A 144,179-nucleotide genomic window follows, 5' to 3' on the forward strand; every position below is an offset into this window, starting at 1 on the left:
CCCATTGTATTTGTAGTTATGTAGGATTGTTTTATGTTTATATGCTTCTCTTTATTTAGGTTAGGGAAATTTTCTTCCATGATTTTGTTGAAGATATTTACTGGTCCTTTGAGCTGGGAGTCTTCACTCTCTTATATACCTATTATCCTTAGGTTTGATCTTCTCATTGAGTCCTGGATTTCCTGTATGTTTTGGACCAGTAGCTTTTTCTGTTTTACATTATCTTTGACAGGTGTGTCGATGATTTCTATAGAATCTTCTGCTCCACGTATTCTCTCTTCTATCTCTTGTATTCTGTTCGTGATGCTTTTGTCTATGACTCCTTGTCTCTTCCTTTTGTTTTCTATATCCAGGGTTGTTTCCCTGTGTTCTTTATTCATTGCTTCTATTTCCATTTTTAATTCCTTCAACTGTTTGATTGTGTTTTCCTGGAATTCTTTCAGGGATTTTTGTGATTCCTGTCTATATGCTTCTACTTGTTTATTTATGTTTTCCTGTGTTTCTCTAAGGGAGTTCTTCATGTTTTTCTTGAAGTCCTCCAGCATCATGATCAAATATGATTTTGAATCTAGATCTTGCTTTTCTGTTCTGTTTGGATATTCAGTGTTTGCTTTGGTGGGAGAATTGGGCTCCGATGATGCCATGTAGTCTTGGTTACTGTTGCTTGGGTTCCTGTACTTGCGTCTCACCATCAGATTGTCTCTGGTGTTACTTTGTTCTGCTATTTCTGACAGTGGCTAGACTGTCCTGTAGGCCTGTGTGTCAGGAGTGCTGAAGACCTGTTTTCCTGTTTTCTTTCAGCCAGTTATGGGAACAGAGTGTTCTGCTTTCGGGCGTGTAGTCTTTCCTTTTTACTGGTCTTCAGCTTTTCCTGTGGGTCTGTGTCCTGATTCAACCAGGCAAGTAGCTTGGAGCAGAAAAGTTCATCTTACCTGTGGTTCTGTGGCTCAAGTTTTCTCCTTCGGGGGTTGCTTTTGAGCTCTCCTTGAGGGCAGCAACCAGGAGGGTCTGTGCTGCCTTTTCCAGGAGCCCCCCACGCAGTGGGGTCCCATATGGCGTTAAGTGTTTTCCTCTGGAGTCAGAAATGTGGGCAGAGTGTGGTCTCTTCTGGCTTCCCAGGCGTGTCTGCCCCTCTGAAGGTGTAGCTTTCCCTCCCACGGGATTTGGGTGCAGAGAACTGTTGGTCTGGTCCCTTCAGGTCTGAGCAGTGTCTGGAGCACGGGGGACCTGCAACTCCAGTGCCCTCATCTTCCGGTTCCCAGAGGTCGCATACAGTTTCCTCTTGGGCCAGGGATATCGGCAGGGGTGGGCAGTATTGGTGGTTTCTCCTGCTCTGCAGTCTCAGGAGTGCTCACCTGTCTGGGTGTTGAGCTCTCTCTCCCAAGGGTTTTGGGAGCATTGAGCTGCGGGCCGGGATCTGCGAGGTTGGGGCTCCAGCCTGCCCTAAATAGTTTTATAAGCCTGGTTTTAGGATAAGAATTATATAAATATATTATCTCAATTTAGACCTATTTCCCTGGGTTGCCTCATGCCATGTATTATCTAGAATGACTCCATCTGAAATACCATTTTAAGCCAAATTTCTTTTACCAATGTTACAAAATTTTAACCATACCCAATAACTTAAAAGCCAATAATATAACTAAGACATATAGAGCATATTTATCCATTTAAAACCAATCAAAAACAAAAAATGAAGTGGCTACACATATCTTTAATATTTAGACCAAACACAATTGTTACTTTTTCTAACTGTAATTTTAAGAAAAGCACCTTGTCACCTGCTAAATTCAATAATCACATTTAGAGACTTTTCTAAGAGAAATAGCCATCAGCTCCCTTACCATAGAAGCTGAGATGCTGCTGGCCCCTTTAAGATCGGCTTGTGCAGACACTCAGCCCCTGGAGAGCTTCTCCGCCTGACCTAGACTTCTAGATACAGGTGCAGGTCTTCAAAGGCCAATTAAAACTGCTTTTATTTATGTATGTTTACTTTCAGAGTTTGTAGGCTTTCTGTTGTTTAAATAAACTTTAAATCTTTGGTGTCCTGATAGGATACAGGGAATTATTTCAAGATATTTCTGTCCATTGAAACTTACTTTGCCACTATGTGGTCAATTTTAGAGAATGTTCCATGAGATGCTGAGAAGAACTTCTATTACTTTGTGTTTTAATGAAATGTTCTGTAGGTGTATGTTAGGTCCCTCTGGTTCATAATATCTATTAGCTCCAGTTTTTCTCTCTTTAGTTTTTGTCTGAATGACCTGTACATTGTTGAGAATGGAGTCCATTGATGTCACCCATTATCAATATGTGGGAGTAAATTTATAATTTAAGACTTAGTAGTATTCATTTTGTTTACAAATGTGGGTGCATTTGCATTTGGGGCATAGATGCTAAGAATTGAAAGATCACTTTGGAGCATCTTTTCTTTGATGAATATGAAGTGTCTTTTTATGCCTCCTTTAATTTGTTGTGGTTTGAAAATCTCTTTGGTTGGATATCACAATGAATAAATCAGCTTGCTTCTTAGGTCCATTTGTTTGTGACAAAAATCCCATGGGGGAGAGAGCTAGAACTTCAGAATTGTGGACACTCCTGAGAACTCAGAAGAGACTAATCTCTGCCTGCATTCTTGAACAAAGAGGAAATCATCTAGTGCCATCTGTGCCCCCTGGGTGCAGGGACCTAAGAGCAGTCAGGGACAGGCCCCTACTGGTTCCTGCCTGCACCAAGAGCTGAAAGACAGTCACCAGAAATGCCTACACACCTGAGAACAGAGACCTCTGTTCCAGAAATAGCTGAAAGAAAACATGTCTACCAAAATGCTGACACACAGGCTTACAGGAGGGTCAAGCCACTGTTAGAAACAGCAAGACGAGGTAACACCAAAGACAACCTGATGGTGAGAGGCAAGAGCAGGAACCTAAGCAACAGAAACCAAGAAAACTTGGCATCATCAGAGCCTAGCTTTCCCACCAAAGCAAATATTGGAAAAGCAAACACACCAGAAAAGCAATATTTAGATATAAATCACATTATAAGATGATGATGGAGGACTTTAAGAAGGACATAAATAAATCCCCTAAAGAAATGCAGGACAGCACTATTAAACAAGTAGAAGCCCTTTAAGAGGAACACAAAAATTCCTTAAAGAATTATAGGAAAACACAAACAAACAGGTGAAGGAGTTAAACAAAACCTCCCAGCATTTAAAAATGGAAATAGAAACAATAAAGAAAGCACAAAGGGAGACAACCCTGGAGATAAAAAAACAAGTGAAGAGATCAGGAGTCAGAGATGCAAGCATCACCAACAGAATACAAGGGATAGAAGAATCTCAGGGGCAGAAGATGCCATAGAAAACATAGACACAACTGTCAAAGATAAGGTAAAATGCAAAAAAGATTCTAACCCAAAACATCCAGGAAATCAAGCATAAAATGAGAAGATAGAACCTAAGGGTAATAGGTGTACAAGAGAGTGAAGACTCCTAACTTAAAGAACCAGTAAATGTCTTCAACAAAATTATAGAAGAAAACTTCTGTAACCTAAAGTAAGGGATTTCCATAAACATACGAGATGCATAGAGAACTCCAAATAGATTGGACCAGAAGAGAAATTCCTCCCATTACATAATAGTCCAAACATAAAATGCATAAAGCAAAGAAAGAATACTAAGAGCAGTAAGGGAAAAAGGCCAACATACATATAAGACAGACCTGTAAGAATTACACCAGCCTTCTCCACAGAGACTGTGAAAGACAGAAGATCGTGGGAAGGTAACATACAGACTCTAAGAGAATACAAATGTCAGCCCAAGCTACTATATCTTGGAAAAATCAATTAACATAGATGGAGAAGCCAAGATATTCCATGACAAAACCAAATTTACATAATACCTTTCCACAAATCCAGTCCTACAAAGGATAATAGATGGAAAACTCCACCACAAGGAAGGAAATTACACCCTAGAAAAAGCAAAAAGTAATCTCCTTGCAACAAAACCAAAAGAAGAGAGACAAACAAAAATAATTTCACCTCTAACAACGAAAATAACTGGAAGATACAATCACTATTCCTTACTATCTGTTAAAATCAATGGATTTAATTCTCCAATAAAAAGACACAGACTAACAGACTGGATACGTAAAGAGGACCCAGCATTTTGCTGCAAAGAGGAAACACACCTCAGAGACAAAGACAGATACTACCTCAGAGTAATAAGCTGGAAAACCAATACTGAAAAAATCAACTTTTAACCAAAAGTCATCAAAAAAGATAAGGAATTGAGATCTTCCTGGTTGCTGTCACCGCAGAGAGCTCGTGGGAAGCACCCCGCGAGCAAACTTGAGCCTCGGGACCACAGGTAAGACCAACTTTTCTGCTGCAAGAGACCTGCCTGGTGAACTCTGGACACACAGAGGCAGAATTACTCTAGGACCGGGCACCTCCTGTGTTTACCAGGAGTCCCACACCCGCGGATCCCGGCCCGCAGCAGCTCTCTGCCCCCAGACCCCATGGGAGAGAGACCCCACTGCCTGGTCAGGTGGGCACTCCTGAGGCTGCAGAGCGGAAGAGACCACCAACACTGACCACCCCTGCCCACATCCCTGGCCCAAGAGGAAACTGTATAAGGCCTCTGGGTTCCCGTGGGGGAGGGCCCAGGAGGAGCAGGACCCCTGCGCCTGAGACACTGACGGAACCTGAAGGAAACAGACCGGATAAACAGTTCTCTGCACCCAAATCCCATGGGAGGGAGAGTTAAACCTTCAGAGAGGCAGACACACCTGGGAAACGAGAAGAGACTGCACTCTGCACACACATCTCGGACACCAGAGGAAAACACCAAATGCCATCTGGAACCCTGGTGCACTGAAGCTCCCAGAAACGGCAGCGCAGATCTTCCTGGTTGCTGCCGCCACAGAGAGCTCGTGGGCAGCACCCCGCGAGCGAACTTGAGCCTCGGGACCACAGGTAAGACTTTTCTGCTGCAAGTAACCTGCCTGGTGAACTCAAGACACAGGCCCACAGGAACAGCTGAAGACCTGTAGAGAGGAAAAACTACAGGCCCGAAAGCAGAACACTCTGTCCCCATAACAGGCTGAAAGAAAAAAGGAAAACAGGTCTACAGCACTACTGACACACAGGCTTATAGGGCAGTCTAGCCACTGTCAGAAATAGTAGAACAAAGTAACACTAGAGATAATCTGATGGCGAGAGGCAAGCGCAGGAACCCAAGCAACAGAAACCAAGACTACATGGCACCATCGGAGCCCAATTCTCCCATCGAAACAAACATGGAATATCCAAACACACCAGAAAAACAAGATCTAGTTTCAAAATCATATTTGATCATGATGCTGGAGGACTTCAAGAAAGACATGAAGAACTCCCTTAGAGAACAAGTGGAAGCCTACAGAGAGGAATAGAAAAATGCCTGAAAGAATTCCAGGAAGACATAACTAAACAAGTAGAAGCCCATAGAGAGGAGACACAAAAATCCCTGAAAGAATTCCAGGAAAACATAAATAAACAAGTAGAAGCCCATAGAGAGGAGACACAAAAATCCCTGAAAGAATTCCAGGAAAAGACAATCAAACAGTTGAAGGAATTAAAAATGGAAATAGAAGCAATCAAGAAAGAACACATGGAAACAACCCTGGATATAGAAAACCAAAAGAAGAGACAAGGAGCTGTAGATACAAGCTTCACCAACAGAATACAAGAGATGGAAGAGAGAATCTCAGGAGCAGAAGATTCCATAGAAATCATTGACTCAACTGTCAAAGATAATATAAAGCAGAAAAAGCTACTGGTCCAAAACATACAGGAAATCCAGGACTCAATGAGAAGATCAAACCTAAGGATAATAGGTATAGAAGAGAGTGAAGACTCCCAGCTCAAAGGACCAGTAAATATCTTCAACAAAATAATAGAAGAAAACTTCCCTAACCTAAAAAAAGAGATACCCATAAGCATACAAGAAGCCCACAGAACTCCAAATAGATTGGACCAGAACAGAAACACGTCCTGTCACATAATAGTAAAAACACCAAACGCACAAAATAAAGAAAGAATAGGAGAAGCAGTAAGGAAAATAGGTCAAGTAACATATAAAGGCAGACCTATCAGAATCACACCAGACTTCTCGCCAGAAACTATGAAGGCCAGAAGATCCTGGACTGATGTCATACAGACCCTAAGAGAAGACAAATGCCAGCCCAGGTTACATATCCTGCAAAACTCTCAATTAACATAGATGAAGAAACCAAGATATTCCATGACAAAACCAAATTTACAGAATATCTTTCTACAAATCCAGCACTACAAAGGATAATAAGTGATAAAGCCCAACATAAGGGGGTAAGCTATACCCTAGAAGAAGCAAGAAACTAATCGTCTTGGCAACAAAACAAAGAGAAGAAAAGCACACAAACATAACCTCACATCCAAATATGAATATAACAGGAAGCAATAATCACTATTCCTTAATATCTCTCAACATCAATGGCCTCATCTCCCCAATAAAAAGACATAGATTAACAAACTGGATACGCAGTGAGGACCTGGCATTATGCTGCCTACAAGAAACACACATAAGAGACAAAGACAGACACTACCTCAGAGTGAAAGGCTTGAAAACAACTTTTCAAGCAAATGGTCAGAAGAAGGAAGCTGGAGTAGCCATTCTAATATCAAATAAAATCAATTTTCAACTGAAAGTCATCAAAAAAGATGAGGAAGTACACTTCATATTCATCAAAGGAAAAATCCAACAAGATGAACTCTCAATCCTAAATATCTATGCCCCAAATACAAGGGCACCTAGATATGTAAAAGAAACCTTACCAAAGCTCAAAACACACATTGAACCTCACACAATAATAGTAGGAGATTTCAACACCCCACTCTCATCAATGGACAGATCATGGAAACAGAAATTAAACAGAGACGTACACAGACTAAGAGAAGTCATGAGCCAAATGGACTTAACAGATATTTATAGAACATTCTATCCTAAAGCAAAAGGATATATATTCTTCTCAGCTCCTCATGGTACTGTCTCCAAAATTGACCATATAATTGGTCAAAAAACGGGCATCAACAGGTACAGAAAGATAGAAATCATCCCATGCGTGCTATCCGACCACCACAGCCTAAAACTGGCCTTCAATAACAATAAGGGAAGAATGCCCACATAAACGTGGATATTGAATAATGCTCTACTCAATGATAACCTGGTCAAGGAAGAAATAAAGAAAGAAATTAAAGACTTTTTAGAATTTAATGAAAATGAAGGTACAACATACCCAAACTTATGGGACACAATGAAAGCTGTGCTAAGAGGAAAACTCATAGCTCTGAGTGCCTGCAGAAAGAAACAGAAAAGAGCATATGTCAGTAGCTTGACAACACACCTAAAAGCTCTAGAACAAAAAGAAGCAAATACACCCAGGAGGAGTAGAAGGCAGGAAATAATCAAACTCAGAGCTGAAATCAACCAAGTAGAAACAAAAAGAACCATAAAAAGAATCAACAGTACCAAAAGTTGGTTATTTGAGAAAATCAACAAGATAGATAAACCCTTACCCAGACTAAAGAGAGGACACAGAGATTGTGTCCAAATTAAGAAAATCAGAAATGAAAAGGGAGACATAAATACAGAATCGGAGGAAATTCAAAAAATCATCAGATCTTACTATAAAAACCTATATTCAACAAAACTTGAAAATCTGCAGGAAATGGACAATTTCCTAGACAGATACCAGGTACCAAAGTTAAATCAGGAACAGATAAACTAGTTAAACAACCCCATAACTCCTAAGGAAATAGAAGCAGTCATTAAAGGTCTCCCAACCAAAAAGAGCCCGGGTCCAGATGGGTTTAGTGCAGAATTCTATCAAACCTTCATAGAAGACCTCATACCAATATTATCCAAACTATTCCACAAAATTGAAACAGAAGGATCACTACCGAATTCCTTCTATGAAGCCACAATTACTCTTATATCTAAACCACACAAAGACCCAACAAAGAAAGAGAACCTCAGACCAATTTCCCTCATGAATATCGATGCAAAAATACTCAATAAAATTCTGGCAAACCGAATCCAAGAGCACATCAAAACAATCATCCACCATGATCAAGTAGGCTTCACCCAGGCATGCAGGGATGGTTTAATATACGGAAAACCATCAACGTGATCCATTATATAAACAAACTGAAAGAACAAAACCACATGATCATTTCATTAGATGCTGAGAAAGCATTTGACAAAATTCAACACCCCTTCATGATAAAAGTCCTGGAAAGAATAGGAATTCAAGGCCCATACCTAAACATAGTAAAAGCCATATATAGCAAACCAGTTGCTAACAGTAAACTAAATGGAGAGAAACTTGGAGCAGTCCCACTAAAATCAGGGACTAGACAAGGCTGCCCACTCTCTCCCTACTTATTCAATATAGTTCTTGAAGTTCTAGCCAGAGAAATCAGACAACAGAAGGAGGTCAAGCGGATACAGATCGGAAAAGAAGAAGTCAAAATATCACTGTTTGCAGATGATATGATAGTATATTTAAGTGATCCCAAAAGTTCCACCAGAGAACTACTAAAGCTGATAAACAACTTCAGCAAAGTGGCTGGGTATAAAATTAACTCAAATAAATCAGTAGCCTTCCTCTACAGAAAAGAGAAACAAGCCAAGAAAGAAATTAGGGAAACGACACCCTTCATAATGGACCCAAATATTATAAAGTATCTCGGTGTGACTTTAATCCAGCAAGTAAAAGATCTGTACAATAAGAACTTCAAGACACTGAAGAAAGAAATTGAAGAAGACCTCAGAAGATGGAAAGATCTCCCATGCTCATGGATTGGCAGGATTAATATAGTAAAAATGGCCATTTTACCAAAAGCAATCTACAGATTCAATGCAATCCCCATCAAAATACCAATCCAATTCTTCTAAGAGTTAGACAGAATAATTTGCAAATTCATCTGGAATAACAAAAAACCCAGGATAGCTAAAACTATCCTCAACAATAAAAGGACTTCAGGGGGAATCACTATTCCTGAACTCAAGCAGTATTACAGAGCAATAGTGATAAAAACTGCATTGTATTGGTACAGAGACAGACAGATAGACCAATGGAATAGAATTGAAGACCCAGAAATGAACCCACACACTTATGGTCACTTGATTTTTGACAAAGGAGCCAAAACCATCCAATGGATAAAAGATAGTATTTTCAGCAAATGGTGCTGGTTCAACTGGAGGGCAACATGTAGAAGAATGCAGATCGATCCATGCTTATCACCCTGTACAAAGCTTAAGTCCAAGTGGATCAAGGACCTTCACATCAAACCAGACACACTCAAACTAATAGAAGAAAAACTAGGGAAGCATCTGGAACACATGGGCACTTGAAAAAATTTCCTGAACAAAACACCAATGGCTTCTGCTCTAAGATCAAGAATCAACAAATGGGATCTCATAAAACTGCAAAGCTTCTGTAACACAAAGGACACTGTGGTTAGGACAAAACGCCAACCAACAGATTGGGAAAAGATCTTTACCAATCCTACAACAGATAGAGGCCTTATATCCAAAATATACAAAGAACTCAAGAAGTTCGACCGCAGGGAGACAAATAACCCTATTAAAAAATGGGGTTCAGAGCTAAACAAACAATTCACAGCTGAGGAATGCCGAATGGCCGAGAAACACCTAAAGAAATGTTCAACATCTTTAGTCATAAGGGACATGCAAATCAAAACAACCCTGAGATTTCACCTCACACCAGTGAGAATGGCTATGTTCAAAAACTCAGGTGACAGCAGATGCTGGAGAGGATGTGGAGAAAGAGGAACACTCCTCCATTGTTGGTGGGATTGCAGACATGTACAACCATTCTGGAAATCAGTCTGGAGGTTCCTCAGAAAATTGGACATTGAACTGCCTGAGGATCCAGCTATACCTCTCTTGGGCATATACCCAAAAGATGCCCCAACATATAAAAAAGACACGTGCTCCACTATGTTCATCGCAGCCTTATTTATAATAGCCAGAAGCTGGAAAGAACCCAGATGCCCTTCAACACAGGAATGGATACAGAAAATGTGGTACATCTACCCAATGGAATATTACTCAGCTATCAAAACCAACGACTTTATGAAATTCGTAGGCAAATGGTTGGAACTGCAAAATATCATCCTGAGTGAGCTAACCCAATCACAGAAAGACATACATGGTATGCACTCATTGATCAGTGGCTATTAGCCCAAATGCTTGAATTACCCTAGATCCCTAGAACAAATGAAACTCAAGACGGATGATCAAAATGTGAATGCTTCACTCCTTCTTTAAAAGGGGAACAAGAATACCCTTGGCAGGGAAGAGAGAGGCAAAGATTAAAACAGAGACTGAAGGAACACCCATTCAGAGCCTGCCCCACATGTGGCCCATACATATACAGCCACCCAATTAGACAAGATGGATGTAGCAAAGCAGTGCAGACCAACAGGAGCCAGATGTAGATCGCTCCTGAGAGACACAGCCAGAATACAGCAAATACAGAGGCGAATGCCAGCAGCAAACCACTGAACTGAGAATAGGACCCCTGTTGAAGGAATCAGAGGAAGAACTGGAAGAGCTTGAAGGGGCTCGAGACCCAATATGTACAACAATGCCAAGCAACCAGAGCTTCCAGGGACTAAGCCACTACCTAAAGACTATACATGGACTGACCCTGGACTCTGACCTCATAGGTAGCAATGAATATCCTAGTAAGAGCACCAGTGGAAGGGGAAGCCCTGGGTCCTGGTAAGACTGAACCCTCAGTGAACTAGACTGTTGGGGGGAGGGTGGCAATGGGGGGAGGGTTGGGAGGGGAACACCCATAAGGAAGGGGGGGATGTTTGCCCAGAAACCGGGAAAGGGAATAACACTCGAAATGTAAATAAGAAATACTCAAGTTAATTTAAAAAAAAAGGAAAAAAGATAAGGAATGACACTTCATATTCATCAAAGGAAAATTCCACCAAAATGAACTCTTAATCCTGAATATCTATGATCCAAATGCAAGGGCACCTACATTCGTAAAAGAAACCTTACTAAAGCGCAAATCACACATTGCACCTCACACATTAATAGCAGGAGATTTCAACATTCCACTCTCATCAATGGACAGATCATGGAAACGGAAATTAAACAGAGAAATAGAGAGACTAACAGAAGTTATGAACCAAATGGACTTAACAGATATTTATAGAATATTTCATCCTAAATCAAAAGGATATACCTTCTTCTCAGAACCTTATGGTATCTTTTCCCAAATTGACCATATAATTTGTCACAAAACAGGCCTCAACATATACAGGAAGATAGAAATGATCCCATGCATCCTATCTGGTTGCATAAGACTGGTCTTCAATAACAACAAAAATGACAGAAAACCCATATATACATGGAAGTTGAACAATGCTCTACTCAATGATAACCTGGTCAAGGAAGAAATAATGAAAGAAATTAAAGACTTCTTAGAATGTAATGAAAATGAAGGTACAACATACCCAAACTTATGGGACACAATGAAAGCAGTGCTAATAGGAAAACTCATAGTTCTGAGTACCTGCAAAAAGAAACAGGAGAGAGCATATATCAGCAGTTTGACAGCACACCTAAAAAACTCTAGAACAGAAAGAAGCAAATACTCCTAAGAGTAGTAGAAGTGAGAAAATAATCAAATTCAGGGCTTAAATCAACCAGGTAGAAACAAAAATAACTACAAAGGGTCAACAAACCAGGAACTTGTTCTTTGAGAAAATCAGCAAGATAGATAAACCCCTAGCCAGATTGACTAGAGGGCACAGAGCATGTATCCAAATTAATGAAATCAGAAATGAAAAGTGAGACATAATAGCAGAATCAGAGGAAATTAAAAAAAATCATCAGATCCTACTAAAAAATGTCTATATTCAACAAAAGTGAAAACTTGGAGAAAATGGACAATTTTCTAGACAAATACCAGGTGACAAAGTTGAATTAGGATCATAAAAACCATCTAAACAACCTCTTAACTCCTAAAGAAATAGAAGCAGTTATTTAAAGTCTCCCAACCATCGCTTCTCGGCCTTTTGGCTAAGATCAAGTGTAAAAGTCTCCCAACCAAAAACAGCCCAGAACCAGATAGGTTCAGTGCAGAATTCTATCAGACCTTCATAGAAGACCTCATACCAATACTCCCAAACTATTCCAGTAAATAGAAACAGAAGGACCACTACCAAATTAATTCAATGAAGCCACAATTATGCTTCTACCTAAACCACACAAAGTCCCAACAAAGAGGACTTTAGACCAATTTCCCTTATGAACATCAACGCAAAAATGTTCAATAAAATTCTCGCAAAACGAATCCAAGAACACATCAAAATGATCATCTATCATGAACAAGTAGGTTTGATCCCAGGGATGCAGGGATGGTTCAATATATGGAAATCCATCAACATAATCTACCACAAAAACATACTCAAACAAAAAAGGAAACACATGATCATTTCATCAGATGCTGAGAAAGCATTTGACAAAATTCAACACACCTTCATGATAAAAGTCCTGGAAAGATCTGGAATTCAAGGCCCATACCTAAACATAGTAAAAGCAATATAGGGTAAACCAGTTGCTAACATTAGACTAAATAGAAACTTGAAGCAATCCTGCTAAAATCAGAGACTAGACAAGGCTGCCCACTTTCTCCCTACTTATTTGATATAGTACTCAAAATCCTAGCCAGAGCAATTAGACAACAAAAGCGGGTCAAAATGATACAAAGTAGAAAGGATGAAGTCAAAATATCACTATTTGCACATGATATGATAACATACATAAGCGATCATAAAACTTCCACCAGAGAACTACTAAGACTGATAAACAACTTCAGGAAATGGATTGGCTATAAAATTAACTGAAACACATCGGTAGCCTTCCTCTACTCAAAGGAAAGAAATTAGGGAAATGGCACCCTTCACAATAGTCCCAAATAATATAAAATACCTTGTTGTGACTTCAACCAAGCAAGTGAAAGATCTGCATGACAAGACCTTCAAGTCTCTGAAGAAAGAAATTGAAGAAGATCTCAGAAGATGGAAAGACCTCCCATGCTCATGAATTGGCAGGATTAATAGAGTAAAAATATCAATTTTGCCAAAAGCTATGTACAGATTCAATGAAATCCCCATCAAAATTACTACTCAGTTCTTCACAGAGATAGAAAAAGCAATTTACATTGAATCTGTACAGAGAATCTGGTGAATTTGTCAGTCCATATTGATGACCAAGGTCATATTGAGGTAAGTATTCTGTGCTAGCACTTGATATCCAGTTGATATTTGAGATCAAACCATCCACAGGAAATTCTGTTGATGCCTCTGATACATTCATATAACACTCACAGTGAACCATGTAATGTACAAGATTCTTACTACCACCAAAAGAGATAGTGATGCCAAAATCTATCCTGCCACTGGAGAAGAGGAGTATGACCATTATATCTTCTGACCTCTGAATTGGTACTGAAATAATTGTTGTATACTTGGTAACAGATGTCATGCTGTTGGCCAAAATCCATGCAGCCACTAGTAACCATGTGGTCACTGATCTTTTCTGCTATTAAAAACCATGTTAATAACAGTAATCCAAAGTACCTGCAGAAACTATGATGATTTCAGTCATCCACGGTTCCTCCAGTAGTCCTGTTTAAACCTATAGTACGTGATGCTTCTGAAGAGATTGCTTATATCAAGAATTCCTGAGGCCAGCAGCATCTACAGAGAAGTTAAAGGGCAATACTGTTTCCTCAGGTCATTTTGAATTACAGGTTCTGAGATATGATATGTTGAGGTCACATATATAGTGGCAATAGACACCATTGTATGTCCATTAGATTTTAGGCTTCCTGCAGGCATGATGTCAGTGATCCCTGCTGACACATGGGAACACAATAATATGAATGTCTCCAAATATCAATGGAAATTTACTTAAGCCTATTCTCCATGCTTCTGTCTAATTTATGAGAAGTGTCCTGCCATCCTAACCATTTTGATGTTGCGATGCATCCTACCACTAGAGAAGAGGTTTCTGTACAAAGTCCTACTGGTCATCTGAAACTGTCTGGATGTACATGATACTTCCTAGCAAAAGACACAATGGTAAATCCCAGATCAATGTTGCCATAAGCAGCAAAGTCATGAGTGATACTTATTGCCACTTTGCACCTGATTGATGACATCTGTAAACCCAACTGCCAAGGGAAATATATTGACATCACTCATCAATGATGTTACTGGTCACCATATTGAGATCCAAAGTCAATGTTGTCTTGGAAGAGCTCCCTGATGTGTGAGATACTTGATCCAGAAGAGTCTTTTGTGAAGTTCATGATCAGTAGGGCTGCCTAAGGTCATAATGATGTAAGTGTTGTGTGCTGCTACTGGAGATGCATTTGATGCCTGTGACCCTAACTGAAACATGCAGCTTTTTTATGTAAGTGCTGTAGCTGTGACCAGCAATCATTTTGGAGTCTCTTATTCCTATTACTGATTGAGACTTAGGTGATGGCTATGATCTATTTTGTTTTTCGAGAGCCGCCTAAACTCCAAGATCCATACTGAAAACTGAAGTCGTATTGAGGTAAGTTTTCTGAGCTGGCACAGGAAAACAGTTTGATGACTGAAATCCTACATGTTACAGGTAATTCTGTTGACATTACTGATGTATGTATGTAGTCTATGATGTCAAACATACTATGTATTTTGATGCCTGTGATCCTACCTCTAACAAAAATCTATGTTGATAGCAGTGGTGCATTTTGGGAGCAGCAACCACACAGGAGTCCATTATTTCTATTGCTAATGGAGATCCCAGTGATGACTATGATCTGTGTTGCTGCTTGAGAGTCTGATAAATTCTATGGTCCTTACTGATGCAATATTGAGGTAAGTATTCTGAGCTGGCCCTGGATATCAGATTGATGTCTGAGATCCTACCTGCTACAGGAAATTCACATGGTATCAAGAATGCATGCATGTACCCCTGCCTTCATCATGTAGTATGTAAGATCACCTCTGCTGCCAGAAGTGATTGTGATGTCTACTATCAAATCTGCCAATGGAGAAGAGCCTTTTGACCACAATTTCTTCTCCTCTCTGATTGTTGTTGATGTCACTGATATATACCTGGCAATAGCCACCATGGTATTGCCCATCATCCGTATTTCCCTTGGCAACATTTTTTTTAACTCAGTGATCCTTGCTGCCACTAGGAACCATGTTAACATCACTAATCCAAAGTGCCTGCAGAAACTTGATGTGAATCATCCATCCTGCACCAGGAGCTGTATTGAAACCCATAGTCTGTGTTGCATCTGAAGATATTGTTAATGTTAAGGGTACCTGAGACCATCAAAGTATGGTGAAGTTCAATTTCAGTAGTGCTGCCAATGGTCATGTTGAGTTATATTTTTCAGATATATGTTATGTTGAGAGCATATAAAATGTGGTGACAGACATGGTGTATGTCCACATTACTTCCGGCCTCCAGCAGCCATGCCAATAATACCTGCTGCCATTAGGGACAGCATTGATATGAGATTTTCCAACTTCCAATGGAATTATTACTGATGTCTGTTATCCATGCTTATGCCCAATTTATCAGAAGGTGTAGGAAGCCATTCTGAGCTATACAGTCACAAAGGATGTGGGGAGCGGGTGTGGCGGCAGTCCCAAGATGGTACCTGGGACTGCAGCTAAGTCTCATGACTAGCACCTGACTTCCTCACACACCTGAAACTAGCCACGTCCATTGTGAGAGCTGGGCAGGCGCACCATGACGCAAGATCAGGCCATTTGACGTGGACCTATGAACTGAGACTACGCAGTCTGGACTGAGGAGGCAGAGTTGAGGGAGGATATAAGGAAGTGTGCTTGGGGGCTGAGGAGAGAGAGGGAAGAAAAGAGAGATTCCTGTTTGCATGTTGTAAGGTTCCTGAATAAACTGCTTTGAGAAGAACGTAGTGATTTCGCACCTTTCCTGCTGGTCGGGGTTCGTCGTGACAAGAAGGGGTCTTGCCATCCTTAAAAATTTTGATGTCATGATGCATCCTACTATTAGAGAAGAGGTTTCTGTTCATGATTATACCTGTCCTCTGAAACTACCTTTATGTTCCTGATACTTCCTAGCAACAGATCCAACTTTGTATTCCAGATCACTGTTAGGATAGGGAACCTGTTCAGTGATGAATCTTGTTCCTACTTTGGACCAATTAATGATATCTAAGATACCAACTGGCAGGCATATTGATATCATTCATTCATGATGCCACTGGTAAACATGTTGAGATTTATAGTTAGTGTTTGTAGGAGAAATGGAATAGCAAGTGTTACCTTTGAAGATCTCCATGGCATCTGAGATTCCTCCAGCAAGAAGAGTCTGTTCTGAAGACCATTGTTAGTACTGCTGCCTAAGTTTATAGTAAGGAAAGAGCTGTGTACTGTTACTGGAAACACCTTTGATGCCAGTGATCATATTTCATGCTGAAGCAATGCTGATATCATTGCTGTATGCTGTAATCAGCAAGCATGATGGATTCCATTGCTTTTATTACAGATGGAAACCCTAATGATGACTATGATCTGTGTTTTTTTCTGGAGAACCACCAGAATTCCAAGAACCTTGGGTCCAATACGACCCAAAGTCATATTGATGTAAGTGTTAGCTGGCACTGGAGACAAAATTAATTTCTGAGATCCTACCCATCACAGGAACTTCTATTTATATCCTTGATGCATGCATGTAGCTCCTCATGTGAAACATGCATTGTATTTTGATGCTTATTATCCTACCTGTAAGCAAAGCGATGCTGATAACAGTGCTGCATGCTCTGACCAGCAATCATGATACAGTCCATTATTCCTATTGCTGATGGACACCCTGGTGATGGCTGTTATCTGTGTATCTCCTTGAGAATATGATGAATCCCAAGGTCCACACTGATGCCTGCATTCATTTTGAGGTAAGCATTCTTAGCTGGTACTGGAGATAATATTGATACCTGGAAAACTACCCAAAACAGGAAAAATCAGTTGATATCCCTTATATGTGAGTATAGCCCCCAATTTTGAAAATGTAATAAATATTAATGCCTGTGATTCTGCCTGAAACATGAAGTGATTTTGATGTCAGCACTGCAGTTGTGACCAGCAATCATGATGGAATCTATTATTCCTATTGCGATTGGAGACCCTGGTGATGGCTATGATCTGTGTTGTTGCTTGAGAACCTGATAAATCCAGAGGTTCATAATAATGTGCTAGGTCATATTGAAGTAAATGTTCTGAGCTGGTAAGGGAGATCGGATTTATGTCTGAGGTCCTACTTGCCACAGGAAAAATTTTGATATTACCGATACATGAATGCAGTTCCTGATGTTGACCATGTAATGTGCAAGATCCTTACTGCCACCTGAAGTCACTGTGATTTCAGTGATCTATACTGCCACTAAAGAAGAGATTTATGACCATAATTTCTTCTGACCTGTGGATTGATGATCTTGTCACTGATATATACCTGGTTACATATGCCATGGCATTGCCTAATGTCCATGTTTCTATTGACAACCTGGTTGTCAGTGATCCCCACTGCACCTGGTTGTCATGTTAATATCACCATTACCAAATGCCTGAAGAAACTATGATGATGTCAGTTTTCTATTCTGCCCCCAGTAGCCATGTTTAAACTCATAGTCCATGATGCTTCTTAATATATTGTTAATGTCAAGGATCCCTGAATCTAAGAGGAAGTTTTAGGTCAATGCTGCTGCCTCAGGTCAGGTTGAGTTACATGTTCTGAGATATATTATGTTGGTGTTACATATAGTACGGTAACAGACACCTTGAGGCCACCAGTAGCCATGTTAGTAATACATCAATATTTATTATATATTTGTGCTACACACAAATATGAGGAACATCAACTGATTTTCCTGTTTTGGGTAGTTTTCCAGGTATCAATCTTATCTCCAGTACCAGCTAAGAATGCTTACTGTTGGGGGCCACATTAATAATACTGTCTCCATGGAATTAATACTGATGTCTGTTATCCATGCTTCTGCCAGTTTTTTGAGATATGTCTTGCCATTCATAATGATTTTAATGCCATAGTGCATCCTGCCACTAGAGAAGAGGTTTCTGAACATGTTCATAGCTTTCTTCTGAAACAATCTTGATGTTTCTTGTACTTTCTGGCAACAAACCACTCGGTACATCCCGGATCCCTGCTGCCACAGGCAAACAGTTAATGAGTGGTCCCTATTTCTCCTTTGACCAGATTGATGACATCTGTGATCCCAACTGCCAAAGGAAGTATGTTCACTTTATTCACCCATTATGTAACTGGTAAGCGTGCTGAGACCTATAGCCTGTTTGGCAGTTGAAGAGCTCTGTAATGTCTGTAATAACTCAACTGAAAGAACTATTGTGAAGTTTGTGGTCAGTACTGCTGCCTAAGTTCATAATGAGGTAAGTGTTGTATGTTGCTACTGGACATTGGAGTTTGGTGTATATGATTCTAACTCCAACTTGAAAAGATATTGATGTCAGTGCTGCATGCTATGACTGGTAATCATGATGGACTCCATTGTTCATATTGCTATTGGAGAACCTGGCAATGGCCATGTTCACTGTTACTATTTGAGAACCTGCTGATTTCCAAGAATCATACTGACACTAGAAATCATGTTGCTGTATATGTTATGAGCTAGTACTGGATCAGATTTATGTTTAGGACTTTCCCTGCCACAGGAAATTCTATTGATGTCCCCGATACATATATTTATTTCCTACTGTTGATCTTGTAATATACAAGATTGCCAGTGCCCCAAGAATTTTAATGTCAAAGAAAAAGCCAGCCACTGGAAGAAGAGTGTTGTAACCATAATTTCTTCTAACCTTTGATGCCTATGTCACTGATATATACCTGGCAGCAGACATCATGTATTACAGAAGATCCATGTTGCCACTGGCAACCTTGTTGTCAGAGATCCCTGCTGCCACTGAGAACTATGTTAATGTTACTAATCCAAATTGCCTGCAGAAATTAGGATGAGGTACATCATTCATGATGCCTTAAGTAGCCATGATTAAATCCATAGTCCATGATGCTTCTGACATGATTTTCAATGTCCAGTATCACTGAGGCCAAAAGAGTCTACAGAGAAGCTTTAGGAAAATAGTGTTACCTAAGATCATGTGGAAATGCATGTTTTGTGTTATCTTAATGTCACATATATACTGGTAACAGATACCATTGTATGTCCATGATACTTCAGACCTTCAGCAGCTATGATGTCAGTGATTCCCTATTGCCTCACGGGACCAGATTAAAATGAGTGTCTCCAACTCTAAGTGGAATCTATACTGATATGAGTTATCCATACTTCTGCCCAATGATACCTTATTATTTATAAGAATTATACTGCCAGCTGGAACAATTTTTATGACAAGGATCCATCCTGTCATTGTAGAAGAGGTTTCCTGCCCTTTGAGATATCTTGATGTTATGATACCTTCTGGCAACAGACAAGATGGTATATTTCTAGATCCACATTGCAACAGGTAACCATGTCCTTAGTGATTCCCTACTGCCTCACAAGACCATTTAATGATATCAGAGATCGCAACTGCCAAGTTAAAGGTATTGCTGTCAATCATCCATGATTTTACTGGTAACCATGTTGAGATCCATAGATAGTGTTGTCTTTGAAAACTTTGCTGTGTGAAATACTAGTCATAAGAGTTTATTGTGCAGTTAATAGTCAGTCCTTAGACAAGTTCATAATGAGTTAAGAACTCTGTGCTGCTACGTGAGACACTTTTGATGCTATTTTGAACATGAAGCTATGTTGATGGTATTGCTGCATGCAGTGACCAGCAATGATGGAGTCCATTGTTCCTATTACTGATGGAGGCCTTGGTGATGACTATGATCTGTGATGCTGCTTGAGAACATGCTGAATTTGAAGGTCCATACTGACACTTGAAGTCATATTAAGGTAAGTGTTCTGAGCTGGCACTGGAGATCAGATTGGTGTCCAAGCTCTTACCTGACATAGGAAATTTGGTTGATATCCATGATACATGCATGGAGCCCCTGCTGTGGACCATGATTTCACTGATAGATATATCCTGAGAGAGGATACATTGTATGTTTACACTTTTTGATGCCACAAGCAGCCATGTTGTCAGTGATCCTTTCTCCCACATGGGGCCACAGTAATAAGAGTCATTCCAACTGCCATTGAAATTTATACTGATGCCAATGATACATACTTCAGTCACCTGTGAGGATGTTAGTTTTGAGAAGTATACTCTCAGCTGTAACAAATTTGATGTCAATGACCCATCAAACATGATGATCAACACTCTTTAGAAACAGCACTGACTATGGATCTCAATGTGGTTATAAATGATACAATGGATGAGTAAAATAAATACATTTCTCTTAGAAAATAGAACAATTGATATCACTATCTGGTCCATAGTGTCAGTAAGGATCACTAAAATATTTGTTGCCTGATGCCACAAGCATCATGGTGTCTATTGCCAGGAAGTATCAGAGCATCATGAGTGTTCTTAGCTGGCACTGGGGATAAGATTGATGTCTGAGATTCTACTGCCATAGGGAACTCTGTTAATTTCTCTGATACACACATGCATTTTCTTTTTGTAGACATTGTTATGAGCAATATCCTTGCTGCTACAAGAAGAGATTTAATGTAATTGATCTTTGCCACTGGAGGAGAGATTTATGTCCATAATTAATTCTTCCCTCTGAATATACACTGATGTCAGTGATATACTTGCAAGCAGACACCATACTATATCTAGAATCCCTGCAAACATATTAGAGATTTGTGCTCCCACTTTTGACCAGGATAATGATATCAGTGATCCCAAGTGCAAACAGAAGTATGGTGATGGCAGTCATCCATATTTCTACTGTAACTCTGTTGATATCCATAGACAGTGCTGACTCTGACGAGTTTGCTGATGTCTGTTATTCATATTGCTAAAAGAGCCTGTCTTGAAGTTCATGGTTAATATTTATGCCTAAGTCATGTTGACTTAAGTGTACTGTGCTGCAACCAGAGATGAGTTTCATGTCTGTGCCCTGACTTGTGACCTGAATCTCTGTTGATGTCAGTGCTGCCTACTGACATCAGTAATCATAATGGTGTTTATTGTTCATATTAAGATAGTACAAAACACAGGAATGTATGAAATGTCTGTGATGTATATATCTAGCCACTGCTGTTGACTGTATTATATATAAGATCCTCACTGCTACCAGAACTACTGATGTGAATGATCCATCTTGCCAATAGAGAAGATATTTATGTTAATATTCCCCCATACCTCCAAATCTATGCACCTGGAAAAAACACCATGGTTCTGGCAAGATCCATGCTGCCACAGGCAACTTTGATATTAGTGATTCCTGTTGCAACTGAGTACCATGTTAATAATCACTTCTCCAAAGTGCCTTCAGAAATGATACTGATGGCTGTCAGCTATGCTGACAATAGCAGCTATGTTGAATGCTGTAATGCATGTTGTTTCTGAAGAGATTCTTTTAATTGGGATTTTTTTATTTACATTTCAAATGTTATTCCCTTTCCAGGTTTCCTGTCCATAAGCCTTCTATCCCATCCCCCTTCTTTTATGAGGGTGTTTCCCCTCCACATCTATCCCCTTCCCACATTCCTACCCTGATAGTCCCATAAACTGGGGAGTCCAGCCTTGGCAGAACCAAGGGCTTCTCCTCCCATTGGTGCCCCAACAAGGCCATCCTCTGCTACATATACAGCTGGAGCCATGGGTCTGTCCATGTGTACTATTTGTGTAGTGGTTTAGTCTCTGGGAGCTCTGGTAGGTTGGTATTGTTCTTATGGGGTTGCAAGCCCCCTCAGCTCCTTCAGTCCTTTCTCTCACTCCTCCAATGGGGACGCTGTTCTCAGTTCAATGGTTTGCTGCTAGTATTCACCTCTGTATTTGTTATGCTCTGGCTGAGGCTCTCAGGACAGAGCTATATCAGGCTCCTATCAACATGTACTTCTTGACTTCACAAATATTGTCTAGGTTTGCTGGCTGTACACACACACACACACACACACACACACACACACATAAGCTGAATCCCCAGGTGGGGGAGGCTTTGAATGGTCATTTCTTCAGTCTTTGCTCCAAACTTTGTCTATATATCTCCTCTTATTAATATTTTTATTCACCCTTTTAAGAAGGACTGAATCATCTGCACTTTGGTCATCCTTCTTCTTGAGCTTCATGTGGTCTGTGGATTCTGTTGTTTTTATTGTTATTGAAGACCAGTCTTATGCTGCGGTGATCTGTGAGAATGTATGGGATTCTTTCAATCTTCTTGTATCTGTTGAGACTTATTTTGTATCTGATTATATGACAAGTTTTGGAGAAGATTCCATGAGGTGCTGTATAAAAGCTATTTTTTCTTGTTTTGTGGTAAAATATTAATTTATAACTTCTGGTAGTTTCACTTTGTCTCTGTTTAGTTTTTGTTTAAATGACCTACCCATTGGTGAGAGTGGGGTATTGCAGTCTCCTACTATTATTTTGTGAATTTCAATGTGTGCTTTGAGCTATACTAAAGTTTCATTTACAAATGTGGGTGCCCATTGATTTGGGGCATAGATGTTCAGAATTGAGACTTCTTGGTGGATTTTTCCTTTGAAGAATAAGAAGTTTCCTTCCCCACCTTTTCTGATAACTTTAGACTGAAAATATATTTTATTGGATATTAGAATGGCTACTCCAGCTTGTTTCTTGGGATCATTTTCTTAGAAGACTTTTTTCCAGCCCTTTACTCTGAGGTAATGACCATCTTTGTCACTGATGTGTGTGTCTTGTATGAAGCAAAATGCTGGGTCCTGTTTATGTATCCAGTCTGTTAGTCTGTTTTTTTCTTTAAATTAAGTAATTGGTACTAAAGAGAGATTATTGTTAGTTCCTGTTATCTTCATTGTTGGAGGTGGTATTGTTTGTGTGTGTGTGCGTGTGCATGCATGTGCGAGAGAGCAAGAGCGAGAGAGAGAGAGTTTCTCTTCTTTTGAGTTTGTTGTGAGATGTTTAATTTCTCCTGTTTTCCTGTATGTAGTTATCCTCCTTGGATTGGAGTTTTTCCCAGTATTATCTGTAGTGATAGATTAATAGAAAGATATTGTTTAAATTTGGTTTTGTCATGGAATATCTTGGTTTCTCCATCTATGGTGATTGAGGTTTTTGCTGGATATAGTAGCCCAGGCTTCCATTTGTGTTCTCTAAAGGTCTGAATGAGATTTGTACAGGATTTCTAGCTTTTAGTCTCTCTCTTGAGAAGTCTGGTATATTTCTGACAGTTCTGCTTTCATATGCTGCTTGACCTTTTTCTTTTAGATCTTTAAGTATTCTTTCTTTGTTCTGTGCATTTGGTGTTTTGATTATTATATGATGAGAGGATTTTTCTTTCTGGTCCAATCTAGTTGATATTCTGTAGGATTCTTGTACATTTATGGTCATCTCTCTTTAGGTTAAGGAAGTTTTCTTCTTTGATATTGTTGAAGAAGTTTTCTCACCCTTTGAGTTGGGAATCTTTACCCTCTCTTATTCCTTATTCTTAGATTTGATCATTTCGTGGTGTCTGGAATTTCCTGGATGTTTTTGGTTAGGAGCTTTTAACACATTTTTTTTTTCTTTGATCGATGTCTCAATACCTTCAATGGTATCTACTATGCCTGAGATTCTCTCTTTCCTATCTCTTAAATTCTATTGATGATACTTGCATCTATAGTTTCTGATCTCTTTCCTAAGTTGTCCATCTCCAGGATTGTCTCCATTTGTGTTTTCTGTATTGTTTCTACTCCCAATTTCAGGTTTTGAACTGTTTTGTACAATTCCTTTACCTGCTTTATTGTTTTTCCTGTATTCTTCAAAGGATTTATTCTTTAAGAGCTTCTAATTATTTCACTGTGTTTTCCTCTATTTCTTTAAGGGAGTTATTGATATCCTCCTTAAAAGTATCTATCATCTTCCTGAGATGGGATTTTAGCTCAGAATCTTGCTTTTCAGGTGTATTAGGATATTTAGCGCTTGCTGTGGTGGTTGAAGAACTGGGTTTTGATGGTGCAGAATTGCATTGGCTTCTGTCACTTATGTTCTTGAGCTTGCCTGTTGCTGTCTGATCTGGGTGTCTCTGGAGGTGGCCTGCTTAGAGGCAGGAAGAGCTCTGTGGTCTGGGTTAGAACCAGACTCCTGGATGGAAGGAAGTGCTCTCTAGTTAGGGAGGGTATCCTTTTTCTCTTGTTAGAACAGACATCCTGTGTCATTGGTTGGGGCAGACCTCCTGTGTTCCTGGTTAGGATGAACCTACTTGTTGTCAGATAGGCTTTGGCTATCAGGGGTTAGGATCTGCCCCAGATGCAGATGGAGGTGCATACCAGAAGGACTTTGCTCATGGTTATAGCAGACTTCCTCTGTCCCTGGTTAAAACAGACCTCCTCTGTTTCTGGTTACTGTAGACCTCCTGGGAGGCAGTCACACTGTGGGGTGTGGGAGGTTATTGGACACACTGATCTTTCATGGGTGGAAAGGAACTGACCAGAAGGAAGGTGGAGCTTAGGTGCAGGCCAGGGAGGCAGAATGGGCCAAGCATCAGCTGGTCTCTGTGGGTATTTGAGATAGCATGGGTATTTGACCAGGAGTCACACCTTTGTCCCTGGATATGGCAGACCTCCTGGTAGACAGACAGGATCTGGAGTATGGGAGGGTATTAGCCCAAAGATTTGACCTAGGTGGAGAAGCAGAGTGGAAGATGAAACTTAGGCAGACAGAATAGTTCCTGTCTCAGCTGAGCTCTGTAGGTGTCCCAGTTGGCATGGGTATTTGGGTGGGAGTCTTAGCCTTGTCCATGGTTACTATATACCTCTTGGGAGATAGGTAAACTCTAGGGTGTGGGAGGGTATCAGGGCCACTGAATTGGCCTGGGTGGAGAATTACTTAGAATTTTTCTCCTTGGCTCAGTGACCCCTGACTAGCTAGGTAAGAGGCTCAGAGTTCAGTAACTGTTTTTGGATCAGAGAGAAAAGAAAAAAGAGAGAAAATTAAGGCACACAGACAATATGCACAATGGATGAACCTGAAGCAGGCTGCACTGCTACTTTATCATTGTTCTTAGTCTCAGGATAATTGATCACATGGTTTTCTAGGCATTTTTACATTCCACAAGTAACATAGAAAGTTTATAAGTCAATGGTTCATGCCACAGATCTAAAAGACTTGAATTACAGCATAATTGTTTATATATCTTTTCATTAAGATGAATAACTGACTAAAAATTCATTTTCTGTTTTCTAGCCTTAGTAAGTTCAGTTTAATTTTAAAGCAATATTTTTTTATACCATGAATCGGCAAGATTTTTGTCACAGAACAAATTATCTGCCTCATGTTTATCATTTTGATTTACTGTATAGATATAATAGTCCATCATTTATTTTCTGTCCTTGCATGTAGAATAAGTTACCCTTTCCTAGTTTATGACCTTTAGCTACCATATAGTGGCCTCATTCCTAATCAAGAAGGAGTGGTTTCTATATTGTAAATTTGTTCCAAGCTTGTTTTCTTTTCTGAATGCAATTTATCCATGACACATGAAGGTTTACAGGCCTCTATTTGCAGCTTTTATTCTATAGGGGACTTGAGATTACTTGTATCAATTTAGTGATTCTATAAAATCATTATTGGGAATTATGGAATCATCAGTTGTTCTATACATCACTAATAAATATAAATATATTTTCATATTGTTTCTGAAGGAGATCTGGCCAATATGCTGGAATGATGCCCAGGAATCATTATGCTTTGTATTAGTGGCAGAAAAGGCATATGAGTTGTAAGTGGCATTTCTGGAATGAAGTCTCAAAGGACCCAGCATCTTAGAGCACACCTATTACAACCATGTAAAAGGGTAGGCCACCTTTAGAAAACTCACTTGGGTTTTGAGTACATGGTTTTGACAAATTAGATATGCTTAACATATAAAAGTGCCTCTCTTGCCTCAAGCAAGTAGTGAAGCTGAGACAAGATGGATTGGGCTCTCTGATTGTTTAGTTACATCAAAAGGGAAGGACTTTTCAGTGTTAACAGCATAGTGGGTGTCATTGTATAAGGGAAGGGGGATCTGGTAACAATAAGCAGCTTCAATATGGGCAAAAGTTCACGCAGTTGGAAGGAACCCTGCAGGAAGTGGGCTTTGGTGTTCTCAATGCACCTAAGGTCTTGGAGACATAGCTGAATTTAATATATAGAATTATATATCCTAATACATAAAATAATATATGTATATATATAGTATTTAGTGTATGAAATTATATAACCTATTATATAGGAAGATCAATACATTCTAAGTATAACCAAATAGTCAGAGAATCCTGATGCAACTTGGGTGAGGGGCTCAGATACAAGTAGCCTTTAATGACAGTCATCACTGGCAATGTAGGTAGGACCTTGCTCTTAAAATAATGTTTGTCTATCCTCCCAGAAACAATTGAAAGACGTGTGTAAATTTATTGTGGACTAGGGTCCACCCAAGAATGCACCCAGCCATGGGAATACTATAACATCTGGGGCCTGGCCAAGGATAAGCTGGGGGATTGCTATATCCTTGATTGCCAGGATAAATAAATTGCCCCTAAATGGTGTAATAATAGACAAAATAGTGAAGGCCAGGTGCACCCAATAGATGACTACCATGAGGGGAATCCTTCGTTTGGCAATATTGGGTCTGGGACTCAACGTTAGGATGGTAAAGTTTCAGGAACACATTATTAAGGGCCCAATCTCCTGTACTTAGGCTCTTCTTTGTTGTCTTAGTAACTTTATTTCATTAGTGAAGACTCTACTACCCAGTAAGGAAAAAGTTGGGTGAACTGTGTGGTAGTGAGTGTCCGGGAAGGGCATATCCAGGTAAGGTTCCCCAGGAAATTCTTAATGGAGGCTAGAAGAGCTATCATAATGAACTCAAATTGTAGCCTTTGAAGTTTAATACGGTGTTAAGTGACCATGAAAAAAGAATCATTGCTCAGTATGGATCCTATCAGCTATGTCTGCTAGACCTGCAGCTCAAGGCTTATTTGAGTTCTCAAATCAAGGTTTTAAGCAACTAGAATCAGACTGGACAATTAGTATGCTATCCTTGTAATGGACAATATAGCACTTGGGGATGAGATGTTTGATAGTGTTCCAAATAAACATGTGGGAAATAGTGGGGCTGTTTTTTCATACCCTGTGGAAAATCCTTCCATAGATATTGCTGTGCAGGAACATTAATATTGACTGCTGGTCAACACAGAGAAAAATATCCATAAGGTAACACTGAGAATCATGCAGAAAAATCTTTGAGTCAATGCATGGCAGAAAGGTGATATAGGACAAGTTGTAATTTCCTGTATAAAAAAACCCTATACATATTTGTTGGGTTTCAAAACAACCTAGATGAATGGCCACTTTTATGTTCTGGACAAAAAAAATCTCTAAGAGCAAAGTGCACATACTATTCAAAACACTTAGGTATAAAATATCCAATGCCACAGACACAGGTCACTAGATTACAAAAGAGAACACAGAGGTTAAGTAAATAGAGAAATATGCAGTAAGAGAGAGACCCCTCTGCCTCAACCAGGTGATGCAAAGGTTTAGGCACTGGAACATCCTTTATCTGCAATGCTGTGTGACAGAAGAAATTCACTGAGCTAACAATTTTAAAATCCTGTGATTAATGCAGTCATTAAAATGTAAGACAAAATTCTTAAGGATATATGTACACACACACACACATTATATATATATATATAACAAAATCTTCTTGTTTGCTATGTAGGTTTACGTTTATTTTTCCTTTTTTTTCAAGTTGAAATTTATCAAGAAACGCAGGCCACTGTGGAAAGTTATCACTCCATACTGCTTGGTACACTCCTCTTAGGACATCATATTCTTACACTCTATGGAACAGAAAATCATCCCTTCTACACGTATGAACTTCTTCCCAAGAAGACACTTGCTGCAACAGGAGCACAGGAAGCATGCCGTGGATGCATGCCAGCTGAAGTTTTGGTAGATTACTCTCTGCTCTTCTGGGTCTATGGCATTGTGGCATCCTTGACACACCACAGCATGGATCTTCATGTAACAGGACTTGCACACAGGTTTTGATCCAACCATCACATATATTTTTCCTGCCAGGACATTGTGGCAGTGAAAGCAGCAAAAGTGTATCAAATGCCAATTCTTGTTTTCTGCTTGGGTATATTCATTGCTGAATATCAGCTCATCACAGCCAGCACAACGGGGCTTCTCACTGTCACAGTAATGTCTGCCACAATACAGCTTCCCATTCTTCCAGAAGTAAATCATGTCTACCAGGATTTCACCACAGATGGTGCAAATAAAGCAAGCCGGGTGCCAGAGTTTATCATAGCCAGCCCTTTCAGCAAAGATGGCTGGGTTTCCTTCCTTCACGGCGTGTTTGCAGGAATAACAGGAATATTGAGGCTTCTTAGGCTCCATAGATGTGTCTTTGAAATCCACTGCTGTTGGGGTGTTTCTGTCTGTAGCAGGGTTGTGCCCCTTGTAATGTTGAACATTCATCTCAGAGGGAAGCCTCACGTCACCCACTCCCAGAGCTTCATTCTTATATTTCTTCACAAACTGCCTCATCTCCTTAGCTTCTTTTCGAGACAACTCATGGCACTTATTAGGGTCCTGGTCATGTGCAGGGAGCTGCTTGGCCAGCTGCTTCTTCCGGTACTGTGCTCCCTCTGAACCTGACACTGGCTGCTTCTCCTTAGGCAGCATCTGCATATACTGCCTAGTCAGTGCCTTGTTCTGGACAGAGGGAACCCACTCATAGCTAACAGTTTTAGTGAAATCATCCTTCTTTTCAGGCTCTGGTTTGTTCAATACTGTTTCACTGGTTTTGTCCATGGGAATTTCATCTGCCTTCAGCTTGGCAATTTGGTTGGTGTCCTTGCCATCTTCAATGATTCTCCCCACTTTCCTGTCCTCCTCAGTGCTCAGGAGTATGCCATGCTCTTCTTGCCCACATTTGCAGTTACGACACGTTTTCTTCCAGAAGTGTAGTTCAAATCCTTCACATTTCTCTTTACATTTTCGACAGGGGGCTCCAAATATTTGCTCAGGACCTAAGTCCATCTGTTATGGAAGGGAACAAAGGAAATCTATTATTATAATTTTTTAAAAAGTTAGTATAAATCATACTTTTAATTCCACTTAATATTCTTGTTGATTTAACTCTAAAACAAATCTCTTATGAGCTTCACATTGTCTGACAAGCTATGACGCCAGGTATGTAAATGGAAGCTACAAGTAAATATATAGCCTAATTTATATTCTCATTGCTTTTATCATGAAAGGAAGAGAGGCAAAATAAAACTTCATACAAGACTATAAATATTGAAAGTCACATAACTCACAAATCCATGTCTTTCACTCTTATGTGCCCTGAATAAAAGTACAGTGCAGACACCGAGGGCAGACTGAAAAGCAAAGAAATTTATCAAAGAGTTTAAGAATTATGATTAGAGAATTATATTATGAAAGTACAATTGCAACAATGACAATATTTTATTAAATACTAGAATGAGTATTCTATTACAATTACTACTTGAACCTTAGAAAACATCACACCATATGTAGGAATCAGGCACTATTTCCCTGTGTTCTTTACAGGTGACTTAATTGAAGCCCAAAAGTTTTAGAAATTGCTCAGAATCAAAACATCAATACATTCTATTGATATTCATTCAATAAATGTCATTACCTGGAAACCACATCTCTGAGGTCTAGCTCTTATGGTAACCAAATGTGTTATGAAAGTTGAGAAGGGAGAAAAGCAGTTTTTAAACTTATCCAGATATAAATCTAAAATTTACAGTGATAACCATGTCAAGATATCCATGATGGTGCAATAGTGATACTTTTATTTGATGAGTAACCAATAGCTGCCTACTTGAACTTAAAATGTACTGCATGAATAGAGATTTATGCCTGTACAGAAAATCAAACATTTATCTGCAGCTAAGAGTTCATGGGCACTAAAGAAGAACTTATTCCTAAAACAATAGACTGCAGTCTAAATATATAATCTTATAACAACAGGTAAAGTATTTCTCATTCCTCATCAAAGAAGCATCTCTTGGCAGTAGATGGAAACTGTTTTTGGAATCCACAACTGGTTACAACTCACAGGATAACTTATGATGGCATACTCAAACCCAATGATACACCTACAATACTCCCAGGGAACATTGTAAGGGAGGCACTGTAAGAGACAGAGGATCACATGTCTGCTGCCAGATAGTACCTTCTAGATGTGACAGGGAAGCGCACCCAACTAAAGATCTCTTATCTCATGCCAAATAATTTGGTAAGAATTTCTATAGTCCAAACCTCTTTTTCAACCTTGATTATGACAAACACACATATCTAAGAAAAGAGATGTGTGATTCATACTCTCTTTCGTTGTTCAGTAGGTGTACCCACTTTCAGACTTAGTTATATTCTGAACTGCAGCTCTAAAACGTGATACAATAACACTGTCTAGAAAGGACATGGCTCCAAAAGTCTAAGTCAAATATCTCCTGTTCCTCCTGGAAGCTTCTGGTATTGTCATTCTCCCTCTCAGAAGTCAGATGAATGAAAATGTACTGATTCTACATTTTAGAGCCAGAACTATCAACCCCTGAGCTTGTAAATGTTCATTCCACACCTTTTATGGCAAAGTCCCAGAGCAAATGGGCTGCCCCAACTCTTTTCAGTTTTATTTATGAACCCTATTTGTTCTAATAGCTCCAGCAATTTCTTTCTCCTGTTTGCTCATGTTCAGGGTTTTTTGAAATATATAGGACACAGAATCCTCATCGTTCTTCTTCCCTTTCTTTGCCCTCAGGACAAACTACCCAATTAGGCAGAGTCCTCTTTTGCACAAAAGAGATGATTCTTCTGTTTGGACACCCAGGTCTCACAGTCCAGTTTCGGCACAGCTCTCTGTGCTTGAGAACTCTTGGTGAGGACTAATAGGGTTGATGTTAGGCAATGATACCCAGGGTGAAATCATGGATATGTAGGGTGGGGTGGAAGAGTAAAGAGGGAGGCCTAGATGTTAGCTCCTTGATAGATAACTTAAACTGCAGAATATAAGAGATAATGAAAAACAGAGGCAGGTTAATAGAATAAGTGTGAAAACTGCATCCGTCTTTCTGCAGCATACAGAAAATATACCTGGACATCAAAGATAGACACTACCTCAGAGTAATGAGTTGTAAAAGATTTTCCAAGCAAATGAACCTGAAAGGTAAACTGGTGTAACCATTGTATTATCTACAAAAATTAACTTCAACCAAAATTAGTCATAAGATACAGGTAAGGACTCTTCATTTTTGTAAAGGACAAATCTATGAAGACAATGTATCAAGTCTACATATCTATGACCCAAATGCAAGGATGCTTACTTTTGTAAAAGAATCATTATTCAAACTTAAATCACACATGGACCCTCACAAATTTATGGAGGGAAATTTCCATATCCCACTGTTATCAATGGACAGGTCAGTCAATCAAAAACTAAACAGATATACTGGAGTCAACAAACTTATAAACCAAATGGAGCTAACAAATATCTGCAGAACATTTCAGCCAAACACAAAATAATCACATCCTCAGCAACTCATGAAACTTTCTTCCAAATTGACCACATATTTAGTCAAAAAGCAAGTCTCAACACATAGAAGAAAATTAAAGGACTACCTGGTATCCTATAAGATGTTATGGATTAACATTTGGTTTCAAATACAACAACAAGAGCTGACAAACTCATGGAAACTCAAGAACTCTGTAAGGAATGACTTCTGGGTCAAGGCAGACATAAAATAATTAAGTACTTTCTAGATTTCAATGAAGATGGATACACAACATACACAAACTTATGGATTACAATGAAACAGTGTGACCCGGTGAGAGAGAGACCCAACCGCCTGGTCAGGTGGGCACTCCTGAGGCTGCAGAGCGGAAGAGACCACCAACACTGATCACCCCTGCCCACATCCCTGGCCCAAGAGGAAACTGTATAAGGCCTCTGGGCTCCCGTGGGGGAGGGCCCAGGAGCGGCAGGACCCCTGCAAGAGACACCGCCGGACCCTGAAGGAAACAGACCGGATAAACAGTTCTCTGCACCCAAATCCCGTGGGAGGGAGAGCTAAACCTTCAGAGAGGGAGACAAGCCTGGGAAACCAGAAGAGACTGCTCCCTGCACACACATCTCGGACGCCAGAGGAAAAAGCCAAAGACCATCTGGAACCCTGGTGCACTGAAGCTCCCAGAAGGGGCGGCACAGGTCTTCCTGGTTGCTGCCGCTGCAGAGAGCCCCTGGGCAGCACCCCACGAGCGAACCTGAGCCTCGGGACCACAGGTAAGACCAAATTTTCTGCTGCAAGAAAGCTGCCTGGTGAACTCAAGACACAGGCCCACAGGAACAGCTGAAGACCTGTAGAGAGGAAAAACTACACGCCCGAAAGCAGAACACTCTGTCCCCATAACTGACTGAAAGAGAGGAAAACAGGTCTACAGCACTCCTGACACACAGGCTTATAGGACAGTCTAGCCACTGTCAGAAATAGCAGAACAAAGTAACACTAGAGATAATCTGATGGCGAGAGGCAAGCGCAGGAACCCAAGCAACAGAAAGCAAGACTACATGCCATCATCGGAGCCCAATTCTCCCACCAAAACAAACATGGAATATCCAAACACACCAGAAAAGCAAGATCTAGTTTCAAAATCATATTTGATCATGATGCTGGAGGACTTCAAGAAAGACATGAACACACTTAGGGAAACACAGGAAAACATTAATAAACAAGTAGAAGCCTACAGAAAGGAATCGCAAAAATCCCTGAAAGAATTCCAGGAAAACACAATCAAACAGTTGAAGGAATTAAAAATGGAAATAGAAGCAATCAAGAAAGAACACATGGAAACAACCCTGGATATAGAAAACCAAAAGAAGAGACAAGGAGCTGTAGATACAAGCTTCACCAACAGAATACAAGAGATGGAAGAGAGAATCTCAGGAGCCGAAGATTCCATAGAAATCATTGACTCAACTGTCAAAGATAATGTAAAGCGGAAAAAGCTACTGGTCCAAAACATACAGGAAATCCAGGACTCAATGAGAAGATCAAACCTAAGGATAATAGGTATAGAAGAGAGTGAAGACTCCCAGCTCAAAGGACCAGTAAATATCTTCAACAAAATCATAGAAGAAAACTTCCCTAACCTAAAAAAAGAGATACCCATAGACATACAAGAAGCCTACAGAACTCCAAATAGATTGGACCAGAAAAGAAACACCTCCTGTCACATAATTGTCAAAACACCAAACGCACAAAATAAAGAAAGAATATTAAAAGCAGTAAGGGAAAAAGGTCAAGTAACATATAAAGGGAGACCTATCAGAATCACACCAGACTTCTCGCCAGAAACTATGAAGGCCAGAAGATCCTGGACTGATGTTATACAGACCCTAAGAGAACACAAATGCCAGCCCAGGTTACTGTATCCAGCAAAACTCTCAACTAACATTGATGGAGAAACAAAGATATTCCAGGACAAAACCAAATTTACACAATATCTTTCTACAAATCCAGCACTACAAAGGATAATAAATGGTAAAGCCCAACATAAGGAGGCAAGCTATACCCTAGAAGAAACAAGAAACTAATCGTCTTGGCAACAAAACAAAGAGAATGAAAGCACACAAACATAACCTCACATCCAAATATGAATATAACGGGAAGCAATAATCACTATTCCTTAATATCTCTCAATATCAATGGCCTCAACTCCCCAATAAAAAGACATAGATTAACAAACTGGATACGCAACGAGGACCCTGCATTCTGCTGCCTACAGGAAACACACCTCAGAGACAAAGACAGACACTACCTCAGAGTGAAAGGCTGGAAAACAACTTTCAAAGCAAATGGTCAGAAGAAGCAAGCTGGAGTAGCCATTCTAATATCAAATAAAATCAATTTTCAATTAAGAGTCATCAAAAAAGATAAGGAAGGACACTTCATATTCATGAAAGGAAAAATCAACCAAGATGAACTCTCAATCCTAAATATCTATGCCCCAAATACAAGGGCACCTACATACGTAAAAGAAACCTTACTAAAGCCCAAACACACATTGCACCTCACACAATAATAGTGGGAGATTTCAACACCCCACTCTCATCAATGGACAGATCTTGGAAACAGAAATTAAACAGTGATGTAGACAGACTAAGAGAAGTCATGAGCCAAATGGACTTAACGGATATTTATAGAACATTCTATCCTAAAGCAAAAGGATATACCTTCTTCTCAGCTCCTCATGGTACTTTCTCCAAAATTGACCATATAATTGGTCAAAAAACGGGCCTCAACAGGTACAGAAAGATAGAAATAATCCCATGCGTGCTATCGGACCACCACGGCCTAAAACTGGTCTTCAATAACAATAAGGGAAGAATGCCCACATATACGTGGAAATTGAACAATGCTCTACTCAATGATAACCTGGTCAAGGAAGAAATAAAGAAAGAAATTAAAAACTTTTTAGAATTTAATGAAAATGAAGATACAACATACTCAAACTCATGGGACACAATGAAAGCTGTGCTAAGAGGAAAACTCATAGCGCTGAGTGCCTGCAGAAAGAAACAGGAAAGAGCATATGTCAGCAGCTTGACAGCACACCTAAAAGCTCTAGAACAAAAAGAAGCAAATACACCCAGGAGGAGTAGTAGGCAGGAAATAATCAAACTCAGAGCTGAAATCAACCAAGTAGAAACAAAAAGGACCATGGAAAGAATCAACAGAACCAAAAGTTGGATCTTTGAGAAAATCAACAAGATAGATAAACCCTTAGCCAGACTAACGAGAGGACACAGAGAGTGCGTCCAAATTAACAAAATCAGAAATGAAAAGGGAGACATAACTACAGATTCAGAGGAAATTCAAAAAATCATCAGATCTTACTATAAAAACCTATATTCAACAAAACTTGAAAATCTTCAGGAAATGCACAATTTCCTAGACAGATACCAGGTATCAAAGTTAAATCAGGAACAGATAAACCAGTTAAACAACCCCATAACTCCTAAGGAAATAGAAGCAGTCATTAAAGGCCTCCCAACCAAAAAGAGCCCAGGTCCAGACGGGTTTAGTGCAGAATTCTATCAAACCTTCATAGAAGACCTTATACCAATATTATCCAAACTATTCCACAAAATTGAAACAGATGGAGCCCTACCGAATTCCTTCTATGAAGCCACAATTACTCTTATACCTAAACCACACAAAGACCCAACAAAGAAAGAGAACTTCAGACCAATTTCCCTTATGAATATCGACGCAAAAATACTCAATAAAATTCTGGCAAACTGAATTCAAGACCACTCAAAACAATCATCCACCATGATCAAGTAGGCTTCATCCCAGGCATGCAGGGATGGTTTAATATAAGGAAAACCATCAACGTGATCCATCATATAAACAAACTGAAAGAACAGAACCACATGATCATTTCATTAGATGCTGAGAAAGCATTTGACAAAATTCAACACCCCTTCATGATAAAAGTCCTGGAAAGTATAGGAATTCAAGGCCCATACCTAAACATAGTAAAAGCCATATACAGCAAACCAGTTGCTAACATTAAACTAAATGGAGAGAAACTTGAAGCAATCCCACTAAAATCAGGGACTAGACAAGGCTGCCCACTCTCTCCCTACTTATTCAATATAGTTCTTGAAGTTCTAGCCAGAGCAATCAGACAACAAAAGGAGATCAAGGGGATACAGATCGGAAAAGAAGAGGTCAAAATATCACTATTTGCAGACGACATGATAGTATATTTAAGTGATCCCAAAAGTTCCACCAGAGAACTACTAAAGCTGATAAACAACTTCAGCAAAGTGGCTGGGTATAAAATTAACTCAAATAAATCAGTTGCCTTCCTCTATACAAAAGAGAAACAAGCCGAGAAAGAAATTAGGGAAACGACACCCTTCATAATAGACCCAAATAATATAAAGTACCTCGGTGTGACTTTAACCAAGCAAGTAAAAGATCTGTACAATAAGAACTTCAAGACACTGAGGAAAGAAATTGAAGAAGACCTCAGAAGATGGAAAGATCTCCCATGCTCATGGATTGGCAGGATTAATATAGTAAAAATGGCCATTTTACCAAAAGCAATCTACAGATTCAATGCAATCCCCATCAAAATACCAATCCAATTCTTCAAAGAGTTAGACAGAACAATTTGCAAATTCATCTGGAATAACAAAAAACCCAGGATAGCTAAAGCTATCCTCAACAATAAGAGGACTTCAGGGGGAATCACTATCCCTGAACTCAAGCAGTATTACAGAGCAATAGTGATAAAAACTGCATGGTATTGGTACAGAGACAGACAGATAGACCAATGGAATAGAATTGAAGACCCAGAAATGAACCCACACACCTATGGTCACTTGATTTTTGACAAAGGAGCCAAAACCATCCAATGGAAAAAAGATAGCATTTTCAGCAAATGGTGCTGGTTCAACTGGAGGGCAACATGTAGAAGAATGCAGATCGATCCATGCTTATCACCCTGTACAAAGCTTAAGTCCAAGTGGATCAAGGACCTCCACATCGAACCAGACACACTCAAACTAATAGAAGAAAAACTAGGGAAGCATCTGGAACACATGGGCACTGGAAAAAATTTCCTGAACAAAACACCAATGGCTTATGCTCTAAGATCAAGAATCGACAAATGGGATCTCATAAAACTGCAAAGCTTCTGTAAGGCAAAGGACACTGTGGTTAGGACAAAACGCCAACCAACAGATTGGGAAAAGATCTTTACCAATCCTACAACAGATAGAGGCCTTATATCCAAAATATACAAAGAACTCAAGAAGTTAGACTGCAGGGAAACAAATAACCCTATTAAAAAATGGGGTTCAGAGCTAAACAAAGAATTCACAGCTGAGGAATGCCGAATGGCTGAGAAACACCTAAAGAAATGTTCAACATCTTTAGTCATAAGGGAAATGCAAATCAAAACAACCCTGAGATTTCACCTCACACCAGTGCGATTGGCTAAGATCAAAAACTCAGGTGACAGCAGATGCTGGAGAGGATGTGGAGAAAGAGGAACACTCCTCCATTGTTGGTGGGATTGCAGACTGGTAAAACCATTCTGGAAATCAGTCTGGAGGTTCCTCAGAAAATTGGACATTGAACTGCCTGAGGATCCAGCTATACCTCTCTTGGGCATATACCCAAAAGATGCCTCAACATATAAAAGAGACACGTGCTCCACTATGTTCATCGCAGCCTTATTTATAATAGCCAGAAGCTGGAAAGAACCCAGATGCCCTTCAACAGAGGAATGGATACAGAAAATGTGGTACATCTACACAATGGAATATTACTCAGCTATCAAAAACAACGAGTTTATGAAATTCGTAGGCAAATGGTTGGAACTGGAAAATATCATCCTGAGTGAGCTAACCCAATCACAGAAAGACATACATGGTATGCACTCATTGATAACTGGCTATTAGCCCAAATGCTTGAATTACCCTAGATCCCTAGAACAAACGAAACTCAAGTCGGATGATCAAAATGTGAATGCTTCACTCCTTCTTTAAATGAGGAAAAAGAATACCCTTGGCAGGGAAGGGAGAGGCAAAGATTAAAACAGAGACTGAAGGAACACCCATTCAGAGCCTGCCCCACATGTGGCCCATATATATACAGCCACCCAATTAGACAAGATGGATGAAGCAAAGAAGTGCAGACCGACAGGAGCCGGATGTAGATCGCTCCTGAGAGACACAGCCAGAATACAGCAAATACAGAGGCGAATGCCAGCAGCAAACCACTGAACTGAGAATAGGTCCCCCGTTGAAGGAATCAGAGAAAGAACTGGAAGAGCTTGAAAGGGCTCGAGACCCCAAAAGTACAACAATGTCAAACAACCAGAGCTTCCAGGGACTAAGCCACTACCTAAAGACTATACATGGACTGACCCTGGACTCTGACCCCATAGGTAGCAATGAATATCCTAGTAAGAGCACCAGTGGAAGGGGCAGCCCTGGGTCCTGCTAAGACTGAACCCCCAGTGAACTAGTCTATGGGGGGAGGGCGGCAATGGGGGGAGGTTTGGGAGGGGAACACCCATAAGGAAGGGGAGGGGGGAGGGGAATGTTTGCCCGGAAACTGGGAAAGGGAATAACACTCGAAATGTATATAAGAAATACTCAAGTTAATAAAAAAAAGATTGATGGTGATTTTAAAATGTAGCTTTACATGTGACTAGGAGGGCACCAAGGGAGCGAGAAGTGGGAGAGCCACCTAGATAGCTCGAGGGAAGGCAAACACTCAGAATGAGATTGCAGAAAGCAGGGTGAGGAGAGGAGGTGGACCTTCACTGGCCGGTCACAGTTGCCTGGGATTTGTGTATTCGGTTACCAGAACACTCAAAGCTACACTGCACTGATAAAAAAAAAAAAAAAAAAAGAAACAGTGTGAAGGGGAGAGTTCTTGTAAATTAATGCCTATATTAAAAACTGTAACAGCATACAAGAAAGCTCTAAAAATAAAAAATCAAAGAGTAAACAAAACAGTAATAGATGGCACCAATGAGCTAAGACCATTCAGTATGAAAAAAGAAAAAAAGATAGCATTTTCAACAAATTGTGCTGGTTCAACTGGAGGTCTGCATGTAGAAGAATGTAAATGGACTCATTCTTATTGTCTTGTAAAAGGTTAAGTCTAAGTGGATGAAGGACCTCCACATAAACCACATACACTCAAACTAATAGAAGAAAAAATGGGGAAGAGACCTAAACACATGGGTACTGGGGAAATTTTCCTGAGAAAACACTAATGGCTTATGCTCTAAGATCAAGAATCGACAAATGGGACCTTATAAAGCTGAAAAACTTCTGGAAGGCAAAGGACACTGTCATTAGGACAAAATGGCATCCTTCATATTGTGAAAAGAACTTTACCAATTCTATATCTGATGGAGGACTAACATCCAAAATATACAAAGAACTCAAGACGTTATACTCCAGAGAATCAAATAACCCTGTTTAAAAAATGGGGTATAGAACTTTAAAAAAAGAATTCTCACCTAAGAAATATCAAATGGCTGAGAAGTACCCAAATAAATGTTCAACATCCTTAGTCATCAGGGAAATGCAAATAAAAACAACCCTGAGATTCTCCTTCAAACCAGTCAGAATGGCTAAGATCAATAACTCAGGTGACAATAGATGCTGGTGAGGATGTGGAGAAAGAGAAACACTCCTCCATTGTTGGTGGGATTGCAAACTGGTACAGTCAGTGTAGAAATTCATCTGGAGTTTCCTCAGAAAATTGGAAATTGCACTACCGGAAGAACCAGCCATACCACTCCTGGGTATATACCCAAAAGATACTCCAACATACATCAGAGACACATGCTTCACTATGTTTATAGCAGCCTTATTTATAATAGCCAGAAGCTGGAATGAACCCAGATTCCCTTCAACAGAGGAATGGATACAGAAAATGTGGTACATCTACCTAGTGGAGTACTACTCACTTATCAAAAACAATGACTTCACAAAATTAATAGGCAAATGGATAGAACTAGAAAATATCATCTGGAGTCAGGTGACTCAATCATACACACACACACACACACACACACACACACACACACAAAAAAAAACCACACATGGTATGCATTCACTTATAAGTGGATATTAGCCCAAAACTCAAATGACCCAAGATACAATCCAAAGACCACATGAAGCTTAAGAAGAAGGACAACCAAAGTGTGAATTCTTCAGTACTTCTTAAAAGGGGTAGCAAAAGTGTTCATTGGAGGGTAAATGGAGACAGAGTTTGGAGCAGAGACTGAAGGAATGGCCATTCCGAATATGTCATACCTGGGAATACAGCATATATATCTCCACCAAAACTAGATTATATCTATGAAGCCAAGAAGTACATGATGACAGGAGTTTTATATAGCTGTCTCATGAGTGCCTCAGCCAAGGCGTGACCAATACAGAGGCAAATGCTAGCAGCAAACCACTGAGAATGGGGTCCCTGTTAGAGGAATTAGAGGAAGGATTGAAGGAGCTGGAAGGGCGTACAACCCCATAAGAATAATACCAACCTACAAGAGCTCCCAGGGACTAAACCACTACCCAAAGAGTACACATGGACAGACTCGTGGCTCCAGTTGCATATGTAACAGAGGATGGCTTTGTTGGGCACCAATGGGAGGAGAAGCCCTTGGTCCTGCCAAGACTGGACCCCCAAGTCCAGTGAAATTTCAGGGGGTGGGAATGAGGGGTGGTTGGGAAGGGGGAAGACCCTTATAGAAGAAGGGAAGGGAGGGGAATGGGGGCTTATGGCCGGGAAACTGGGAAAAGGAATATTTGAAATGTAAATAAAAAATCCAATAAAAATTTAAATAAATGCTGACCAAAATCTTTAAAAAAAGAGCAATAGATGGCAGGAAATAATCAAAGTGAAGGCTGTTTAAATAAGCTGTAAATAAATAGGAATAATACAAGAATCAATGAAATGAATAGCTGATTCTTTCAGAAATTCAATAAAAGAGACTAAGTGTCAAACTTACTAAAGCCCATAGAGAAAACATACAAATAAACAAAATTTGGAACAAAAAGAGCAACAGAACAAGAGTCCCAGAGGAAATCCATTGAATCATTAAGTCATCCTTTGAAGACCTGCACTGAACAAAATTGGAAAGGCTACAACAAATTGATGATTCCTTTGTAGATTCCACTTACAAAAATTAAATCAAAATGAGATAAACAATTTACATTGACTTATATCTCCTAAGTAATTTGAACCAAAAATTTCATTGTCAGATAGTTTTGTTGTGGAATAATTCCAGAGATTTCAAGAAGACTTAATACCAATACTCCTCAAATTATTTCAAAATTTAAGAACAAAAGAACATTGCCAAATTATTTCTATGATACCACAATCTGCCTGATATTACAACCACACAGAGTCAACAATGAAAGAGAATTACAGATGACTTTGGATTATGAACATTGATAGAAAACTACTCAGTAAAATACTTACAAACTATATAAAAGAACACATCAAAAAGATCAGCCACTATGTCTAAGTAGGCTTCATCCCAGAGATGCAGTGCTGTTAAACATATAAAAATCAGTCAATGAGTTTCACTATATAAATAAAGGAAAAAGCCACACTGGATTATCTCATTAGCCAGAGAGAAAGCCCTTGACAAAATCTCACACCTCATTATGATAAAAGTCTTAGTGAAAGTAGGGATACAAAGAACATGTCTGAAAACAACAAAGGCAATATACCACAAGCCTATATCGAACATGAAACTAAATGGAGAGAAACTCAAAGCAATACCCCTAAAATTGGGAACAAGAAAAATTGATTGCCAAATATTTCCATGCCAATTCAATATAGTTCTAAAGTTTAATCTTAGAACATTAAGAAAACCGAAGGAGACCAAGAGGATACATTTAGGAAGTGAAGAAGTCAAATTATGATCACTAATCACAGATGATATGCTTATATACGAAAGTGACCACAAAAATTTGATAGTATACATTAGCAACCCCAAAATCTCTACTTGATAAACATCTTTATTTATGTGGTGGGAAACAAGCAAAACTAAAAGAAAAAATAGTCCTCATATATACAAACAACAAATAGACTGAGAAAGACATCAGGGCAACAACATCCTTCACAATAACCACAAAGCATATAAAATATTTTGGGTTAATTCTAATCAAACAAATAAAAGATGGTTATAACAAAATATTCTAAGTCTTTAAAGAAAACCAAACGAAGATGATATTAGAAGATGAAAATATCTCAGATGTTCATGAATTGTTAGAAATAACATAGTAAAAATGGCCATCCTACCAAAAGCAGTGTACAGATTCAGCACAATTCTGATCAAAACTTCTGTACATTCTATACGGGTCTTAAAAGGACAATACTCAAGTTCATATTGAAAAACTAAATTTCTAGAATGGCTACAGCCATGCTGAATAAAATAAATTCAAGTGGCATAAACATTTCTGATTCCAAGCAGTACTGCATAGTGATAAAACAGCAAGATGCTGGCATAAAAACAGACAGGTTGATCAATGTAACAGAATCAAAGACTCAGAAATAAGTTCATATACTTATGGACACCTGATACATATGTATGCCGGAAATATATGATGGAGAAAAGTAAACACTTATTACAATTGGTGTTGGTCTAACTGGATGTCTTGATGTAGAAGAATGCAAGAGATCCATACCTATTACCTTGCATAAAATTGAACTCTAATTGGATCGAGGACCTCAACATAAAACTAGATACACTGAACCTGAAAGGAGAGAGAGAGTAGGAAACAGCCTTGAATTGTTAGGTACAGGACACAATGAAGAGAATACCTATGGCACAGGCACTAAGACTGACAAATAATAAATGGGACTTCATGAAATTGAAACTCTTCTGTAAGGCAAAGAGCATTGTCAATAAAACAAAAACAGTATCCTACAGCATGAGAAAAGATTTTCAAGTCCCCATTTAATAGAAGGCTAATTGAAAAGATATGAGAACTCAAGAAATTAGAAACAATTCCATTGAAAACGCCATCTGGAACCCTGGTGCACGGAGGCTCCCGGAAAGAGCGGCGCAGATCTACCCGGTTGCTGCCACAGTGGAGAGGACTTAGGCAGTACCCCACGAGCAAACTTGAGCCTTGGAACTGCAGGTAGGACCAACTTTTCCCCTGCAAGAAACCTGCCTGGTGAACTCAGGACACACAGAGGCAAAATTCCTCAAAGGCCGGGCACTTCCTGTGTTTACCGGAAGTCCCACACCGGAGGATCCCGGACCGCAGCAGCTCTCTGCTCCCAAACCCCTTGGGAGAGAGACCTCACCGCCTGATCAAGTGGGCACTCCTGAGGCTGCAGAGCGGAGGAGACCACCAACACTGCCCACCCCTGCCCACAACCCTGGCCCAAGAGGCAACTGTATAAGGCCTCTGGGTTCCCGTAGGGGAGGGCCCGGGAGCGGCAGGACCCCTGCGCCTGAGACACTGCCGGAACCTGAAGGAAACAGACCGGATAAACAGTTCTCTGCACCCAAATCCCGTGGGAGGGAGAGCTGAACCTTCAGACAGGCGGACACGCCTGGGAAACCAGAAGAGACTGCACTCTGTGCACATCCAGGCGCCAGAGGAAAACACCAAACGTCATCTGAAACCCTGGTGCACGGAGGCTCCCGGAAGGAGCGGCACAGATTTTCCCGGTTGCTGCCACAGCGGAGAGGACTTAGGCAGTACCCCACGAGCAAACTTGAGCCTTGGAACCACAGGTAGGACCAACTTTTCCCCTGCAAGAAACCTGCCTGGTGAACTCAAGACACAGGCCCACAGGAACAGCTGAAGACCTGTAGAGAGGAAAAACTACACGCCCGAAAGCAGAACACTCTGTCCCCATAACTGGCTGAAAGAAAACAGGAAAACAGGTCTACAGCACTCCTGACACACAGGTTATAGGACAGTCTAGCCACTGTCAGAAATAGCAGAACAAAGTAACACTAGAGATAATCTGATGGCGAGAGGCAAGCGCAGGAACCCAAGCAACAGAAACCAAGACTACATGCCATCATCGGAGCCCAATTCTCCCACCAAAGCAAACACGGAATATCCAAACACACCAGAAAAGCAAGACCTAGTTTCAAAATCATATTTGATCATGATGCTGGAGGACTTCAAGAAAGACATAAAGAACTCCCTTAGAGAACAAGTAGAAGCCTACAGAGAAGAATCGCAAAAATCCCTGAAAGAATTCCAGGAAAACACAATCAAACAGTTGAAGGAATTAAAAATGGAAATAGAAGCAATCAAGAAAGAACACATGGAAACAACCCTGGACATAGAAAATCAAAAGAAAAGACAAGGAGCTGTAGATACAAGCTTCACCAACAGAATTCAAGAGATGGAAGAGAGAATCTCGGGAGCAGAAGATTCCATAGAAATCATTGACTCAACTGTCAAAGATAATGTAAAGCGGAAAAAGCTACTGGTCCAAAACATACAGGAAATCCAGGACTCAATGAGAAGATCAAACCTAAGGATAATAGGTATAGAAGAGAGTGAAGACTCCCAGCTAAAAGGACCAGTAAATATCTTCAACAAAATCATAGAAGAAAACTTCCCTAACCTAAAAAAAAGAGATACCCATAGGCATACAAGAAGCCTACAGAACTCCAAATAGATTGGACCAGAAAAGAAACACCTCCCGTCACATAATTGTCAAAACACCAAACGCACAAAATAAAGAAAGAATATTAAAAGCAGTAAGGGAAAAAGGTCAAGTAACATATAAAGGCAGACCTATCAGAATCACACCAGACTTCTCGCCAGAAACTATGAAGGCCAGAAGATCCTGGACAGATGTCATACAGACCCTAAGAGAACACAAATGCCAGCCCAGGTTACTGTATCCTGCAAAACTCTCAATTAACATAGATGGAGAAACCAAGATATTCCATGACAAAACCAAATTTACACAATATCTTTCTACAAGTCCAGCACTACAAAGGATAATAAAGGGTAAAGCCCAACATAAGGAGGCAAGCTATACCCTAGAAGCAAGAAACTAATCATCTTGGCAACAAAACAAAGAGAATGAAAGCACACAAACATAACCTCACTTCCAAATATGAATATAACGGGAAGCAATAATCACTATTCCTTAATATCTCTCAATATCAATGGCCTCAACTCCCCAATAAAAAGACATAGATTAACAAACTGGATACGCAACGAGGACCCTGCATTCTGCTGCCTACAGGAAACACACCTCAGAGACAAAGACAGACATTACCTCAGAGTGAAAGGCTGGAAAACAATTTTCCAAGCAAATGGTCAGAAGAAGCAAGCTGGAGTAGCCATTCTAATATCAAATAAAATCAATTTTCAACTAAAAGTCATCAAAAAAGATAAGGAAGGACACTTCATATTCATCAAAGGAAAAATCCACCAAGATGAACTCTCAATCCTAAATATCTATGCCCCAAATACAAGGGCACCTACATATGTAAAAGAAACCTTACTAAAGCTCAAAACACACATTGCACCTCACACAATAATAGTGGGAGATTTCAACACCCCACTCTCATCAATGGACAGATCATGGAAACAGAATTTAAACAGAGATGTAGACAGACTAAGAGAAGTCATGAGCCAAATGGACTTAACGGATATTTATAGAACATTCTATCCTAAAGCAAAAGGATATACCTTCTTCTCAGCTCCTCATGGTACTTTCTCCAAAATTGACCATATAATTGGTCAAAAAACGGGCCTCAACAGGTACAGAAAGATAGAAATAATCACATGCGTGCTATCGGACCACCACGGCCTAAAACTGGTCTTCAATAACAATAAGGGAAGAATGCCCACATATACGTGGAAATTGAACAATGCTCTACTCAATGATAACCTGGTCAAGGAAGAAATAAAGAAAGAAATTAAAAACTTTTTAGAATTTAATGAAAATGAAGGTACAACATACCCAAACTTATGGGACACAATGAAAGCTTTGCTAAGAGGAAAACTCATAGCGCTGAGTGCCTGCAGAAAGAAACAGGAAAGAGCATATGTCAGCAGCTTGACAGCACACCTAAAAGCTCTAGAACAAAAAGAAGCAAATACACCCAGGAGGAGTAGAAGGCAGGAAATAATCAAACTCAGAGCTGAAATCAACCAAGTAGAAACAAAAAGGACCATAGAAAGAATCAACAGAACCAAAAGTTGGTTCTTTGAGAAAATCAACAAGATAGATAAACCCTTAGCCAGACTAACGAGAGGACACAGAGAGTGCGTCCAAATTAACAAAATCAGAAATGAAAAGGGAGACATAACTACAGATTCAGAGGAAATTCAAAAAATCATCAGATCTTACTATAAAAACCTATATTCAACAAAACTTGAAAATCTTCAGGAAATGGACAATTTCCTAGACAGATACCAGGTATCGAAGTTAAATCAGGAACAGATAAACCAGTTAAACAACCCCATAACTCCTAAGGAAATAGAAGCAGTCATTAAAGGCCTCCCAACCAAAAAGAGCCCAGGTCCAGACGGGTTTAGTGCAGAATTCTATCAAACCTTCATAGAAGACCTTATACCAATATTATCCAAACTATTCCACAAAATTGAAACAGATGGAGCCCTACCGAATTCCTTCTATGAAGCCACAATTACTCTTATACCTAAACCACACAAAGACCCAACAAAGAAAGAGAACTTCAGACCAATTTCCCTTATGAATATCGACGCAAAAATACTCAATAAAATTCTGGCAAACTGAATTCAAGAGCACATCAAAACAATCATCCACCATGATCAAGTAGGCTTCATCCCAGGCATGCAGGGATGGTTTAATATAAGGAAAACCATCAACGTGATCCATCATATAAACAAACTGAAAGAACAGAACCACATGATCATTTCATTAGATGCTGAGAAAGCATTTGACAAAATTTAACACCCCTTCATGATAAAAGTCCTGGAAAGAATAGGTATTCAAGGCCCATACCTAAACATAGTAAAAGCCATATACAGCAAACCAGTTGCTAACATTAAACTAAATGGAGAGAAACTTGAAGCAATCCCACTAAAATCAGGGACTAGACAAGGCTGCCCACTCTCTCCCTACTTATTCAATATAGTTCTTGAAGTTCTAGCCAGAGCAATCAGACAACAAAAGGAGATCAAGGGGATACAGATCGGAAAAGAAGAGGTCAAAATATGACTATTTGCAGACGACATGATAGTATATTTAAGTGATCCCAAAAGTTCCACCAGAGAACTACTAAAGCTGATAAACAACTTCAGCAAAGTGGCTGGGTATAAAATTAACTCAAATAAATCAGTTGCCTTCCTCTATACAAAAGAGAAACAAGCCGAGAAAGAAATTAGGGAAACGACACCCTTCATAATAGACCCAAATAATATAAAGTACCTCGGTGTGACTTTAACCAAGCAAGTAAAAGATCTGTACAATAAGAACTTCAAGACACTGAGGAAAGAAATTGAAGAAGACCTCAGAAGATGGAAAGATCTCCCATGCTCATGGATTGGCAGGATTAATATAGTAAAAATGGCCATTTTACCAAAAGCAATCTACAGATTCAATGCAATCCCCATCAAAATACCAATCCAATTCTTCAAAGAGTTAGACAGAACAATTTGCAAATTCATCTGGAATAACAAAAAACCCAGGATAGCTAAAGCTATCCTCAACAATAAGAGGACTTCAGGGGGAATCACTATCCCTGAACTCAAGCAGTATTACAGAGCAATAGTGATAAAAACTGCATGGTATTGGTACAGAGACAGACAGATAGACCAATGGAATAGAATTGAAGACCCAGAAATGAACCCACACACCTATGGTCACTTGATTTTTGACAAAGGAGCCAAAACCATCCAATGGAAAAAAGATAGCATTTTCAGCAAATGGTGCTGGTTCAACTGGAGGGCAACATGTAGAAGAATGCAGATCGATCCATGCTTATCACCCTGTACAAAGCTTAAGTCCAAGTGGATCAAGGACCTCCACATCAAACCAGACACACTCACACTAATAGAAGAAAAACTAGGGAAGCATCTGGAACACATGGACACTGGAAAACATTTCCTGAACAAAACACCAATGGCTTATGCTCTAAGATCAAGAATCGACAAATGGGATCTCATAAAACTGCAAAGCTTCTGTAAGGCAAAGGACACTGTGGTTAGGACAAAACGACAACCAACAGATTGGGAAAAGATCTTTACCAATCCTATAACAGATAGAGGCCTTATATCCAAAATATACAAAGAACTCAAGAAGTTAGACCGCAGGGAAACAAATAACCCTATTAAAAAATGGGGTTCAGAGCTGAACAAAGAATTCACAGCTGAGGAATGCCGAATGGCTGAGAAACACCTAAAGAAATGTTCAACATCTTTAGTCATAAGGGAAATGCAAATCAAAACAACCCTGAGATTTCTCTTCACACCAGTGAGAATGGCTAAGATCAAAAACTCAGGTGACAGCAGATGCTGGGGAGGATGTGGAGAAAGAGGAACACTCCTCCATTGTTGGTGGGATTGCAGACTGGTAAAACCATTCTGGAAATCAGTCTGGAGGTTCCTCAGAAAATTGGACATTGAACTGCCTGAGGATCCAGCCATACCTCTCTTGGGCATATACCCAAAAGATGCCTCAACATATAAAAGAGACACGTGCTCCACTATGTTCATCGCAGCCTTATTTATAATAGCCAGAAACTGGAAAGAACCCAGATGCCCTTCAACAGAGGAATGGATACAGAAAATGTGGTACATCTACACAATGGAATATTACTCAGCTATCAAAAACAACGAGTTTATGAAATTCGTAGGCAAATGGTTGGAACTGGAAAATATCATCCTGAGTGAGCTAACCCACTCACAGAAAGACATACATGGTATGCACTCATTGATAAGTGGCTATTAGCCCAAATGCTTGAATTACCCTAGATCCCTAGAACAAAGGAAACTCAAGACGGATGATCAAAATGTGAATGCTTCACTCCTTCTTTAAATGAGGAAAAAGAATACCCTTGGCAGGGAAGGGAGAGGCAAAGATTAAAACAGAGACTGAAGGAACACCCATTCAGAGCCTGCCCCACATGTGGCCCATACATATACAGCCACCCAATTAGACAAGATGGATGAAGCAAAGAAGTGCAGACCGACAGGAGCCGGATGTAGATCGCTCCTGAGAGACACAGCCAGAATACAGCAAATACAGAGGCGAATGCCAGCAGCAAACCACTGAACTGAGAATAGGTCCCCCGTTGAAGGAATCAGAGAAAGAACTGGAAGAGCTTGAAGGTGCTCGAGACCCCAAAAGTACAACAATGTCAAGCAACCAGAGCTTCCAGGGACTAAGCCACTACCTAAAGACTATACATGGACTGACCCTGGACTCTGTCCCCATAGGTAGCAATGAATATCCTAGTAAGAGCACCAGTGGAAGGGGAAGCCCTGGGTCCTGCTAAGACTGAACCCCCAGTGAACTAGACTATGCGGGGAGGGTGGCAATGGGGGGGAGGTTTGGGAGGGGAACACCCACAAGGAAGGGGAGGGGGGAGGGTGATGTCTGTCCGGAAACCGGGAAAGGGAATAACACTTGAAATGTATATAAGAAATACTCAAGATAATAAAAAAAAATAAAATAAAAAAAAAAGAAACAATTCCATTAAAATGAGGTATAGATCTAAACAGAAAATTCTCATTCATTGTCTGAGAAACATTTAAAGAAATGTACAGCATCCTAATTCATCAGTGGAATGCAAATTAAGACCACTTTAATATTCCATCTTATACTTCTCAGACTGGCTAAGATCAATCAAACAAATGGCAGTTTGTGTTGGTAAGGATGTTGATTCAGGGAAACACTTCTTCAGTGCTGATGGCAGTACAAACTCATAAACACATTATGAAAATCAAAATGGAGGTGTCTCATAAAACTGCAAATCTATCTACCTCAAGATCCACTTATACCACTTGGGTATATACTCTAATGGTGCCCCATCCCATCCTACCAAAAGGACACTTCTTAGCTATGTTCATAATGGCTTTATTAATAATGGGTAATAACTGGAATCAACCGAGATATCTATCAATCAAGAATGGATAGAGAAAATGTGGTACATCTATACAATGGAGTATTACTTGGCTTTTCTTTAAAAATTACATCGTAAAAGAATGGAACTTTAAAAAAAGTTCAGGATGAGGCAACCCATGTCCAGAAAGAATACCACGATATATAATCACTTATAAGTGTATATTCAGTGTTAAGTAAAGTACAATCACACTAAAATCCCCAGTCCCAGTGGAGTTAGATAAAGAGGAATGATCTACAGGGGACACATGAATCTCTTTGAGAACAGGAAATAGAAATTTTGTGGGTAGACTAGGACCAGTTGAGGATGGGAACAGGAATGATCAGGTTGGGGAGGGTGGAATGGAGGGAAAGAGTTTGGAGTGAGACACTGGAATAGCTTGGCTTTTAAAAGCCCATGGGGTCTTCAGTAGCCTCTCTGCATTCGTGCTGTGGTTGTTTAGCTTGGGGATTTGTTGGACTGCTAACATTGGGAGTGGGGATGTCTCTAAATCTTTTTTCTGCATGTGGGACCATATTCTTATTACTGGATTGCCTCATTCACCCTTGATAGAAACGTATATGTCTAGTTTTATTGTATCATGCTATGCCATGTTTGGTTGCTATCACTGGAAGGCCTGAAGGAAAATGAAGGAGCAGTGGATCTTGAGGAAAGGGGAGGTGAGAGAATAACTGGAACAAGAAGGAAGGGAAGGCTGCAGTCAACATGCAGGTTATGAGAGAAAAATAAATATAAAAAATCAATGTAACTTTAGAGGTTCCCACCTGTACAAGGATAAATATGACCACCGTCTTTGATCAAATGGAACACACATTAATTTTATTCCTTTGGTGGCATTATGTAGGCTCTTTTGAATAATATTGTCTTATACTTTGCCACATTATTTCATGTATCCTCAATTCATTCCTTTATGCATTGGAAAACTTAGACCTATGCTACTATAAATAAGACTTAAACCTTCCCCTTTTAACCCAGGTAGTTAGAAAAACAACCTTCTTACACAAGATACCTCATACCACACTGATTAATGGTTCTAGAGCCCAGAACCCATGTTATGTGTTTTTATGCTGGTAGTCAGACATAGTTGAAAAATCCACCCTTCGTGCCATCCCCTATGTATCTGATGATAAAATTGAGATTACAGAAAAAATGCCTAACAGATTAGTAGATGTACTCCAATATTGCTGCCAACTTGCAATGGAATCTCCAAAAATTTAGCAATTCTAGACTATGCGTAAGAAGCACACCTGAGTGGTCTTGGGGATGTCCCTGGCCACAAGTAATTACCAAATATTACTCTACTGAATAAATTAATCAGAAAGGTCTTCATTTTTTACAAGAGGGTTGGCTGCTTCCAGTTTGTTCTTTATCTGACCCTACCCATGTAGTGCTGTCACAAGAGACTTTCTACTTCTCCTTAAAATGGATTCAGTTCTATCCCCTATAACTCAAGGATGTGGCCCTAGCCAAGAAATTAGGTATACCCTTTAATCATTTTGCTAAAGTAGTTTCATTAACACAGAGATATAGGTAGCTAAACACAAAAATGAGGAGGTATTCTGGCTTGATATAGCTACCTAAGCCAAGCACAAATAGCAGAGATTTTGCCTGGTGTACTGAATATCCTATTAATATTATGGACATCCTAAGCTGTAAAGAACTGCATCCTGAGAGGCCAATGTTCACAGTACTCCAATAAAGAATATAAGAGACAATTTGCCTTCTGCCTAAAGTGGTGTGAGATACTCCACATCCCAAAGCAAACAGTCCACCATTCATGTTTGCAAAAGACTGCTCTAGATTCATCTTTACATCTCTATCCCATATTGCCCCTTTCCAAATAAGGTCTTATTATGCCACATTTTTATGATGACGGTATCAAACCATTCTCCTTGGCCCTAACATGGCCTTCTTCATATGCCAATCTTAGGATTAATAATTCTGTTTTTATGAATACCTCCCCCAGCCTCCTGCTTTAGGTAAGTTGGCATTGAGCCTTCATTTTATTAAAAAACAACACTCTCCCTTGTCAATTTCTACTAGGTGGGCCTCCTTCACAAGTGTCACAGAAAATTTCATTCTATGCCAAAATGGGTACCTACAGTCTCCTATTTTGGTCAAGTTCAGTTTTCAATTTCCCTTTCTCTTAAAGTGGCTTAACCCAAGACTTTCAGATGAAAGGAATTATAGACAAAAGAGGTTATCTGTGACTTCCATGCTTTTTTCAAGAGATCTTCAGACCTACCTCCTCTGACACTTAGGACCTAAAATCTACCCTTCTAACTGAAATTATGTAACATCTTTTTTTGTATGACCTATGTGTCCAGGTGTATACCTTTGCAACCCAAGAGAATATAGACAATAATGATTAAGGTTTTTCTGGTAGAAAAGTAAAAACTATGAGCCCAAACTCTTCACCCCATGCTTCAAGGTGTCCATGAAGAAAAGGAAATGTCCTATTCTCTGGGTCTACACTTATGTAGCTGATGCTAAGTTTGAGGAGTACAAAGGATTATGGACTACAATCTAAGTGGCTAAGAACAATGATCAGACTGATATCAATCAGAACCATGGGAGGAATGACTATTCTAGACTATGATGAAGAGTTGGTTCCCAATGTGGTAACTCCCATATACTCCCCTAGGCACAAGTTATTTTGGGGCATTTATTTTATTTTATTTTATTTTATTTTATTTTTGGTAAAACAAAAACAGTGCATTTATTGAATTAGACACCTAGGTCTTTTTTTAATTCTTTTTTTAATTAACTTGAGTATTTCTTTTTTTATAACTTTTTTTATTAACTTGAGTATTTCTTCTATACATTTCGAGTGTTATTCCCTTTCACAGATCCAGGGCAAACATCTCCCTCCCCCCTCCCCTTCCTTATGGGTGTTCCCCTCCCAACCCTGCCCCCATTGCCGCCCTCACCCCAACAGTCTAGTTCACTGGGGGTTCAGTCTTACCAGGACCCAGGGCTTCCCCTTCCACTGGTGCTCTTACTGGGATATTCATTGCTACCTATGAGGTCAGAGTCCAGGGTCAGTCCATGTATAGTATTTACGAAGTGGCTTAGTCCCTGGAAGCTCTGGTTGCTTGGCATTGTTGGACATATGGGGTCTCGAGCCCCTTCAAGCTCTTCCAGTTCTTTCTCTGATTCCTTCAACGGGGGTCCTATTCTCAGTTCAGTGGTTTGCTGCTGGCATTCGTTTTATTTGCTGTATTCTGGCTGTGTCTCTCAGGAGCGATCTACATCCGGCTCCTGTCAGTCTGCACTTCTTTGCTTCATCCATCTTGTCTAATTGGGTGGCTGTAAATGTATGGGCCACATGTGGGGCAGTCTCTGAATGGGTGTTCCTTCAGTCTCTGTTTTAATCTTTGCCTCTCTCTTCCCTGCCAAGGGTATTCTTGTTCCCCTTTTAAAGAAGGAGTGAAGCATTCACATTTTGATCATCCCTCTTGAGTTTCAATTGTTCTAGGCATCTAGGGTAATTCAAGCATTTGGGCTAATAGCCTCTTATCAATGAGTGCATGCCATGTGTGTTTTTCTGTGATTGGGTTACCTCACTCACGATGATATTTTGCAGTTCCAACCATTTGCCTACGAATTTCATAAAGTCATCGTTTTTGATAGCTGAGTAATATTCCATTGTATAGATGTACCACATTTTCTGTATCCATTCCTCTGTTGAAGGGCATCTGGGTTCTTTCCAGCTTCTGGCTATTATAAATAAGGCTGCGATGAACATAGTGGAGCACGTGTCTTTTTTATATGTTGGGGCATCTTTTGGGTATATGCCCAAGAGAGGTATAGCTGGATCCTCAGGCAGTTCAAGGTCCAATTTACTGAGGAACCTCCAGACTGATTTCCAGAATGGTTGTATCAGTCTGCAACCCCACCAACAATGGAGGAGTGTTCCTCTTTCTCCACATCCTCTCCAGCATCTGCTGTCACCTGAGTTTTTGATCTTAGCCATTCTCACTGGTGTGAGGTGAAATCTCAGGGTTGTTTTGATTTGCATTTCCCTTATGACTAAAGATGGTGAACATTTCTTTAGGTGTTTCTCAGCCATTCACAATTCCTCAGCTGTGAATTCTTTGTTTAGCTCTGAACCCCATTTTTTAATAGGGTTATTTGTCTCCCTGTGGTCTAACTTCTTGAGTTCTTTGTATATTTTGGATATAAGGCCTCTATCTGTTGTAGGATTGGTAAAGATCTTTTCCCAATCTGTTGGTTGCCGTTTTGTCCTAACCACAGTGTCCTTTGCATTACAGAAGCTTTGCAGTTTTATGAGATCCCATGTGTCGATTCTTGATCTTAGAGCATAAGCCATTGGTGTTTTGTTCAGGAAATTTTTTCCAGTGCCCATGTGTTCCAGATGCTTCCCTAGTTTTTCTTCTATTAGTTTGAGTGTATCTGGTTTGATGTGGAGGTTCTTGATACACTTGGACTTAAGCTTTGTACAGGGTGACAAGCATGGATCGTTCTGCATTCTTCTACATGTTGCCCTCCAGTTGAACCAGCACCATTTGCTGAAAATGCTATCCTTTTTCCATTGAATGGTTTTGGCTCCTTTGTCAAAAATCAGGTGCCCATAGTTGTGTGGGTTCATTTCCCTTATTGCTTTTAATATTCTTTCTTTATTTTGTGCGTTTGGTGTTTTTACTATTATGTGACAGGGGGAGTTTCTTTTCTGGTCCAGTCTATTTGGAGTTCTGTAGGCTTCTTGTATGCATATGGGTATCTCTTTCTTTAGGTTAGGGAAGTTTTCTTCTATGATTTTGGTGAAGATATTGACTGTTCCTTTGAGCGGTGAGTCTTCACTCTCTTCTATACCTATTATCCTTTGCTTTGATCTTCTCATTGAGTCCTGGATTTCCTGTATGTTTTGGACCTGTAGCTTTTTCTGATTTCCATTATCTTTGACATTTGAGTTGATGATTTCTATGAAATCTTCTGCTCCTGAGATTCTCTCTTCTATCTCTTCTATTCTGTTGGTGAAGCTTGTATCTATGGCTCCTTGTCTCTTCTTTTGGTTTTCTATGGCCTACTTGTGTATTTGTTCCTAACCTACCCAATCTCTTGTTTCTCTTTGGAATGTGGCCTTAGACCTCCTTCCTTAGACCTTCTTTTTCTTTCAAAGAGGGCATAAAAATTAAATCCTTCCTCCAAAGAATGATCATATTACATATGCATGTAAACAAGGTGGACATTGGAACAATCTAATTGGGGATCACCAATTTTTTTACAAGCAAAACCTTCAAACCAAACAGTTTGTGTTCAATCACCTCACCGGTATTGCAAGGTCACATGATTTCTGGCCTGCCCCGGACAACTGAATACAAATGTCAAAAGATATTTAGAATTCCAAATATATACAAATAGAAAGGAAATTTCCATTTAGTAGCATACTCAAGATTTCAAAAATACAGTTGAGAAAGTAATATTAATTGCTTTGATACAACAAGACAAAATACATGCAAAGACAGAAACATCACAGTAAGAACAAATCACTCATTGGAACTCCTTGCTGCATTCTACCAGGTTAGGAAAGCAACCAATTCCATTTTTAAAGTTTTACGAGTGAGTATGTTATCAACCATGATCACCATATACAGCAGAGAAAACTTTTATCATTTATAAAGTAAAAAGGACATTTCATGACAAATGCATAAAGGATGACAGTATTAAACATGAAAGTACAAGGCAAATAAATATTATTAGAGGATTATGAGAACAGAGAACCAGGAAGAAATTCATCAAGTACAACAGAGTGAAACTTCAAACCCACAGTACCAGGAAAAGATCAAATAAACAGCAAACTTTAACATAAAAACAAACAAACAAAACAAAACAAACAGAACCAAAAAATCTCCAAAAGAATCAATAAAATCATAAGAACTTTTAAATACTTCCTAATGATTATTTTAAAGATAAATGCCTTTTACTCACAAAAAGAGAAATGAAGATTAGCTCATAGGACTGAAAGTAAGAGCAACTGTCCTTGTATCTGAAAGAAAAACAACTGACAGGAATAAGCACTTACTGACAAAGAACAACAGAATGGAAACACTCTAACAAGTGAGTATATATAGAAAGTAAGACAGTATAACTATTGTGATATGTGGTAATGTAGACTTCATAACAAAATTAGTGAGAATAGATAGTTAATAGCTAAATTTTAGTAAAACAATTTTTTCTAATCCATCAAGAATGTATAACTATTACAAACATAAAGATACCAAATCTTTGGGCTCCCAAATTCATATAATAAATGCTAATGGAAAAAGTCATATATGTCCTGGTAAAATAATAATCAGTAATTTCAATAACAATTTCAATATTAGTAATGATAATTTATCATCATTATCATTATCTGTGTTTTTTGCTGGTCAGATTTCTCTACTAAAGTACCCTAGAAAAAGCAACATTAAAAAAGAAGGGTTTGTGTTGGGAACACAAGGCGTACATATTCAATTCAATGGGGTTCTGAGCCAGGCTATAGAGTAGGTGCATTAGCTAAATGAGATCCTGAGTGCTGGAAACATTGATGATGCCTTACAGTGCTACTCTGAAACAATTAAGCTAGATCCCCAGAACCATGTGCTCTATAACAATCGCTCTGCAGCCTATGCCAAGAAAGAAGACTATCAGAACACCTATGAAGATAACTGCAAGACTCTTGACCTGAACCCCGATTGGGGCAAAGGTTATTCAAGAAAAGCAGCAGTCCTTGAGTTCCTAAACAAGTGTGAAGAGGTCAAAAGTACCTGTGAAGAAGGTTTAAAACATGAAGCCAGCACTCACAGAGAGCTCAGAGGTAGCCCCCTACATGCAACTTCAGCTGCGGGACCACAGGTAAGACTATTCTGCTCCAAGCAACCTGCCTGGTGGACTCAGGACACAGGCCCACAGGAACAGCAGTAGGCAGGAAAGACTACACGCCCAAAAGCAGAACACTCTGTTCACATAACTGGCTGAAAGAAAACAGGAAAACAGGGCAACATCACTCCTGACACACAGGCCTATAGGACAGTCTAGCCGCTGTCAGAAATAGCAAAACAAGGTAACACCAGAGACAACCTGATGGCGAGAGGCAAGCACAGGAAAACAAGCAACAGAAACCAAGACTACATGGCATCATTGGAGCTGAATTCTCCCACCAAAGCAAACACTGAATATCCAAACACACCAGAAAAATAAGATATAGATTTAAAATCATATTTGATGATGATGATGGAGGACTTCAAGAAAGACATAAAGAACTCCCTTAGAGAAACGCAGGAAAACATAAATAAACAAGTAGAAGCCTATAGAGAGGAATCACAAAAATCCCTGAAAGAATTCCAGGAAAACACAATCAAACAGTTGAAGGAATAAAAAATGGAAATAGAAGCATTAAAGAAAGCACAAAGGGAGACAACCCTGGATATAGAAAACCAAAGGAAGAGACAAGGAGCCATAGAAACAAGCATCGCCAACAGAATACAAGAGATAGAAGAGAGAATCTCAGGAGCAGAATATTCCATAGAAATCATCTCCACAACTGTCAAAGATAATGTAAAACAGAAAAAGCTACTGGTCCAAAACATACAGGAAATCCAGGACTCAAAGAGAAGATCAAACCTAAGGATAATAGGTATAGAAGAGAGTGAAGATTCCCAGCTCAAAGGACCAGTAAATATCTTCAACAAAATCATAGAAGAAAACTTCCCTAACCTAAAGAAAGAGATACCCATAAGCATACAAGAAGCCTACAGAACTAAAAATAGATTGGACCAGAAAAGAAACTCCTCCTGTCACATAATAGTCAAAACACCAAATCAACAAAACAAAGAGAGAATATTAAAAGAAGTAAGGGAAAAAAGTCAAGTAACATATAAAGGCAGACCCATCAGAATCACACCAGACTTCTCATCGGAGACTATGAAAGACAGAAGATCCTGAACAGATGTCATACAGACCGTAAGAGAACACAAATGCCAGCTCAGGTTACTGTATCCTGCAAAACTCTCCATTAACATAGATGGAGAAACCAAGATATTCCATGACAAAACCAAATGTACACAATATCTTTCTATAAATCCAGCCCTACCAAGGATAATAAATGGTAAAGCCCAACATAAGGAGGCAAACTACACCCTAGTAAAGACAAGGGACTAATCGTCTTGGCAACAAAACAAAGAGAAAACAAGGACACAAACGTAATCTCACATCCAAATACGAATATAACAGGAAGCAACAATCACAATTTCTTAATATTTCTCAACATCAATGGACTCAACTCTCCAATACAAAGACATAGATTAACAAACTGGATACGCAATGAGAACCCTGCATTCTGCTGACTACAGGAAACACACCTTAGAGACAAAGACAGACACTACCACAGAGAGAAAGCCCGGAGAACAAATTTTCCAAGCAAATGGTTGGAAGAAGCAAGCTGGAGTAGCCATTCTAATATCAAATAAAATCGATTTTCAACTAAAAATCCTCAAAAAAGATAAGGAAGGACACTTCATATTCATCAAAGGAAAAATCCACCATGACAAACTCTCAATCCTAAATATCTATGCTCAAAAGACAATGACACCTACATACATAAAAGAAACCTTACTAAAGCTCAAAACACACATTGCATCTCACACAATAATAGTAGGAGATTTTAACACCCCAATCTCATCAATGGACAGATCACGAAGACAGAAATTAAACAGAGACATAGACAAACTAAGAGAAGTCATGAACCAAGTGGACTTAACAGATATTTATAGAACATTCTATCCTAAGGCAAAAGGATATACCTTCTTCTGACCATCTCATGGTACTTTCTCCAAAATTGATTGTATAATTGGTCATAAAACAGGCCTCAATAGATACAGAAAGATAGAAATAATCCCATGTGTCTTATGAGACTACCACGGGCTAAAGCTGGTCTTCAACCAATAAGGGAAGAATGCCCACATATATATGGAAGTTGAACCATGCTCTACTCAATGATAACCTGGTCAAGGAAGAAATAAAGAAATTAAAGACTTCTTAGAATTTAATGAAAATGAAGATACAACATACCCAAATTTATGTGACACAATGAAAGGTGTGCTAAGAGGAAATCACATAGCCCTTGGGGCCTGCAGAAAGAAACAGGAGAGAGCATATATCAGCAACTTGACAGCACACCTAAAAGCTCTAGAACAAAAAGAAGCAAATACACCCAGGAGGAGTAGAAGGCAAGAAATAATCAAACTTAGAGATGAAATCAACCAAATAGAAACAAAAAGGACTGTACAAAGAATCAACAGAAACAAAAGCTGGTCCTTTGAGAAAATCAACAAGATAGATAAACCCTTAGCCAGACTAGTGAGAGGACCCAGAGAGTGTGTCCAAATTAACAAAATCAGAAATGAAAAGGGAGATATAACTACAGAATCAGAGGAAATTCAAAAAAATCATCAGATCCTACTACAAAAGCCTATATTCAACAAAACTTGAAAATCTGCAGGAAATGGACAATTTCCTAGACAGATACCAGGTACCAAAGTTAAATCTGGAACAGATAAATCAATTAAACAACCCCATGACTCCCAACAAAATAGAAGCAGTCCTTAAAGTTCTCCCAACAAAAAAGAGCCCAAGTTCAGACTGGTTCAGTGCAGAATTCTATCAGACCTTCATAGAAGACCTCATACCAATACTATCCAAATTATTCCACAAAATTGAAACAGATGGAGCACTCCCAAATGCCTTCTATGAAGCCACATTTACTCTTATACCTAAACCACACAAAGACCCAACAAAGAAAGAGAACTTCAGACCAATTTCCCTTATGAATATCGACGCAAAAATACTCAATAAAATTCTGGCAAACCGAACACAAGAGCACATCAAAATAATCATCCACCATGATCAAGTAGGCTTCATCCCAGTCACGTAGGGATGGTTTAATATACGGAAAACCATCAAAGTAATCCATTATATAAACAAACTTAAAGAACAAAACCACATGATCATGTCATTAGATGCTGAGAAAGCATTTGACAAAATTCAACACCCCTTCATGATAAAAGTACTGGAAAGAATAGGAAGTCAAGACCCAAACCTAAACAGAATAAAAGCCATATACAGCAAACCAGTAGCTAATGTTAAACTAAATGGAGAGAAACTTGAAGCAATCCCACTAAAATCAGGGAATAGACTATTATTCAATATAGCACTTGAAGTCCTAGCCACAGCAATCAGACAACAAAAGGAGGTCAAAGGGATACAAATTGGAAGGGGAAAAAGTCAAAATATCACTATTTGCAGATGGTATGATAGTTTTCTTAAGTGATCCCAAAAGTTCCACCAGAGAACTACTAATCCTGATAAACACCTTCAGCAAATGGTTAGGTATAAAATTACCTCAAATAAATCAGTAGCCTTCCTTTACACAAAACAGAAACAAGCCGAGAAAGAAATTAGGGAAATGACACCCTTCATAATAGTCCCAAATAATATAAAATACCTTGGTGTGACTTTAACCAAGCAAGTGAAAGATCCATATGATAAGAACGTCAAGCCTCTGAAGAAAAAAACTGAAGAAGACCTCAGAAGATGGAAAGATCTCCCATGCTCATGGATTGGCAGGATTAATATAGTAAAAATGGCCATTTTACCAAAAGCTATGTACAGATTCAATGCAATCCCCATCAAAATACCAATCCAATTCTTCAAAGAGTTAGACAGAACAATTTGAAAATTCATATGAAATAACAAAAACCCAGGATAGCTTAAACTATCCTCCACAATAAAAGGACTTCTGGGGGAATCGCTATCCCTGAACTCAAGCAGTATTACAGGGCAATAGTGATAAAAACTGCATGGTATTGGTACAGAGATAGACAGATAGACCAGTGGAATAGAATTGAAGACCCAGAAATGAACTCACACACCTATGGTCACTTGATTTTTGACAAAGGAGTCAAAACCATCCCATGGAAAAAAGATAGCATTTTCAGCAAATGATACTAGTTCAACTGGAGGTCAGGATGTAGAAGAATGCAGATCGATCCATGCATATCACCCTGTACACAGCTTAAGGCCAGGTGGATCAAGGACCTCCACCTCAAACTGGATACACTCAAACTAATAGAAGAAAAAGTGGGGAAGCATCTCGAACACATAGGCATTGGAGAAAATTTCCTGAACAAAACACCTGAACACTTGATCTTAGGCTTATGCTTTAAGATCAAGAATCGACAAATGGGATCTCATAAGACTACAAAATTTCTGTAAGGTAATGGACACTGTTGTTAGGACAAAACGACCACCAACAGATTGGGAAAAGATCTTTACCAATCCTCCAACAGAGAGAGGACTTATATCCAAAATATACAAAGAACTCAAGACATTAGACTGCAGGGAGACAAATACCCCTATAAAAATGGTGGACAGAGCTAAACAAAGAATTCCCAGCTGAGGAATGCTGAATGGCTGAGAAAAACCTAAAGAAATGTTCAACATCTTTAGTCATAAGGGAAATGCAAATCAAAATGAACCAGAGATTAAACTTCACACCACTGAGAATGGCTAAGATCAAAAACTCAGGTGCCAGCAAATGCTGGCGAGGATGTGGAGAAAGAGGAACACTCCTCCATTGTTGGTGGGATTGCAGACTGTTACACTATTCTGGAAATCAGTCTGGACGTTCCTCAGAAAATTGGACATTGAACTACCTGAGGACCCAGCTATACCTCTCTTGGGCATATACCCAAAAGATGTCCCAATATATAACAAAGACACATGCTCCACTATGTTCATAGCAGCCTTATTTATAATAGCTAGAAGCTGGAAAGTACCTAGATGCCCTTCAACAGAGGAATGGATACAGAAAATGTGGTACATCTACACAATGGAATATTACTCAGCTATCAAAAACAATGACTTTATGAAATTCATAGGCAAATGGTTGGAACTGGAAAATATCATACTGAATGAGATAACCCAATCACAGAAAAACACACATAGTATGCAATCATTGATACGTGGCTATTAGTCCAAATTCTTGAATTACCCTAGATGCAGAAAACACATGAAACTCAAGAAGGATGACCAAAATGTGAATGCCTCACTCCTTCTTTAAAAGGGGAACAAGAATACCCTTGGCAGAGAATAGGGAAGCAAACTTTAGAACAGAGGCAGAAGGAACACCCATTCAGAGCCTGCCCCACATGTGACCTATACATATACAGCCACCCAATTTGATAAGATGGATGAAGCTAAGAAATGCTGGCTGACAGGAACCGGATGTAGATCACTCCTGAGAGACACAGCCAGAATACAGCAAATACATAGGCGAATGCCAGCAGCAAACCACTGAACTGAGAATAGGACCCTCGTTGAAGGAAACTTAGAAAGGACTGAAAGAGCTTGAAGGGGCTTGAAACCCCATATGAACAACCTTGCCAACCAACCAGAGCTTCCAAGTACTAAGCCACTACCCAAAGACTATACATGGACTGACCCTGGGCTCCAACCTCATAAGTAGTAATGAATAGCATAGTAAGAGCACCAGTGGAAGGGGAAGCCCTTGGTTCTGCCAAGACTGAACCCCCAGTGAATGTGATTGTTGGGGGGAGGGTGGTAATGGGGGAAGGATGGGGAGGGGAATACCCACCGAATAGGGGAGGGGAAGGGACTGGGGGGATGTTGGCCGGGAAACCGGGAAGTGGAATAACAATCAAAATGTAAATAAGAAATACTCAAGTTAATAAAGATGAACAAAAAAAATGAAGCCAACTATTTCCTGCTTAAAGAGGGCTTGCAGAACATGGAGGCCAGGTTGGCCGACAGGAAATTCATGAATCCTTTCAGGTTGCCTAATCTGTACCACAAGTTGTTCAATGATCCCAGGACCAGAACACTGCTCAGTGACCCCACCTACAAGAAATCATAGAGAAGCTACAGAACAAGCTTTCAGACATGGACATGAAGCTACAAGATCTCTGGCACCTTGACTACTCTGTGCCCTCCTTGGGATTGATCTGGACAGTATGGATGAAAAGGAAGTGGCTGCAGCACTCCCCACAAGGAGGCCAAGTCAGAACCAATGGAAGAAGATCTTCCAGAGAACAAGAAACAGGCACTGAAAGGAATGGAGTTGGGAAATGCCTACAAGAAGAAAGATTTTGACAAGTTCCTGAAGCATTATGACAGGGCCAAGCAGCTGAACCCTATCGATATGACTTATATAACTCATAAAGCAGCTTTGCACTTTGAGAAGGGTGACTCCAACAAATGCCAGGAGCTCTGTGAGAAGCCACTGAAGTGGGCAGAGAGAACAGAAAAGACTTCCACAAGATCACCAAAGCTTATGCCCAAACTGGCAATTGCTATCTCAGATAAGAAAGTTACAAGGATGCTATCCATTTCTAAAACAAGTCTCTGGCAGAGCACTGAACTGCAGAAGTGCTCAAGATGTGCCAGCAGAAAGAGAATATTCTGAAGGAATAAGAACAACTGGCTTATATCAACCCTGACTTGGCTTTGGAGGAAAAGATTAAGAGCAATGAATGATTCCAGAAAGGGGACTAACACCAGGCCACGATGCACTATACAGAAGCCATTTGAAAAAAACCCAAGAAGTGCCAAATGGTACAGAAACTAAGCTGCCTGCTACACCAAGATCCTGGAGTTTCAGCTGGAACTCAAGGACTGTGAAGAGTGCATCCATCTAGAGCTAACCTTCATCAAGGGCTATACACAGAAATGATCTGCTCTGGAAGCTGTGAGGGGACTATACAAAAGCCATGGATATGTACCAAAAGACATTAGACCTGGACTCCAACTGTAAGGAAGCAGCAGATAGTTACCAATGATGTATGATGGCACAGTACAACAGGCATGATAGCCCTGAAGATGTGAAGCAGAGGGCCAGTGCTGACCCTGAGGTCAGTGGCAGATAATGAGTGACCCATACAGGGATTTCATCCTATATCAGATGAAAAAGGACCCCCCCAGGCTCTGAGTGAACACTTAAAAGAATCCTGTAAATATCACAGAAGATCCAGAAGCTGATGGATGTGGGTCTGATTGCAATTCAGTGATTACTTGCTTGTCCCCTCTTCCATTCGCCAATGAGGAAAGGCAAGCTGGGATGGTGGCAAGCAGCTCTGGGCCGAGGTGGGAGGAAAAAAAATCTTATATTTTTATTTATACCTGTCTACAAGGAAGACAGACTCATCCAGCACTACCTCTGTCCCTCCTAGCACATGCATGGTCTCTTTACTGATGCCTTTAATTCTGAGTGTCCTTCCCTGCCCACTCCCAGACTCCCTCTCACTGTCTCAGCTGCTTCCCTGTACTATAGTTGGTTATTTTTTAATTGGGGCAGTGGGTGCATACAGGGAGGGTAGTGTACTCTTCCCAACCTCTGGTCACTGTTGTCTTTACTTGTTCTTACCCACATCCTTCCTCAATAAAACAAACCAGTCAGGTAGGGTTACATGTTAAAAAAGTAAAGGGTTTATAATGACTCACCATTCCAGAGTGTGGTCCATTACATCAGATAGTCATAGCAGCAGGAGCTTTAGGCAGCTAGTGATTCTGCATTTACAATCAGAAAGAAGAGGGAGATCAATGTAGCTATTCAGGCTCCCTTTCCCTTTTAAATTCACTCCAGGAACCTGGGCAATAAAGTATGCCTCCCACATTTAGGGTGAGTTTGCCTACTTAAGTTAAGCCAGTCAAAAAGACAATCTCTGATAGACAAACCAGAGGCTAACCAACTCTAGATAAACCATAAAAGGCATTTTCATAGGCTCCTTTTCTTCCTAATTATAGGTCCTTTTGACCATCCATATAAAACACCACATCATCCAAATTTAAACTAATAAACATCAGAGCAAGATTAGACCATATATAGAGTGGAATTAACAGATCCCTACAGTGTATTTTATTAATATATATGGCAAACACATTCTTCTTGGTAACCCATTGAATCACCTCTAAAATATACCACAATTTATTTTGAAAATTAAGTGTTAACAAATGCAAAACTATAAACATAGTTTATTTTCTTAAATATAGAATTAAAACAAAAATCAATAACAGGAAAAGAACAGAATTTATACAAATATGCAGGTACCCATCAACATAAGTACTCCACTAGGTTTAAAAGTTAGCAATACAAAGAGAGGTTCATTTTGCCATTTTCATTCACTGCTTTTCTTACTTATTTACTTATTTATATGACTAGAGATATTTTGTCTGCACATATGTCTGTACAGCACATACATGTATGGTACATGGGAAATTCAGAAGAGGGTGTTAGATCCCACTAGGACTGGAGTTACACAGAGTTGTTAGCTAGTATGTGGATCTGAAAATTGAGCACGGATCCTCTGGGAGAACAGCCAGTTCCTTTAACTGCCAAGGAATGTCTTCAGCCTCATATTTCCGTATTGTTCAGTCTCCTGTATTGACATCTCAGATCCCATGACTTCTACCTACTATTACTTTCTTCTTTCAATAGTTATCCAGTGGTAGTTTGAGTAAGATGTCTTTGATGTTCTCAGGCATTTCAATACTTAGTCCCCAGTTGGTGGCTATTTGGGGGAGTCTTAGGAGGTATGGTCTTGATAAAGGAACTATGTCATTAGAGGCATGTTTTGAAAGCTATAATACAATATTTCAAATTTACTCTCATTTTGCTGCTTGTCCTATGAAATGGGAGATCAGAGTACCATGCCTGCTACTTTCTGCCATAGGCTTTTCCTTATCATGATGAGCTAGCTCTTATTACTCTAGAGTTATAAGCCAAAAATATCCATCTTTCTACCAGTTGCCTTGGTAATGGTGATTTATCATAGCAATAATACTGTAATTACTATGTACCCTTTTATGATTTTATGTGATATGCATTTTATTATGCTTTTATTTTTTCTCCTGAAAGTTTCTTTTCCCTTATGCTTCATTTTCTGGTTTGATGACTTACCCCCATTCACATGCATGCAAATATATAAAAAGTAAATTTCAAATACACATTTGAGAGAAAACTTACGTTAATTCCCTCTTCCCAAATCTGTATTATTTTGCCTAACATAATAATCTCTACTTCCATCCATTTTCCTCCAAATGCCATGGTTACACTGTCTTTTCAGTTAACTAAAATTCCATCACACACACACACACACACACACACACACACACACTATATATATATATATATATATATATATATATAATTTTATCTGTTCAGCTCATAATGGAAAGAAATGGTTCCATTTCGGAGCTACTGTGGATATTGTAGCAATACACATGGATTACATGTATGTCAATAGTAGGACTTAGGCTTTTATTTCTTTAAGTATTTGTCCAGGAGTGTTACTGCTTGGCCATATAATGATTCTCCTTTTTGAAAACCTATGTACTGAAAGAATTACACAGTGCTGTACCAGATTATATCCCACTAGGGATACAAGTAGGAAAGGAAGTCAAACATATGCTTCAAAGTATTCAGCAGAAAACTCATATATAAATGCTTTTGGGAAAGTGTCATGAGACAAAAATCACTATTTAAAATTCAATAGCTTTTCTATATGCCAGCAATGAACTTGCTGAGAAAGAAATGAAACAAAAACTAATTCCCAATAACATTTAAAAAATAATCAGGACTGGGAGATAGTTCAATGAATAAAACACTTGCCACACAAATGTGGGTTTAAGAGTTCTTATCTCCAGTACCCAATGGTGAATGAGTATGGTTGCTCACCAATTCGCTGGACAGTAGGAAACTGGCCATCTCAAGGACAAGCTGGCTAGCTAAACAAGCCAAACCCTGCTTCAGTAAATAAAGTCTGTAGAGTCATCAAAGACAAGCAGCATTAACATGTGTTTGCTATATGCACATGTACACACATACACATATAACCACACAAATGTGCACCTACATACATGTAAATATGTTTGACATACATGCCATTAACACCCACACAACCCACATAATCCACACATACCCAATAATCCACTCCACTCACACCTACCTACCCACCAACTCACACACACACACACACACACACACACACACACACACACACACACACCAGGTGGGGTTAGAAGAACATAAGATAGAAAGGAAAACTAAGGCAGGCTCCCTAAGATAGTGTCTTCTTGTTCCCAGAATACTCTGCCAGGAGAAATATCAGGAAAGTAAATGAGTGTTCATCTAAACAGAACCAATACTGGAAAGAAAATGACTCCAGAGCTCTAGTAAATATCCAATCCAGCATCTCTTTAATTGGCTTCTAGTCTCAAGTCTCTCCTATCCTAATGTATAAAGTTATTAATTAGGTGTTCTATAAGGCTTGATCTTCTGTGCCTCCTGATCATCCAGTTGTTTGTTCATGCCAGGGAATAAACTTGGTAATGATCTATGCAGCAATGGCCACTCCCATTACACACCTGTACATAAAATAAATCAATTACATCATATGTATGAATGTGCTATAATGAATCTTATTTCTATATATTCTGACAAAGAAAATAAATGAATTTTAAAAGCTACAGAAAATAATATTAATTACTAAGCTAAGCACTACAAAGTACACTATTTTTTATTTTCATTATTATGTTTACTATGCATAAAATTTATTTTATTTGAAAAGTTTCATAATGTAGATTTTGGCGAGCATTCCCAAGTATGTAGAATAATTCACATAAATATTAACTAATCATAGACTAAGTAATCATCTTCAAATTCTAAATTCAAAGTGGAAAATTAACACTTTAAAGTATTACCACATTTTAAGCAGTCATTTTTGTATATATAAACTATTACTCAATTTACATTGATCATTTATCTTAACCAAATCTAGTCATTGTAACTTAAGATGGCTATTTTGTGCTAACATTAGAATTGCCAAGCTAATTCTCAAAAGGTGTATATAATGTGCATTAGTACCCATAATTTCCTGTCCATTATCCCCTGTGGCAAGTTCTTCATGCCTAGCAGGATTATTCTGTGCTGGGAGTCATCTTTCTTGTTTGGTTCTTCTTGAGGCAGCAGAGGGTGAAGAGTGTCAGTGGGGATAGGACTTGATTTTACAAGATATTTAGGGTTGCTGTATAATAATACAATATTTACCTGCCATAAGGTTAAGTCACTTTGCTGTGGTAGCTGACCTGCTTGTCGGAGTTCTCTGAGACCAGAAACTGTGGAGCACCTCATCATAAAACAGCAACAGATAAGTGAAAATATTTATTGCTGATGCTCCTTTCTCTGGTGAATCAGCCATGAACTTTTCTAGATAACTAATTAACTCTTTTTGAACCAGAGAGGAAGGAAAGGAAAAGAATTAAGATGCCGTGTACAGAAAAATAGGCACAGACACATATACATTCAAATATTCACACACCCACACTCTTTCCAGGACTGACCATCTGTCACAATCAATTCCACAAGTATTCATGCATGCTTAAATGTATGCACATATACCCACACACAAACATATAGACAAATGGACATATACATTTAGATGGATGGATGGGTGTATAGAACAAAGCTCCCCAAGCCAAATCATTCAACTGACAACTTTATTTCTTTTCTCTGGTCTTTATATACCTTCTAAGACAAAAAGTTCTTTAAATAATTACCCCAGATATAAGATGTTACATCAAATGGAAGGTACAGAAGTATGTTGATATTAAGTTCAAGGCAATGTTTCATTATAATATACTCATTAAAATTTCAAAGCAACAGTTTTTACGTGGCCTTGACTTATCACAGTACATACTTATGACTTTATCCTTAAGATCTAAATTTTTGAGCAGCTCTCTGCTCCCAAACCCCGTGGGAGAGAGACCTCACCGCCTGATCAGGTGGGCACTCCTGAGGCTGCAGAGCGGAGGAGACCACCAACACTGCCCACCCCTGCCCACATCCCTGGCCCAAGAGGCAACTGTATAAGGCCTCTGGGTTCCCGTAGGGGAGGGCCCGGGAGCAGCAGGACCCCTGCGCCTGAGACATTGCCGGAACCTGAAGGAAACAGACCGGATAAACAGTTCTCTGCACCCAAATCCCGTGGGAGGGAGAGCTGAACCTTCAGAGAGGCAGACACGCCTGGGAAACCAGAAGAGATTGCACTCTGTGCACATCCAGGCGCCAGAGGAAAACACCAAACGTCATCTGGAACCCTGGTGCACGGAGGCTCCCGGAAGGAGCGGCACAGATTTTCCCGGTTGCTGCCACAGCGGAGAGGACTTGGGCAGTATCCCACGAGCAAACTTGAGCCTTGGAACCACAGGTAGGACCAACTTTTCCCCTGCAAGAAACCTGCCTGGTGAACTCAAGACACAGGCCCACAGGAACAGCTGAAGACCTGTAGAGAGGAAAAACTACACGCCCGAAAGCAGAACACTCTGTCCCCATAACTGGCTGAAAGAAAACAGGAGGGCAGGTCTACAGCACTCCTGACACACAGGTTATAGGACGGTCTAGCCACTGTCAGAAATAGCAGAACAAAGTAACACTAGAGATAATCTGATGGCGAGAGGCAAGCGCAGGAACCCAAGCAACAGAAACCAAGACTACATGCCATCATCGGAGCCCAATTCTCCCACCAAAGCAAACACGGAATATCCAAACACACCAGAAAAGCAAGACCTAGTTTCAAAATCATATTTGATCATGATGCTGGAGGACTTCAAGAAAGACATAAAGAACTCCCTTGGAGAACAAGTAGAAGCCTACAGAGAGGAATCGCAAAAATCCCTGAAAGAATTCCAGGAAAACACAATCAAACAGTTGAAGGAATTAAAAATGGAAATAGAAGCAATCAAGAAAGAACACATGGAAACAACCCTGGACATAGAAAATCAAAAGAAAAGACAAGGAGCTGTAGATACAAGCTTCACCAACAGAATACAAGAGATGGAAGAGAGAATCTCGGGAGCAGAAGACTCCATAGAAATCATTGACTCAACTGTCAAAGATAATGTAAAGCAGAAAAAGCTACTGGTCCAAAACATACAGGAAATCCAGGACTCAATGAGAAGATCAAACCTAAGGATAATAGGTATAGAAGAGAGTGAAGACTCCCAGCTCAAAGGACCAGTAAATATCTTCAACAAAATCATAGAAGAAAACTTCCCTAACCTAAAAAGAGAGATACCCATAGGCATACAAGAAGCCTACAGAACTCCAAATAGATTGGACCAGAAAAGAAACACCTCCCGTCACATAATTGTCAAAACACCAAACACACAAAATAAAGAAAGAATATTAAAAGCAGTAAGGGAAAAAGGTCAAGTGGCATATAGAGGCAGACCTATCAGAATCACACCAGACTTTTCGCCAGAAACTATGAAGGCCAGAGGATCCTGGACAGATGTCATGCAGACCCTAAGAGAACACAGATGCCAGCCCAGGTTACTGTATCCTGCAGAGCTCTCAATTAACATAGATGGAGAAACCAAGATATTCCATGAAAAACCAAATTTACACAATATCTTTCTACAGGTCCAGCACTACAAAGGATAATAAAGGGTAAAGCCCAACATAAGGAGGCAAGCTATACTAGAAGAAGCAAGAAACTAGTCATCTTGGCAACAAAACAAAGAGAATGAAAGCACACAAACATAACCTCACTTCCAAATATGAATATGACGGGAAGCAATAATCACTGTTCCTTAGTATCTCTCAATATCGATGGCCTCAACTCCCCAATAAAAAGACATAGATTAACAAACTGGATACGCAACGAGGACCCTACATTCTGCTGCCTACAGGAAACACACCTCGGACACAAGGACAGACATTACCTCAGAGTGAAGGGCTGGAAAACAATTTTCCAAGCCAATGGTCAGAGGAGGCAAGCTGGAGTAGCCATTCTAATAGCAAATAAAATCAATTTTCAACTAAAAGTCATCAAAAAAGATAAGGAAGGACACTTCATATTCATCAAAGGAAAAATCCATCAAGATGAACTCTCAATCCTAAATATCTATGCCCCAAATACAAGGGCACCTACATATGTAAAAGAAACCTTACTAAAGCTCAAAACACACATTGCACCTCACACAATAATAGTGGGAGATTTCTTTTTTTTTTTTGATTCTTTTTTTCAGAGTTGGGGACCGAACCCAGGGCCTTGCGCTTCCTAGGTAAGCGCTCTACCACTGAGCTAAATCCCCAGCCCCAATAGTGGGAGATTTCAACACCCCACTCTCATCAATGTACAGATCATGGAAACAGAAATTAAACAGAGATGTAGACAGACTAAGAGAAGTCATGAGCCAAATGGACTTAACGGATATTTATAGAACATTCTATCCTAAAGCAAAAGGATATACCTTCTTCTCAGCTCCTCATGGTACTTTCTCCAAAATTGACCATATAATTGGTCAAAAAACGGGCCTCAACAGGTACAGAAAGATAGAAATAATCCCATGCGTGCTATTGGACCACCACGGCCTAAAACTGGTCTTCAATAACAATAAGGGAAGAATGCCCACATATACGTGGAAATTGAACAATGCTCTACTCAATGATAACCTGGTCAAGGAAGAAATAAAGAAAGAAATTAAAAACTTTTTAGAATTTAATGAAAATGAAGATACAACATACCCAAACTTATGGGACACAATGAAAGCTGTGCTAAGAGGAAAACTCATAGCACTGAGTGCCTGCAGAAAGAAACAGGGAAGAGCATATGTCAGCAGCTTGACAGCACACCTAAAAGCTCTAGAACAAAAAGAAGCAAATACACCCAGGAGGAGTAGAAGGCAGGAAATAATCAAACTCAGAGCTGAAATCAACCAAGTAGAAACAAAAAGAACCATAAAAAGAATCAACAGTACCAAAAGTTGGTTATTTGAGAAAATCAAGAAGATAGATAAACCCTTAGCCAGACTAACGAGAGGACACAGAGAGTGCGTCCAAATTAACAAAATCAGAAATGAAAGGGAGACATAACTACAGATTCAGAGGAAATTCAAAAAATCATCAGATCTTACTATAAAAACCTATATTCAACAAAACTTGAAAATCTTCAGGAAATGGACAATTTCCTAGACAGATACCAGGTATCGAAGTTAAATCAGGAACAGATAAACCAGTTAAACAACCCCATAACTCCTAAGGAAATAGAAGCAGTCATTAAAGGTTTCCCAACCAAAAAGAGCCCAGGTCCAGACGGGTTTAGTGCAGAATTCTATCAAACCTTCATAGAAGACCTCATACCAATATTATCCAAACTATTCCACAAAATTGAAACAGATGGAGCCCTACCGAATTCCTTCTATGAAGCCACAATTACTCTTATACCTAAACCACACAAAGACCCAACAGAGAAAGAGAACTTCAGACCAATTTCCCGTATGAATATCGACGCAAAAATACTCAATAAAATTCTGGCAAACCGAATTCAAGAGCACATCAAAACAATCATCCACCATGATCAAGTAGGCTTCATCCCAGGCATGCAGGGATGGTTTAATATACGGAAAACCATCAACGTGATCCATTATATAAACAAACTGAAAGAACAGAACCACATGATCATTTCATTAGATGCTGAGAAAGCATTTGACAAAATTCAACACCCCTTCATGATAAAAGTCCTGGAAATTATAGGAATTCAAGGCCCATACCTAAACATAGTAAAAGCCATATACAGCAAACCAGTTGCTAACAGTAAACTAAATGGAGAGAAACTTGAAGCAATCCCACTAAAATCAGGGACTAGACAAGGCTGCCCACTCTCTCCCTACTTATTCAATATAGTTCTTGAAGTTCTAGCCAGAGCAATCAGACAACAAAAGGAGATCAAGGGGATACAGATCGGAAAAGAAGAGGTCAAAATATCACTATCTGCAGACGACATGATAGTATATTTAAGTGATCCCAAAAGTTCCACCGGAGAACTACTAAAGCTGATAAACAACTTCAGCAAAGTGGCTGGGTATAAAATTAACTCAAATAAATCAGTTGCCTTCCTCTATACAAAAGAGAAACAAGCCGAGAAAGAAATTAGGGAAACGACACCCTTCATAATAGACCCAAATAATATAAAGTACCTCGGTGTGACTTTAACCAAGCAAGTAAAAGATCTGTACAATAAGAACTTCAAGACACTGAGGAAAGAAATTGAAGAAGACCTCAGAAGATGGAAAGATCTCCCATGCTCATGGATTGGCAGGATTAATATAGTAAAAATGGCCATTTTACCAAAAGTGATCTACAGATTCAATGCAATCCCCATCAAAATACCAATCCAATTCTTCAAAGAGTTAGAACAATTTGCAAATTCATCTGGAATAACAAAAAATCCAGGATAGCTAAAGCTATCCTCAACAATAAAAGGACTTCAGGGGGAATCACTATCCCTGAACTCAAGCAGTATTACAGAGCAATAGTGATAAAAACTGCATGGCATTGGTACAGAGACAGACAGATAGACCAGTGGAATAGAATTGAAGACCCAGAAATGAACCCACACACCTATGGTCATTTGATTTTTGACAAAGGAGCCAAAACCATCCAATGGAAAAAAGATAGCATTTTCAGCAAATGGTGCTGGTTCAACTGGAGGGCAACATGTAGAAGAATGCAGATCGATCCATGCTTATCACCCTGTACAAAGCTTAAGTCCAAGTGGATCAAGGACCTCCACATCAAACCAGACACACTCAAACTAATAGAAGAAAAACTAGGGAAGCATCTGGAACACATGGGCACTGGAAAAAATTTCCTGAACAAAACACCTATGGCTTATGCTCTAAGATCAAGAATCGACAAATGGGATCTCATAAAACTGCAAAGCTTCTGTAAGGCAAAGGACACTGTGGTTAGGACAAAACGCCAACCAACAGATTGGGAAAAGATCTTTACCAATCCTACAACAGATAGAGGCCTTATATCCAAAATATACAAAGAACTCAAGAAGTTAGACTGCAGGGAAACAAATAACCCTATTAAAAAATGGGGTTCAGAGCTAAACAAAGAATTCACAGCAGAGGAATGCCGAATGGCTGAGAAACACCTAAAGAAATGTTCAACATCTTTAGTCATAGGGGAAGTGCAAATCAAAACCACCCTGAGATTTCACCTCACACCAATGAGAATGGCTAAGATCAAAAACTCAGGTAACAGCAGATGTTGGCAAGGATGTGGAGAAAGAGGAACACTCCTCCATTGTTGGTGGGATTGCAGACTGGTAAAACCATTCTGGAAATCAGTCTAGAGGTTCCTCAGAAAATTGGACATTGAACTGCCTGAGGATCCAGCTATACCTCTCTTGGGCATATACCCAAAAGATGCCTCAAGATATAAAAGAGACACGTGCTCCACTATGTTCATCGCAGCCTTATTTATAATAGCCAGAAAATGGAAAGAACCCAGATGCCCTTCAACAGAGGAATGGATACAGAAAATGTGGTACATCTACACAATGGAATATTACTCAGCTATCAAAAACAACGAGTTTATGAAATTCGTAGGCAAATGGTTGGAACTGGAAAATATCATCCTGAGTGAGCTAACCCAATCACAGAAAGACATACATGGTATGCACTCATTGATAACTGGCTATTAGCCCAAATGCTTGAATTACCCTAGATCCCTAGAACAAACGAAACTCAAGTCGGATGATCAAAATGTGAATGCTTCACTCCTTCTTTAAATGCGGAAAAAGAATACCCTTGGCAGGGAAGGGAGAGGCAAAGATTAAAACAGAGACTGAAGGAACACCCATTCAGAGCCTGCCCCACATGTGGCCCATACATATACAGCCACCCAATTAGACAAGATGGATGAAGCAAAGAAGTTCAGACCGACAGGAGCCGGATGTAGATCGCTCCTGAGAGACACAGCCAGAATACAGCAAATACAGAGGCGAATGCCAGCAGCAAACCACTGAACTGAGAATAGGACCCCCGTTGAAGGAATCAGAGAAAGAACTGGAAGAGCTTGAAGGTGCTCGAGATCCCAAAAGTACAACAATGTCAAGCAACCAGAGCTTCCAGGGACTAAGCCACTACCTAAAGACTATACATGGACTGACCCTGGACTCTGACCCCATAAGTAGCAATGAATATCCTAGTAAGAGCACCAGTGGAAGGGGAAGCCCTGGGCCCTGCTAAGACTGAACCCCCAGTGAACTAGACTATGGGGGGAGGGTGGCAATGGGGGGAGGTTTGGGAGGGGAACACCCATAAGGAAGGGGAGGGGGAGGGTGATGTTTGTCCGGAAACCGGGAAAGGGAATAACACTTGAAATGTATATAAGAAATACTCAAGTTAATAAAAAAAATAAGGAGAAAGGAAAGCATTGAGGGACAGCCAACTGAGTGGGGGGCAGTTCGTTTCTCCAGTGTGTTTTAAAATATTCCACAAAAAAAAAAAGATTTAAATTTTTTTCTTGAATGCACGATTGTCCCAATTCTATTTCTCTTCTTAATGTAATTATCAAAGCTCATTGTATTTCTTATTATGTAGCCTTTACTTACTATTCTGAGGAGTGGACATATTTTGTTCTTTTTAAAATTCATTTTCTCTTTTTTATTATTGAATATTGCTTTATTTACATTTCAAATGTTAATCCCTTTCCTGGTTCCCTGTCCATAAGACCCTCCCCTTCTTCTATAAGGGTGTTCCCCTCCCCATGAATCCCCCCATTACCACCCCCCAGCACTCCCTTGCACTGGGAGTACAAACTTGACAGGACCAAGGGCTTCTCTTTCCATTGGTGCCAAATAAGGCCATCCTCTGCTATATATGCAATTGAAGTCATAGGCCAGTGGATGTATAATCTTTGGGTAGTGGAAGCTCTGGTTGGTTGGCATTGTTGTTCTTATGGGGTTGTAAGCCCCTTTAGCACTTTCAGTCCTTTCTCTAATTCCTCCAAAGGGGTTCCCAGTCTCAGCAGTGTGGTTTAATGCTAGCATTCACCCCTGTAGTTGACATGTTCTGGCTGGTCTCTCAGTAGAGATCTATATCCAGTTCCTGTCAGCATGCACTTCTTAGCTTCATCAATCTTACCTAGTTTTGTTGCATGTATATATATGAACCACATGTGGCCGTTTCTTCTGTCTTTGTTCTAAACTTTGCCTACATATACCCTCCTATGGATAATTTTGTTCCCTCTTTTAAGAAGGAGTGAAGCATCTGCATTTTGGTCATCCTTCTTCTTGAATTTCATATGGTCTGTGGATTGCATCTTGGGTAATTTGAGTCTTGAGCTAATATCTGCTTATCATTGAGTGCATACCATCTGTGTTTTTCTGTTATTGGGTTACCTCATTCAGGATGATATTTTCTACTTCAATCCATTTGCCTATGAATTCCATGAAGTCATTGTTTTTGATAGCTGAGTAGTACTCCATTGCATAGATGTACTTCATTTTCTGTATCCATTCCTCTGTTGAAGGGCATCTGGGTTCTTTCCAGCTTCTGGCTATTATAAATAAGGCTGTTATGAACATAGTGGAGCATGTGTCTTTGTTGTATGTTGGAGCATCTTTGGGTATTTGCCCAGGAGGGGTATAGCTGGGTCCACAGGTAGTCGAATGTCCAGTTTTCTAAGGAACCTCCAGACTGATTTCCAGAATGGTTGTACCAGTTTGCAATTCCACCAACAATGTAGGAGTGTTCCTCTTTCTCCATATCCTCTCCAGCATCTGCTGTCACCTGAGTTTTTATTTTAGCCATTCTGACTGATGTGAGGTAGAATCTCAGGAATGTTTTGATTTGCATTTCCATGATGACTAAGGATGTTAAACATTTCTTTAGGAGCTTCTCAGCCATTTGATATTCCTCAACTGAGAATTCTTTGTTTAGCTCTGTACCCCAGTTTTTAATAGGTTTATTTGGCTCTCTGGAGTCTAGTTTCTGGAGTTATTTATATATTTCAGATATTAGCCCTCTATCAGTTGTAGGATTGGTAAAGATCTTTTCCCAATCTGTTGGTTGCTGTTTTGTCCTAATGACAGTGTTCCTTGCCTTACAGAAGCTCTGCAGTTTTATGAGGTCCCATTTGTTGATTCTTGATCTTAGAGCATAAGCCATTGGTGTTGTGTTCAGGAAATTTTCCCAGTGCCCATGTGTAAGACACTTTCCCACTTTTTCTTCTATTAGTTTGAATGTATCTGGTTTGATGCGGAGGTCCGTGATCCAATTGGACATAAGCTTTGTACAGGGCAATAAGAATGGTCCACTTGCATTCTTCTACATGCTAACCTCCAGTTGAACCAACACCATTTGTTGAAAATGCTATTTTTTTACCATTGGATGGTTTCAGCTCCTTTGTCAAAGATGAAGTGACTGTTGGTGTTTGGGTTCATTTCTGGATCTTCAGTTCTATTCCTCTTATCTATTTGCCTGTCTCTGTACCAATACCATATAAGTTTTAGCACGATTGCTCTGTAATACTGCTTGACATCAGGGATGGTGATTCCCCCAGAAGTTCTTTTATTGTTCAGCATAGTTTTTGGAATCCTGAGTTTTTTGTTATTCCAAATGAATTTTCAAATTCCTTTTTCTATCTCTATGAAGATTTGTGTTGGAATTTTGATGGGATCTACATTGAATCTGTAGATTGCTTTTGGCAAACTGGACATTTTTACTATATTAATCCTGCCAATCCATGAGCATGGGAGGTCTTTCCATCTTCTGAAATCTTCTTAAATTCATTACTTCAGAGACTTCCAGTCTTCTCATAGAGATCTTTCACTTGCTTCGTTAAAGTCACACCAAGGTATTTTATATTATTTGGAACAATTGTGAAGGGTGTCATTTCCCTAATTTCTTTCTCACCCTCTTTATCCTTTGAGTAGAGGAAGGATACTGATTTGTTTGAGTTAATTTTGTACCCAGCCACTTTGCTGAAGTTGTTTATCAGGCTTAGTAGTTCTCTGGTGGAACTTTTGGGGTCACTTAAGTATACTATCATATCATCTGAAAATAGTGATATTTTGTCTTCTTCCTTTCTAATTTGTATTTCTTTGACCTCCTTTCATTGTCTGATTGCTCTGGCTAGGACTTCAAGTATGATATTGAATAAGTAGGGAGAGAGTGGGAAGCTGCCTTGTCTAGTCCCTGATTTTAGTGGTTTTGCTTCATGTTTCTCTTCATTTTGTTTGATATTAGCTACTGGTTTGCCATATATTGCTTTTACTATGTTACATATGCAAACTTGAATTCCTGATATTTCCCTGAATTTTATCATAAAGGGGTGTTAAAATTTTCTCAAATGCTTTCTCAGCATCTAATGAAATGATCGTGTGGTTTTTATATTTGACTTTGTTTATATGGTGGATTATATTGGTGGATTCCCATATATGCAACCATCCCTGCATCTCTTGGATAAAGCCTACTTGATTGTGATGGATAATCATTTTGATGTGTTCTTGAATTCGGTTTGCAAGAATTTTATTGAGTATTTTTACATCGAACATGAACATAAGGAAAATTGTTCTGAAATCCTCTTTCTTTAGTGTGTTCTTGATTCTAACTTCATAACATCTTTCCAGCAACTAAGAGCTTCTCTAAAGCTTATTTGAATTAAATCAGAAATTATATAGAATTATTATGTATTTGTCTAGATGGCCTTATCACAAGAAAACACATCTTTGTTTTTCTGCCAGGATCTGCTCAAAAGTGTATGTTAATACTTTGATAGTTACGTATTTAATAACAGCAGATGCATATCACTTGCAGGAATCTTTCCTAAAATGAATTTCTCCTGGGCCTTCACTATAACAGCAAATCTGTCATAAATTGTAATCCAAAGCATACTCATCTCAGGAAGATCATTTGTCCGTTATTAGCTTCTCCTAAGATGGCTCCTGAAAATTCAGGTATGTAAATTCAATTCTTTCAAGAATTGTACAAGACAAACAAAATTACAGTAAGTGAGCAAAAAGTTGTTCTAATATGTACTAGTATGGAGGATAAATGCAGTAAACTATAAAATTAACCAGGAAGAGAATATATCCAGATTGTAGGAAAAGAATGAGATACCTGGCAATAGATACCTTTAAAATTTAATTTACTGGGATAAACTGTGGTTAAACAAAGAAAGGAGCAATGTAGCATCAAAAATTCTGAGGAGAAAGAACATGTAGCAAAACACTAAGGTGATACCACAGGAAAATATTTAGATGATTAAAAAAAGCCACTATGCTTCTCAATAATGCAAGGCTTATTGGCTGTGTATCCAATGGGAAACAGAACTCCTTGGTAACAAACTCATTTCATCCAGCAAAAACAAAAACTGCCTAAAGAATACTGGCAATGTATATAACAAACAAACTAAATTTCTCTGTCACTAAAGTAATATCTTCATCCATATTTTCATTTTACAAATCCTCAGTGTAGTAACTGCTCTACAAATATGACATTCCAAAAAATCAACTTGAATAAGGGCACTAAAATTATTCTGTGCAACTGTGCTCCAGCTACTTCATTTGAATGAATTTGAATGCCCTCAGAGAGCCACCAATATGAACCACTTTGTGATTTCAGGAGAATTATATGATCTTCCAAAAAGAATCCAAATATTAAGATGTTATAGGGACTCATCATATAATCTGATAGACAAAATATTTGTGTAAGGCCATAGTTCCTACATTTAAGAGTTTAACCTTGTCTGTGTTCTGACTCTGTGTAGTTAATGAAACACAGATAAAAGTATTTGAAAATCAAATTTCATCTGTATGATAAAAAATGTTCATATTCTCTGGACAATACCCATAATAGCATATTGTTTACATGATAGCATCGTAGTAAATATTAAGTAGTAATTTAGAGATGTCTTTCAGCATCTAAGAAAATGTTCACAATTTTTGCAATTTTATCTAGGACAAATTTATATAAGATAGGTCATCTTTAAACTACAAAAAATACTTATAACATCAATTCCATGCATTTTATTCTCCATTCAATATTTTCACTTGTTCTTTCCCTCACTCAATACACAAAAGATTATCTAGCCCCCACAGTCTCTGAGCAGCGAGGGTCTGTATCAATCTTTCACATTCAGGTATGAGGCAGCAACCGACATCACTTCAACACTGGTGACCATCTGACAGCGAGTCCTATCCTGGTACAAGAGGGAATAGAGAGCATAGTTCCCTAAGTATCCTCTGCCCCTTCCAATCATCTTGTTCCTTCAACAATTCCTTGCCATGGCCTCTGACAGTGGGTACCAGATCCTCTGACCAATATGGACAGGTAATTTCCCCATATATTCAAGATTTCTTTCTGACTTTCCTTTCTAGCCAAGGAAGTCTGCAATCTTGCACTTATTCCTAAGATGCTCAGAGACTGTCCATATCCACCCAGGAGATTCTTGGATTAACCAAATATTTTCAAGGATTTACAGGGACATTCCACATCTGCTCACGAATTCCAAGGTACTCTCACTTGTGCTGAAATAAAATCATGTATGTCTCCTCTTCTGGAAGGAAGTTCAAAAGTTCATCTTCTACCCATTGAAATCTTTCCAATTTTTCTACAAAGAGAATTGGAAAAGACCCCTCAGGTCAAGGGGACCTACAACAGGTCACACCAGACAAAGAGAGCTCCAAACCTTTTTCTTCATAAGGGTGGCACAGTGGTTACTTATTTTCCACCAAATGGATTAAGTCCTACCACATCTCTCCAGGAGACTTTAACAAATTTGACAGCTGCCAAAGTGGGGTGGAGAGCTACTCAGCAAGACAACCAAAGATATTCCTCTCCCCAAGAAGGCCCTATACAATGCACTTCTAGTAAAGTGAGTTTAAGCCCTGACCCTACTGATCAAGGTGATTTCAGAACTTCCCCCAATTAACAATTCTTTGGAAATTTAAAAAATGGCCTCAGATCATCACTTACAGTCCAAAGGTACTACACTCAATCATGATTACCAAAATTAACCTCATACTGCTCACACCTGCCCAAGGAGTAATAAAACTTTCCGTATATCAACAGGGGCTCAAGGACCTTTGTCATCCTTGAAAGAATTCTTGAGAGTTCTACAAATATATAAGAAGTAAAATCTCCTAATTTCAGCAAAGGGACTCTTGTGCCTTCTGCACATACAAAAAATAATCTGCCCCTTAACCATCTTTTTCAGGGGAATTCAGACTTTCCCAACTGTCAGGGGGCAGTAGGGTTGTCCACATCTATGGAAGGTAAAAGACATATTATCAAATGTATTCTCCCTCAGAAAAGGAGATTCAAACATTCTCTAGTATAAGAAGGGACCCTGAACGTTCCCGTTCTAACAGAAGGAGACTAAGAGATAGATCCTCTAAGAAAAGGGACTTCACAATGTCCATATTAGACCAAGAGGACTTCAAATATTCTGTACCAGACAAAAGGGTCATGCTGAATTGACATCAGGCCCAAAAGAGCCAACATTACAAATGACACTACAAACGAGCCATGCAAGCTTCACATTTGCTGAAATAGTACAACAATCCCTACCTGCCCAGGGATCTATAAGACATTCTGCTCTTGAAATTTATACATATATATCATAGATACTAGGGCATACTGAACCTCTCCAGGACTCTCTGAGTTCTACCCTACCTCATAAGTGGACTGGAGTCTGTTACATTATAGTGGAATCCTCACTAAATAAATGGCTCTTGGATGTGACACATCTATAAAAGATGTTCTAGGTTATAGTCCATCTTCACACACGGTTCTACATTCAACATATGTGAACAAGGGCTATGGGATGTGACATGTAAACTCATGTATCATCCTCTCCATATAAAGAAGTGGATTTCTTGGATTCTACCTGCACACATAAATCTATAGGACCTTCCTAAATTTCACAATACATAGGAACTCCTCAAGAGTATCAGCAAACTGCCACAACTAAACATGATGCTAGCAACTCTTTACCATCTTCACAAAAAGTTGTTATTCTTTCCTCACATGCACAAGTGTCTCCAGAACATCCTCCAAATCCCCTAAGGCTCTGTGTTTGTCTTTATCTTCTAATGGTCCTTGAAACCTGTTTTGCCTATCCAGATGGCTAGAAAAACAGACATTCTTATACAAAAGGTGTTTCCCTTCTCCAGGTAAAGAAAGTGTTCTTGGAACTTTCACAAGTACGCACAGAGATCTGGTAACTTCCCTATATGCCCATGAGTATCTGAGTCCTCCCACATATGTCCATGATGCTCTAGGAGAGGGCACAGGGAACTCAAGTACATTCTCCTTCTGAAGCCATAGTCAAGACACACAAGGCATATTAATACCTTCCTCCTCTCATAAAAGGCCCTAGGTTGTATCATATCTGAACAGGGTGCTTCACAATTGTCTCCATCTGCCCAAGAGCATTTCTTCTGTATCCCTTCTCATTAGACATTCTCCCTCTACCAAAGTGAACCTCTGGCATGCAGTTTCTATAAAAAAGAGGTTAAGAGATGATACTCTCATGAAGGATACTTCAGAACTTTTACAACTGAGGAAGACAGTTTCAGCATTGCCCCTTCTGCAAAAAGGAGGTGTGCATTATCATCTGCTGTCAAAAAACACCAACAGCTACAATTACTCCTCAGGTGATTGCCACACCTTCTGTGCTGTGTCTGTCCAAAAAGCTTCAAAATGTTCCACATCTGACCAAGGGACTATGAAGCAATCTACCAAAGCTCATGCTAGGCAACCCATATCATCCCAAGAATCTCAGAGGCCTTCTCTGTCTACCCCAAAGGCTCTAGTATATTCAACACTTGCCCCAAGCCTTCAGGTCTTTCTTCATCCCTTTCAACATCTCCCAAGCCTTTTCTCTATGTACAAGGTGATATGATATTCCTCTTTCCAATTCAGACTTAAGTTCTACAAAACCTTTGCTATTTGACACCAAGGGTGTGAAGGAAATTCCACATCTGCAAAAAAAAACAAAAAAACACACACAAAAAAAAACACAAACACAAAAAAACTCTCTAGGATTTCTGCCATTAGTTCAAGAGGGTCTGACAACTTCCATGTCTTCCAAAGCACCAAAAAGTACTTCTGCCTCCATCCTTCTTGCTTGACAACATTTCCCATCTCTCCTAGGGTCCCAGATATCAGCATATAAATAAGGGTATCTAGAACCTTTAACATCTGCCTAGCGTTTTTTAGTAGTTTCATCTTCTTCCCCAAGAGCTCTGTGTTGTTTTCCATTTGCCCAAATAACAGTAGTACTTTTGCCATCTGTTGATGGAGTTGAGGAAGCTTTTCTGCCTTCATGAAAGTACTTGGCATATTTAACCTACCTCCAAGGAGATATAAAACTTTCCTCAGTAGCAAAAATGATTTTAGGACATACTACTCACCACCTGCTCGGGGGCTCTGTAAACTTCTTCATGTTCACCTGGGTAACTTTAATTCTTTCCATGCCTACTCTCTATGATGGATCTTGAATGCTTTAACCTCCCTTGTAGCCCACTACCCACCAGAGGTAGTAGAAAATAATGGATACAGGGGAAGTAGACCTATTTAGAAATGGTTATTTTGGACCAAATACCATCTGCTTGTCAGGAGTTCAGCAGTTCAGTTCATGGGTCAGCAGCAGCAGCTTGATTCACTTTCAAATTCTTCATGGATATGCCAGCAGTCAAGTTCACTAGTGTCAGGATAACAGTATCAGTGGCACAAACTAATGCCAGGAGAGTTGCTAGGCTGTGCCTCTCTCTGATTCTTCTTGCTAAATTATGTTGGGCTAGTTGGGCTAAATTATGTTGACTTCTTGCCTCCACCCTGACACCAATTGTTGATTAGCTACTGGAAGAGCTAACACCAATCCTGTCCAATCTTCTGGGATCACCCTATGCTCTGTAACCCGGTTATTTAGCATTTCTTTAATAAAAGAAGAATACAAACCATAAGATACAACAGGCTCTTTAAAATGCTTCAGACATGACACTTTTATCAGTCACTGGGTTAATTCATTATAAGCCTGTTCACGATTATTATCAGGCATATGGTGCTAAAAAACTGGAAAGGTTAAAGGTACATTTGCAGGTCCAAGAAAATTCTCTGGTGGTGCACTTACCTGCACATTAACCTATTGTACCTGTGCCATTTCTACTCTGTTAGTCTCCTCGTTGCAGGGGAGGGCAGTAGTTTACCTTCCTGCCTAGTTTCCTTTCTGCTTTTATCATGTGGTACACTTTCAGTCTCATTCACCAACCCTGAATTTTTCTCCTACCACTGGGAACTTTTTTTTCCAGGCACTTCTACCTCTATCTGCAAACTCTCTAAGTGAATAGCCAACTCTCTAGTCTTCTCTAACAGAAGAGAATTATCAAGTTTCCCCATTAAACTTTTCAAAACCACTAGTGATGAAAACTCTGAAGCAAAACCAAAAAGAAAAAAAAAGAAAAACCAAGCTCTGGTAACAAGGCAGAATATCACCCAGCTGCAATAGGTGTCATTTTGCTATTCTCCTTAAATAAATTTGCTCATTTTCTCTACATTAGAAGCAGAGATAACCATTATGCCTAAGCCACATTGAACACCACCTGTAATTTTAATTTTTTATGTGTCATCCATGGGTCTTGCTTCCCCAAGTTTCTTGTCTCAGCACAAGACTCTATTGCAGCAAAATGTCACATGAGTTTGTCTCAGGTGGTATCACTCTGCCAATCAGTCAATCCCTATGGGAATACATAACTTTTATTATCAGCCAAGAGGATGTCAGACACCCTGTTTCTACCAAGAATGTATCAAAACAGGCTCTTTCTGTCCAAGAGGAAGCAAAACCTTCTATTAGGGCCAAAGGGGTAAACCCAGGGCTTTGCTTCCTATCATACAGGGACTCATATCTGTACCAATAAAAAGGGGGATGTGGCATCATTCCCTGATATACAATGAAAATTCAGATATACCATACCCCAACTAGGGAACCTGAGTTTGTCCCTCTGTTATCAAGAGAGAGTCACAGATTCCAGTATGAACATGTGTTACCTGTTTGTAACAATTCTGTGGTAGGAGCCAGAAATATTCACATTTAGTCCCATGCAGTCTCCAAGGATCCCATGGTAAAATGGGAATATTAGTTTTATCTTCTCCCCTAGAGGATGTATCAGACCTTCTCAGTCTGACCACTATGGCCTTAGACTTTTCTAGTCTCACCAAACAGAAATTAGATATCCCCCTTGTTTCAGGCAGCCTCAGAATGTTTCAGGCTGAAAGGGAGGAACTCTTATATATCCCATCTAACAACAGAGCATGACAGTTGCTCCTTGTGATAAAAGAGAATCCAGGAATTTGTCTTCTAATCAATAGTGGGTCAGACATTCAAATTATGACCTAAGAAGCCTCTAACTTACCCCTTTTGTCCAAATAGGCACAAGAGCTGCCCAGCCTGCAAAATGGAAAATCTAAAGCAGCCCATCTCAAGAGAGGAGCCTGAGTAATACTATTTCTTACCATGGCATCTTCAGTTCTAATTATCCAAAAGCAACCCTCATGTTTTCATACCATGTGCTCTGTATGAATGACAGGAGTTTGGTCCTTGTCAACCAAACTCCTATGTCAGACCTATGACTTCCACTCCTTGCTGCCTCAGAAGCCCAATGAAGAATCACATAGGGCCCTGTGACTAAAAGCATGGAAGCCATCACCCTTCTGATTAAGAGTAGCTCACAATTTTCTAGATAAAAGAACATGCTATATAATTTGTTCCTCTTGTGAATAACATGTGGTTCTTCTGAGTTGTATGGCCCTAGGCATACTTCATGTTACCTAACAGGTGACAAAATCAACTCCCTTTATAAAGCGCACTGAGTGCTGCTTATTTTGATCCTCTGACCTCATGACCTCTGCCCAAAGAATAGGACCCTGGTGTTTGAGGTCTGAAAGGCTAAGAGTAGCCAGAAAAGCCCTAAAACCAGAATATATATATATATATATATATATATATATATATATATATATATATATATATTAACCTTGGTCAGCAGAAACAAAGAAGCCATTTCCTTTATAGTTAATTTATTATCAGGAGACATAGCTGGAAACTGCCTTCTAGCATGTTGGAGATTGATTACACTGCTGCCTGGCATGTATGATTTGGATGTTCTAGGATTACAGGAAGAATGAATGAGGAAATGTTTAGTCCTTCACTATTGCCCAAATTGACCCTTGATCTTCCCCTGCTACTCACAAGAATCTTTGACCTCTTGCTGTCCCCAACATAGTAGGAGGCCTTCTGACTATCAAGAATAATATCTTTAATATTTCCTGTTGGTAGATACCTGAAGCAATTTTACTCTGTCCAGTGCTCCTTCAAATTGTGTTTTTAACAATGCCACCTCAGATTTATTCCTTCAAAACAAGGAACACTTAACATGTTCCCCAATGTCTGAAGTGGAGCTCAAGTCATTCTCAAGGGCTCAACAGGTCCTCAGTCATACTCTGTCTAAACCACAAAGCCAAATGCACTCCAGTCATTCTCAAATAGGGTCCAGACCTACCACTTTAGAACCACAGATCTTCAAACTACTGTATGGTCTAAGGGGGCTTCTGATCTGTCCATTCAGGACCATGGATTCTCAGATCTTCTCCTATAGCCCAAATTGCTTAGTCTTATCTGTCTAAAACCAATGTGTCTCACAACTTTCATCAATAACTCAAGAGTTTCAGATGTACCCCCTCAACATCTAACTGCCAGACACTCCCAAGTTTTCAAGGGAGAACTGATACACCAGTCATTTGAGAACAAGAAAACCTCTGATATTCACTAATTGCCTAAACGTACCTCAGACTTACCACTTTAGAACAAGGGTGTCACACATATCCTCAAGAACTGATGGAGTCTTGAGACATATGACTTGTTAAGCAAAGTTCTTCAGACCTACTGAATCTGCTAAGGAGGTGTCAAACCTATATAGCCCTTTTAGAATTAACATGCAATAGAATTTCTGCAGTCACAATGGGGCATCAGACCTATCCTTCTAGAACCAGAACAATTTATGCCTCTGCATAATAACTCCATTAAATCTTAGATATGCCCCCTCAGAATAAAACTAACACATGACTTCATAGGGACAGATAGCCTGCTGGAACATCTTCTGAAGAGAGCCTTAAACTCATTTCCTCTAAGCATAGTAGCTCCTGACTATAATGGTATACCAAAGTGGGGCTGCTATAACATACTGACTGTGAATAAGAACATTTAATCTTCTTATGTATGGAGTATTGGTCTGAGATATACCCGTCTGATGAAGCAATGTGTACAACTGACTCTGTGCCCTAGAAGTGTATCTCAAATATTCAGGCTCTGCAGAAGAGTTCTTGAAAATGAATCCCTGTGCCCAAGATACCATCGGTACTTTTCCTTATGTTCATGGCTGATTCAGGTCTACCATCCAACTAAGAGAAACTGGAGCTTATCTCTCAGAACTTATTGGTTATAGAAATACACTTCTAGCACAAAGATAAATAGGCAGAGAGGCAGACAGGCAGGCAGGCAGGCAGACAGACAGACAGACAGACAGACAGACAGACAGACAGACAGACAGACAGAGCAAGCTTCAGAGAGCTCTGGAGTCCGTAGCAAATAAAAAGGACAAAACCGAAAAACCAAAAACAAAACCTCAGCCTTGATCCAAAGCCATATATCTTTCAGTTTATCACAAGAAAGGTACCTGTTCTCCACATGGAAACCTCTGTGGCTCATTATAAGTTTAAGTAGGAAACAGATCCAGAGACATTGACACAATCTGTCAGAAGAAACCACAGATTGCTGTCAAGCCCAAAGTAGAGAACTCAGAGATAAAATTTTTCTAGAGTTCTTTGAACACCTGTTTGTCCAAAGGAGGCCTAGACATTCATTTAATATGAGGAGACCCACACAACTACTTGATATTGTAGATTGAGCCTCAGGCATTATTCTTAATAAATGGTTCCTCAATTTTTTTCTGCAGTTTAAGGTAAACTGTAGGCCCAATTACCATGCAATGAAGAACCCCTGGCATACATACTCTATCAAGGAAGATGGCTACATTATCTTTTCTTTGAACAAAGGAACTTTAGACATACTTTCATTTTAAGAGGGCTTCATACAAATTCTTCTGATTAAGAAGGCTGTAGACTGGGCTGGAGAGATGGCTCAGCCGTTAAAGTCTAGGCTCACAACCAAAAATATAAGGAGGCTATAGACTGAGACACTGACATGAAAACAAACTCAGATTTTCATGTTTTTGTCAAGGAAACTGTAAATCAATATACCCTGAAAATGGTTTGACAGGGAATCCACTTCTATCTATAGAATCCTCAGTTCTACTTCTTTAAGGGATTTTAATTGTTCCCTTATGAACTGTGAGGCCAGGCATGACCAAATAACCAAAAAGATTGCAGACCACTCTGACCTGATGTCCTAGGACATGACAGTAAAAATTTGATCTGATCTAACGCCTACTTCCTTTAGATTGAGCAGTTCTATCTTTGTTGCCCAGGCCTATGCTGCTTCTGAAAGGCTTGTGGAGTACACAAAGTCATGTTGTACCAACCAATTTCTAATAAAAAATACTCTGATTGTTGGCATGCATACCTCAGAGTTCCAGGACACCTGGGTATTCTGGCCTGTGAGATCATTTGTACCTGATAAGGTATTTCCTGAACCTTCTTCCAATTTCCTAAGTAAACTTTTTCCTGAAGGATTATGTGACCTTTCTGCTCTTTGCTATCCTCCCAATGCAAGTTCCATCTTAAAATTGTGGCCTGTTACTTTTGTACATATATTCAAAATGGTCTTACACCTAATTGATCAGGTATTGCTTCATAATCGACTCACTTTATAAACAATGAACTCCAGTACAAGCTTAGCAATCAGAACATAGAATCTATGCCACCTTCCTTTGGGCAAGACAATAGAAATGGAATGACTTCTATATTTCTGCCTACATCTAGAAAGTGGTACACAAACTAGAGGACATTACCTAACCAGCAACAATCTTCCAGGCCTTTGGAAGAAGGCTTAAGTTGCTGCCTTTTCCCTCCCATAATGAACACAAACTATGAAGATACAAAACTCAGCTCTCTGTATCCAGATACTGCCAGGAAAGAACTGGTTTTTCAGGAGTGCTGACACATCTGAGAGCACAGGTAAGACCACCACTTCTGTTCAGAGGGACCCACCTGGAGCCCTCAGGACACAGGAAATGAGGAACAGTCTAGGAAATGATCCTTCCAGTTTCTGTCTGCACCCAGAGCTGACCCTGTGTGACAGCTCTCTGTATGAAGATCCTGCTGGGAGATAACTAGTCTCCCAGGAGTGATGAGATACAGGCTTACAGCACGTTCAAGCCACTGTCAGAGACAGCAAGACCAGCTAACATGAGAGATAACCAGATGGGAGAAGCAAGTGCAAGAATCAAAGCAACAAAAACCAAGGTCACTTGGCATTATCAAAATGCAATTCTCCAATTAAAGCAAGTACTGGATACCCCACCACACTGAAAAAGCAAGATTCTGATTTAAAATCACATCTCATGATGATGTTGGAGGACTTTAAGAAGGACATAAATAACTCACTTAAAAAATACAGGAGAACACGGGTAAACAGCTAGAAGCCCTTAAAGAGGAAACACAAATCCCTTAAATAATTACAGGAAAACACAACCAAACAGGGGAAGTAATTGAACAAAACCATCTAGGATCTAAAAATGGAAATAGAAAACAATAAAGAATTCACAAAGGGAGACAACCCTGGTGATAGAAAATATGGGAATAAGATCAGGAGTTGTGAGGAGCTGTCCGAGGAGCTGTCCTCACAGATGTGAGGAGCTGTCCGAGGAGCTGTCCTCACATACTCCATTACAAGATGGCACCAGCATCCGGCAGAACGCACCTAGTAAAAAGGGCAATACGCAGGCGCCTGGTAACTTCCCTACTCAAAGGGACACGTACGCTTTGGTACGTCATCTGGCATAATTGGCAGCGACCAGTCAGAGAGTGACACGTCCTAGGCGAGGATAGTTTCCTATATAAGGGACGGTTATTCCTCACTCGGCGTCTCCGCATTGTAAGCTTATGCTCTCCCTCTCAAGACACATTAAAGCTTTTCTGCAGTAGGATCCTGTGTGTGCCGCGTCGTTCCTGCTGGTGAGACGTAGCGTGGGACATCTGGTGCCGAAAACCCGGGAAAGACCTTGCCATCGTCAGCACCTTCGGAGATCCCTTGGCGACAAGGAGGATTCAGAACTGCAGGTAGGTACGTTCGGAGAGGCAGCCCTCTCTTGGACTTTGGTCTGGGGTTGTCACCGCCTTGGGAAAGATTTGTTGAGGCTATAGTATTTGTCCTGGGAGCCACCCTACTCTTTATGTTCTGTTTTCACCATTTTCGCTGTTAAAAGGACGATCACAGCAGCTGAAGGCACGTCTCAGTCTCTTGTATATAAGTGAGCTTCGCGCAGCTCCCTTTTACCTTCGATTTTGACTGTTGAGGAGCAAGGACGCAATAAGGCCGACGTAGATAAGCGGCACCATCCGGAGAGGCGCATGTAAGACTCCCATACATAAGAGAGCAGCGTGTCTGTCTCTACCCTTTAACCTCACGCCTTGTCAGACGGACATAGATAAGCTGCCGGCATTCCTGGCCCATCATGGGATCCTCACAGTCTGTGGTCACGGCCTTGGAAACAGTGTTAAAGCAGAGGGACATCAAAATTGGAGGAAGAACACTTAAAAACTTTGTGAAGGAGGTAGAGAGGGTGGCTCCTTGGTTTGCCTGTTCAGGCTCGTTTACAATTGCCTCATGGAACAAACTTGGAAAAGACCTTGACAGAAAATTGGCGGAAGAGGATCTGCGCCTAGGGACCAAAGCTATATGGAAGCTGGTTAAGAATTGTTTAAAGGATGAAACGTGTAAGGCAGCAGTAGTAGAAGGACAGGCCACTCTCGAGGTAGTCCGGGAAAGTATGTCAGAAACCGAACGTAGTGAGAGGTTGGGCGCGCGCAAGAAAAAGGACATCCTAAGAAACAAAAAAGGCCCTCCCGGTAAGTCCGCAGACAAGGGAGCGTTGAAATTTTCAGATTCCAGCACTTCCTCCTCTACACATAAACCAGGAGGGGGAGCCAGCCTATACACTGTGAAAGAGCTAGAAGCGCTGAACCTCAACAGTTCTGAAAGCTCTGAAAATAAAACCTTAGACTCAGAGGAGGAGGCCGAGCTAGATGAGGAAGCAGTTAAATATGAGGAGGAAAGATATTACCCCGATGAATGTAGGGGAAGTAATAGAAGCCTTCTAGCGCGGCCACCACTAACGGCGCCCCCTCCATATGAGACATGCTCACGCGCCTTCTCACTAGTCCCCTAGAGGGTGAAAGAAAGCTGAGTATGACATTTCCTATCTTTGAGACTCCGGAGGGAGGACGGGTCCATGCCCCTGTTGAATATAATCAGATTAAGGAATTAGCGGAATCAGTTAGAAAGTATGGAGTCACGGCCAACTTTACTCTAACACAACTCGACAGGTTGGCCATGACAGCATTGACACCAGCTGATTGGCAGATGATTGCTAAGGCAGCCCTTGCCAGCATGGGCCAATACATGAAATGGAAAGCGCTCTGGTATGAGGCAGCCCAAACACAGGCCAGAGCGAATGCTACGGCCTTAATACCTGAGCAACAGGAATGGACTTTCGAACTCTTAACAGGACAGGGCCACTTTGCAGCTGATCAGTCTGCTTACCACTGGGGCACCTATGCTCAGGTCTCCAGCACGGCTATTAGCGCCTGGAAGGCACTGTCCAGGAGAGGAGGGATTGATAATCAACTTACAAAAATTGTTCAGGGACCCCAGGAAAATTTCTCAGATTTTGTAGCTAGAATGACAGAGGCTGCAGGACGAATCTTTGGCGATCCTGAACAAGCAGCACCGCTTATAGAACAGCTCATTTTCGAGGAAGCCACCCAGGAGTGCCGAGCAGCCATAGCCCCCCAAAGAAATAAAGTGCTACAGGATTGGCTTAGAGTTTGCAGGGAACTTGGAGGGCCCCTTACTAACTCAGGCCTGGCGGCCGACATTCTCCAGTCCCAGCGACACCCCGTTAAAGGGACGGATAAAAGATCATGCTTTCAATGTGGGAAAACAGGCCTTCTAAAAAGAGACTGCAGGATGACAAAAAGAGATAGGGGGTCTGCAACCCTCTGTGTCCGATGTGGCAAAGGCTACCATAGGGCTGACCAGTGCTGATCAGTGAGAGACATTAAAGGCAAACTACTCCCTCCTTTGGAGATTCGACCTAATGAGATGTCAAAAAACGGGCTGGTGGGCCCCCGGTCCCAGGGCCCTCAAAGATATGGGAACCGCTTTCACAGGGCCATGACCCAGGCAGAGGAGGTCCCCTAAGAGGCGACACAAAATTGGACCTGCGTGCCGCCTCAGACTTCTTTCTAATGCCCCAAATGGGCATTCAGCCAATTTCTGCTCAGACTGTGGGGCCTCTACCCCTGGGAACCATAGGCCTTGTCCTTGGGAGAGGATCTCTCACCCTACAAGGACTGATAGTCCATCCAGGCCTTGTTGAAGCTCAGCGCTCTCTTGATGTTCAGATTATTTGTTCAAGTCCCGATGGGGTTTTTTCCATAAGTAAAGGAGATAGAATAGCACAGTCATTACTCCTTCCGTGCTCCCAGGCCACGATACAGGATACCAAGGGACCCATGGGGTCCACTGGTCATGATTCGGCATATTTGGTGGTTCACCTTAACAACCGCCCAAAATTGAGCTTAGAAATTAATGGAAAGAAATTCGAAGGCATACTGGATACTGGGGCTGATAAAAGTATAATTTCCTCAAAATGGTGGCCTCAATCATGGCCTACCACAAAATCTTCTCACTCACTACAAGGATTAGGCTACCAGTCATGCCCTATGATCAGCTCTGCCACTCTAACTTGGACAACTGCCGATGGCCGACAGGGACAATTTATTCCTTATGTACTTCCTCTGCCTGTTAATCTTTGGGGGAGGGATGTTATGCAGACCATGGGACTGACCTTATCTAATGAATACCCCCCACAAGTGGCCCACATGATGTCAAGGATGGGCTATAAGGAAGGGAAAGGCCTAGGGCGATTAGAACAGGGTTGTCTCACGCCCATTGAACCGATCGCCAACCCCCATAAACAAGGCCTGGGTTTTTCCTAGGCGCCATTGGGGCAGCACGACCCATACCATGGAGGATGGAGGACATGGTGTGGGTTCCCCAATGGCCATTAACCTCTGAGAAATTACAGGCAGCTACAGGACTGGTGGATGAACAATTAAGATTGGGACATTTGGAGCCCTCCACCTCTCCTTGGAACACCCCAATTTTTGTAATAAGGAAAAAATCAGGAAAATGGCGACTACTCCATGACTTGAGGGCCATTAACGATCAGATGGAATCCCTTGGACCCATTCAGCGGGGCCTTCCTATACTCTCGGCCCTACAAAAAGATTGGAATTTGGTAATAATAGATATCAAGGATTGTTTTTTCTCTATTCTGCTTTACCCCCCTGATAGGCCCAGGTTTGCTTTTACTGTCCCATCAATTAATCATACTGAACCTGATAAAAGATACCAGTGGAAGGTCCTACCTCAGGGCATGGCCAACAGCCCTACGATGTGTCAGTTATATGTTCAGGAAGCCCTCAAACCAGTCAGGGAGACCTATCCAAATTTACTGTTAATCCATTACATGGATGATATATTGATGTGTCATAAAGACTTAGAATTACTCAAACAAGCCTATTCCTTATTACAAAAAAACCCTTAAACAATGGGACTTACATATTGCTACAGAAAAGGTCCAAATTGCTGACACAGGTCATTTTCTAGGATCCATTATTTTCCCTGATAAGATTATACCCCAGAAACTGGAAATCCGTAGAGACCACCTCCATACTCTTAATGACTTTCAGAAGCTCTTGGGAGACATCAACTGGTTGAGACCATTTTTGAAAATCCCTTCCGCAGAATTAAAACCTTTGTTCGAAATATTGGAAGGGGACGGCCACATCACCTCCCCTCGTGTGCTAACTCCCGCTGCAACCAAGGCCTTACTAAAAGTAGAAGATGCCATAAAACAGGCCCAATTGCAACGCATTGATTGGTCTCTACCTTTTTCACTCTGTGTACTAGATACCAAGGATTTACCCACTGCAGTTTTATGGCAACAAGGCCCACTGTTATGGATCCATCCACATGCTTCCCCTGTGAAGATTATTGATTGGTATCCAGCCGCAGTAGCACATCTGGCTATTAAGGGCCTAAAAGCTGCCATCTGTCATTTTGGGACTCCACCCCAATCCTTGATTATCCCATATACACCCTACCAGGTCCAAACTCTAGCCGCTACCTCTGATGATTGGGCAGTGCTGCTCACATCCTTTACAGGGAAGATAGATAATCATTATCCTAAACACCCCCTATTGTGTTTTGCAAGATCACAACCTGTTGTTTTCCCTCGCGTCACATCCCACAGACAATTAAAGGAGGGGATAACAGTGTATACGGATGGGGCAAAAACAGGGGTGGGAGCATATGTGGTAAACTCCCAAGTATTCTCACGACAATATTTTGAAACCTCACCCCAAGTGGTAGAATGCCTAGTGGTCATGGAGGTCATTGAAAAATTCCAGGTTCCTCTAAATATTGTTTCAGATTCCTCCTATGTGGTTAATGCTGTTAGTATTCTTGAAACCGCCGGTATAATTAAAACCACTAGTAAGGTGGCAGATATTTTCCGAAAAATCCAAATTATCCTATTAAATAGAAGATTCCCTGTATACATTACTCATATATGGGCCCATTCTGGACTCCCTGGCCCAATGAGTTCAGAGAATGATTTGGCTGACAAAGCCACAAAAATGATAGCTGTGGCCCTGGCCTCTCCTTTAGAGGCCGCTAAAGCCTTTCATGGCAATTTCCATGTCACCTCAGAAACATTACGCTGCCGCTTCTCTATAACTAGAAAAGAGGCACATGATATAGTCACCCAATGCCAACAGTGCTGCCAGTTCCTCCCAGTTCCTCACATCGGGGTCAACCCGAGAGGAATACAGCCATTGCAAATCTGGCAAATGGATGTTACTCATAATTCTACTTTTGGAAAATTACAGTATGTGCATGTATCTATAGACACATGTTCTGGCATTCTACATGCCACCCCACTTACAGGAGAAAAAACAACACATGTCATTCAGCACTGCCTTGAAGCATGGAGTGCTTGGGGAAAGCCAAAATGTGTAAAAACTGACAATGGCCCCGCCTACACATCTCAAAAATTCCGTCAGTTTTGTGCTCAGATGCAGGTTACCCACCTGACAGGCCTGCCCTACAACCCTCAAGGACAGGGAATCATAGAGCGTGCTCATCGGATGCTCAAATCATATTTAATAAAACAAAGAGGGGGAATTATGATAGAACTCCCCCCAACACCCCGAGTGGCCACTGGTCTGGCCCTTTTTACCTTAAATTTTTTAAATCTTGATGAAGCTGGACAAACAGCGGCTGAGCGACATTGCTCAGAGCCCAAGAGGACAAAAGAATTAGTCAAATGGAAGGATGTATTGACAAATGAATGGAGAGGCCCAGATCCTGTTTTAAAAGATCCAGGGGAGCTGTCTGTGTTTTTCCACAGGACAATGAAAATCCCGTATGGATCCCAGGACGACTTACTCAGAGCATCACAGCAAGTGATCAAGAAGGGACTGGGACTCCTGCACCTCCTCACTCTTCTTCCATGGATGCCAGCAATGGTGCAGGGCGAGCTACGATGGGGAATAATGTCAACCTTTCCACTCCTGATGCCGGTGATGTACCACTAACAGGGATTTAGGGTTGGCCTATTTACCTAAGGATCCACAGGTTGAACGACTAAAAGAAAATAGGACTATTCCCCTTAAGGGCAGCCTTTATTTTGGCATATTCAACAAAACATCTTTTGATCTCCCTTGCATTATGTTATGTAATCAATCTTCTGCTTGGTTAAGGGAGGCCACATGGGGAACTGGTGAGGAGGACATTGTGGCTAACGCCACAGTTCTCTATGGTGGTGGCCTTACATTGCGTTAATGGTAGCTGCACTGATCTTACGCCCATGGTGATGCTACTTGGAGGAAAGAGCGAAAAGGGACGGTTGTCATTTTCCTGGACGGGGAACATCAAACCTGCTGCCTCTGTCTGGACAGCTACTCATATAAAATATCGCAATAGTTACCCGCATGCCTCGCTTTATCCCGATCCCTGTTGATACCCCGGGGACCATGACCTTATTTAGAGGAAAAAGAGATTTTGGTACTTCTGCAATTATTGCTGGCATTATTGCTACGACAGCAGTCGCTGCCTCAGTTACTGCCTCGGCATTGGCCTTGTCAAATTCAGTACAGACAACCCAAACTATCAATGATTTATTGGCCACCGTCTCTGTGGCTCGGGACAGATAGGCCTCGGCCAATACTCAGATATAGGGAGGCCTTATGCTTGTCAACCAACATATAGATCTGGTCCAAGAGCAATTAGACATTCTAAGGCAACTGGCCCAGCTTGGCTGTGAGCAAAAACTCCCAGGCCTTTGTGTCACCTCCATATAATATGACAAATTTACCCAAGCTGCTAATCTGTCTAAGAGTCTTTCACAGCATCTGTTACAGAATTGGACCTCGGAGTTTGAACAGACACTTCGAGAGCTGAGAGCGACCATCATTCAAGTAAATTCTACCCGACTGGACCTGTCTTTGACGGAGGGATTGTCGTTCTGGATAACCTCAGCAGTCTCTTATTTCAAGGAATGGGTGGGAGTGGGACTTTTTGGAGTGATCCTCTGCTGTGGATTAGTGTTACTCCTCTGGTTGCTTTGCAAATTGAGATCTCAAACAAGAAAGGACAAAGTAGTGATCGCCCAGGTGCTTGTATCCCTTGAACAAGGAGCGTCAGCCGATATCTGGTTGACCATGCTCAAGCAACAGGTCGCCGGCTGGACAGCTCTTGCACTCCTAGAACCTCGGTTCATTGCACAGGATTAGAGTGTCCGGCTTGAGCAGCCCATGAGGCACCCCTCAAGCTTAGCATCGCACAGGGAAGTTCTACCAAATACGCTCCCTGGAAGGCATGTCATATTACATGAGGGTTTCTGCCCCAGTTTTCCCTCCCTCGAAAAATGGCAGTGCGACGGGTCGGGAATGCCCTGGGTCCCAACAACAGCCTAAGGGTATCTCTCTTGTACAGGTTCACCAACTTTGTACGAGGATATGACTTCTGTCTTCGCCCTCCTATATCTGGGTGTCCTGTTTGCTTAAAAAAAAAAACAGAAAAGGGGGAGATGTGAGGAGCTGTCTGAGGAGCTGTCCTCACATATGTGAGGAGCTGTCCTCACATACTCCATTACAAGATGGCACCAGCATCCGGCAGAACGCACCTAGTAAAAAGGGCAATACGCAGGCGCCTGGTAACTTCCCTACTCAAAGGGACACGTACGCTTTGGTACGTCATCTGGCATAATTGGCAGTGACCAGTCAGAGAGTGACACGTCCTAGGCGAGGATAGTTTTCTATATAAGGGACGGTTATTCCTCACTTGGCGTCTCCGCATTGTAAGCTTATGCTCTCCCTCTCAAGACGCATTAAAGCTTTTCTGCAGTAGGATCCTGTGTGTGCCGCATCGTTCCTGCTGGCGAGACGTAGCGCGGGACAAGGAGTCATAGTTGCAAGCATCACAAACAGAATACAAGACATAGAAGAGACAATTTCAGTGGCAGAAGATACCATAGAAATCATTGACACATTAGTCAAAGAAAATGCAGATGGCTAGCAAGTTTGCTTCTTGGAAGAGGCTATATCATGAGACATATCAGAGGATCCACTGCACTAAGCATTTGGTAAGAAACCCTCCCCACCCTGAAGTCACACAGCAACTGCTGGGGGCCAGTGAACTCTGGATTCACTATTTCCCCAAACCCCCACCAAACAAATACCAATCCCCTTCTGCCTGGTCCTATCTAATGGGACAGACCACCAGCTAATCTGCTTCCTGGAAGTTGCTATATCCTCAGGATCTGCTGCACTCAAAACATTTGACATCATATTCTGAAGCATACCAGAAGAACCACTGCACTGAGGACAAAATACCACATCTTGAGGCATCTCTGGAGATATACTGCACCCAGAGCATCTGACACCACAACCAGAGACATCCCAGGAGATCCACTGCACCTAGGATACCACAGATTGAAAGCATCTCAGGAGTTCTTCCCTATACAAACCAACTGGGCAATTGACACCACAGTCTAATGACCTTCCAGGGGCTCTGAGGCATGCAGGACAACTGACCCAAAAGACCGAATGCCTCCCTGGATTGTGGCAGCACACAAGGGAACAGAAACCACAGTCTGTTGACCCCCTCCCCCGAGAACAGCTTCTCACATGACAACAATGTGACAGCTTCTCTGAAGACCCAAAGTCTGAAGGCCTCATAGAAGATCTACTGTAGCCAGGGCAACAAATCAGCAGCTTCTCTGCCCCTCTGAAGACCTTCCAGTTGGAAGGCCACACAGGAAGTCTGCTACAGCCAGGGCCACAGACCTACCAGGAGACTTACTGTAACCAAGAGACAAAAGAGGCAGACTCCAGACAGAGTCACTCAGACAAGCAAACACTAGGGATAACCAGATGGTGAGAGGCAAGTGCAAGACCATAAGCAACAGAAGCCAATATATGAGGGCATCATCAGAACCCAGTTCTCCCACCACACCAAGCCATGAATACAACAACACACCTGAAAATCAGGAAGATGACCTAAAATCCTATCTCATGGAGATAATAAATTCCTTTAAGGAGGATGTAAATAACTCACTGAAAGAAATACAAGAAAACACAAGTAAACAGGTAGAAGCCCTTAAAAAGGAAACAAATAAATCCCTTATAGAAATGCAGGAAAACACAAACAAACAGGTGAAGTAATTGCATAAAGTAGTCCAAGACCTAAAACTGGAAGTAGAAGCAATAAAGAAAATGTAAATGGAGGCAATCCAGAAAAAGGAAAACCTAGCAACAATGGAATTACAGGTGTAAGTATCGCCAACAGAATACAAGAGCTAGAAGAGAGAATCTTTGGTATAAATATATTGTAAAAAGATTGACACAATGGTCAAAGAAATTTCAAAACATAAACTCCTAACCCAAAACAACCAGAAAATTCAGGACACAATGAAAAGATCAAATCTAAGAATAATTAGAAAGGAGGAGAATGAAGATTCCCAGCTCAAAGACCTGAAAACATATTCAACAAAATCATAGAAGAAAACTTCCCTAACCTTACAAAAAGGTAAAAGAAGCCTATAGAAAACCAAACAAATTGGACCAAAAAAGAAAATTCTCTTGTCCTATGATAGTCAAAACACTGAACCTACAGAACAAAGAAAGAATATTTAAGACTGCAAGAAAAACGGTCAAGTAACATACAAAGGCAGACCTATCAGAAGTATATCAGACTTCTCAACAGAGACTATGAAAGCCAGAAGAGCCTGGTCAGAGGTCATGCAGACTCTAAGTAAACACAAATGCCAGCTCAGGCTATTACACCTAGCAAATCTCTCAATCAATATATATATGGGAAAACCAAAATATTCTAGGACAAAACCAAATTAAAACATCTATTGACTAATCTAGCCCTACAAAGTCTCCTAGAAAAGAAACCCAATACAAGGAAGATACCTACATCACAAAAAAAGACAAGATATTAAGAATCTTACAACAAAGCCAAAAGGAGAAACCTGCAAACACATAAAGCTATAGACAGAAATAAATATAACAGGAACCAACAGGCTTCAGTCTTTAATATCTCTCAATATTAATGGACTCAACTCACATAGAAAAAGACATAATCTAAGAGATTGGGTATACAAACAAGATCCAGCATTTTGCTCCATACAAGGAACACACCTCAATAACAAAGACAGACAATATCTCAGAGTAAAAGGACGGAAAAAGGTCTTCCAAGCAAATGGCCCCAAAAACCAAACTGGATTTGCCATACTAATATCCAATAAAATAGATTTTCAACCAAAACTTATGAAGCATGATGGGGAAGGACACTTCATATTCATCAAAGGGAAAATCCACCAATTGAAATTAATTCTGAACATCTAAACCTCAAATGCAAGGACACATAATTCATAAAATAAACTTTACTAAAGCTCAAAACATACATTGAATCCCACACAATAATAGTGGGAGGCTTCACAACCACATTCTCACAAGATCACTGAAACAGAAACTAAACAGAGACCCAATGGGAGACTTCACAACCCCATTCTTACCAATGGACAGATCATTGAAATAGAAACTAAACAGAGACACAGTGAAACTAATAGAGATTATGAACCAAACGGATTTAACTGATATCTAAAGAACATTTCACCCTAAAACAAAAGAATATACCTTCTTTTCAGCAGCTCATAGTCTCTTCTCCAGAAATGACCATATAATTGGTCACAAAACAATTCTTAAATGACGAAAGAAGATTGAAACAATCCCATGCATCCTATGAGACCACCGTGACCTACAGCTTGTCTTCAATAACAGCAATAGCAACAGAATATCCACATACATGTAGAAACTTAACAACTGTCTACTTAATGATAATTTGGCCAGGGATGAAATAAAGAAATTAGATGTAGTAGAGCTTCGTGAAATGTTGACACCTCATATCAAAAACTAATAGGACACAATGAAAACAGTGTTAAGAGTAAAATTCATAGCACCACATCCACTGGTAAAGAAACTGGAGCAATCTTATACGAGCAACTTAACAGAACACCTAAGAGCTCTAGAACAAAAATAAGCACACTCACCAAGGAGGAGTAGATAGCAGGAAATAATCAAACTCGGGGCTGAAGTCAACCAAATAGAAACAAAAAGAACTATACAACAAATCAGCAAATCTAAAACCTGATTCATTGAAAAAATCAACAAGATAGATAAACCCCTAGCCAAACTAACTAAAAAGACCAGAGGCATTATCCAAATTAACAAAATCAGAAATGAAAAGGGAGACATAACAACAGAAATAGAGAAAATTTATTCTACTACCAAGCTTCTAGATTAAGGTTGTGTGAACCCACTCTTCATATACATACACCAGGCTCCTGACAGGACTGCATAGGACAGAGAAGAAAGTGGGTGGTTAGACAAGAGTGACACTTACCCACACAGGACCTAGGGCCAGCAACATATTTATACCTGGCAATAGGAGATAGAACACTGTATAGATTACAGAAAGCAAAGATACTTTCCATGTTCAGTGCTCCAGTTTCTGAGGCCACTGATGGGAATCAGAGTAGAGTGGGTAGGAAGTACAAATGTTACCCCAACCCTTTGTAAAACTACAACCTGTGCATTCCTGGTCCCAGTCTGGGTATTAAATTATATATTTCAGGTATCTTTTCTCCAAACAACAGGAGTCCCTCTTGTATATTCTTTAACATATTTGTCTATAGCCAAGTACAGATGTATATATCACCCTCATTTGAACAAAGGAAAATTCTGAAGTTACCACACCTGTACACCACCATCATTTCCTCATCATTTCCTGTCAATTTTTTCTCATTTTGCAAAACTCCAAAGAAATCCAAAGGTTTATATAATTTTCTCTTAAGTATCTAAATACATGGGGAAGTTCAAAGTAAGTATAGGCATCAGGAGAAGGAATTCCAAACAGTGGGAAGAGTAAGGTCTTGAAGAGTAGAACTCTATTAGATAGAAAGGGTCTAAAGTGGAGGGACATGGTTATCAAATACAATCAAAATGTCTGACACATAATTGTTCTTGTCTAAAAGAAATGCTGGGATGAAGAAGGAGAAGAAACTGGAGGAAAGGTGGTCCAGTGACTGACTCAAATTGGGATCCATCTCATGAGGGAACACCAAGTCCTGACAATATTACTGATGCAATGGGGTGCTTATAGAAAGAGCCTAGCATGGCTGTCCTCTGAGAGGCTCTACCAGCATCTGACTAAGACAGAATCAGATACATTCTTGCAAAAATTTGACTAAAGTCTGAGATCCCTATAGTTGAATTGGTCCAGGGAGGATTGAATTAGCTGAAGGGGGGGTGTGCCCATAGGAAGACTAGCAGTCTCAACCAATCCAGACCCCATGGATCTCCCAGAGACTGAGCCACCAACCAGGCAGTATACATGGGCTGTTCTGAGGTCACTTGCACATATATAGCAGAGAACTGTCTGGTCTGGTCAGTGTGACAAGATGCTCCTAATTTTCCAGATACTTGAGGCCCCAGGAAATGGAGATTTTGCTGGGAGGAGCATCAATGTATAATGTAGCCATATTCCTTGACAGAGTATGTATGGCAACTATTCTTCATGTCATCAATATTGACCCTACAATTTACTGTGGACTGAAGAAAAATCGGGGAGTCATTTATTTAAAAAAATCTCACAATAAGGGGCACAGAACTAAACCAAGAATTCACAATGGAGGAATCTCACATGATTAAGAAGCACCTAAAGAAATGTTCAAAGCCTTTAGTGATCAGAGAAACGCAAATTCCTGTATCCCTGTAATTCCTTAAGAGTATTTTTGTGTTTCCATTTTAAGGGTATCTACCACTTTACACAAGTCAAAATGGGAAGATCAAAACCTTAGGTGACAACACATTTTGTTGAAGAAGTGGGGAAAGAAGAATACTCTTCCATTGCTGGTAGGATTGCAAACTGGTACTACCACTCTGTAAATCTATTTGGAGTTCCCTCAGAAAATTGGAAATAGACCTAGCTAAAGACCCAGACATGTCATTCTTGGGAATATACCAAAAAGATGCTCTACCATTCCACAGAGGTTCTTGTTCCAATATGTTCATACCAGCCTTAATTGTGATAGCCAGAAGCTGGAAACAACCCCAATGTCACACAAAGATAGAACAGATACAGAACATTTACACAATGGAATACTATTCAGCTATTAAGAACGAGGACATCCTGAGATTTGAAGGCAAATAGATGTAACTAGAAAATATCATCCTGAGTGAGGTAAGTCAGATCCAAAACAATATGCATAGTATGTTCTTACTAATAAGCGAATATTAGGCAAAAAAAGAACTGTACACAATACCCAAGATAGAGTATAGGAAACTCAAAAAGGTCAACAAGGTGAAGGACTCAAGTGAACACACCTCAGTTCCACATGGGAAGGAGATGAAAGCATCCACTAGGGAGGATGGAGAAAAGGATATGGGGGTAAAGGGGGTGGGGTGGGCAGAAAGGGGAACATGGTCTGGCATTGCCTTGGAGAAAAGGACTGAAGCACTTAGGGCCAGCAGAAAAAATGGAAACAGGAGACCTAAGGAGGAAGGAAGTAGGGAGGACCCTCTAGAATGTACCAGAGACCTGGAAAGTGAGAGACTCTCAAGACTTAAAGGTTGGGAACTGAGATGAAATTCCCTACAGTGGGGAGAAGGAACCCTTTGAACCCACCTCCAGCAGAAAGGCAGGTCATTAAGTTGGTGATAGGGTTGCTATCCCACAGTCAAAGCTCTAACCCATAATTCTTCCTATCTGAAAGAAATACAGGAGAAAATGGAGAAATATCTGAGGAAAATAATGTCCAAAGTGGGGTCCAGCTCAAAGGGAGGTCCCAACACCTGACACCATTACTGAGGTAATCGGGCATTCACAAAAAGGGACTTATCATGACTGCCCTCCAAAAGACCCAACAAACAGATGAAAGAGTCAGATGCAGATATGTGCACCCAACCAATGAACAGAAGCTGCTCACCCCTCTGCTTGAATTAGGGTAATGCTGGAGGAAGCAGAGGGGGGGGCAACCATGTAGGAAGACCAGCAGTCTCAATTATCCTGTACCCCTGAGATCTCTCAAACACTGGATCACCCACCAGGCAGCCTTCACTGGCTGAGATGAAGCCTCCACACATATACAGCAGAGGACTCCTGGTTCTTGATTCAGTCAAAAAAGATGCACATAGCCCTAAAGAGACTGGAGGCTCCAGGAAGTTTAGAGGACCCCATGGAGACATGGGTATGGGTGTGGAGAGGAGGTATGGGATGTGGAACTGTTGTTGGGGGGGACTAGAAGGGGAATAAAAGTGTAAATAATAGTGTAAAGATAAATAAATAAAAATATTTTAAAAGAAAGAAAATACAATAAAACAAACATGTTTGTTGTTGATGCTTGCATCTGTGACTCCTGATCTTTTACCTCAGTTTTCTATCTTCAGGTTTGTCTTCATTGGTGATTTCTTAGTTTCTATTTCCATTTTTAGATCCTGATGATATTATATGGTTCAACTCCTTTACCTCTTTGGATCTGTATTCCTGTAATTCCTTAAGAGTATTTTTGTGTTTCCATTTTAAGGGTGTCTACCTGTTTACCTGTGTTCTCCTGAATTTTTTCAAGGAGGATATTTTACTTATTTGCATTTCAAATGTTATCCCCTTTCTCAGTTTCCCCTCTACAAACCTCATATCCCATCCCCCCTTGTCCTGTTTCTGTGAGCATGTTCCCTCACCCACCCACTTCTGCCTATACTCTAGCATTCCTCTACACTGGGGCAACAAGCCTCCTCAGGACCAAGGGACTTCCCTCCCATTGATACCAGATAAGGCCCCTTCAACTCCTTCAGTCCTTCCCCTAACTCCTCCATTTGGGTCCCTTTGAACAGCCTGATGGTTGGCTTTACAATCCACATCTATATTGGACAGGATCTGGCAGAAACTCTCAGGAGACAACTGTATCATGGTGCTGTCAGCAAGCATTTTTGCATCAGCAATAGTGTCTGTTTGGTATCCCCATGTGGGATAGATCCCCAGTTGGAGCAGTATCTGGATGACCTTTCTTTCAATCTCTGCCGCACTCTTTGTCCCTGTATTTGCTTTACACAGGAGCAATTCTGGGTTCAACTTTTGGACATGGATTGGTGGCCACATCCCTCAATGAGCAAGCCATACCTAACCTCTCAATATGGTCTAAATAAATTCTCCCTCAACTTTGTGGATTATTTCAACTAATGTCCTGGAAGGTTCTTGCTTTCTTGTCATCTGGGTCTCTCTGGTTACTATCCCTATCTCCCCATCCCCTACTGCTACACACCTCTGTTCAATTCCCTGACCCTTTGTCCATCTACTCCATCTCATCCTAACCCAATTCTGTCCTTCTTTTTCCCTTCCCCTCCTCCTTTCCCCCTATGTTCTTCCAAGATTCTACTTTCCTTGATTATTTGGTTTCCCCTTCTGAGTAGGACTGAAGCAACCACTTTTTGGTCTTCCTTCTTCTTGAGCTTCATGTAGTCTGTGAGTTGTATCATGGGTATTCTAAGCTCATTGACTAATATTCACTTTTTGGTGAGTACATATCAGGATCAGATAAACCATCTAAAGAGTCTAATAATATCTAAAGAAATAGAAGCAGTCATTAAAAATCTCTCAACCAAAAAAAAAAAAAGCCCAGGACCAGATTAGTCAAAGAAGACCTAAGATCTATACTCTTCAAACTATTCCACAAAATAGAAAGAGAAGGAACACTACCCAATTCTTTCTATGAAATAACAGTTACGCCGATACCAACATCACACAAAGACCCAAAAAAGAAAGTGAGCTTCAGACCAATTTCCCTTATGAATATTGTTGCAAAAATGCTCAATAAAATTATTGGAAACTAGTGAACTAGACTGTTGGGGGGAGGGAGGCAATGGGGGGAGGGTGGGGAGGGGAATACCCATAAGGAAGGGGAGGGGGGAGGGGGATGTTTGCCCGGAAACCGGGAAAGGGAATAACACTCGAAATGTATATAAGAAATACTCACGTTAATAAAGAAAAAAAAGGAAAAAAAAGAAATATGGAAGAATCAACAGAATGATGGCAACCCCTTCTTCACAATCCCTACCAACAGCTTTGTTGGTAGCCACCCGTACCAGCTGTTGCCTGTTAGTACAGGGCACAGCTGTTGTCCACCCCCGAAGGATGCAGTGCGCATGCGCAAGGGTGTGTTCACGCCAAGTCTTTGCCCACCCCGGGGCGTGCCAATGAGATCACGGCTATGCGGCCAATCAGGAAGGAACACGTTGCTTTGGGGGATATAAAGCTAACACTCTCTGGGGCCGCGGCATTCTCCTCTTCAAGATGCAATAAACGCTTTGCTGCAGAAGGGGAAAAAATTATTGGAAACTGAATTCAATAGCACATCAAAATGATTATCCATCATGAACAAGTGGGCTTCATCCCAGGGATACAAAGATTGTTCAATATTCAGAAATCCAGCAACATAATCCACCACTCAAAGAAAAAATCCCATGATCATTTCATTAGATGTTGAGAAAGCAGTTGACAAAATTCAACACCCTTTCATCATAAAAGTCTTGGAATGATCAGGAATTTATGCCCCTTTACTAAACATAGTAAAATTAATACACAGGAAACCAGTAGCCAACATCAAACTAAATGGAGCAACCTTGAAGCAATTCCACTAAAATCAGGAACTAGACAAGTCTACCTATTCTCTCCATACCTATTCAAAAGAGTACTTGGAAGTCCTAGTTAGAGCAATTAGTCAAGATAAAGAAGTCAAAGGGATACAAATTGAAAAGGAAGAAGTCAATATATTGCTATTTGTGATATAATAGTATACTTAATGACCCAAGAAAATCCACCAGAGAACTCCTAAACCTGATAAACAACTTCAGTCAAGTGACTGGATATAACATTAATTCAAACTAATAAGTGCCCTTCCCCTACTCATAGGATAACCTGCTGAGAAAGAAAATAGGGAAACAACACCCTTCATAATAGTCACAAATAATATAAAATATCATGGTGTTACTCTAACCAAAGAAGTAAAAATAAAGGAGAAAACAGGATGAGAGAGGAATGGGTCAACTGGTCAAAGGAGGGAACATGGAGGACAGTTAATATTAAAAGCATTTATAAAGTTGAGAATAAACTAGCTACTATAGACTATAGACTATTTCACACACACACACACACACACACACACACACACACACGTGGGGCGCAGTGGAAGCCAGTGCCATCTAGTGGTGGCGAATGTTATTGTGGCCCTCTACATCTCCCCCATATTATTTTATTAATTAATAACAGTAAATTATTGTCTAGGCTGGTCTAGGTCCCTGCAGTTACATCCATCTGCTGTGGCTCCTGTCTTAGGTCGTTCCTCTATGTCACAGCCTTATCCGTCGAAGGGTAACCCTATCGCCACCGGGCCCCGTGTCTTAGATTGGTCTGTGCATGAGGAAAGTTGCCCGTCTCTGGATACCACAGTGCTGTGTGACAGTAACTGATAATGACCTAGGGCAAACTCTAAAAAGAGGCCAGCCAGAAGGTGAGTTAGTGGGGAGATCATGATCACCCTATCGCGTGCAATGAGGAAACCTCAGTGATGTAGAAGGGCTGATCAAAGGAATCATTGAGTCTCTCTCATCCCAGTGTAATGGATCCACAGATCCATGGGGTGCAAGAGCAGAGAACTCAAATACCAAGAGAGAGTCTCTCTCATCCCAGTGCAATGGATCCACAGATCCATGGGGTGCAAGAGCAGAGAACTCAGATACCGAGAGAGTCTCTCTCATCCCAGTGCAATGGATCCACAGATCCATGGGATGCAAGAGCAGAGAATTCAGATACCGACTAATTTTAGAAGATAGATAACCAAATTTCAGGGGAGACCCCTTGTTCAATGGCCACAAGTGCTTGAGTGATAACGGCCTTGTCACGTTTCTGTTGAGATCTGAGTTTGCAAACCAACCATAGCATGAACACTAATCCACAGCATAGGGCTGCACCAAACAGAGCCACTCCCGATAAGTAGTGGGCACCTCATCTGGTTCACCTCAGCTGTTACCACCAAGGGCCGTAGTCAAGCCGCTCCTATAATAAAATTTAGAATTCCCAATTGTTAGTAACTACTCCAGAAAGTTCACCCACTGTGCTTGTCTAACAATAGATTAGAAGAGGATAACTCCAGACACTGCAGACACAATGTCTGCAGCAATAATGGCTGCTACAATAGCAGCGAAAGTGTCAAGGTCTTTTCCAGGACAGTTCAGGATCAGTCATTTTTCTCTGGAACAACCAGCAGACAATGGAACCATTTCTGAGATCTGAATAACCAGGACAGAGTTCCCCAGTCCACTGTAGCTTTACGCAGGTGGCATTCCTGTGAAGCTACAGTCTGTAAAATGACCAGTTAAGGCAGCAAGAGTCACCAGGGAAATGAGGGGGGCAGCAACGGCTGGAGTCCAGTCTTCTCCAGCAAGCAGCAGTGCACAGAGGGTCAGAGAGCGGGCCATAATGGGACGGGACACACGCAGCAGTAACACTGACTGCAGCAACGGCAAAATTTCTGTGATGACAAATGATGAGGGGGAATCTTCCATCTTCCTCTCAGGGCAGAGGAATGGCTTCAGGGACCCGAACCAGGAGAGCTGAATCTTCATGCTCCCAGGATCAGCAAGTCTCACCAGCCACTCAGGCAGCTGGCACACTCTTGTAGCATCCTGTAGAAAAAACACAAAGATTCCCTCTTCCCCATATAAAATATCTGGACAGGATCATGTCAATATGTGGATCTCTCTATTTCACCTAGGCAGAAGTATGCCTAGTTGTAGGGTGCCATAAACTTTGGCATCCAAATTTTAAAATTGAAATAAAAGGAGCATTATTTAGCATACAGGGATAACTCCCCCTTTTTATTTATTAAGATATAGTAAAGATATTATTTATTAAGGTAAGTCCTCGAGGATTAAATCGAGGACACTGAGCACTTGTATTTATAAATTGACTTGTATACCAAATTATTGTCTCCAGCATTATTGTTTTGGATGTATAAAGAATGAGATTTTTTGACTAATTGTTCCTATGTAAGGCCTATAATCTGCCTGGTATCATTGTCCTCCCTTGCTAAAGGGTCCAGGCAATCCAGTTTGAGTTTTTAAATGGTCTATTAAGGAACAGTACTTAGTGTTCTTAACCACTAAGCCATTTCTCTAGCACCTCACAAACTTTATTTACCTAAACATAAGAATTAATTAGAAATGTCAAATCCTGTAAATATTGTCTAAGTTTAGTCTTACTAGAAATCCCTGAGCTGGCAGGGCAAGGCTGAGAATTTAAAGTAAGCAAATGGAGTCTTCCTCTTTTTATATTAACTCCATTACCATTTTTAAAGTTAGGTATGAGTCTAAGGTTTAATTTAGTTGTCTGAGCCAGAGCACTGAAAGGACAGTGAGTTGTCAGACATTCACACTGAAATCACTCATTGATTTTAAGTAGAAAACCTGTCTCTAATAAAGTATTAAGTAATTGAAATCAATTGTAAACCACAAGCCAAACATTGGCTATCAGTATGTGAATTGAGAGCTTGATTTAAAAACAGTGGCTAGGATATTCACTGCTACCTATGAGGTCAGAGTCCAGGGTCGGTCCATGTATAGTCTTTAGGTAGTGGCTTAGTCCCTGGAAGCTCTGGTTACTTGCCATTGTTTTACATATGGGGTCTCGAGCCCCTTCAAGCTCTTCCAGTTCTTTCTCTGATTCCTTTAACGGGGGTCCTATTCTCAATTCAGTGGTTTGCTGCTGGCATATGCCTCTGTGTTTGCTGTATTCTGGCTGTGTCTCTCAGGAGAGATCTAGGTAGCAATGAATATCCTAGTAAGAGCACCAGTGGAAGGGGAAGCCCTGGGTCCTGCTAAGACTGAACCCCTAGTGAACTAGATTGTTGGGGGGAGGGCAACAAGGGGGGGAGGATAGGGAGGGGAACACCCATAAAAAAGGGGAGGGGGGAGGGGGATGTTTGCCCGGAAACCGGGAAAGGGAATAACACTCGAAATGTATATAAGAAATACTCAAGTTAATTAAAAAAAAGATATTTAAAAAAAAACACTGGCTAAACCACGGAATTTAATAATCTGTGTTGAAGTAACAGAAACTCAACAGAATTAACAAGTGATCTAATCATACATGTAGCCTTTTCATTAGATGAACCACCTATAAATATAGTAAGCGCATTTCCTATGGGTTGTATGCACAAATATGCAGGAAGTACAAAAGCATGTAAAGAGTAAAATTATCAATTTTGCCTGAAAATTTTGTATATGTAATAGGCCAAATATCAGTATTTTGTAATATCCAATTAATAACTCTTGCTTGGAATAAGATATGTTTTACCAGGTTTCTTTTTAAAATACTTCCCTGACTCTAGTCTACAATTTTGTATTAACACAACTGAAGCTTTACCTCCAATGTGGATAACAAAGGCTTAAGTCCTCTGGTAAGGTGAGGTACTTAGCCAATTAACATATCCTTAGAAGCTTAAAATTAGTTTCAAATATTCTTTTCTGGAGTAGTCTAACAGCTACTCCCCAAATATTAAAGCTCATTTTGAGAGCAAAGGTTTGTAGTAAAAATTTCCATACACACTGAAAGATTTAAAGTTCTAACTCCTTACATTGAAGAAGCACCAAAATTACATAATATAAGGATATTAGCCATTCTTAATGATATCACTTTATGGGCTCCCTAAAATTATAAGCAAGCTCACGAAATGAAAACTCAAAATCAATCCTCTAAATCTATCTTGAAATTGTGGTTGAAGTAAGTAAACAAGCTGCAATGCTCCCACAAGTTCTAAAACCTCATCAATCCTTCGTAAATCCTGTAGCAATCTCTACCTGTTTGACTTTACCTGTTTGATTTTTTCTCAATTACAAATAAGTTTGAGTTAGTCAATGTAACACTGGCAATCCTTAATCAAATCCTTAAGTTCTCCTTGTAACACCAGAGCACAACCACAAGGTCACCTGAGTTCTGAGTACTGACTAGGCAGCTGTTCTTGGGGCAGTGGAATTAGCATCAAAATACAGATAGCTTCAGGGCAAACCACAACTTTGGAAAGCAAAACTCGACCTCCAACAATCTAGTACAAAGTTTGACTGCCAATTCCTATATATGAACACACGATGGTGTAGTCTCCAGTACCTCAACAAAGAGACATTGTCCTAAATTCTTTTAGAAGCCTGGTTTCTAGAATAAGAGTTCCATAAAAATATTAGCTCAATTTAGACCTGTTTCCCTAGGTTGGCTCATGTCACATGTTATCTAGAATGACTTCATCCAAATTATAGTTTTAAGACAACTTTTTGTTACCAATGTTACACCTTTTTAACCATATCTAATAATTTAAAAGCCAATAGTACATAACCAAGGCATGTAGAGCATATTTATACATTTAAAACCAATCAGAAACAAATTGAAGTGGCTACACATATCTTTAATATTTAGACCAAACACCATTTTTACCTTTTTAGCTATGATTTTAAGAGAAGCACCTTGTCACCTGTTGAGTCAAATACTAAGTCAGGGATTTCTCTAAGAGAAACAGCTGTCAGCTCTTGTACCAAAGAAGCTGAGAAGCTGCTGGTGCCTTTAAGATCAGCTCGTGCAGACGCTTAGCTTCTGGTCAGCTTCTCCAGCTAACCCAGGCTCCTGGCTGCAGGTGCAGGGCTCTAAAGGCCTGATTGAAACTGTTTTTTATTCATTTGTTCCTTTTTTGAAGCGAGTTAAAACCAAGTCAAGGTGTGAACGACCAGCAGATAAAGTTTTTACCATTTTTTCTTTTGAACATGAAACATAAAACATTTAAACAACGAGAAGCAAGAACCACAGACATAAACTGACAGACATGGGGATAGCTTGGTGCACCAAGGACAGACAATAGACAAAGAGGGAAAAAACCAGATGGTGTCAGCAGAGAGGTAGGATTTTCTCTTTCACGGTGACTATCCACTCGAGTGGAGTCGATATGGACGATGGATTGTCTCAATTCCTGGACTAGTCCATCAACGTGTTGAAACCAAACTCCTGTAAGATACTAAGATATATTACGGGATATCTGAGCAGCACAACTGACATTCACAAATGGTATGGAAGTGAAATACAGTCCTGAGTATTTCCACTCACAACCCAATTACATTAACTCCATCAAGCTGTGCATGGGCATTGAGATGTCCTTTTGTTTGATTCTCCTGAATAAATTTTCAGGCGGTCTACCTCTATCAAGTCTGATCAGTATGACTCTGCAAAGCTTCCAGAGCCTAATCACACCTTTTACAAGCACAAAGACAAAGTTTTTCTCCCAAAATACTTTGTTCCTTTTATCTCCTCCCTTTTTCTCTCCCGGGGCGTTTTTTCCCCACTCTTTCACCTCCGCATTGGAGGGGACTGTCTTCTTGTTACCTTTCCTGAGCTCTTTAATTTTTTACTCAAATGTGTTTCTGACACGCCACCTTGTCCCCCCTCCTCCCGCGCTCTTTGCTTTGCTATAACAGCTGGGCGGCTCCCATGCGACCTCTGACGCCGTCTGGCAGTAACTAGAAACTCAAGGGCCAATAGAGAAAGCCCGAGGGCTGTCAAAATGATAATAAAGGCTTCCGCCGCATCTAGCAAAGGAGTGAGGTGGAACAGATCAAGGCTAAACATTGTCTCTCAGAGTCTCACCCGCGTTCCGCAGCTTCTGGACCCTTTCCGTGAATGGAGGCTCTCCTTGGCGCCGGCGATGGTGAGGCGTTTTTCCCGGGTTCTCGGCACCAAATGTCCCGCGCTGTCTCGCCAGCAAGAAAACACGCGGGGACATACGAATCCTTGCTGCAGCCAAACTTTTATTTGAATCTTAAGGAGAAGCCCCGCGCGCCGGCATGGCGCAGCTTATATACACCCTAGCGCGGCGCATACACACCTGATTGGTCACTTACCCATGATCTCATTAGGCACACCCCGGAGTGGGCAAAGACCTGGCATGAAGGCACTCTTGCACATGCGCACACAGTTAACTTCCTGAAAGGAAGTCGGCTGGTGCAGCGGAGGCCAGCGCCATCTTGTCTAGCTCGGCCTTCCACGTGGGGCGCAATGGAAGCCAGCGCCACCTAGTGGTGGTGAATGTTATTGCGGCCCTCTACAATTACCTTGTACAAAGTTCAAGTCTAAGTGGATCAAGGACTTCCACATAAAGCAAGATACGATAAAAGTAGTATAAGAGAAGTCAGGAACATCCTCGAACGCATGGGCACAGGGAAAATTTCTTGAAGGGAACAATGATGGTTTATGCTCTAAAATCAAGAGTTGACAAATGTTACCTCATAAAACTGCAAATTTCTGTAAGGCAAGGGATGCTGTTATTAGTACAAAACAGCAAGCACCAGATTGAAAAAATTCTTTACCAATCCTACATCCAATAGAGGGCTAATATCTAATATATACAAAGAACTCAAGAAGTTAGACTTTAGAGAATCAACTATCCCTATTAAAAATTGGGTACAGAGATAAACAAAGAATTCTCCACTGAAGAATATTGAGAAGCACCTAAAGAAATGTTAAACATCCTCAGTCATCAGGTAAATTAAATCAAAACAACTCTGAGATTCTACCTCACACCAGTCAGGATGACTAAGATAAAAATTCTGGTGACAGAAATTACTGGCAAGGGTATGGAGAAAGAGGAACACTCCTCCACTGCAGGTGGGATTTCAAGCTGGTACTACCACTCTGGAAATCAGTCTTGTTGTTTGTAGAGAGCTGCGACGTGCCACACCTCAAAGATGGTGCTGGTTTCCGCCTTCCACCCTCCCAATGGTGAGCGCTCCTTGCAGTAAACAAGTCCTTATTTGGCTATGTCTGCCTGGCCTGCTAGCTTCTGCATAGTGACAGCCTATCTACATGACCCACGTGGCTTGCTAGGACTGGCCAGTGCTAGCTATTTAAGTGTGGTGCAGGGCGTTCCCCGGGAGGAGAGAGTCAAAAGAGATAGAGGTCAGAGGATTGTATCAAGGTTCCTGAGTAAACTGCTTGAAGATCTCCTGTGGTCGTGTCTTCCTTGCTGGTCGAGGTTGGGCGCGGCAAGTGGTGGCCCGTATGGGGAATCCTCGAATCCATCATAAAGGGATTCAACTCTCTCTGGGATCAGAACTTCTTGCAGTCAGGGCAGTGCTGGAAAGTTCCCAAGGTAAGCTGGGACAATAAGGACCGCAGGAAATAAGCGACTATAAAGTCTCAGGGTAGTGAGCAAGTAAAGTTCGCGGTAACAGTAAACCGAAAGTAAAGTTCACGGTAGCAGCGAACCGAAAGTAAAGTTCGCGGTAGCAACAAACCGAAAGTAGCAAGATGCACGGTGAATTTAGCTGTAGCAGCATAGAAAGTTTTTGTCATGGGGACCTTACAGTCTCATCCAATTTTTCTGGCTCTTCAAGAGCTGTTTGAGGGAAAGAAACTAAAAATAAAAAGAAGCACCATAGAGAGATTTTTGAGCGAATGTGATGCCATTGCACCCTGGTTCGCAGCCTCTGGTAATCTCATGGTGGCGAGCTGGGATAAGTTAGGGAAAGACCTTGATTTTGCCCTGGAACAGGGGACTCTAAGACCTAGGGTCCGTACAGTATGGCGCTTAGTGCGTAGCTGCCTTGAGGATCAGAAATGTTGTCAGGCAGCTATAGAGAAGGGGCAAGCTGCCCTAGAAATGCTTCAAGAGGAGAGGTCAGAAAAGCAGGGAAGCGCAAAGGAGACAGACTCAGAAAAGACAGATACAGAGGAGGAAACAGACAAAACAGATTCAGAAGAAGAATTACAAGAGTTGATAGATCAAATGCGGAAACAGTCTCTAAGGAATAGACAGAAGAAGAAAAGGAAAAAGCCTAAAATGGTGGAGGAACCTCCTGGGCGGTTCCCCTCAGCTCCTCCTCCCTGCAATGTTGTAGAGGGAGGAATTAGAGTTTCAGGTAGTACATTCTACCAGAAGTGTGGAAGGCAGTCTACACAGAACTACATCTGGCCTATCCTGTTTATGTGGATGCTAATCAACAAAGGTATCATGAGCCTTTAGATTTAAGGTGATCAAGTCCCTGGCAGAATCAGTCAGGATATATGGCATTATATCCTCATTTACCATAGCTCAGGTTGAGGCCTTAAACAGATTTTGCATGACTCCTAATGATTGGACCAACCTGGTGTGAGCATGTCTCAGCCCACGGCAGTATCTAGATTGGAGAGCTTTTCTAATTGAATATACCAATGAACAGGCTGCTGTCCATTTGGCGGCGGGAGATTAGAGGGTAAAGGATTGATTATTGCTCCTGAAAAGGTACAAAAGGGCAATCTTGTAAATTATTTAGGAGCAAAAGTAAGTCCTTATACCATTATCCCCCAGAAGGTTGAATTGAGGAAAGATAACCTTAAGACTCTTAATGATTTTCAAAAATTATTGGGAGATATTAATTGGGTCAGATGTTATTTAAAATTACCAAATTATGAATTAAAACCATTGTATAATATTTTGGCTGGGAATTCAGCCTTGGATTCTCCTAGACAATTGACTGATGAAGCAAGGGAAGCTTTAAAGAAGGTTGAAAAAGGATTACAAGGCGCAATGTTACATCTATGGAAGGAGGGTGCAGACATTGTGCTATGCATTCTAGCCACCTACATGCAGCCCACAGGATTGTTGTGGCAAGATGGCCCTCTGCTTTGGGTTTATCCCAGAGCTTCTCCAGCTAGAACAGTAGAGTATTATCCTACAGCAGTTGCACGATTAGCCCTGAATGGGATTCAACAGTGCATACAATATTTTGGTGTTTCCCCAACCTCGATCATAGTGCCCTATACAGGTCAGCAGATGAACATCTTATGTGGCACTGTAGATGATTGGGCTATATTATGCTGTGGATTCCATGGAGAGATAGATAGTCATTATCCAAAACACCCATTGCTATCTTTCTTTAAGGAACATCCCGTGATTTTTCCTAAGGTTACCTCCAGTGTTCCCATACAGGGGACCCCAAACATTTTTACAGATGGATCCAAGAATGGCTGTGGAGCCTATATGGTTGACCATCAAGAGCCAATTTTGTGTCAATATCAACCCGGCTGTCCACAAGTAATTGAACTCAAAATTGTGCTGGAAGTGTTTAAAAATTTCTTCTTTTGCCTTTAATTTGCTCTCTGATTCATCATATGTTGTTAATGCAGTTAAGATATTAGAAGTGCCTGGCCCTATTAAAATTAGCAGCATGGTATGCCAGCTGCTGAGGGAACTTCAGGAATTGATCTGGAAAAGAGGTCACAAGTTTTTTGTCCAACATATTTGAGCTCATACAGGTTTGCCTGGTCCTCTAAGTGAGGAAAATGATCTTGTGGAAAGATGTACCCAAATGGAGTTTATCTTCTTAAGCTCATCATTGGATCAAGCCCGACAGTTTCATCAACAATTTCATGTGCCTACCAAAACCTTACAGCAGAAGTTTCATCTGTCTCTAGCAGATGCTCGACAGATAGTTTTAGGATGTCAACAGTGTATCACTTTCTATCATCCCCCTAGTGTGGGGGTTAATCCCAGGAGCTTACTGCGTCTAAAGATTTGGCAAATGGATGTTAACTTACATATCTGGATTTGGGACTCTAAAATACATTCATGTTTCTGTGGATACCTGCTCAGGTGTCACTCATGCTACCCCTGTGAGTGGGGAAAAAGCACACAATGTTATTGGAAGCCTGGGCTGTTTGGGGAAAGCCTCAACACTTAAAAACTGTTAATGGCCCAACATACACTGCCCAATCTTTCAAATCCTTTTGTAAACAGATGGATGTGCAGTTGAGCCATGGTCTGCCTTATAATCCATCCCCAAGGTCAAGGTATTGTTGAGCGAGCACATCGTACCTTGAAGGAATGCTTAATTAAACAAAAAGGGGGAATAGGCCATGGCAGAACTCCTAAGGAACAGATATCCTTAGCCCTTTTTACTCTTAATTTTTTAATTTTGGATGATGATGGCCTTTCTGCCGCTGACCGACATCAGTGTTGGGCGGGCACATTGAAAGGTTATGTGAAGTGGAAAGATGTGCTCACTGGCTTATGGCATGGGCCAGACCCTGTGTTGGCGTGGGCAAGAGGGTCTGTTTGTGTGTTTCCTCAGGACCGGCAAGATCCATTGTGGGTCCCTGAAAGATTGACCAGGAGGTGCAACAAGAATGAAGATCCTGCTATTGCTGACACTTCTCGGTGTGACCCAAATGCTGGTCAAAACGGAGCCCCAGTGGGGGATACTATCGGTGTTCCCAAGACTCATGCTGATACGTCATGACCTTTAAGCCCACTCCTCTAATTTGTCTAAACAGTTGTCAAGTTATTTTTTAGGTAATTGGACTGGAGAATTCGATTTCTTAATGGATCAGCTATGTGTAGCCATCGTGACCGTGAATTCCACATGTGCAGATGCTAGACTGGCTACGGGATTGTCATCTTGGATTGCTGCTTGTAGAGCGCCGCAATAACATTCGCCACCGCTAGATGGCACTGGCTTCCACTGCGCCCCACGTGGAAGGCCAGGATAGCCTCCGCCATTACAAGATGGTGCCAGCCTTCGCCGCGCCAGCCAACTTCCTTTCAGGAAGTTAACTGTGTGCGCATGTACAAGAGTGCCTTCGTGCCAGGTCTTTGCCCACTCCGGGGCGTGCCTATGAGATCATGGGTAAGCAACCAATCAGGCGTGGACACGCCACATTAGGGTGTATATAAGCAGCGCCATTCTGGGGCTTGCTCTCTCCTCTTCAAGATCTAATAAACGTTTTGCTGCAGAAGGATCCTGGTGTCCGCGCATCGTTCTTGCTGGCGAGACGTTGGGCGCGCGACAGCTGCTGCTATGAATCATCTTAGAGAGTGGGTGGGTATGGGAGCCCTAGCTGGATTCTTGCTGCTGGTCTCCCCAGTGAGCCTGTGGTGTCTCTGTAGAATGAGGTTTGTTCAGAGGCGGCACGCGGCTATGGTGGTACAGACATTTACAGCCATTGAAGCAGGACAGTCCCCTCAAGCCTGGCTTATGGTCATTCAGAAGACCTAGTTGCACCTCACCCCTGAGTATATGTGAGTGACCTTGCCCAACGACGGGCAACTTCCCTTCTATCTAAGGCATGGAACCTTGTGGGCGACAAGGTGTCCGACGACGGGTTTAATGAAGGGATGATCCTAAGACAGGGGGGTCGCCACGCTCAGCTCAGCGGTGCCTTTGCCTGCTTGATTAATTAAACAAAAAGGGGGAACTGTAGAGAGCTGCGACGTGCCACGCCTCAAAGATGGCACTGGTTTCCGCCTTTCATCCTCCAAAAGGTGAGCGCTCCTTGCAGTAAACAAGTCTGGCTATGTCTGCCTGGCCTGCTAGCTTCTGCATAGTGACAGCCTATCTACATGACCCACGTGGCTTGCTAGGACTGGCCAGGGCTAGCTATTTAAGGGCTAGCTATTTAAGTGTGGTGCAGGGGTTCCCTGGGAGGAGAGAGTCAGAAGAGATAGAGGTCAGAAGATTGTATCAAGGTTCCTGAGTAAAACTGCTTGAAGAAGATCTCCTGTGGTCGTGTCTTCCTTGTTGGCTGAGGTTGGGCACGGCAGTTGTTCTTCAGAACATTGGACTTAATACTACCTAAAGACCAAGATATACCATGACTTGGATTATTCCCAAAAATTGCTCCAATGTATAATAATGTCACATGCTCCAATATGTTCAGAGCAGCCTTATTTATAAGAGCCAGAAGTTGGAAACAACACAGATGTCCTTCAACAAAGGAATATATATAGAAATTGGGGTACATTTACACAATGGAGTACTACTCAGCTATTAAAATAAATGACTTCATAAAATTCTTAGGCAAATGGATGTAACTAGAAAATATTATCCTGAGTGAAGTAAACCAATCACAAAAGATAAAATATGTTATACACTCACTGATAGAACAAATATAAACACAGGAGGGTATATGGAGATAAAGCGTGGAGCAGAGACTGAAGAAAAGGCCATCCAGAGACTGCCCCACCTGAGGGAACAATATCATACACAGATACCCTGGCAATTGCCTTCACAGGACCAAGGGCTTTCCTCCTATTGATATTAGACAATGCCATCCTCTGCCACATATTCACCTGGAGCCTTGGGTCCTTCCATATGTACTCTTTAGTTGGTGGTTTAGTTCCTGGGAGCTCTGGCAGCTCTGGTTGCTTGAAATTATTGTTTTTCCTATGGATGTGAAAACCCCTTCTGCTCCTTCAGTCTTTTCTCTACCTCCTCCATTGTGGACCCCATACTTACTTCAATGATTAGATGCAAGAATCCTCATCTATATCAGTAAGTCTCTCACACAGCCTCTCATAATGTGTCTATATCATCCTTTTGCCTCTAAGCACTTCTTGGCATAAGCAATAGTGACTGGGTTTGGAGGATGCATATGAGATGGATTCCCAGGGGGGACAGTCTCTGGATGACCTTTCCTTCAGTCCCAGCTCAAAATTTTGTCCCTGAATTTCCTCCAGTGAGTATTTTGTTCACCCTTCTAAGAAGGACTGAAGCATCCACATTTGGTCTTCCTTCTTGAGCTTCATATGGTTGGAATATTTTTGTGTGTGTATTCTGAGCTTTGGGGCTACTATGCACATATCAGTGAGTGAATACCGTATGTGCTCTTTTAGGACTGGGTTATCTCACTCCAGATTGCTTGTACCAGCTTGCAATCCCACCAGCAGTGGATGAGTGTTCCTCTTTCTCTACATCCTAACTAGCATCTACTGTTACTTGAGTTTTTGATCTTAAGCCATCCTGACTGGTGTGAGGTGGAATCCCAGTGTTGCTCTGATTTGCATTTCCCTGATGACTACGAATAGTGTACATTTTTTTAGGTGCTTCTTAACTACTCAATACTCCACAGTTGAGAGTTCTTTTTTAAACTCTAAACCCCATTTATGTTTTTCATTTTTAAAATATTTCTGTTGGATTTTTAAAATTTACAGTTCAAATATTATCCATTTTCACTGTTTCTCATCCATAAAACCTCTACCCCATCCTCCTCTCCCTTCTATGAAGTTGTTCCCCCACCCATCCACACATCTTTTCCTGCCTCCCCACCGTGACATTACCCTACACTGTGGGCTCTAGCCTTGGTAGGACCAAGGGCTTCTTCTCCCATTGGTGCCCAACAAGGCCATACTCTGCTACATGTGCATCTGGAACCATGGGTCTGTCCCATGTGCATTCTTTGGATGGTGGTTTAGTCCCTAAGAGCTCTGGTTGTTTGATACTGTTGTTCTTATGAGGTTGCAAGCCCCTTCACCTATTTTAATCCTTTCTCTAAGTCCTCATTTGGGGACCCGTTATCAGTTCAATGGTTGGCTGCTAGCACTCACCTCTGTATTTACCATGCTCTTGCAGAGCCTCTCAGGAGACCATGAATATCAGGCTCCCGTTAGCATGCATTACTTTGCTTCAGCAATATTGTTTGGGATAGGTGGCTCTATGTATATGGGTTGGATCCCCAGGTGGGAGAGTCTCTGGATGGCCTTTCCTTCAGTCTCTTTCTCTCTGTATTTCCTGATATGAATATTTTCCCCTTTTAAGAAGGCCTCAAGCATCTGTACTTTAGTCCTCCTTCATCTTGAGGTTCATGGGGGCTGTGCATTGTATCTTGGGGTAATCCAAGCTTTTAGGCTAAAATCCAATTATTAGTGAGTGCATACTATATGTGGGTTTTTTTTTTGGACTGGGTTACCTCACTCAGGAAGATACTTTCTAGTTCCATCCATTTGCCTATGAATTTCATGAAGACATTGTTTTTTAATGGCTGAGTAGTACTCCATTGTGTAAATATACCACATTTTCTGTATTCACACTTCTGTATTTGAAGGACATTTGGATTTTTTTCCATCTTCTAGCTGTTACAAATAAGACTGCTATGAACACAGTGGATCATGTGTCCTTGTAATATTTTGGAGCATCTTTTGGGTATATACCCAGGAGTAATATAGCTAGGTCCTCAGGTAGTACTATGTCCAATTTTCTAAGGAACCTTCAGACTTTATTCCAGAGTGCTTTTACCAGCTTGCAATCCCCCAACAATGTCAGAGGGTTCCTCTTTCTCCACATCCTCACAGCATCTGTTGTCACCTGAGATTTTATCTTGGCCATTCTGTCTCCTGTAAGGGGGAATCTCAGGCTTGTTTTGATTTACATTTCTCTCATGAATAATGATGTTGAACATTTCTTTAAGTACTTCTCAGTCATTTGATAATCCTTAGCTGAGAATTCTTTGTTTAGTTCTGTACCCCACTTTTAATAGGGTTATACTTTAGAGTCTACATTCTTGAGTTCTTTGTATATATTGGTTATTATTCCTGAATCAGATGTAAGATTGGTAAAGATCTTTTTCCAATCTGTTGCTTGTTGTTTTGTCCTAATGACAGTGTCCTTTGCCTTACAGAAGCTGCACGATTTTATGAAATTCCATTTGTCGATTCATGATCTTAGAGAAAAAGCCATTGGTCTGTTCTGTTCAGGACATTTTCACCAGGGCCCATGTGTTTGAGGCTTTTCCCCACTTTTCTTCTATTAATTTTTGTGTATCTGGTTTTATGTAGAGGTCCTCAATCCACTTCGTCTTGAGCTTTGTACAGGGTGATAAGGATGCATTGATTTTTACTCTTCTACATGTTGACCTCCAGTTGAACCAGCAGCATTTGTTGAAAATGCTATATTTTTTCCACTGGATGGTTTTAGTTCCTTTGTCAAGGTCAAGTGACCATAGGTGTGTGGGTTCATTTCAAGGTCTTCAATTCTATTTCATTTATCTACCTACCTGTCACTGTGCCTGTAACACAGAGTTTTTATTACTATTGCTCTGTAATACTGCTTGAGGTAAGGGATGGTGATTTCTCCAGTTCTTTTATAGTTGAAGATAGTTTTTGCTACCCTGGGTTTTTGTCTGTACCCTGTTTTTAATATGATTATTTGGCTCCCTGGAGTCTACCTTCTTAATTGCTTTGTAAATATTAGATATTAGACCTCTATCAGATGTGTGATCAGTAAAGACATTTTCCCAATCTATTGGTTGCCATTTTGTCCTATTGCCAGTATTATTTGCCATATATGAGCCTTGCAATTTTGAAAAAATTGAACTAGAAAATATCATAGGAATACAACCTTTTAGAGGATCAACTTTAAGGCACATGGCATGACGGCTCATTTCAGCTTTCTATCTTCTGTCTTATGATCTAAATGCAGAGAAACGTGAGCTAGCATTGGTTGCAAATATATTGTATGAATATCATAGTCAGAGGAGGTAGACTTCAGTCCTTTTTCTTACTCCACCATTGGGAACCCCATGTTCAGTCCATTGGATGCCTGCAACTAACCGCCTCTATATTTTTCAGGCTCTGGGAGAGCCTCTCAGGAGACAGCAATATCAGCTACCTTTTAGCATGCACTTCTTGCCAACTGCAATATTGTCTGGATTTGGTCACTATATATGGGATGGATCACCAGGTGGAGCAGTCTCCGGATGGCCTTTCCTTCAGTTTCTGCTCCACACTTTATCTTCATATTTCCTCCTGTGAGTATTTTTGTTCTCACTTCTAAGAAGGACTGAAGCATCCACACTTTGGTCTTCCTTCTTCTTTAGTTTCATGTAGTCTATGAATTGGATCTTGGGTGTTCTGAGCTTTTGGGCTAATATCTACTTATCTAGAGTGCACACCCTATGTGTTCTTTTATGACTCCATAATCACACTCATGATGATATTTTCTAGTTTCATCAATTTCCATAAGAATTTCATGAAGTCATTTTTTTAGTAGCTGAGTAGTACTCCACTGTGTTATTGTACCACATTTTCTGTATTTATTCCTCTGTTGAAGCACATGTCAGTTTTTTATATCTTCTAGCTATTATAAACAAGACTGCTATGAATATAGTGCATGTCTCATTGTTATATGTTATATATTTTTATTTATATGCCCAGGAGTGATGTACAGAGGTTCTCAGGTAGTACTATATCAAATTTTATGAGGAATCTCCAGACTGATTTCGAGAGCGGTTGTACTAGCTTGCAATTTCACCAACAATGTCTTTTTTCACATCCTTGCCAGCATCTGTTGTCACTTGAGTTTTTGATCTTAGCCATTCTGTCTCTTGTGAGGTGGAATCTCAGGGTTGTTTTGATTTGCATTTCCCTGATGACTAAGGATGTTGAAATTTTCTTTAGGTACTTCTTGGCCATTCAATATTCCTCAGTTGAGAATTCGTTATTAAGCTCTGTACCCCATTTTTAATTGGATTATTTGGTTCTCTCTAGTATAATTTCCTGAATAATTTGTATATATTAGATATTAGCCATCTATCAGATGTAGTATGGGTAAAGATCTTTTCACAACCTGTTGGTTGCCATTTTGTCCTATTGTCAGTGTCTTTTGCTGTACAGAAGCTTTGTATTTTTTTTCCACAGGCAGAAGATGTGTCTTTAATATTGGCAAAGAATATAAAACTTAATTGTTGGACCTAATGAAGAGACACAGCTTTGTATTTTTATGAGGTCCCATTCGTCCAGTTTTGACATTAGAGCATAAACCATTTGTGTTCTGTTCTGCAAAATGTCCTCTGTGCCTATGTGTTCGAGGCTCTTCCCCACTTTCTCTTTTTCAGTTTCAGTGTATCTGGTTTTATGTGGAGTTTTTTGATGCCCTTGGACTTAACTTTGTACAAGGCAATAGGAATGGGTCTCCATGCAGACCTCCAGTGGAACTGGCACAATTTGTTGAAAATGCTGTCATTATTCCTTTTGGTTTTACCTCCTTTGTCCAAGATCAAGTGACCATAGGTATGTGGGTTCATTTCTAAGTCTTCAATTCTATTCCACTGATCTCTTTGCCTGTCTCTGTAGCAATATCATGCATTTTTTAAATCATGATTGCTCTGTAATACAGCTTGAGGTCAGGGCTGGTGATTTCCCTAGAAGTTCTTTCATTGTTGAGAATAGTTTTCACCCTCCTGGGTTTTTTGTTATTCCAAACGAATTTGCAAATTGCTTTGTCTAACTCTGTGAAGAATTGAGTTGAAATTTTGATGGGGATTGCATTGAATCGGTGTATTGCTTTTGGCAAGATGAACATTTTTACTATATTAATCCTGAATTGTCATGAGCATAGAAGATCTTTCCATCTTCTGAGATCTTCAATTTATTTCTTCAGACACGTGAAGTTCTTGTCATACAGATCCTTTACTTGCTTGGTTAGAGTTACACTGAAATATATTATTTGTGATCATTGTGAAGGTTGTCTTTCCCCTAATTTCTTTCTCAGCCTATTTATCCTTTCAGCAGAGTAAGACTACAGATTTGCTTGAATTAAATTTTAATCCAGCTACTTTGCTGAAGTTTTTATCAGCTGTAGGAATTCTTTCCTGGAATTTTTTGGGTCACTTACCTATATTATCATTATTATCTGAAAACAGTGATATTTTGACTTCTTACTTTCCAATTTGTATACTTTTGATCTCCTTTTGTTGTCTGATTGCTCTGGCTAGGACTTCAAGTACTATATTGAATAAGTAGGGAGAGAGTGGGCAGCCTTGTCTACTCCCTGATTTTAGTGAGATTGCTTCAAGTTTCTCTCCATTTAGATTGATGTTGGCCACTGGTTTGCTATATATTGCTTTTACAATTTTATGTATGGGTCTTGATTTCTAATTTTTCCAAGGCTTTTATCATGAAGGGGTACTGAATTTTGTCAAACGTTTTCTCAGCATCTAATGATGTGATCATGTGGTTTGTTTTCTTTGAGTTTGTTTATATAGTGGATTATGTTGATATATTTCCATATATTGAACCATCCCTGCATCCCTGGGATGAAGCCAATTTTTCCAGGGTGAATGATCATAGAGAAGTATTCTTTGGTTCAGGTTGTGACAATTTTATTAAGTATTTTTGCGTCTATATTCTTGAGGGAAATAAGTCTGAAGTTCTCTTTCTTTGTAGGGTATTTGTGTTGTTTATGTAGAAGCATTATTTTAGCTTCAAAAATTGAATTGGGTTTTGTTCCTTTTGTTTCTGTTTTGTGGAATGTTTTGAAGAGTATTGGTATTTGGTCTTCCTTGAAGTTCTGGTTGAATTCTTCACTAAACCAATCAGGTCTTATGCTTTTTTTGGGCGGGGGGAGACTTTTAATAACTGCTTCTATTTTCTTGGGGCTTATGAGACTGTTTGGATGGTTTATCTGACCATGATTTAACTTTGGTACCTGGTATATGTCTAGAAAATTGTTCATTTCTTCTATATTTTCCTGTTTGGTTGAGTATAAGCTTTGAAATAGGATACACTAATATTTTTAATTTCCTTCATTTCTGTTGTTAGGATTCCATTTTCATTTTTGAATTTGTTAATTTAGATAATGTCTCTGTGCCCTCTGGTTAGTCTGACTATGGGTTTATCTGTCTTATTTTCTCAAAAACCAGCTCCTGGTTTTGTTGATTTTTTGTACAGTTCTTTATGTTTGTACTTGGTTGATTTCAGCTCTGAGTTTGATTATTTCCTGCCATCTATTACTCTTATGTGTATTTCCTTCTTTTTATTTTAGAGCTTCAGGTGTGCTGTGATTTCCCACAACCCTCAGAGCCAAGGATTAATAGAAAGAACACATCAAAACCTAAGAGCCCAACTCCTAAAACGAAAGGCAACCACCTACCCCCTAATGTACAACCAATGATGGCTCTGACTTCTCTACATATATTTAACATCTACAAAAACTCCAACCCCCTATCTCCCTCCATTGTCACACACCAAAATTAACCCCCCATCCTCGTACAATGGTGAGATCATTTGGATGGAATTTGGAAGAGACCAGACCCCATCCTTTCTTTTTTTTTTTTTTTCCTTTTTCTCTACAGTCTCGCCAGCATCTGCTGTCACCTGAGTTTTTGATCTTAGACATTCTGAGTGGGATCTCAGAGTTTTTTTGATTGCATTTCCTTGATAACTAAGGATGTTGAACATTTCTTTAGGTGTTTCTTAGCCATTTGATAGTCCTCAACTGAGAATTCTTTGTTTAGCTCTGTACCCCATTTTTTTTATTGTTTTAGTATGGTTATTTTTTTTTATTAACTTGAGTATTTCTTATATACATTTCGAGTGTTATTCCCTTTCCCGGTATCTGGGCAAACATCCCCCTCCCCCCTCCCCTTCCATATGGGTGTTCCCCTCCCAACCCTCCCCCCATTGCCGCCCTCCCCCCACCAGTCTAGTTCACTGGGGGTTCAGTCTTAGCAGGACCCAGGGCTTCCCCTTGCACTGGTGCTCTTACTAGGATATTCATTGCTACCTATGAGGTCAGAGTCCAGGGTCAGTCCATGTATAGTCTTTAGTTAGTGGCTTAGTCCCTGGAAGCTCTGGTTGCTTGGCATTGTTGTACATATGGGGTCTCGAGCCCCTTCAAGCTCTTCCAGTTCTTTCTCTGATTCCTTCAACGGGGGTTCTATTCTCAGTTCAGTGGTATGCTGCTGGTATTCGCCTCTGTATTTGCTGTATTCTGGCTGTGTCTCTCAGGAGCGATCTACATCCGGCTCCTGTCGGTCTGCACTTCTTTGCTTCATCCATCTTGTCTAATTGGGTGGCTGTATATGTATGGGCCACATGTGGGGCAGGCTCTGAATGGGTTTTCCTTCAGTCTCTGTTTTAATCTTTGCCTCTCTCTTCCCTGCCAAGGGTATTCTTGTTCCCCTTTTAAAGAATGAGTGAAGCATTCACGTTTTGTTCATCCGTCTTGAGTTTCATTTGTTCTAGGCATCTAGGGTAATTCAAGCATTTGGGCTAATAGCCACTTATCAATGAGTGCATACCATGTATGTCTTTCTGTGATTGGGTTAGCTCACTCAGGATGATGTTTTCCAGTTCCAACCATTTGCATACGAATTTCATAAAGCCGTTGTTTTTGATAGCTGAGTAATATTCCATTGTGTAGATGTACCACATTTTCTGTATCCATTCCTCTGTTGAAGGGCATCTGGGTTCTTTCCAGCTTCTGGCTATTAAAAATAAGGCTGCAATGAACATAGTGGAGCACGTGACTTTTTTATATGTTGGGGCATCTTTTGGGTATATGCCCAAGAGAGGTATAGCTGGATCCTCAGGCAGTTCAATGTCCAATTTTCTGAGGATCCTCCAGACTGATTTCCAGAATGGTTGTAACAGTTTGCAACCCCACCAACAATGTAGGAGTGTTCCTCTTTCTCCACATCCTCGCCAGCATCTGCTGTCCCCTGAGTTTTTGATCTTAGCCATTCTCACTGGTGTGAGGTGAAATCTCAGGGTTGTTTTGATTTGCATTTCCCTTATGACTAAAGATGTTGAACATTTCTTTAGGTGTTTCTCAGCCATTCGGCATTCCTCAGCTGTGAATTCTTTGTTTAGCTCTGAGCCCCATTTTTTAATAGGGTTATTTGTTTCCCTGCGGTCTAACTTCTTGAGTTCTTTGTATATTTTGGATATAAGGCCTCTATCTGTTGTAGGATTGGCAAAGATCTTTTCCCAATCTGTTGGTTGCCATTTTGTCCTAACCACAGTGTCCTTTGCCTTACAGAAGATTTGCAGTTTTATGAGATCCCATTTGTCGATTCTTGATCTTAGAGCATAAGCCATTGGTGTTTTGTTCAGGAAATTTTTTCCAGTGCCCATGTGTTCCAGATGCTTCCCTAGTTTTTCTTCTATTAGTCTGAGTGTGTCTGGTTTGATGTGGAGGTCCTTGATCCACTTGGACTTAAGCTTTGTACAGGGTGATAAGCATGAATCGATCTGCATTCTTCTACATGTTGACCTCCAGTTGAACCAGCACCATTTGCTGAAAATGCTATCTTTTTTCCATTGGATGGTTTTGGCTCCTTTGTCAAAAATCAAGTGACCATAGTTATGTGGGTTCATTTCTGGGTCTTCAATTCTATTCCATTGGTCTATCTGTCCGTCTCTGTACCAATACCATGCAGTTTTTTTCTTTTTTTGTTCTTTTATTGGATATTTTCCTTATTTACATTTCAAATGTTATCCACTTGCCTGATTTTCCCTCCAAAAATTTCCTATCCCATCCCTCTTACCCCTGCTTCTGTGAGGGTGCTCCTCCACCTACCATAAACTCCCTCCCTCCTCCATGTCCTGGTATTACCCTACACTGGGGCATCAAGCCTACACAGGACCAAGGGCTTCTCCTCCCATTGATGCTCAACAAGGCCATCTTCTGCTACATATGTGGCTGGAGCCATTGGTCACTCCATGTGTACTCTCTGGATGGTGGTTTAGTCCCTGGGAGCTCTGGGGTGTCTGGTTGGTTGATATTGTTGTTCTTCCTATGGGGTTGCAAACCCCTGCTGCTCCTTCAATCCTTTCTCTAACTCTTCCATTGGGGACCCCATTCTCAGTCCAATGGTTGGCTGCAAGCATCTGCCTCTGTATTTGTCAGGTTCTGGCAGAGCCTCTCAGGTGACAGCTATATCAGGCTCCTGTCATTATGCACTTCTTGGCATCCACAATACTGCCTGGGTTTGGTCACTGTATATGGGATGGATACCCAGGTGGGAGAGTCTCTGGATGGCTTTTCCTTCAGTCTCTGCCCCATGTTTTGTCTCCATATACCATGCAGTTTTTATCACTATTGCTCTGTAATACTGCTTGAGTTCAGGGATAGTGATTCCCCCTGAAGTCCTTTTATTGTTGAGGATAGCTTTAGCTATCCTGGGTTTTTTGTTATTCCAGATGAATTTGCAAATTGTTCTGTCTAACTCTTTGAAGAATTGGATTGGTATTTTGATGGGGATTGCATTGAATCTGTAGATCGCTTTTGGTAAAATGGCCATTTTTACTATATTAATCCTGCCAATCCATGAGCATGGGAGATCTTTCCATCTTCTGAGGTCTTCTTCAATTTCCTTCTTCAGTGTCTTGAAGTTCTTATTGTACAGATCTTTTACTTGCTTGGTTAAAGTCACACTGAGGTACTTTATATTATTTGGGTCTACTATGAAAGGTGTCGTTTCCCTAATTTCTTTCTCGGCTTGTTTCTCTTTTGTGTAGAGGAAGGCAACTGATTTATTTGAGTTAATTTTATACCCAGCCACTTTGCTGAAGTTGTTTATCAGCTTTAGTAGTTCTCTGGTGGAACTTTTGGGATCACTTAAATATACTATCATATCATCTGCAAATAGTGATATTTTGACTTCTTCTTTTCCGATCTGTATCCCCTTGACCTCCTTTTGTTGTCTGATTGCTCTGGCTAGAACTTCAAGAACTATATTGAATAAGTAGGGAGAGAGTGGGCAGCCTTGTCTAGTCCCTGATTTTAGTGGGATTGCTTCAAGTTTCTCTCCATTTAGTTTAATGTTAGCAACTGGTTTGCTGTATATGGCTTTTACTATGTTCAGGTATGGGCCTTGAATTCCTATTCTTTCCAGGACTTTTATCATGAAGGGGTGTTGAATTTTGTCAAATGCTTTCTCAGCATCTAATGAAATGATCATGTGGTTTTGTTCTTTCAGTTTGTTTATATAATGGATCACGTTGATGGTTTTCCATATATTAAACCATCCCTGCATGCCTGGGATGAAGCCTACGGGGTCATGGTGGATGATTGTTTTGATGTGCTCTTGGATTCGGTTTGCCAGAATTTTGTTGAGTATTTTTGCGTCAATATTCATAAGGGAAATTGGTCTGAAGTTCTCTTTCTTTGTTGTGTCTTTGTGTGGTTTAGGTATAAGAGTAATTGTGGCTTCGTAGAAGGTATTCGGTAGTGATCCATCTGTTTCAATTTTGTGGAATAGTTTAGATAATATTGGTATGAGGTCTTCTATGAAGGTTTGATAGAATTCTGCACTAAACCCGTCTGGACCTGGGCTCTTTTTGGTTGGGAGACCTTTAATGACTGCTTCTATTTCCTTAGGAGTTATGGGGTTGTTTAACTGGTTTATCTGTTCCTGATTTAACTTCGGTACCTGGTATCTGTCTAGGAAATTGTCCATTTCCTGTAGATTTTCAAGTTTTGTTGAATATAGGTTTTTATAGTAAGATCTGATGATTTTTTGAATTTCCTCTGAATCTGTTGTTATGTCTCCCTTTTCATTTCTGATTTTGTTAATTTGGACGCACTCTCTGTGTCCTCTCCTTAGTCTGGCTAAGGGTTTATCTATCTTGTTGATTTTCTCAAAGATCCAACTTTTGGTTCAGTTGATTCTTTCTATGGTCCTTTTTGTTTCTACTTGTTTGATTTCAGCTCTGAGTTTGATTATTTCCTGCCTTCTACTCCTCCTGGGTGTATTTGTTTCTTTTTGTTCTAGAACTTTTAGGTGTGCTGTCAAGCTGCTGACATATGCTCTTTCCTGTTTCTTTCTGCAGGCACTCAGCGCTATGAGTTTTCCTCTTAGCACAGCTTTCATTGTGTCCCATAAGTTTGGGTATGTTGTACCTTCATTTTAATTAAATTCTAAAAAGTTTTTAATTTCTTCCTTTATTTCTTCCTTGACCAGGTTATCACTGAGTAGAGCATTGTTCAATTTCCAAGTATATGTGGACATTCTTCCCTTATTGTTATTGAAGACCAGTTATAGGCCATGGTGGTCTGATAGCACGCATGGGATTATTTCTATCTTTCTGTACCTGTTGAGGCCCGTTTTTTGACCAATTATATGGTCAATTTTGGAGAAAGTACCATGAAGAGCTGAGAAGAAGGTATATCCTTTTGCTTTAGGATAGAATGTTCTATAAATATCCGTTAAGTCCATTTGGCTCATGACTTCTCTTAGTCTGTCTACATCTCTGTTTAATTTCTGTTTCCATGATCTGTTTATTGATGAGAGTGGGGTGTTGAAATCTCCCACTATTATTGTGTGAGGTGCAACGTGTGTTTTGAGCTTTAGTAAGGTTTCTTTTACATATGTAGGTGCCCTTGTATTTGGGGCATAGATATTTAGGATTGAGAGTTCATCTTGGTGGATTTTTCCTTTGATGAATATGAAGTGTCCTTCCTTATCTTTTTTGATGACTTTTAGTTGAAAATTGATTTTATTTGATATTAGAATGGCTACTCCAGCTTGCTTCTTCTGACCATTTGCTTGGAAAATTGTTTTCCAGCCTTTCACTCTGAGGTAATGACTGTCTTTGTCTCTGAGGTGTGTTTCCTGTAGGCAGCAGAATGCAGGGTCCTCATTGCGTATCCAGTTTGTTAATCTATGTCTTTTTATTGGGGAGTTGAGGCCATTGATGTTGAGAGATATTAAGGAATAGTGATTATTGCTTCCACTTATATTCATATTTGAATGTGAGGTTATGTTTGTGTGCTTTCATTCTCTTTGTTTTGTTGCCAAGACGATTAGTTTCTTGCTTCTTCTAGGGTATAGCTTGCCTCCTTATGTTGGGCTTTACCATTTATTATCCTTTGTAGTGCTGGATTTGTAGAAAGATATTGTGTAAATTTGGTTTTGTCATGGAATATCTTGGTTTCTCCATCTATGTTAATTGAGAGTTTTGCTGGATACAGTAACCTGGGCTGGCATTTGTGTTCTCGTAGGGTCTGTATGACATCAGTCCAGGATCTTCTGGCCTTCATAGTTTCTGGCGAGAAGTCTGGTGTGATTCTGATAGGTCTGCCTTTATATGTTACTTGACCTTTTTCCCTTACTGCTTTTAATATTCTTTCTTTATTTTGTGTTTTTGGTGTTTTGACTATTATGTGACGGGAGGTGTTTCTTTTCTGGTCCAATCTATTTGGAGTTCTGTAGGCTTCTTGTATGCCTATGGGTATCTCTTTTTTTAGGTTAGGGAAGTTTTCTTCTATGATTTTGTTGAAGATATTTACTGATCCTTTGAGCTGGGAGTCTTCACTCTCTTCTATACCTATTATCCTTAGGTTTGATCTTCTCATTGAGTCCTGGATTTCCTGTATGTTTTGGACCAGTAGCTTTTTCTGCTTTACATTATCTTTGACAGTTGAGTCAATGATTTCTATGGAATCTTCTGCTCCTGAGATTCTCTCTTCCATCTCTTGTATTCTGTTGGTGAGGCTTGTATCTACAGCTCCTTGTCTCTTCTTTTGGTTTTCTATATCCAGGGTTGTTTCCATGTGTTCTTTCTTGATTGCTTCTATTTCCATTTTTAGTTCCTTCAACTGTTTGATTGTGTTTTCCTGGAATTCTTTCAGGGATTTTTGCGATTCTTTAAGGGATTTTTGCGATTCCTCTCTGTAGGCTTCTACTTGTTTATTAATGTTTTCCTGTGTTTCCCTAAGGGAGTTCTTCATGTCTTTCTTGAAGTCCTCCAGCATCATGATCAAATATGATTTTGAAACTAGATCTTGCTTTTCTGGTGTGTTTGGATCTTCCATGTTTGTTTTGGTGGGAGAATTGGGCTCCGATGATGCCATGTAGTCTTGGTTTCTGTTGCTTGGGTTCCTGCGCTTGCCTCTCGCTATCAGATTATCTCTAGTGTTACTTTGTTCTGCTATTTCTGACAGTGGCTAGACTGTCCTATAAGCCTGTGTGTCAGGAGTGCTGTAGACCTGTTTTCCTCTCTTTCAGTCAGTTATGGGGACAGAGTGTTCTGCTTTCGGGCGTGTAGTTTTTCCTCTCTACAGGTCTTCAGCTGTTCCTGTGGTCCTGTGTCTTGAGTTCACCAGGCAGCTTTCTTGCAGCAGAAAGGTTGTTCTTACCTCTGGTCCCGAGGCTCAAGTTCGCTCGCGGGGTGCTGCACACGGGCTCTCTGTGGCGGCAGCAACCAGGAATACCTGCGCCGCCCCTTCCAGGAGCTTCAGTGCACCAGGGTTCTAGATGGCCTTTGGTGTTTTCCTCTGGCGTCCGAGATGTGTATGCAGAGTGCAGTCTCTTCTGGTTTCCCAGGCGTGTCTGCCTCTCTGAGGGTTTAGCTCTCCCTCCCACGGGATTTGGGGGCAGAGAACTGTTTATCCGGTCTGTTTCCTTCAGGTTCCGGTGGTGTCTCAGGCAGGTGTCCTGCCGCTCCTGGGCCCTCCCCCACGGGAGCCCAGAGGCCTTATACAGTTTCCTCTTGGGCCAGGGATGTGGGCAGGGGTGGGCAGTGTTGGTGGTCTCTTCCGCTCTGCAGCCTTAGGAGTGCCCACCTGACCAGGCGGTGAGGTCTCTTTCCCACAGTGTCTGGGAACAGAGAGCTGCTTTGGGCCGGGATCCGCGGGACCCCATCCTTTCAACTAGGGGTTTTGCTTGCTTTTTTCCCACAGGACAAGCCTAAGCCTATCTTTGTTTCTGCCAGAAATGTCTGATACTACTTCACCAACCAAGAAGATGGCCTGCTTCTTGCTGGCAGATCAAGGACAGAAGAAGAGGATTAGACAGAGGAAACACCTTATCCAGAGGGACAGCAAGTTCTTCTGGAAGGATATCCAAGACCTGGTGATTCCCGCCCAGGCTATGTGCTCTACACAAGCCACCCCCTCCACTCTGTTCTTATGGCTGTTTTTGTCATTCTTTATGCTACCTCTGCTACTGTCCAGCGTCTTCTTAGCATTTCCAACAGATACCACTGCAGATTCTGCTAGGGAAAACTACAACGAACACAAAAATATTATAGGAACCCAGTACTGCCCACTTGAAGGATGTCAGGCTAGAATTAAGTTCCTTCTACACCCAGATACCATCTCCACTATACCCAGCCCTTTCCTCTGCTTTCTTTACAGAAACACAGATGAATGTCTCCAGGAAGTCTTCACATATGGGGGTTGCAGATATTGGAGCTGCAGAATGGAATCCACCAGCCGAGGTGGCTCTATGTTCACCAACCTTAAAACTCATTTGCAGATTTTCATCAGTGATCTATGGGATGAACGTTGTTGAATCAGAGTCATGGGTAAACCCTAATGGCTATGTCAAATGCCCCGAAGCTGACCTGCGTATCTCCTGTGAGCTTGTTCCTGTATCCAAATCAATCTTTACTCATGCTAACATTATCCTACAGGAAAATCAGTCTCAGAAGGTACTCCGAGATATCCTCTCTTGGCTACAGAATACCCAATATGCAGCTGATCTCCTTCCCTTAACCACCCACCCCAACTTCTCCCAATGCTTTTTCTGTGCTTCTCTCTCATAACCATTATTAGCAGATGTCCCCATTAACATTTTCTTCCATGACCTCCATGGACCCTTATCCACAAGGAAAGAACAGGACATTCCTCTCTTTGACCTAACCCCACCTCTTTGCTCATAGAACCTTCCTCAAATCCCCATTCCACATGTGTCAGTGACATCACCATTACAAAATCAGTGTTTACCCTCCTGTCCTCCTCTTGTGCAAAGGCATTAAAGATGCCTGTATTAACCCCCTTTTCAAGATTCCTGCACCCTTGTAATGATTGTCCCTCAGGTTTACCTCTATGAACCAGAAGAACTTGCCTTGCAGATAAGAGGAAGCTGGAAGAAGGGAGAGAACTTCATCCCTCTGCTCATTGGACTAGGCACTACTCTCTCATTGCATGTGACAAGTACCACTGGAGCAACCCTTGTTGAAACACAACATCTGGCCAATATTTCCAAGACATGCTTGACTAGGAAATGGCTTCCACTGCAGTGAGCTTTGAGTCTCTTCAGTGCCAGATAACCTCCATAGAAGGAGTTGCTCTACGAAACTGGAGAGCCCTGGACTTACTTTTTTTTTTATTAACTTGACTATTTCTTATTTAAATTTCAAATATTATTCCCTCTCCCGGATTCCAGGCCAACATTCCCCTAGCCCCTCACCCCCCTTTATGGGTGTTCCCCTCCCCATCCGCCCCCCATTGAAACCCTACCCCCAACAATCACGTTCACTGGGGGTTCAGTCTTAGCAGGACCAAGGGCTTCCCCTTCTACTGGTGATCTTACTAGGATATTCACTGCTACCTATGAGGTCAGAATCCAGGGTCAGTCCATGTATAGTCTTTAGGTAGTGGCTTAGTCTCTGGAAGCTCTGGTTGCTTGGCATTGTTGTTCATATGGGATCTTGAGCCCCTTCAAGCTCTTCCAGTTCTTTCTCTGATTCCTTCAACGGGAGTCCTGTTCTCAGTTCAGTGCTTTCCTGCTGGCAATCGCCTCTGTATTTGCTGTATTCTGGCTGTGTCTCTCAGGAGAGATCTACATCTGGCTCCTGTCAGCCTGCACTTCTTTGCTTCATCCATCTTGTCTAATTGGGTGGCTGAATATGTATGGGCCACATGTGGGGCAGGCTCTGAATGGGTGTTCCGTCTGTCTCTGTTTTAATCTTTGCCTCTCTCTTCCCTGCCAAGGGTATTCTTGTTCCCCTTTTAAAGAAGGAGTGAAGCATTCACATTTTGATCATCTATCTTGAGTTTCTTTGCATCTAGGTTAATTCAAGCATTTGGGCTAATAGCCACTTATCAATGAATGCATACCATGTGTGTTTCTCTGTGATTGGGTTACCTCAGTCAGGATGATATTTTCCAGTTCCAACCATTTGTCTAGGAATTTCATAAAGGCATTGTTTTTGATAGCTGAGTAATATTCCATTGTGTAGATGTACCACTTTCTCTGTATCCATTCCCCTGTTGAAGTGTATCTGGGTTCTTTCCAGCTTCTGGCTATTATAAATAAGGCTGTGATGAACATAGTGGAGCACATGCCTTTTTTATATGTTGGGGCATCTTTTGGGTATATGCTCAAGAAAGGTATAGCTGGATCCTCAGGTAGTTCAATGTCCAATTTTCTGAGGAACCTCCAGACTGATTTCCAGAATGGTTGTACCAGTCTCCAATCCCACCAAAAATGGAGGAGTGTTCCTCTTTCTCCACATCCTCGCCAGCATTTGCTGTCACCTGAGTTTTGGATCTTAGCCATTCTCAGTGTTGTGAGGTAAAATCTCAGGGTTGTTTTGATTTGCATTTTCCTTATGACTAAATATGTTGAACATTTCTTTAGGTGTTTCTCAGCCATTCGGAATTCCTCAGCTGTGAATTCTTTGTTTAGCTCTGAACGTTGATGGTTTTCCGTATATTAAACCATTCCTGCATGCCTGGGATGAAGCCTACTTGATCATGGTGGATGATTGTTTTGATGTGCTCTTGAATTCGGTTTGCCAGAATTTTATTGAGTATTTTTGCGTCGATATTCATAAGGGAAATTGGTCTGAAGTTCTCTTTCTTTGTTGTGTCTTTGTGTGGTTTAGGTATAAGAGTAATTGTGGCTTCGTAGAAGGAATTCGGTAGGGCTCCATCTGTTTCAATTTTGTGGAATAGTTTGGATAATATTGGTATGAGGTCTTCTATGAAGGTTTGATAGAATTCTGCACTAAACCCGTCTGGACCTGGGCTCTTTTTGGTTCGGAGACCTTTAATGACTGCTTCTATTTCCTTAGGAGTTATGGGGTTGTTTAACTGGTTTATCTGTTCCTGATTTAACTTCGGTACCTGGTATCTGTCTAGGAAATTGTCCATTTCCTGTAGATTTTCAAGTTTTGTTGAATATAGGTTTTTATAGTAAGATCTGATGATTTTTTGAATTTCCTCTGAATCTGTAGTTATGTCTCCCTTTTCATTTCTGATTTTGTTAATTTGGACGCACTCTCTGTGTCCTCTCGTTAGTCTGGCTAAGGGTTTATCTATCTTGTTGATTTTCTCAAAGAACCAACTTTTGGTTCTGTTGATTCTTTCTATGGTCCTTTTTGTTTCTACTTGTTTGATTTCAGCTCTGAGTGTGATTATTTCCTGACTTCTACTCCTCCTGGGTGTATTTGCTTCTTTTTGCTCTAGAGCTTTTAGGTGTGCTGTCAAGCTGCTGACATATGCTCTTTCCTGTTTCTTTCTGCAGGCACTCAGCACTATGTGTTTTCCTCTTAGCACAGCTTTCATTGTGTCCCATAAGTTTGGGTATGTTGTACCTTCATTTTCATTAAATTCTAAAAAGTTTTTAATTTCTTTCTTTATGTCTTCCTTGACCAGGTTATCATTGAGTAGAGCATTGTTCAATTTCCACGTATATGTGGGCATTCTTCCCTTATTGTTATTGAAGACCAGTTTTATGCCGTGGTGGTCCGATAGCACGCATGGGATTATTTCTATCTTTCTGTACCTGTTGAGGCCTGTTTTTTGACCAATTATATGGTCAATTTTGGAGGAAGTACCATGAGGAGCTGAAAAGAAGGTATATCCTTTTGCTTTAGGATAGAATGTTCTATAAATATCCGTTAAGTCCATTTGGCTCATGACTTCTCTTAGTCTGTCGACATCACTATTTAATTTCTGTTTCCATGATCTGTCCATTGATGAGAGTGGGGTGTTGAAATCTCCCACTATTATTGTGTGAGTTGCAATGTGTGTTTTGAGCTTTAGTAATGTATGTAGGTGCCCTTGTATTTGGGGCATAGATATTTAGGATTGAGAGTTCATCTTGGTTGATTTTTCCTTTCATGAATATGAAGTGTCCTTCCTTATCTTTTTTGATGACTTTTAGTTGGAAATTGATTTTATTTGATATTAGAATGGCTACTCCAGCTTGCTTCTTCTGACCATTTGCTTGGAAAGTTGTTTTCCAGCCTTTCACTCTGAGGTAGTGTCTGTCTTTTTCTCTGAGGTGTGTTTCCTGTAGGCAGCAGAATGCAGGGTCCTCATTGCGTATCCAGTTTGTTAATCTATGTCTTTTTATTGGGGAGTTGAGGCCATTGATATTGAGAGATATTAAGGAATAGTGATTATTGCTTCCACTTATATTCATATTTGCATGTGAGGTTATGTTTGTGTGCTTTCATTCTCTTTGTTTTGTTGCCAAGACGATTAGTTTCTTGCTTCTTCTAGGGTATAGCTTGCCTCCTTATGTTGGGCTTTACCATTTATTATCCTTTGTAGTGCTGGATTTGTAGAAAGATATTGTGTAAATTTGGTTTTGTCATGGAATATCTTGGTTTCTCCATCAATGTTAATTGAGAGTTTTGATGGATACAGTAACCTGGGCTGGCATTTGTGTTCTCGTAGGGTCTGTATGACATCAGTCCAGGATCTTCTGGCCTTCATAGTTTCTGGCGAGAAGTCTGGTGTGATTCTGATAGGTCTGCCTTTATATGTTACTTGACCTTTTTCCCTTACTGCTTTTAATATTCTTTCTTTATTTTGTGCGTTTGGTGTTTTGACAATTATGTGACGGGAGGTGTTTCTTTTCTGGTCCAATCTATTTGGAGTTCTGTCGGCTTCTGGTATGTCTATGGGTATCTCTTTTTTTACGTTAGGGAAGTTTTCTTCTATGATTTTGTTGAAGATATTTACTGGTCCTTTGCGCTGGGAGTCTTCACTCTCTTCTATACCTATTATCCTTAGGTTTGATCTTCCCATTGAGTCCTGGATTTCCTGTATGATTTGGACCAGTAGCTTTTTCCGCTTTACATTATCTTTGACAGTTGAGTCAATGATTTCTATGGAATCTTCTGCTCCTGAGATTCTCTCTTCCATCTCTTGTATTCTGTTGGTGAAGCTTGTATCTACAGCTCCTTGTCTCTTCTTTTGGTTTTCTATATCCAGGGTTGTTTCCATGTGTTCTTTCTTGTTTGCTTCTATTTCCATTTTAAATTCCTTCAACTGTTTGATTGTGTTTTCCTGGAATTTTTTCAGGGATTTTTGTGTCTCCTGTCTATGGGCTTCTACTTGTTTATTTATGTTTTCCTGGAATTCTTTCAGGGATATTTGTGTCTCCTCTCTATGGGCTTCTACTTGTTTATTTATGTTTTCCTGGAATTCTTTCAGGCATTTTTGCGATTCCTCTCTGTAGGCTTCTACTTGTTCTCTAAGGGAGTTCTTCACGTCTTTCTTGAAGTCCTCCAGCATCATGATCAAAAATGATTTTGAAACTAGATCTTGATTTTCTGGTGTGTTTGGATATTCCATGTTTGTTTTGATGGGAGAATTGGGCTCCGATGTTGCCATGTAGTCTTGGTTTCTGTTGCTTGGGTTCCTGCGCTTGCCTCTCGCCATCAGATTATCTCTAGTGTTTCTTTGTTCTGCTATTTCTCACAGTGGCTAGACTGTCCTATAAGCCTGTGTGTCAGGAGTGCTGTAGACCTGTTTTCCTCTCTTTCAGTCAGTTATGGGGACAGAGTGTTCTGCTTTCGGGCGTGTAGTTTTTCTTCTCTACAGGTCTTCAGCTGTTCCTGTGGTCCTGTGTCTTGAGTTCACCAGGCAGCTTTCTTGCAGCAGAAAATTTGGTCTTACCTGTGGTCCCGAGGCTCAAGTTCGCTCGTGGGGTGCTGCCCACGGGCTCTCTGCAGTGGCAGCAACCAGGAATACCTGCGCCGCCCCTTCCGGGAGCTTCAGTGCACCAGGGTTCCAGATGGTCTTTGGCTTTTTCCTCTGGCGTCCGAGATGTGTGTGCAGAGAGCAGTCTCTTCTGGTTTCCCAGGCGTGTCTGCCTCTCTGAGGGTTTAGCTCTCCCTCCCACGGGATTTGGGGGCAGAGAACTGTTTATCCGGTCTGTTTCCTTCAGGTTCCGGTGGTGTCTCAGGCAGGTGTCCTGCCGCTCCTGGGCCCTCCCCCACGGGAGCCCAGAGGCCTTATACAGTTTCCTCTTGGGCCAGGGATGTGGGCAGGGGTGAGCAGTGTTGGTGGTCTCTTCCTCTCTGCAGCCTCAGGAGTGCCCACCTGACCAGGCGGTTGGGTCTCTCTCTCACGGGGTCTGGGCTATCTCTTGTATTCTTTTGGTGGTGCTTGTATCTATGGCTCGTCTATTCCTTTGGTTTTCTATATCCAGGGTTGTTTCCATGTGTTCTTTCTTCATTTGTTCTATTTCCATTTTTAATTCCTTCAAATGTTTGCTTGTGTTTTCCTGGAATTCTTTCAAGGATTTTTGTGATTCCTCTCTGTAAGCTTCTACTTGTTCTTTTTTGTTTTCCTGTGTTTCTTAAGGGAGTTCTTCATTTCTTTCTTGAAGTCCTCCAGCCTCATGATCAAATATGATTTTGAATCTAGATCTTGCTTTTTTGGTGTGTTTGGATATTCTGTGTTTGCTTTGGTGGGAGAATTGGGCTCCAATGATTCCATGTAGTCTTGGTTTCTGTTGCTTGGCTTCCTGTGCTTGCCTCTTGCCATCAGATTATCTCTAGTGTTACCTTGTTCTGCTATTTCTGACAGTGGATAGACTGTCTTATAAGCCTGTGTGTCAGGAGTGCTGTAGACCTGTTTTCGTGTTTTCTTTCAGCCAGTTATGGGAACAGAGTGTTCTGCTTTCGGACGTGTAATTTTTCCTATCTACAGGTCTTCAGCTGTTCCTGTGGGCCTGTGTCCTGAGTTCACCAGGCAGGTTGCTTGGAGCAGGAATGTTGGTCTTACCTGTGTTCCGGAGGCTCAAGTTTGCTTGTGGGGTGTTGCTTATGAGCTCTCCATGAGGGCAGCAACCAGGGGAACCTGCGCCGCCCTTTCCGGGAGCTTGAGCCCTGGACTTATTGACTGCTGAACAGGGATGACTTTCATTTTGCTGGAGAAGGAATGTTGCTTTTATGTCACTGAATCTGCGCGGGTAGAACAAGATATACAAATGCTCAAAGAGCTCTGCGGAGTCCTCTGGGCATACTATACTGCCAATACTCCTTCCCCTTGGTACTCTAAGCCCTTGATAGCTTATATTCTTCCCCTCCTTGGCTCCATAACAGCCATTGGAGCCTTGCTTCTCTTGTCACCCTGTCTCATTCAGTCTCCAAAGCATCAGATGAGTAACATTGCTAAGATTACTACCAGTCATATCTTGGTTCAGTATCAAACTGTTCCCCACATAGGAGACAGTTTTCTGCTGATACCTCTTCCTTATAAAATGGAAAGGAGGAGTTTCAGTGCTGTGGGCAGTGAAAGGTACCCTGATATCCATTTGAGATAGCTCAAATCCCCGGTAATCCTGAAAGGGAAGGCAGGCACATTCCCAGTCTCCCAGGAGATCAAGGCCTCACTACCTGCAGCCCCTCACAAACCCATGTAGAGAGGTTTGAGACAGACCAGTCATGTAGGGCAATTCGCCAATCCCCTCCTCCACAGGTGAGGACGTGACAACAGGTTACATAGGTTCAAGACAGATCGATCAGAAGCAAGAACTCACCTCCAAATATGTAGATGAGTTTTTCCCAAGCTCTTGGGCCAAGCCAATAGGACGTACCTGCTGTCAGACACTGACCTATCCAAAAACTGTATTTAAGAGTTATGTTCATGATTAAAGGTGTGCAAGAATCACTCAGTCATCTGAGAGCTTCTGTCATAAGAATTGTAACACTGTTGTTTGAAGAAGAGATCTGCTCTCCCAAAGTCACTGCCAGAAGCCCTCCCACACCCCTTACCTGCTACTCAGTGCTCTGCTGGCTTTGCCTGGCCTGAAACAGAGGCAGAACAGCACCTGCCTGAGTTTTCTTCCCTTCTCCTGAACCCTCACACCTTGAGACCAGAGATCTCTGTAGAAAATCTCTGACACAGAAGTCCACCCTGAACATCTAAATGAGCTTCTTTTATCTGAAGCTGAGATGTGACGAGGTGGAATGGAGCCCTTGATGGTTTAATTATAGCAAAAGGGAAGGACATTACAATGTTACTAGCATAGTGGCCACCATTGAATAATTTAAGGGTGAGCTGGTACCAACAAGCAGCATTAACATGACCAAGAGTACAGCCAGGTGGAAAGAGCCCAGCAACGTAGGGAATTTGGTCCTTCTATGACCCCCAGTAACTTGGAGACATAGCCATATTTAGCATATAGAATTATATATGCTAAAATATATAGTATTTATTTTATAAAATTATATATCCTAATATCTAGGAGGGTTAATATATTGTAAATATAGTCAGAGTCACTAACCCCTGATGCAACCAGGGTGAGAAGCTCAGATACAAGTTAACTTTAATGGCAGTTAGGCATTACTGCCTATAATAGGAAGTTGCTTATATGGGGTGCACAAGCAAAGAAGACAGCTAGTTTAGATATAGTACAAAATAGTATGAAAAAGGTAACACTAAATCATGCCAAAAATGCAGTAAAAGCATGGAAGACAGGTGGCATCAGTGGAACTTATAATTCCCTGTGTACAAAATCTATGTATATCCTTTGGGTTTCAAAAACTAAATGAACTGCCTACTTTTATGTTCTGGACAAAAAGTTCTCTAAAAGCAAAGTGCACATATTGTTCCAGCCACATAGGTACAAAATATCCAATGCCACAGATGAAGGTCACCAGTTTAAAAAAAGAACACACTGGTTAGGACAAAACGGCAACCAACAGATTGGGAAAAGATCTTTACCAATCCTGCAACAGAGAGAGGCCTTATATCCAAAATATACAAAGAACTCAAGAAGTTAGACCGCAGGGAGACAAATAACCCTATTAAAAAATGGGGTTCAGAGCTAAACAAACAATTCACAGCTGAGGAATGCCGAATGGCTGAGAAACACCTAAAGAAATGTTCAACATCTTTAGTCATAAGGGAAATGCAAATCAAAACAACCCTGAGATTTCACCTCACACCAGTGAGAATGGCTAAGATCAAAAACTCAGGTAACAGCAGATGCTGGCAAGGATGCGGAGAAAGAGGAACACTCCTCCATTCCTGGTGGGATTGCAGACTGGTACAACCATTCTGGAAATCAGTCTGGAGGTTCCTCAGAAAATTGGACATTGAACTGCCTGAGGATCCAGCTATACCTCTCTTGGGCATATACCCAAAAGATGCCCCAACATATAAAAAAGACACGTGCTCCACTATGTTCATCACAGCCTTATTTATAATAGCCAGAAGCTGGAAAGAACCCAGATGCCCTTCAACAGAGGAATGGATACAGAAAATGTGGTACATCTACACAATGGAATATTACTCAGCTATCAAAAACAACGACTTTATGAAATTCGTAGGCAAATGGTTGGAACTGGAAAATATCATCCTGAGTGAGCTAACCCAATCACAGAAAGACATACCTGGTATGCACTCATTGATAAGTGACTATTAGCCCAAATGCTTGAATTACCCTAGATGCCTAGAACAAATGAAACTCAAGACGGATGATCAAAATGTGAATGTTTCACGCCTTCTTTAAAAGGGGAACAAGAATACCCTTGGCAGGGAAGAGAGAGGCAAAGATTAAAACAGAGACTGAAGTAACACCCTTTCAGAGCCTGCCCCACATGTGGCCTATACATATACAGCCACCCAATTAGACAAGATGGATGAAGCAAAGAAGTGCAGACCGACAGGAGCCGGATGTAGATCGCTCCTGAGAGACATAGCCAGAATACAGCAAATACAGAGGCGAATGCCCGCAGTGTTCTCACTGAACTGAGAATGGGACCCCCGTTGAAGGAATCAGAGAAAGAACTGGAAGAGCTTGAAGGGGCTCGAGACCCCATATGTACAACAATGCCAAGCAACCAGAGCTTCCAGGGACTAAGCCACTACCTAAAGACTATACATGGACTGACCCTGGACTCTGACCTCATAGGTAGCAATGAATATCCTGGTAAGAGCACCAGTGAAAGGGGAAGCCCTGGGTCCTCCTAAGACTGAACCCCCAGTGAAGTAGACTGTTGGAGGGAGGGCAGCAATGGGGGGAGGGCTGGGAGGGGAACACCCATAAGGAAGGGGAGGGGGGAGGAGGATGTTTGCCCGGAAACCGGGAAAGGGAATAACACTCGAAATGTATATAAGAAATACTCAAGTTAATAAAAAAAAAAGAAAAAAAAAGAACACACGTAAAGTAAATAGAGGAATATGCAGTAAAGGAGGGGCCTCTGCCTCAACCAGGGGATGCAAAGGCTTAGGCACTGGAATGCCCATTATACACAGTGCTGTCTGCCAGAAGAAATTCACTGAGATGACATCATTTTTTAAATCATGTGCTTAACACAGTCATTTAAATTTAAGACACACAAAGTTTCTTAAAGTTAAAAAAGAAAAAAAGTATTGGACAGTCTCTTCTGATTTGCTATTTAGTCTGCACTTTCTTTTATTTCAAATTAAAATTTCTCATGAAATGCAGGTCACTGCAGACAGCTATAACTCAATACTGCTTGGTGCTCTTGTTCTCCTCTTAGGACACCATCTTCTTACACTCCATGGAACAGAAAATCATCCCTTCTACAGGAATGAACTTCTGCCCAAAAAGGCACTTGCTGCAGCAGGAGCATAGGAAGCACTCTGTGGACTCATGCCAGCTGAAGTTGTTGTACACAATTCTTTGCCCTTCTGGGTCAATGGGATTGTGACATCCTTGACATATCACAGCATGGTTCTTCATGTAGCAGGGCTTACACACAGGCGTGCCATTGACCGTAACATATATTTTCCCTATGAGTATGTTTTTGCACACAAAGCAGCAGAAATGATTCAGATTCCAATTCTTGTTTTCTGCTTTGGTATATTCATTGCTGAATATCAGC

The 144,179-nt window shown here is 40.7% G+C and overlaps 1 protein-coding gene and 3 pseudogenes across 2 annotated transcripts; 2 read left to right on the forward strand and 2 right to left on the reverse strand.

The window, feature by feature from the left end:
* Positions 1-27,985: 27,985 nt before the first annotated feature.
* On the reverse strand, positions 27,986-86,858 carry Tesl1 (testin LIM domain protein like 1). Of its 2 annotated transcripts, none has more exons than XM_039100397.2 (3): positions 86,713-86,858; positions 64,501-64,566; positions 27,986-29,328 (listed from the first exon to the last, which is right to left on the reverse strand). In XM_039100397.2, the coding sequence occupies exons 2-3, from the start codon at positions 64,501-64,503 to the stop codon at positions 28,096-28,098; spliced, it is 1,236 nt and encodes a 411-aa protein (XP_038956325.1). In that variant the 5' UTR covers positions 64,504-64,566; positions 86,713-86,858; the 3' UTR covers positions 27,986-28,095. The 2 variants fall into 2 exon arrangements, with proteins under 2 accessions (XP_038956325.1, XP_038956326.1); XM_039100398.1 differs by having other exon boundaries at positions 86,702-86,831.
* LOC134484112 (stress-induced-phosphoprotein 1-like) lies at positions 52,554-64,067 on the forward strand (annotated as a pseudogene).
* Positions 86,859-91,231: 4,373 nt separating the features above from the next.
* LOC134484217 (igE-binding protein-like) lies at positions 91,232-95,448 on the forward strand (annotated as a pseudogene).
* Positions 95,449-143,830: 48,382 nt separating this feature from the next.
* Tesl-ps1 (testis derived transcript-like, pseudogene 1) overlaps positions 143,831-144,179 on the reverse strand; it is a 1,223-nt pseudogene continuing 874 nt past the window's right edge.

The sequence above is a fragment of the Rattus norvegicus genome, chromosome X (assembly GCF_036323735.1).
Source record: "Rattus norvegicus strain BN/NHsdMcwi chromosome X, GRCr8, whole genome shotgun sequence".
Lineage (NCBI taxonomy): Eukaryota > Metazoa > Chordata > Mammalia > Rodentia > Muridae > Rattus > Rattus norvegicus.